Source organism: Rhinopithecus roxellana, chromosome 3 (genome assembly GCF_007565055.1).
Source record: "Rhinopithecus roxellana isolate Shanxi Qingling chromosome 3, ASM756505v1, whole genome shotgun sequence".
Classification (NCBI taxonomy): Eukaryota; Metazoa; Chordata; class Mammalia; order Primates; family Cercopithecidae; genus Rhinopithecus; species Rhinopithecus roxellana.
The window spans coordinates 39,554,062-39,686,432 of record NC_044551.1 but is presented as its reverse complement, the minus strand read 5'-3'; the positions used below and the strand labels follow the sequence as shown (position 1 = coordinate 39,686,432).

The following is a 132,371-nucleotide window of genomic DNA, read 5'->3' as shown; positions in this document are numbered from 1 at the left end:
GTTTCACAGAAATTTTACATTCCATCTTCAGACTGCAGAAATAGATTTTTTTTTTTTACAAGCCAAAAAATAACTGCCGTAACTTTTATGACTTCATGCAAAAAAAAAAAAGGGGAAGAGTAAGGGGCAAAAGGGAATTAGTTGTTGAAGGTTGAGTGTCCAGTAAGAAGTAAAAATGTTACATTAAGGAAGCGATTGCTTAATACGCTGCTTAAGGTGGTAGCCAAACAGATCCTTAACTGCAGCATTAAGGCCATACCAAGTTTATACATATATACAAAGAAATTTCCATATAAAAGACATACTGTCACATTTTCTTCTTCATGAAGATGAGGAACTTTGTAATTCTGACCTAATTTTCCTGGCCAATTAATTAAATGTCCCCAGGCTGCTTTTTAGAAATACTTTCTACTTTGGCTAGCTGTCAAGAGTTGCTGCTATGTGGGCTTGTGACTTCTGGTCTGGTATGAAAGTATGAATCATCTTGAACCTCTTCCATCATAGCACTGTGTTGCTTAGCTAATTCACGCTGCCCAGCTAAGCACATTTTCTGCATCCCCAAAGTATTTGGAATCACAGAATTGTAACTTGTGGTTGTCTTACCTGTAACAGACTCCCCAGTCGTGCTGGCATTGTGACCTGAAGAATTACACAGTGCCCTTCTTAGATTCTTTGGGGTTACGGTAACTTCTTGAATAATGTACTAGTGAACCTAATGAACCATATAGTGTTTCAGGAAACATGCCCTAGCTATTGGAAGGTCGTATCTAACTTTTACCCCTTGTGGGTCATGATACATTTAACTTAGTAGCTACATTTTTGGAATAAAGGAAATGTAAAATTATTTGCAGAATAATAACCTAGGATTTGCTCTTCTGCCTAAACATCAAACTAGGGAACTTTTAAGACAAAGGGTACACCTTTTGTGCAAGTAAGTGGGCAAAATGAGGAAAACATGAAGGGCAAGTCCTTTGGGGATGACTTCCAGTTAATGCAGAAGTCATTTGCTTTGGCAAGGTTGGGTGAGACTCTGAGATTGCACACTCTTGCCCTGTTGGCAGAAACTAGCCCATCTTAAGTTAGTCAATGAATCCTGACTCAAAACTAAAAGTTGCTAAATCTAAGATTGAGTGTATAAATAAAATAACCCCTTCCTCCAGTGACTGCATTTATTTTGTAATCTTAAACTCATTTTGGAATGTTTTAAATTAAAGACAACTTTGCCATTAATGTTGTCTTAGCAATGAATTCTCTCTGTTGTCCTGTTTATTGCCAGTTTTCAAGTATGGCTCCAGTGTGTTCACAACTATGGCTGCAAGGTAATTTGGTCTCTTTCTATAGCTTCTCTAGGCCAGTCGAGTTTGAGAATGAGGTCTCCCTAAATGGCCTCTCCTGGGGGAGAGGACCAAGTGATTTGTGATTTGGAAGCACTATGGTATGTCTGAACACTTGACAAGTTAACGGTCACTGAGTATTCTAATCATGCACCAACCACTCTTCACCCTAAATGCACTACAAATTATTCATTGCAGTAACTTGCATCAGTTCTAGATAGGGTGATTTTTAATGAACAGGTCTACTGTGATGCTGATCTAGACAATGAGAGTGGAATACCCTTTGGCAGTCTTGGAATATCAAGAGGGCTTAAAAAGTATTAGGTTTTTGTATTGGTCACTTTGTGGTTCACTTTGTCCATTTCAAGTCCAAAGCAGTTGAAGACATGTTTTATCCAGTTTGTCAGACATACTTGGAGGCCTCTGAGGTCCCTGCTATGTTTGTTTTGAATTGAAACTAAAACTCAAGCTGTTTTTCCTTTTTTTAAACATTGCACTAACCTTTTGTCTAATAAGCACAAGGATCACATTGAGTAGGTATTTTATCTATACCCATTCAATATACTAAGCAGGTGGTACCCCCTTGGGATTTAATTTACTCATACCATTTTAACTGTGGTTAGTGCTGAAAATATAATGGCTTAAGTATTGGAAGATTGAGCCATTAAAATATGAAGTAGTATGAATTTAAAATGCTCTGAAGTACCTAGTAGGAACTCAATTTTTTAGCCTTTTCTATACCATTCAGGCTAAATTGACATGTTGAGTATGGTATGCTTTTACATGAGGTAGAGATACATCTAATGTGGAAAAAGTTGAGTTTAGCAAACTGCTTATTTGATATATAAACACCAATTTTAAAAAAGATTTGAGGCAATCTTGTTCTAAAGAATTTGCTTAAGAAATGTAGCTTTGTGAAAGAAACTATTCCTTTTCTGTACTTGGACTAGCAATGACTTAATACTAGCAATGACTTAATACCAGCAATGACTTAATACCAGTCAATTACATGTTTGTCTTTATTTTTTCTACTCATATTTGACTTCTTTTCCCCTCTATACCTTTTTTCTTTGTGGACCTGATTTTCATGCTTTGAATAGAGATGTTCGTTGGGAGAAGTAATTTCAGATGCAACTGAGGGTGTAAAAAAGGACATGCTAGACTATGTTTTCTTCAGGTCTGTTTACTATTTCAGTTAGATCAATAAAAGGTAATAATTTGGATCAAAAACTCTCCTTTAGAAACACCTTCATTGTACTAAGTATTGCCTTGATAACACATAGAAATAACTTGCTGAGAATCAGTATAGTGAGCTCATAGTAAAACCATGACTTTACCATACCTATCTATCCCCTTTCTAGTGGGTACCTAGCACAAACTAAATGCATAGTACTTACTGGTTCAAACTGACACTCTTGAAGATGTGAATTTCTAGTGGGTACTCTACTTCTGAGACAAAGGAAAAGTTAAGTTCGCTCAAAATAAGTACAGGAAAATCTGAGCTGGACTAAAGGTGTCAGCTAATGGAAAGAAGATAGAAAGCTGCTTTGTTTGTAAAGGAGTACCATTTTGGTTTGCCTTTGAGAACTGCTATACTAAATGAATCCTGACCCTTTAAGCTTTCAATGTACTCTAAATCTATCTTCCCAAACGTGTCTCCCATTGATTACACTTTATCCAAATGGATAATAACCTGGAATGTGCTGTCTATTTTTAATCTCCATATTTTTGCTCATACTGTTCCCTCTCCCTGGAATCTTGTCCTTATCTTTCAAAATCTCATCTATTTAGATTACTGCTCACATTCCATGATTTAATTTTTGCCCTCTCCATGGTACTCTCCTCCTCCTCCTGTTACTACATCCCACTTTAGTAGTGATATTGGTGCTTTTATTATCCCCTTCTATATTGTAGGAAAAGGGGCTGTGTTTTTACTCTGATGCCCTGCTTTCATGGTATACCGATTTTCCATAATAGATTTAATATATAGCAGGCGGAAAGACAGGTATAGGGAAGTTAAAAATCTGAATAGAAAAACTGGAGATTATATATGCATATGATGTTTTATGTAATAAAATATATTCTAGTTCTTCCTGAGCCCATTCTAACTTACACTTTGAAAGAAGATTAAAATGCTTTCTCCTAGCTAAGGAAACATTTCAAAAGTCATCCAAAGACATGTACTTGGACCTGGAGACCCACTAAACCAGACAGACCTGGGGTCACTAAATAGGGACCATTCAAAGAGTGCCACTTTTCTGAACAACATCCAGAGCCGACCAGAAGAGGTACTGTGCTGGCCCTTAAGTAGTAGCTAAGACATTCCTGACATCACTACTGTAGCTCATGGTTCTGTTGTGCCAAAGACCAAGCTAGATGCAACTGAAGAGACAGGTGAGGCCAAGTGGATTCTATGAAGCACAGTCATGGAGGCCTTGTCCAATGAACTCATGTGGCTAGTTTACACAGACAAAAGGACTTCAACACAAGCAGGAGCATCTTTTTGGAGAGGCGCAGCTCTGTTGACACGCTTCCCTTGTAATTTCATTTTCCTACTTAATGTCCAGAGCTTGGGTGGGAGTAAAGAGCCATTAGAAACTCCTCTGCTGGAATGAGACCACAATTACATAAATCCAGATAGTAAACTGCTATGGAAAATAACTTTTGTTTAGAATCTGAGCTCTAATGTCCCATCCTCCAAGAGACTTTGGATTGATTGTCTCGGATTCCATTGATAAAAAGCATACATAATATCCCTGTTGAGAAAGAGAGTGTTTTCTGATTATAAGAAGTGTTGAAACCATAGGAGTGCAGAAGCATTTCAGAAACGTTTCCAGTGTGAGGTCTTGTTTGAGGGTGAATATGGAGAGAGCTGGCTCAACTCCAGTCACGTCTGCTATAAATTGCTTTTTATTAGTGTAGTTAATGGTATGAATTTAGACAAACCCTCCAGTGGTCTGGAATGGTCCCATCTTTTCTGCTTTAGCTGCACTTAGAGTAACAGGAACACACCAGGGAATACATTGTTCAAATCTTGCTGGAAGTTTCTCACTATGATTACATTGGGGGTGGGGGAGGGGGGAGCAGGGAGGAGTCATTACAGTTATTTCTCTAAGGATGTTTCACAAGTTCTGATCTGATTTCTGATTCTTGCAGAGGCTTTGGCAGAGAATTCAGACAACTGCCATGGGAAGTGGGTTACAGCCTTCATAGGATACACGTGCTAAAACACCAGAGTGGAATGTCCTGATGAGTGATGGGATTCTCAGGTGAGAAGCTAGTCTTAGAGGCAAGTCATCCAGTGTTGTGAAATACCTTGACTTTCACGGAAAATGATTAAGATTGTGATCTCTTCGAGGGCCAAGACTCACTCTTCTTTTTTTAAATGTTTCCCTACCTACTCACCAGAAGGCCTGAGCTGGGGTGCCAAGCCTGATTCTAGAATACAATGAAACCTTTTACAACACACCATGTAGCTCTTCTTTTCTTCAACCCATCAAAATATTCAGTTTGGTTTTGAAGAATCTCCTGCAACTCCCTCTTTTTACAGGAGAGTAAATAGGCCAAGAAAGTGAAACAGCTTATCTATATTCCCATGAAGAACCTGAGGTTATACCAGAAGAAGGACCCACACCGCTCCCTGACCTGTGTACTTCAAATGGCAGGTGTGTTTAAATAAGATACTGGGTTTCTGGAGTTGCATAAGGAAACAAGTCTGAAGAGGAGGAGGTTAAAAGACAATGCAGGGAATTGTGGAGCCAGGTGGAGGTGGGAATGGGAGACCCATTATGCTTGGAATCAGTATGCAGCCAGCAGATGTCTTTTATCCCCAGGTTGGTTAGCTGCTACTGCTTTGTAGCTGGTTAATGGCCTATGTAGTATATAATTGCCATCACTGGGCTCTCTGAAGAGTATATTCTTGGTTTGCTATTCTCTACATTTTGACTTCTCGACCCAATGTTCCAGTGGAAACTTGGCAGAGCAGTGAAATTTCAAAGTGCATGGGCAAGACAATGAACAGAAATTGCAGCCTTAAAGCAAATCAGACAGGAGTTGTTATGTCCATTCTAGTCTAGTCTACCCTATTTCTCTTGGAAATAAATCAGCATCTTTTAATAGTTCAGTTTCATAAAATAAGAGGCACAAACTGATGAAACGGGATGCTGACAGAAAAGAGGCAGTGGGAGGAGTAGGGGGAAAGCAAAGGAAGGATAAGTAATGGTCTGTTAGCTGAAGGAGCCTTAGTATTAAAAATTATTGGGCAGTTTCTACTGCCCAATACTTTTCTACTTTGGAACTCATTTTGCTGTTCTAATGAATGACAAAGCACCTTAATTACTGCTTTAAATAGCCACATAGCTCCATTAAAACAACATGAAATAGCACCAACGTATGAGCAAACCTATTTACTGTCTCTACAACTTGAGAAATCCTTAGGAAACAACAGGATGATAATTGGTAGAGGTGTCATCTAGTATGGGCCCTTGTGAATCTAGGTTACTCAGACCTGGGTGAGATGTTTGTAGGAAACCTTTGACATTCTGGGATCCTCAGCTAAGACAATCAGAAAAAAGTTAATGGTTTCATTCTCTTAACACTGGGCTTGGTTGAGGAGGGCTTCATTTCAGGATTTTTTTTTTTTTTTAAGTTATTTATTTCTATAGGGATTTCAGCTTACCAAGGATGTTCTCCCTCTGCATTAGGATTTCAGGATACAATAAGGCCAAAGCCTTACCAACATACATGATTTCCCTTACACTGGTGCAAGTAGTTCTCAAGAGCAAGGCAGCTCAATTAAAACAAGTCGTATTTCTCCTACACCTCCCTTTGGTCAGGATTAGCACTTGTCTCTGGCTTCATAGAACTGCAAGAAAATAGGAAGGTTTTTTTTTTTAAATTTTTTTATTTTTATTTTTATTTTTTAAGACAGAGTCTCTTTTCACCCAGCCTGGAGTACAATGGTGCAATCTTGGCTCACTGCAACCTCTGCCTCCTGGGTTCATGTGATTCTCCTGCCTCAGCCTTCCGAATAGCTAGGATTACAGGCATCCACCACCACGCCTGGCTATTTTTTGTATTTTTAGTAGAAATGGGATTTCACCATGTTGGCCAGGGTGGTCTCGAACTCCTGACCTCGGGTAATCTGCCCACCTTAGCCTCCCAAAGTGCTGGGATTACAGGCATGAGCTACCTCACCCAGCCAGGGAAGGTTCTTAATTCAAATTTCTGGAGTTGATTTCTGAGAGAAGGAGCTCAGTGGTAGAAAAGAAGCTAAATTATATTTTAAAAACATGCTGTCTGCTTGCCTATTTAGAGAATTTTTGGGTGGGTTGGTTCAAGAAGGAATGATGTCATATATCAAGGGTAGAGGTCGATTCACTCTTTCTCAGCATACTTTACCAGCCCCCCAGAGTGCAAGCCACCTAGCCAACCCAGGAAACATAGCCCACAGAGAAAATCTTGTCTGCCTTTTCAGAGTCGGCGTGGAGGGTGGGTAGAATATGCAAAAGGTGCTCATTGAATAAGATGCTTTCTAGAGTGGTATTCATGGCTCCTTAACTGGGATTCCAGCCAGACTAGGAAACAGCTACAAATCTTAGATCTTGACTTCTGTCCTAAAACTGATACAGATTGTACCACCACCAAGCCTTGTGCTTCCCAGATTCTTCTAGTAAGGAGGCAGTTACTCCAGACATAATAATCACCCCTTCCATTTCAGTGTGTTGCAATTAACTAAGGAATCTAATTTTCACAGAAGACTGTTATCAGTGATGGTACCAGTTTAGATGGGGCATCAGCCCACTCTGTAATCCAATGCAGCCTCACAAAACACCATCTCTATATTTTATGATGCTCATAAAGATGTGTACTTTGAGGGAAAGGAACCATCTCTCATATTTATTTTTCTCCCCAGTATGAACAAAATAGCCTATGAAAAAGATTGGTGAGCTTTTGAGAGGGATTCATTTCTTATTTATTGACAGTTTAGAAGGAATAAATTGGGTCAAAAGACCAATCCTCTTGTTTTTTAGACTCAAACTAAAAATAGAGTTGAAATCAAGATATGACATACCCATATACACACAGACATACATTTTTTTTTTCCTTTCTATTCATGCCTGTTCTTGTTCATTCCTTAGAGTCTTAGCCAACAATGTTTGAAAGGACTAGAGGGTGTCAAAGTTTAGCCATTTATTTTGACTGTTCTTGAAATGAATGAGATACATTATAAGCTAATAAGTGAGAATCAATTAAGCAGAAATTTGGTCTGCTTAATTGGTATCTCCTAGATTTGGCTCCTAGGATTGGCTGTAGTTTTGGAGGGTGAAATCACCAATCCTCTATGCCAGTGTCCAATTCTCACACCATGTATAAATACTGGTGTGGTCTAGATAAGCAAAGAGTTTGAAAACTGGTAAACCATTCATTGTACCTAAATCAGTTTTTTGGCCACCATACCACTTGGCATCTGTAATCCCAAAGCATAGTATCCCCTGTGCTCAAACTGAAGAGGAAATTAAGAAAGTATTGCCCTGTTCATTGGAGCCACTTAAAGTAATTGGCTTAGGCTTATCTGGTTTGATATTTCCATAAAGATGAAATTCATGTAATTTGTTAAATCCTTACTACATTATACGTTGATGATAATGTCTTTTCCTTGGATATGTTTCCATTCTTAATTCATGATGATGTTTTTGACTTTGTAATGATTCATATCCTTTCCTCACCACCGTTCACCAAGAGGGGCAAAGAAAAAAGAAATCTGCAAATTTTTCAAAGGCAATAATGTGTGGGTCCATGTGTTTATGCATGTGTATCCACACATTCACCTTGGAGGGTTTAGAAATCAAAGTGACATTAAATTTTTGGTTGTGTGAATTTCCTGTAGACTAGCTTAAACACAGAATCATAGAGCACTTAGAGCTAAGAGGGAGTTTAGATACTATACTACTCTTCATATTGTGTATTTAGAGAAACTAAAGCCTAGTCCTTTACCCAAGGTCACTCAGCCTATTGTAGTGGCAGGACTAAAATCCAGGTTCTTTTCATTGCTATAATCACTCCACTCATGTTGATTTTCCATAAGGGACACTAGTTTGAAATAGTCTGAGAGAAGATTTCAGTGACATTCCCCCTCTGTGTCTCAAAGAGATTTTTCAATTGTTTGTTGGCTACTGTCAACCTGGCAGCTCCCAGTGGGCCCACAAGCTATTGAATATGGTGGCAGAAGTTCAAGGACCCAGCAGAGGTTGGGCAAATGGCCCAGTGATTTCTCTCTCTCAGATGGATTCCAGACACTACTTATAAGGAGGCTGGTTTGGAATCTGCAGATTTATCTGTTTTGAGTGGAGGCTGAATGTCTTAGAACAACGGCGTTGTCTTTAGTTTCTGCTGGAGCTCTAGCATGATTGTTGCCTGATTCACCAAGACTTCAGACATTCTGAATTTAGTCCAGTAAAGAGTAAACTAGGAAGAAGGGCTTAATTTTTTTAGATTAAAAAATGATTTTCCCTAAATAAAGTGAATAAAGTGCTAGTGAAAGGGCCTCTCCAAAGACTCATGCACCACTTGAGAATATAGTGCTAATGAAAGGTGCTGACGGCAGCTCCAAGACTGATGTTCTCATCTTGAAGCGTAGTCGTTCAAGTCCCTCTTTTAAACTTTTCCTCCGTTGGACACATGTTTGTGATGGGGGGAAGGGTGGTCTTCGATGAGAGACTTCTACCCACTTGGCTCCCATCTCCCAAGTTTTCTTAGAAAAATAAGATTACAGGTTCTATCATATCATCCAAAGCTGTAATACAGTTTAGCCTTTTGGTCTACACAGGCCAAGAGAAGGGAAGGCAATAATTTATTTTCCCTGGACCTGGATGTAAACACCTTTACCATTCAAGCCTCAAAGCCAAATCCTTTTTTGACTGCATAGTGCATTTTCCTTATGTAAATCTTTTTAGATCTTTGTCTTGACCTGCTGCTTTAGGACTGTATTAGTTATTGTGCCTGGGGGAAGGTGCTTTAGGGAAAAGTTAGGCTTCCAGTGTGTCTTCTCTGCTTACCACTCTTCCTCCATCCTGCCTCAAGTTGGAGATTTTTAAAAGACATATTTGAAACCCCAGGCCTCAGGACATACTGATTGTCAGCTATCTCAACATTCTATCTACACCTTTGATCCAAAGCTCAGACACTAAAGTGCAAAGAAAGAAATGGAACCCTGGTACTCTGGCCATGGGCCAAAGCAGGGAAAATGCTTCAGACAATGATGCCATTATTTCAGGCATAGTGCTGTTGACAGTGGACAGAGGCCTGCTGTCTCCACCTTGCAGACCTCCCATCTGTGATATCCATTTCTGTCAGCAGGACCATGCCCACCCCATCCCCCAAACTAAATTCATCTCCTGGTCCTTCTTTTTTCTGGAGTGCCCTAGCTGTCCCAGGACAATTCTGGCACTTCAGAATTGAAAGAAAAATATTTGTCTAACTTTCCTAAATGTTAAAGCACCTAAAAGGAAAAAAAGAGACTTACAAAAATATAACGGGGTCAGCCCCCAAACTTTGCACATTGTGATATATGATATGTCAAAATATAACAAACATTTTCTAAACATTACTATCTCTCCCCACCCGTTTATATCTAATCGGCAGCAGACTCAACACTGCCATTTCACCTCTTAAAACTTTACTCTGTAGGACCACTAGAGAATAATTGTATTTCACACCACTGACCCCACCTTCCCAAACATGCACTGAGTTGCAATTCCAAAGAGACTCTCCAAAAAAATAGACATTTGAAAAAAGTACCTGTTTACACTCAGTCTATCTGCATATTATTTTTCAAGATTTTTTTTTAACCATAAAAAAAGGTTGCATATTGGCAATATAATGAGAAAACCACGTTGGCCATTTCTGGGTGGCGGTGGAGGGTGAGTGGGACATTGTTGAAGCACAGAAGCAAGAGGGCTCAGAGAGGGACAGTTGTGGCCTTGAGATGTGAGGGTTGAGCTGGGGTTACCTACATTCTCAATCCTTGGCCTCTGAAATGTCTGTCTCTCTACCTGTCCCTGTTTCCACTACCCTTTCCCATACCACACAGCCTTCTTGAAGCAGAGGCAAAATGGCTTTTTGGCATGTGTCTGCCTGGGTCAGTTTGAAGACGGGTATGGCATTTGGAGGGGTATGATGTGGGACATACACCAGAGCAAGCTTATTTGTGACTGTTTCCACTCTGGGAAAATTTGTCCATTACTTCTGTGACTTTAAAAATTTAAGCAGTTACTAGGCTGATAGGTTAAGAAACAAATCTTTTGTTTTTGTGGTTTTGCATTAATATTAAGCATGAATATATATCATATATTACATTGCTTTCTTTCTGCTCTGGGGCAGACTGCGCTCTCCTTCCCAACAGGAAAACTGCACAGCCATGGACTGAGATTTTTGAAAACTATTATTTCCCCAATCCCTACCCCTGCCTTTACACCCTCCCTTCTTCCCAGCCCTCAGTTCCTATATTAGAAAAGTCCCTCCTGACCCCCCGCCCACAGCCCACCCGAGGTTAAATAGTGCCACATTGTAAAATTCATGCATCACTGCATTTTGCTATTGCACATATTGTAGAGAGAGAGTTAAGTGTGTCCCCTCCCTCTCTTCCCCTTCTCTTCCTTAGTCTCTCAGATTCCTGTGCTATTCCCATGTTCCCCTCTCCCAGCCTCCCCCAACCTTTCAGACCCTTCACTGGTTGTGGACGTCCTCTCTACGGACAATCTTGTAGATGATCCAGTAGAACATGTTGAAAATGAGAAAGGCCATGGGGAAGCCAATGCGGGATATTTTGTCGATCTTCTTGGCCCTCTGGATGAAGAGTTTTCGCATCTCCTCTGGGGACTTAGATGGTGCAGGAGGGGGGTTGGTGGTGTTATTGTTGTTGGCGCCCTTGACTGAGATGCCATCCTTGGCCTGCAGACAGGCTGGGCCCATCCCATAGGCAGAGAAGTTAAAGCGGCCTTCTCCAGCTTCATCCTCCTGGAAAAGATTCAACATGGGGCTCTACTTAAAATAAGACAGGGGCTAGGCACCCTCCCTGCAAGGCACTCCTTTGGGGGCCAGGCCATGCCCATCTGGTTCTCCTTGCTTTCCAGACTGCATCACTCTAGGTTTTTGGAGGCTTTTTGGCTGGCTGGGGAGTTCTGCCTTATAGAGGGGCGCCACTTGCCTGCTGAAACAGGTGCAAAACAGGGGATAGGAATGTGGTTCAGAGTCTGGAGACTTGTGTTCAAGTCCCAGCTGTATAAATTGCTGGCTGTATGACCATAGGCAAGTAATTTCCTTCTGTGAGTCTCGGGAATTTTTATTTCATTTTTTCTTCTACCTGGGGGATAAGATTCTCCCCACTACTCCACAAGTTTCTTTTGACCATCAGAGGTTATAATTGAGAACATATTCAAGGTTGTACCGGGTTTTACTTAGAAATTCGGAGGACAATTTGGAGAGATCCCCTGCTTTGCCTCTGTTGCTTCCTTGCCCCCTTCCCCATCCCATTCCCCAATTAATAGCTCCCAGGAGTGGGTGGTAAGGGGGATGGCTATGGGCCAGGATGGAGCAGGAGCTCTGGGCCTCACTTCCATTCTAGAAGCCAGGGAAGCCACAGCTTCTTCCTGCCTCCACGTTCCCACATCCCTGGCAGTTGTAACTTCAGACAGACCTCTGGATTTTTACTAAGTTTTCTTTCAAGACCTTTCATCATTTGGCTCCAACTTACCTTTCTAGGCCTTCCTTCTCCCCCGCCAGATACTTTGCACCCCTCCAGCTTTGTTTGTACATTTTCTCTTGTGCATTCTCATGTCCCTTCCTTATGCTCACTACCAAAATGCCAGCTGCCCTGATCCTTCTAGTTCATCCCTTTCCCAGGTCATGGTGGTCTTGCCCTGGTCTGAATCATGGAGGCCCTATTGTCTGTTCTCCTCATGTCCAGCTTTGTTATCTTTGCATGTGAGCTCTGAGGAGGAATTGAGAGTCTAATGTTTTGTTCTCAACTGAGCTGTTGATTCAGTGTTGGCACTGGGAAGTTTTATCAGCTCACATTGCCCACCTAGATAATGCTTTAAGGAAAGGAACACCATCTTCTGCTTGTTCCCGTGTAGGACCTGGCCAACAGAGAACAAGAAACTCAGTATAGGATCCACTGGTACCTCTCCATCTCTACTGTAGGACAGGCCACCTTCCGGTTTGTTTTGTTTTATTTTGTTTGTAGAGATGGGGGTCTCGCTATGTTACCCAGTCTGGTCTTGAACTCCTGGTGTCAAGAGATCCTCCTACCTCGGCTTCCCAAAGTTCTGGGATTACAGGTGTGAGCCACTGTGTCCAGCCCACCATTGCAACAGCCTCCAATCTGCCCCCACCACCCAACCCATCTGAGTCGTTACAACACAGATCTTGGTCATCTTTTGCTTAGAACCTTTTAATAGGCTGCCACTGACTTCAGGTTAATTAAAATCCTGAACATGATAAACAAGGCCTTAGAACCTGGACCCTGCCTGCTTTTCCAGTCTCATCTTGTGCCATTTCTATCTGGTGTCTTTGGTCACTGAAGTATTTCCTTATATTTGAAAATGTCATGGTTCTTTTATTGAGTTCCTTTCTTGCCTTTGTGCAAGTTGTTCTCCCTGCCTAGAACACACTCTCAACCCCATCTCTTGGCTCCAACTCCTCTTTCACCTAATTTTTCCTCAGAAGCCTTCTCTGAGCTCCCAAGTATAGGCTAGCCGTTCCTGCTGTGTGCTCTATAAGCTCTCTGTACATATCTCCATCTTTTTTTTAAAGCTCTTATCACATTGTATGGTAATTTCTTCATTAACATCTGTCTCTTATTAGATTATAAGCTCCATGAAAGTAGAGGCAAAGTCTGTCATGTTCACTGCACTCTCAACACTGAACATATGAACATAGTCCCTGGTTCATAAGCTCAAAATTTGGTATATGTTTGTTGAGCAAATGTTTACTTGTATGTCTTAACCAGCTTTAGCTTCCTTTTTTGTTGTTGTTTGTTTAAATGGAGTTGTATTTTTAGCACCAGAAGGGTTTGAGACATATGGTAAATGCTTAAGAAATCCTTGGAAAATGAATGAATCTTGTCCAACACCACTGCAGAAGTGAGGAGGAAGAGGATATGCTACATACAGTGCCTGGCAAACAGGTGTTCAGTAAGTACTTGTCTATGAATAGGGCAACAGTAGAAGATTCAATGCCAGGGCCAAGGAGAGGAGCTGGGGGGAACTGGCCAAATTGCTGGACCTAGTACTTAGAAGGGGGTCTAAGTCTGACGCTATTGCATTTCAATGAAAATCTCCCCTTGTTGGAGCTGGGGTGTTGTTTTTTTTTATTTTTTATTTTAAACTGGGACCTAGTTAGGTAGGAGGAAGCACCAAATTAACTTTTTATGCTGCTTTGGGTGAATTATTCTTTGCCTTTCATCTGTTAAACATGGGAATGGAAGGAGTAGAGGTTTGGATTGAAGGCCCCATCTAGCTAGAGGATAATCAATTTCATACTGTGTCTGGGAGAAAAATTTCCTAGGAATGACTGGCAAAAGTCTTGCTATTCTTATTGGAACCAGCAGGTGGCAGGAAATGCATGCCCAACTGCATCTAGAGCCGCTTGGAGCTGGAGCAGGGGAAATCTGGTAGTGTACTCTGGAACTCAGGGAGGTTGCTAGTAGTATGCCTGCTGAGTCTGGTGCTCACAGATATGGTTTCCTAATAATTTGCCTAAGGAGGCCGGCCAGAGAATTCGAGAACCAGATGCTTTCTGCACAATAAATGAGGCAACATGGGAAGATGGTGGGAGTTGGGAAAGCTGGCCAAGATCACAGGCTCTGGGAAATTCAGGCATGTAGCTAGTTCTTCTCCAGTCACCATCTGGGACTTAAAATCCTGTCTGCAAACTTCCTGTTAAAGAGAGGTTTCTGCAGAAGAAACTTGTACACTTCTAGTGTACAAATCACTTCCAGAGCGACTTACTCCAAAGGAAACTCTTCTTTATAGTGAGCTTAATTCTGTATCATTGTAATTTCTGATATTTGGGCCAACTTAAGAGCCCTTATGAATGAGATTACGTTAATTCAAATGCATACAAGGAGGCAGGCAGGAGAAATGTGAGTGGTAAAGTGAGTTGGGGCTGAAAAATGTCCCTGGTTAGAAGGGATGGTATTAACTGGAAAATGCATTCCCTACCTAAAGGCAGTTCCAGTGCACCAGTACCTTATGGGAAGCATACCCAGTGTGGCTGGATGCTGTGATTTTTTTCTAGTGAAGCCAGAAGTGTGATTTTTAAATGCTGACCCCTTAGTCCAGATTTTGAAAACACTCCAGGCCAAAGTAAAGATATTTGCACACCAAATTTGGCCTTCTGGCTACTAGTTTTTGACCTCTGCCTTGGAATGAGGCTTAGTTTTTATTTAAGATCTAGTAAATGCAGGGCCATTTTTATCTGCTTCAGGATGGACACACTGATGAACAGATGAGAACTCATGGTGGTATGGTTAATGTTTGGAGGAGAGTCTCGGGTCTTTCAGCACCTCTCCTGCCTTTGCCAGCAGTGCCTCATGATACTGGTGACTTGGCCTTGCTATTGTGGGTCTCCCTCATCAGTTGCATGGAAGGAGTGGATGGGGTGATTGCTGAGGTATCTTCCAGGAGGGAACTGAGCAGGAGAATCTGATCAAATCTAGCTAGTGGCCTTATTCACACTTTATCTGGCCAGAGAGATAGTGTTTGTTTTCTTCTAGTGTGTCAAACTGGTAGATATTTGGGGAAGGTAGAAGCAGCCTTTGAAAGTACCATAGGCCCACCATACTATATATCTTTAGGAGGCTCCATTCTCATTTTAGTCCATGCAAACAGCATCTATTGGAGCTGTGCAGTGCCCAATCAAAAGGGCTGGTGCTAGTAAAATATCTTGGACATGGTCTTTTCAAATTAGTGTTTTTAACAACTGTCTCTAGCAGACAAAATTACAAAAAGCAGCTAGTCTATGGGGGCGGTGGGAGAAAAGGAAAAATAAAATCCCAGAGATAGTTATGTTTGGTCAGTTTCTTTCATTCTTTCTTTTTTTTCTTTCTTTTCTTTTCTTTTCTTTTCTTTTCTTTCTTTTCTTTTCTTTTTCTTTCTCTCTCTCTTTTTTTTTTGACAAAGTCACTATGTTGCCCTCATTGGTTTGGAACTCCTGGGCTAAAGCAATCCTCTCACCTCAGCCTTCCTAATAGTTGGGATTATAGGCACAAGCCATCGTGCCAGTTTCTTAATTAGACTTTTTTTTTTTTTTTTTTTTAAAGCATCAGAGGCTAGGTATTAAATGGACAATATAGAGTAACTAAAACTAGGGGTCATTTAAGAAGTTCTATCTGGCTTGGTGAACCCAAGACAATTTCCTCCTTAATGTAGTTTAGAAGGATGGTGATATCTTAATTCCCATGGACATCTTCTGTCTTGGAATGTCGGCCTCCTCCCTGTGGTAAACTGCCAGAAGTTAATTGAATCAGATTGCTGATGTTTAAGAAACATACTGATGGAAATGTGTGTATATGTAATCATTTTAATCCTTGGCACTTGTGTGGCAGGAACAAAACTTAAAGCTACTTTGGCATCCCCTGATTTAATTCTCACCAGAGTTTCCCTTTATATGCACTTTGCACATGGAGAACCTGGGCCCAAGAATAGGCTAGCTCGAAGTCACATACTAAAGAAAACTAAGAGGCAGGGTCCTTTGTCACAGCACATTGCGCTTGGGCAGGCAACTATTTTGTTTTGTTTTATTTTATTTTTGAGCTTTACTGACTAATAGACAATGATTTTAAATAGGTCAGTCTAAAGCTTGTGGGACCTGGCACATTGCAGGTACGTGCTGTGACCTGCAACACTATGACAGGTCATAGTGTGTGGGTCCCTGGTTGCCCTAATCTGTCACTGGAAAAACTTCAGACTCTGTCTGGAGGCTTCTTCTTTATTGCTTTTAATGGCCAAAACTGCAGTTATTTTTGCATCAACCTAATCGTTTGTTTATCCTTTTGTTCATTTGTTTAACAAATACTTATTGCATGCTCACTGTATGTTAGGCATTGTGTTAGGCACCAGAGATAGAGCATGGAGCAAAAACAAACACGGTCTCTGCTTTTATGGTGCTTGCGATTTGGTGGAAGAGATTGGCTTTAAAAAATCACATCATTGAATTTATGCTTTTAAATCAGAATACATTTTTAGAAGTTTAGAAATTGAGTTCAATTAGAACATGGCATTTGCTAGGACACACAGTGTACTGGAAGAGCAGTACAGGGAAAGAGAACAAGATATTAAAAGTCCTGTGTGTATGTTTGAAGAACTAAGGAAAAAGCCAGGGTGGTTGGATCTTCTGGGTAACTAGTTATGGACCCAGGGTATGGAGCATTTTGCTCCAGCAGGCTGCACGCTCCCCATTAGCATTCTTTGGTCAGTGCACAACCTTGTGAACAGAGGTTGGTAACTTTTCAGAGGTGCCCTGTCAAATATTCCTTTTTTCAATCCCTCATATGGAGAGAGAACCCACTCTGGCGGAGATCTTGCTTGTTGCCTCTTTCCTGGAGGCAGGAAGCAAAGGCCTGAACCTGGGCATTCTACTTTAAGATCTCACCTTTTGTGGTGCAATTGTCTTCTGGAATCAAGCCTATTAAAACAATGCAGGCTTGCAGAAAAAAGCCAACGGACATCTCCCAATCTTTTAGGTTTATAGTTAGTTATTTTCTTGACCCCATCAGCTTCTAATTAATTAGTTCTGGCTTTAGGTATAACTTGATAATTTCTGTAGTGTTGCTGTTACGATTTGAAGAGTGACTGCCTATAGACCCAACTCTAGGGCATTATTTATGGGAGGAAAAGCTGAGACCTCTAGGTCTTTAATTCCTATTTCTAACCTGCCTTGCACATTGAGAAGGGTGGACCATTGAAACAAATAACACAAGACAAGACTGCTTAGAAATCTTTTGTTCACTACCAGCTGTCCCTCCTTAGGCAGTGACCCAAAGGCCTACCTTGTGATGTCTCCGCTTCCTCCTGAATCGGAGCAGCTCTTTATGTTGCCGAGACACAAAGTTAACGGCAGCATATTCTAGTAGGGCTGAGAACACAAAGAGCAGGCAAACTGCCATCCAAATGTCAATGGCTTTCACATAGGACACCTAGAGTGGGGGTGGAGGAGAAACACAGGGAGGTGAGAGCAGGGGAGTGTAAAACATTAAGCTCTTCAGTAATTCCCCACATCACCCACTGCTGTCTGCTCCTCAGCTAGGTTATTAGGGTGGAAGTAGAGAGGAAAACAGAAGAGAAATACATCAAACAGACTGGAAAGAATATTGGGGTAAATAGATTATGGTACCTATGAGAGTACTAAAGAGAGGACGGTGGTATATTTAGCATTATCACTTAGAACAGAATGCTGTGTTTTGTTTAAGGGTGATCGGAACAAACTGTTGTACTGAGCATTAAAAGTGAATGAAGGATGTCAGCAAAAATTACATCATAAGGACCTGAACATTCCTCCAAAAAATTAATGAGAACACTGGAAAAAAATTGTCAGTGCCAACTTTTCAGACTTCCACTAATTACCAAAGGCTTATATCAGTCCTGTCAACATTTATTCAAGAAAATCAGCTGAATCTTAATAAGAACAGCAAGTTCTGTGGCATTGTTCAAAAGTGTTATTGAGATATAATTCACATACCATACAATTCTCACATTTAAAGTGTACAGTTTAACGATTTTTAGAATATTCACACATGTGTGCAACCATCATCATCCGTCAATTTTAGAACATTTTCATTACCTCAAAAATCTGTTACCGGCCGGGCGCGGTGGCTCAAGCCTGTAATCCCAGCACTTTGGGAGGCCGAGACGGGCGGATCACGAGGTCAGGAGATCGAGACCATCCTGGCTAACACGGTGAAACCCCGTCTCTACTAAAAATACAAAAAATTAGCCGGGCGAGGTGGTGGGCGCCTGTGGTCCCAGCTACTCGGGAGGCTGAGGCAGGAGAATGGCATAAACCCGGGAGGCGGAGGTTGCAGTGAGCTGAGATCCGGCCACTGCACTCCAGCCTGGGCGACAGAGCAAGACTCCGTCTCAAAAAAAAAAAAAAAACCTGTTACCTTTTAGCTATCACCTCTCTATTCCCCTAGCCATAAACAACCACTAATCCATATCTTATATGAATGAAATAATACAATATGTGGCCTTTTATGATCGGCCTCTTTCACTTAGCATAATATTTTCAAGGTTCATTCACATTGTAACATGTATCAGTATTTCATTCCTTTTTATGGCTGAATAATACCCTGTTTTATGGATATACAACATTTTGTTTATCCGTTAATCAGTTAATGGATATTTAAGTTTTCTACCTTTTAGCTACCGTGAGTAATGCTGCTATAAACAACCAAGTACAAGTTTCTGCACTGACATGTATTTTCATTTCCCTTGGAGCTTTGTGGTGTTTTTGCCCTATTCCTATCCTAATCTATCCAGCTCCATGGTAGCCTTGAAAACCAACAGCTGTCTGGAAGCCATTGGATGGAGCAGAACACAGTTGGAGCTTCTTCAATGCCTCATTCCCAGAGAGTTATCATCATTTGATAACCTCATGGTTCCCTGAAAGATGCCACTCATAAGGCTGTCTTTATTTGACCTGATTTGGAGCTGTCCCTGTGTGAACAACCTTTTCTTTGAGGGCATTCATCAAAAGCGATCAATAGTAATTGCTACCTGAGGCAGTTGGGGCAAAATAATAAATTAATCAAAAAGCTGAAAAGGAAAAGCTGGGTAATGAGATGTTTATAGGGGGCTCTGGAAAGCTCTGACATATTCTTGGGAAACTGTGTGCAAGCTTAGAGCTGTGTGCATTCCCGGGAAGACCTGAGATGGCTCTAGGCACTCACCTTTGGCTAACCTTGATAGTCTGAGCAAGCAGGAAGTGCAGCCTGAGTCAAAGTTATAAACTGCCTTGCAGAATGTTTAAGATAGAGAGCCCCTTGGCGAAGGCTAGGAGACTTATAGGTTCCAGCTATTTAAGAAACCTTTGTCTGATTTTTAACCTAACTGAGCAGAGACTTCAGTGGTCCTACAAAAATAATACAAACTTTATGGAATTAGTTCAGAAAAGTTACTGAATAGCAACAGCAACAAATCCTGAAGAGAGGGGAGAATTGGATTTTCAGAGTTGCCGCATTATATTATTAAAATGTCTAAACCTGGCTGGCAAGATGGCCAAATAGGAACAGCTCTGGTCTGCAGCTCCCAGCAAGATCAATGCAGAAGGCTGGTGATTTCTGCATTTCCAACTGAGGTACCCAGCTTATCTCACTGGAACTGGTTAGACAGTGGGTGCAGCCCACAGAAGGTGAGCCGAAGCAGAGTGGGGTGTCGCCTCACCCAGAAAGCGCAAGGGGTTGGGGATCTCCCTCCCCTAGCCAAGGAAAGCCTTGAGGGACTGTGTCGTGAGGGATGGTGCACTCTGGCCCCAGATACTACTCTTTTCCCAGGGTCTTTGCAACCTGCAGACAAGCGGATTCCCTCGGGTGCCTATGCCACCAGGGCCCTGGTTTTCAAGCACAAAACTGGGCGGCCGTTTGGACAGACACCCCCAGTGGCACCTGGAACCCCAGCAAGACAGAACCGTTCACTCCCCTGGAAAGGGAGCTGAAGCCAGCGAGCCAAGTGGTTTAGCCCAGCAGATCCCATCCCCACGGAGCCCAGCAAGCTAAGATTCACTGGCTTGAAATTCTCGCTGCCAGCACAGCAGTCTGAAGTTGACCTGGAACCCTTGAGCTTGGTGAGGGGAGGAGTGTCCACCATTACTGAGGATTGAGTAGGTGGTTTTCCCCTCACAGTGTAAACAAAGCTGTCGGGAAGTTCAAACTGGGTGTAGCACACCACAGCTCAGCAAAGCCTCTAGCCAGGCTGCCTCTCTAAATCCCTCCTCTCTGGGCAGGGCATCTCTGAAAGAAAAGGAGCAGTCCCTGTCAGGGGCTTATAGATAAGACTACCATCTCCCTGGGACAAAGCACCTGGGGGAAGGGGCGGCTGTGGGAGCAGCTTCAGCAGACTTAAACGTTCCTGTCTGCCAGTTCTGAAGAGAGTAGTGGATCTTCCAGCACAGCACTCGAGGTCTGTTAAGGGACAGACTGCCTCCTCAAGTGGGTCCCTGACCCCCATGCCTCCTGACAGAGAAACACCTCTCAGCAGGGGTTGAAAGACACCTCATAGAGGAGAGCTTCAGCTGGCATCTGGCAGGTGCCCCTCTGGGATGAAGCTTCCAGAGGAAGGAACAGGCAGCAATCTTTGCTGTTCTGCAGTCTCCACTGGTGATAACTAGGAAAACAGGGTCTGGAGTGGACCTCCAGCAAACTCCAGCAGACCTGCAGCTGAGGGGCCTGACTGTTAGAAGGAAAACTAACAAACAGAAAGGAATAGCATCAAAATCAACAAAAAAGACAGCCATACAGAAATCCCATCTGAAGGTCACCAGCATCAAAGACTGAAGGTAGATAAATCCACAAAGAAGAGGAAAAACCAGCACAAAAAGGCTGAAAATTCCAAAAACTGGAATGCCTTTTCTCCTCCAAAGGATCACAACTCCTTGCCAGCAAGGGAACAAAACTGGACAGAGAACGAGTTTGACAAAGTCACAGAAGTAGGCTTCAGAAGGTGGAGAATAACTAACTCCTCTGAGCGAAAGGAGCGTGTTCTAATACAAGACAAGGAAGCTAAGAACCTTGAAAAGAGGTTAGAAGAATTGCTAACTGGAATAACAAGTTTAGAGAAGAACATAAATGACCTGATGGAACTGAAAAACACAGCACGAGAACGTCGTGAAGCATACATAAGTATCAATAGCTGAATTGATCAAGTGGAAGAAAGGATATCAGAGATTGAAGATCAATTTAGTGAAACAAAGCATGAAGACAAGATTAGAGAAAAAAGAATGAAAAGGAACAAAGAAAACCTCCAAGAAATATGGGACTATGTGAAAAGACCAAACCTATGTTCAATTGGTGTACCTGAAAGTGACGGGGAGAATGGAACCAAGTTGGAAAACACTCTTCAGGATATCCAGGAGAACTTCCCCAACCTAGCAAGACAGGCCAACATTCAAATTCAGGAAATACAGAGAACGCCACAAAGATACTCCTTGAGAAGAGCAACCCCAAGACACATAATTGTCAGATTCACAAAGGTTGAAATGAAGGAAAAAATGTTAGGGGCAGCCAGAGGGAAAGGTTGGGTTACCCACAAAGGGAAGCCCATCAGACTAACAGCAGATCTCTTGGCAGAAACCCTATAAGCCAGAAGAGACTAGGGGCCAATATTCAACAATCTTAAAGAAAAAAATTTTCAACCCAGAATTTCATATCCAGCCAAACTAAGCTTCATAAGCAAAGGAGAGCTTCATAAACAAAGGAGAACTAAAATCCTTTACAGACAAGCAAATGCTGAGAGATTTCATCTCCACCAGGCCTGTCTTACAAGAGCTCCTGAAGGAAGCACTAAACATGGAAAGGAACAACTGGTACCAGCCACTGCAAAAACATACCAAATTGTAAAGACCATTGACACTATGAAGAAACCACATCAACTAACGGGCACAATAACCAGCTAGCATCATAATGACAGGATCAAATTCACACATAACAATGTTAATCTTAAATGTAAACAGGCTAAATGCCCCAGTTAAAAGACACAGACTGGCAAATTGGATAAAGAGTCAAGACTCATCAGTGTGCTGTATTTAGAAGACCAGTCTCACCTGCAAAGACACACATAGGCTCAAAATAAAGGGATGGAGGAATGTGTGTGTGTGTGTGTGTGTGTGTATGTATAATATATATATTTTTTATTGAGACAGAGTTTTGCTCTTGTTGCCCAAGGTGGAGTGCAATGGCACGATCTCAGCTCACCACATCCTCCGCCTCCTGGGTTCAAGCCATTCTTCTGCCTCAGCCTCCCAAGTAACTGGGATTACAGGCATGCACCACCATGCATGGCTAATTTTGTATTTTTAGTAGAGATGGGATTTCTTCATGTTGGTCAGGCTGGTCTCGAACTCCTGACCTCAGGTGATCCACCTGCCTCCACCTCCGAAAGTGCTGGGATTACAGGCATGAGCAATCGTGTCTGGCGGGATGGGGGGATATTTACCAAGGAAATGGAAAGAAAAAAAAAAAAAAAAAAGCAGGGGCTGCAATCCTAGTTTCTGATAAAACAGACTTTAAACCAACAAAGATCAAAAAGACAAAGAAGGGCATTACATAATGGTAAAGGGATCAATGAAACAAGAAGAGCTAACTATCCTAAATATATATGCACCCCATACAGACCCAGATTCATAAGGCAAGTTCTTAGAGACCTACAAAGAGACATAGACTCCCAAACAATAATAGTGGGAGACTTTAACACCCCACTGTCAATATTAGACAGATCAACGAGACAGAAATTAACAAGGATATTCACGACGTGAACTCAGCTCTGGACCAAGCAGACCTAATAGAAATCTACAGAACTCTCCACTCAAAATCAACAAAATATACGTTCTTCTCAGCAACACATCACACTTATTCTAAAACTGACCACATAATTGGAAGTAAAACATTCCTCAGCAAATGCAAAATAATGGAAATCATAACAAACAGTCTCTTAGACCACAGTGCAATCAAACTGGAACTCGAGATTAAGAAATTCACTCAAAACCACACAATTCCATGGAAACTAAACAACCTGCTCCTGAATAACTACTGGGTAAATAACAAAATTAAGGCAGAAATAAGTAATTTATTTGAAACCAATGAGAACAAAGACACAACATACCAGAATCTCTGGGACACATCTAAAGCAGTGTTTAGAGGAAAATTTATAGCACTAAATGCCCACAGAAGAAAGCAGAAAAGATCTAAAATCGACACTCTAACATCAGAATTAAAAGAACTAGAAAATAAGAGCAAACAAATTCAAAAGCTAGCAGAAGACAAATAACTAAGATCAGAGCAGAACTGAAGGAGATAGAGACATGAAAAACCCTTCAAAAAATCAATGAATCCAGGGGCTGGCTTTTTGAAGAGTAAGAAAATATATAGACTGCTAGCCAGAATAATAAGAGAGAAGAAGGAAATAGACACAATAAAAACGATAAAGGGGATATCACCACTGATCCCACAGAAATACAAACTACCATCAGAGAATATTATAAACACCTGTATGCAAAAAACTAGAAGATCTAGAAGAAATGGATAAATTCCTGGACACATACACCCTCTCAAGACTAAACCAGGAAGAAGTTGAATCCTGGAACAGGCCAATAACAAGTTCTGAAATTGAGACAGTAATTAATAGCCTACCAACCATAAAAAGCCCAGGACCAGACGGATTCACAGCCAGATTCTACCAGAGGTACAAAAAGGAGCTGGTGCCATTCATCTGAAACTATTCCAAACAATAGAAAAGGAAGGACACCTCCCTAACTCATTTTATGAGGCCAGCATCATCTTGATACCAAAACTCATTTTACGAGGTCAACATCATCCTGATACCAAAACCTGGCAGAGACACAACAAAAAAAGAGATTTTCAGGCCAATATCCCTGATGAACATTGATGCGAAAATCCTCAATAAAATACTGGCAAACCGAATCCAGCAGCACATCAAAAAGCTTATCCATGACCATCAATTCAGCTTCATCCCTGGATGCAAGGCTGGTTCAACATATGCAAATCAATAAACATAATCCATCACAAAAACAGAACCAATGACAAAAAACCATGATTAGCTCAATAGATGTAGAAAAAGCCTTCGATAAAATTCAACGCCTCTTCATGCTAAAAACTCTCAATAAACTGAGTATTGATGGAATGCATCTCAAAATAATAAGAGCTACTTATGACAAACCTACAGCCAATATCATACGGAATGGGCAAAATCTGGAAGCATTCCCCTGGAAAGCCGGCACAAGACAAGGATGCCCTCTCTCACCACTCCTATTCAACATAGTGTTAGAAGTGCCGGTCAGGGCAGTTAGGCAAGAGAAAGAAATAAAGCGTATTCAAATAGGAAGAGAGGAAGTCAAATTATCTCTGTTTGCACATGACATGATTGTATATTTAGAAAACCCCATCGTCTCAGCCCCAAATCTCTTTAAGCTGATAAGCAACTTCAGCAAAGTCTCAGGATACAAAATCAATGTGCAAAAATCACAAGTATTCCTATACACCAATAATAGACAAACAGAGACCCAAATAATGAGTGAACTCCCATTCACAACTGCCACAAAATGAATAAAATACTTAGGAATACAACTTACAAGGGATGTGAAGGAACTCTTTAAGGAGAACTACAAACCACTGCTCAAGGAAATAAGAGAAGACACAAACAAATGGAAGAACATTCCATGCTCATGGATAGGAAGAATCAATATTGTGAAAATGGCTATACTTCCCAAAGTAATTTATAGATTCAGTGCTATCCCTATCAAGTTACCACTGACTTTCTTCACAGAAGTAGAAAAAAACTACTTCAAATTTCATATGTAACCAAAAAAGAGCCTGCATAGCCAAGACAATCTTAAGCAAAAAGAACAAAGCTGGAGGCATCACACTACCTGACTTCAAGCTATACTACAAGGCTACAGTAACCAAAACAGCATGGTACTGGTACCAAAACTGATATATAGACCAATGGAACAGAACGGAGGCTTCAGAAATAACGCCATATATCTACAACCATCTGATCTTGACAAAAACAAGCAATGGGGAAAGGAGTCCCTATTTAATAAATGGTGTTGGGAAAATTGGCTAGCCATATGCAGAAAACTGAAACTGCACCCCTTCCTTACACCTTATACAAAAATTAAGATGGATTGAGGACTTAAATGTAAGACCTAAAACCATAAAATCCCTAGAAGAAAACCTAGGCAATACCATTCAGGACATACGCCTGAGCAAAGACTTCATGACTAAAACACCAAAAGCAATGGCAACAAAAGCCAAAATTGACAAGTGGGATCTAATTAAACTAAAGAGCTTCTGCACAGCAAAAAAACCAAAAAAACAAACAAAAAAACCCAAAAAACACAACAACAACAACAAAAACTATCATCAGAGTGAATCGGCAACCTACAGAATGGGAGAAAATTTTTGCAATCTTTCCATCTGACAAAGTGCTAATATCCAGAATCTGTAAAGAACTTAAACAAATTTATAAGAAAAAGCCCCATCAAAAAGTGGGTGAAGGATATGAACAGACACTTCTCAAAAGAAGACATTTATATGGCCAACAAACATATGAACAAAAGCTCATCATCACTGGTCATTAGGGAAATGCAAATCAAAACCACAGTGAGATACCATGTCACACCAGTTAGAATAGCCATCATTAAAAAGTCAGGAAATAATGGATGCTGGAGAGGATGTGGAGAAATAGAAATGCTTTTACACTGTTGGTGAGAATGTAAGTTAGTTCAACCATTGTGGAAGACTGTGTGGCAATTCCTCCAGGATCTAGAACTAGAATTTGACCAACAATCCCATTATTGGGTATATAACCAAAGGATTATAAATCATTCTACTATAAAGACACATGTACACGTATGTTTATTGCAGTACTGTTCACAATAGCAAAGCCTTGGAGCCAACCCAAATGTCCATCAGTGATAGACTAGATAAAGAAAATGTGTCACATATACACTATGGAATATGATGCAGCCATAAAAAGGATGAGTTCATATCCTTTGCAGGGACATGGATGAAACTGGAAACCATTATTCTTAACAAACTAACACAAGAACAGAAAACCAAACACTGCATGTTCTCACTTATAAGTGGGAGTTCAACAGTGAGAATACATGGACACAGGGCAGGGAACATCACACACCAGGGCCGATTGGGTGGTGGGGTGCTAGTGGAGGGATAGCATTAGGAGAAATACCTAACGTAGATGATGAGTTGATGGGTGCTGCAAACCACCATGACATATGTATACCTATGTAACAAACCTGCATGTTCTGCACATGTATCCCAGAACTTAAAAAAAAAAAAAGTCCAGTTTTAACAAAAATTCTAAGACATGCAAAAAAGGGGAAAGTATGACTCATACATAGGGAGAAAAGTAGTCAAAAGAAGCTGACCCTGAGGAAGCCCAGATACTGGACTTAGTAGACAAAGACTTTAAATCAGTTATTTTAAGTATGTTCAACAAACTAAAGGAAACTATGTCTAAACAGCTAAAGGAAAATATGAGAGCAGTGTCTCACAAATTATAGCATATTAGTAAAGAGAAATGATAGCCTGTAATCCCAACACTTTGCAAGGCTGAGGCGGGTGTATCACCTCAGGTCAGGAGTTTGAGATCAGCCCGGCCAACATGGTGAAATCTCATCTCTACTAAAAATACAAAAATTATCCAGGCATGGTGGTGGTTGCCTGTAATCCCAGCTTACTCGGGAGGCTGAGATTGGAGAATTGCTTGAACACAGGAGGCAGAGGTTGCAGTGAGCTGAGATCGTATCACCACACTCTAGCCTGGGCAACAGAGCGAGAGTCCATCTCAAGAAAAGAAATGATGAAATAGAAATTCTGGAGTTGAAAAGTAAAATAACTGAAATGAAAACTTAACGAGATGGAATCAACAGTAGATTTAAGAAGACAGAAGAATCAGGAAACTTAAAGAAGAATCAGTGAATTTTAGATTATATGATCTGAGGAACAGAATGAAGAAAAATAAACAGCCCCAGAAACCTGTGGGAAACCATGTAATGCACCAACATAATGTTTAATAGGAATCTGCAGTGGAGACAGAAAGAGAAAGAATATTTTAAAAAATAGTGCCTGAGGCCGGGCATGGTGGCTCAAGCCTGTAATCCCAGCACTTTGGGAGGCCGAGACGGGCGGATCACGAGGTCAGGAGTTCGAGACCATCCTGGCTAACACGGTGAAACCCTGTCTCTACTAAAAAATACAAAAAGCTAGCCGGGCGAGGTGGCTGGCGCCTGTAGTCCCAGCTACTCGGGAGGCTGAGGCAGGAGAATGGCGTGAACCCGGGAGGCGGAGCTTGCAGTGAGCTGAGATCCGGCCACTGCACTCCAGTCTGGGTGACAGAGCGAGACTCCGTCTCAAAAAAAAAAAAAAAAAAAAGTGCCTGAAAACTTATCAAATTTGTTGAAAAATAGTAATCTATACATCTAAGAAGCACAGGGAACTCCAAGTAAGATAAACTTAAAGAGCTCCACACCTAGACACATCCTAATCAAAATGTCAGAAGACAAGGTCAGAATCTTTTTTTTTTCCAGATGGAGTCTTGCTCTGTCGCCCAAGCTAGAGTGCAATGGCTAGATCTCTTCTCACTGCAATCTCCACCTCCCAGGTTCAAGAAATTCTCCTGCAAAGGCAGAATCTTAAAACAGCAAAAGAGAAGCAACTTCTTTTGTACAAGGGATTCTTGATTAACAGTTGTGTTCTCATTAATACCATGGGGTACAGAAGACAGTGGGATAACATTTTCAAAGTGCTGAAAGGAAAAGACTGCCAATTTTTCTCAAGAATTCTGTATCCCTTAAAAATGAAAAATATATTTTTAGGTAAACAAAAGCTGAGATACTTCCATTAGCAGATCTGTCCTACAAGAAATACTAAAGGACGTCCTTTAGGCTGAAATAAAAGGATGCTAGACAATAACTCAAATTCATATGAAGAAATAAGGAGTATTAGTAAAGGTAACTGCATAGGTAAATATTCAAGACAATATGAAAAAATGTAGTTTTTGTTTGTAACTTTTTTCTCCTATGTGATTTAAAGGACAACTGAGTAAAGCAATGATTATAAACCTGTATTAATCAACATATAATGAAGATGTAATTTGTATGATAATAGCAGTGTAAAGAAAGCTATATAGGAGCAAAGTTTTTTGTGTACTGTTATGAACTGAATGTTTGTGTGCCCCTAAAATTCATATGTTGACGTCCTTACTCCCAATATGACTGTATTTGGAGACAGGGCCTATAAGGAAGTGATTAGGTTAGAGTTAGGGTTGGGGTTAGGGTTAGATCTTAGAGGTGAGATCTTTAGGGTGAGATCTTATAGGTGGGGCCTTAATTCAGTAGGAATTAGAGAGGAAGAGATACTAGAACTCTTTCTCTACCATGTTAGGACAAAGCAAGAAAGTGGTCATCAGCAAACTTGAAAGAGAACCTTCACCAGCAACTGAATTAGCTGCTACCTTGATTTTGGACTTCCCAGGTTTTAGAACTATGAAAAATAAATTTTTATTGTTTAAACCACCAAATCTGTGGCATTTGTTTTAGCAGTCCAAGTAAACTAAGACACTGTTGTGATTAAGTTAATATTAATAATCTGATTTAGATGTTTCTGAAATAAGATGAAATTGTAATCCCCAAGGCAATCATGAAAAAAATAACTAAAAAAAAAAAAAAAAAAAAAAAAAAATAGTAAAAGAAATGACCAGGGAATTAAGATGACACAGTAGAAAATAGTGTTTTTTGTTTGTTTGTTTGTTTGTTTTTGAGACAAGGTCTTGCTTTGTTACCCAGGCCGGAGTGCAGTGTTGCAAGCATGGCTTACTGCAGCCTCAATTTCCAAGGTTCAAGCAATCCTGCCACTTCAGCCTCCTAAGTAGCTAGGACTACAGCTGTATAGCATTCCATCCAGCTATTTTTTTAAAAGTATCTTTTGTAAAGGAGGGGTTTCACCATGTTGGCCAGGCTGGTCTTGGACTCCTGAACTCAAGCAACCTACCTGCCTGAGCTTCCCAAAGTGCTGGGATTATAGGCATGAGCAACTGCACTCACAAAAACATATATTTAATGCAAAAAGGCAGTAACAGAGGAACAAAGACACAAAAAGACAAGATATATATAGAAAACAACACAATAGCAGATGTAAATGATACCAAATTGCATTTTTTATTACATTAATTAAATTAAGTGGAAATAGGCTAAACAAACTAATTGAAAGAGATTGTCAGACTCGATTAAAAAATAAAATGCAACTACATACTGTCTATAAAAGACACACTTTAGATTCAAAGACACAAGTAGGATAAAAGTAGAAGAATGGAAAAAAATGTACCATGTAAACACTAGCCAAAAGAGGCCTGTAGGTGATTATACCAACATCAGAAAAAAAAACCCACAAACCAAACAATCTTTAGGAAAACAAAATTGTTATTAAGAGATGAAGAGCATTTGATAATAAGAGAGTTAATCCATCAAGAAATATAACAATTATAAACATTTGTGCATCTAACAACAGAGTCCCAAAATGTATGAAGCAAAACTGCCTGAATTGAAGCAATAAATAGATAATTCAACAATAATACTTGGAGTCTTCAAAACCTTGCTTTTTATAATGAATAGAACAATTAGAAGATTGCCAAGGAAATGAAAAATTTAAATGACACTGTAAACCAACTAGACCTAAGAAACACCTATAGAACACTCCACCCAATAACAGAAGAATATACATTCTTCTGAAGTGCACATGGAATATTTTCAGAATAAACCATATATTATGCATAGAACAAGTCTCAGACTTAAAATAGTTGAAATCATACCAAATATGTTTTCTGATTTCAATGAAATATTAGAAATAAATAACCAAAAGTAAGTTGGAAAACTCACAAAAATGAATTAATGCATCAAAGAATAAATAAAACATAAATTAAGGAATACTCTGAGACGAACTAAAAACACAACATACCAAAACTAATAAGATGCAGCTAAAATCATTTTTAGAGGGAAGTGTATAGCTGTAAACACCTGTTTTAAAGAGAGGAAAGGTCCCAAATCAATAACCTAACTTTGCACCTTAAGAAACTAGGAGGGCAAACTAAAGTCAAAGCAAGCAGAAGGAAGAAAATAATAAAGATTAGAATGGTAATAAGTAAAATAGTAGAAAAATAATAGAGAAAATCAGTGAAACCAAATCTTGATTCTTTGAAAAAATTAGCAAAATTGAATAACTTCTAACTATACCGTTCAAGAAAAAAATGAGGGAAGAATCAAATTACTAAAATAAAGAGTGAAAGAGGGGACATTATCATTGACTTTACAGAAATAAAAAGGATTATAAGGGAATACTTTGAACAACTGTATGCCAATAAATATGATAACCTAAATGAGGTGGTCAAATTCCTAAAAAAAAAAAAAGACACTGACTCAAAAAGAAATAGAGGCCAGGGATGGTGGCTCTTGCCTGTAATCCCAGCACTTTGGGAGGCCAAGATGGACGGATCACCTGAGGCCAGGAGTTTGAGACCAGCCTGGCCAACATGGCGAAACCCCATCTCTACTAAAAATACAAAAATTAGCCAACCATGGTGGCATGCACCTGTAAACCTAGCTACTTGGGAGGCTGAGGCAGGAGAATTGCTTGAACCCAGGAGGCAGAGGTTGCCGTGAGCCAAGATCGTGCCACTGCACTCCAGCCTGGGTGACAACAGCAAAACTCCATCTTAAAAAAGAAAAAGAAAATTTGAATACACACATAACATGTAAGGAGATTAAATTAGTAATAAAAATTCGACAAAGAATTGTCCAGGACTAGATGGCTTCCTTCATTAATTCTACCAAACACTTAAAGAATTAACACAAATCCTTCTTATACTCTCTCAGAGAAGTGGAAGTGGATAGAACATTTCCCAACTCATTCTAAGAAGCTAGTATTATTACCCTGACAACAAAACCAAAGACATCACAATAAAGAAAACTAAATATCAATATTTCTTATGAATATAGACAAAAAAAAAAAAAAAAAAACCTCAAGAAAACACTAGCAAACCAAATCCAGTGACGTATGAAAAAGGATTACACATTATGAGTGAGTGGGATGTATCCCAGGAATGCAATGTTGGTTGAACATACAAAAATCAGTCACCATATGAATAAAATAAAGGAAAAATATCACATGATCCTCTAAATAGATGCAGAAACAGGATTTGACAAAATTCAACACCTTTCTTGGTAAAAATACTCAACAAATTAATAATTGAAAACTTCCTCAAACTGTAAAGGGCATTTTTGTAAAACCCACAGCTAAACTCATGCTTAATAGTGAAAAATTGAAAGCTTTCTATGTAAGATCAGGAATGAGACAGGAATATCTGTTCTTACCAGTTCTGTTCTTCATTGTACTGGGAGATCTAGCCAGGGAAATGAGGTGAGAAAAAGAAATAAATGACATCTAGGTGAGAAAGGAAAAAGTAAAGCCATCTCTATTTGTACATCACATGGTCTTGTATAAAGAAAATCCTAAGGATGTATAAAAGACTTAGAGTTAATAAATGAGTTCAGCAAAGTTATTGGATACAAGATGAACATACAAAAATCAATTGTATTTTTATGGACTAGAATTTAAAAATTAAACTTAAAAACAATTCAATTTATATAGCTTAAAAGAATATATCTGTACAACACCTGTTATATAATTGAACAAAATAGGTGCAAGACTTGTACACTGAAAACTAGAAATCTTTCTTGAAAGAAATTAAAGATGACCTAAATAAATGGGAAGAAATCCCATGTTGATGGATTGGAAGACATAATATTGTTAAGATGGCAATACTCCCCTGATTAGTTCATGGATTCAATGCATTCTTTATTAAAACTCCAGCTATTTTTTTCATTTCAAAAATTGACAAGCTGCTTCTAAAATTTATATTTGTGTGCAAATGCAAAAGACAGAGAGTAGCCAAAACAATCTTGAAAAAGTAGAACAAAGTTGGAGGACTCACACTTCCAGATTTTAAAAGTTACTCCAAAGCTACTGTAATCAAAACAGTGTAGTACTGACAAAAGGACCGACATATAGATCAATGGAATAGAATTGAGAGTCCAGAAGTAAGCCAATCCATTTATGGGTTAATTGATTTTTTTGAGAAGGGTATCAATTCAACAGGGAAAATAATACTCTTCTCAAAAATCAGTGTTGGGACAACTGGATATTCACATGTGAAAGAATGAAGTTGGACTGGTCATGGTGGCTCACACCTGTAATCCTAGTACTTTGGGAGACCGAGGCAGGCGGATCACCTGGGGTCAGGAGTTTGAGACCAGTCTGACCAACATGGTGAAACCCCATCTCTAGTAAAAATACAAAACTTAGCCAGGTGTGGCGGCACATGCCTGTAATCCCAGCTACTCGGGAGGCTGAGGCAGAAGAATTGCTTGAACCCAGTAGGTGGAGGTTGCAGTGAGTCAAGATCATGCCACTGCACTCTAGCCTGGGTGACAGAGTGAGACTATGTCTCAAAAAAAAAAAAAAAAAAAAAAAAAAAAATGAGGTTGGACCTCTTCCCTCACATCACATATATAAATAAATCTAAATGTGCCAAAGACCTAAACATAAGAGCTAAAGTATGAAACTCTTAGAATAAAATAGAGGTACGAATCTTCATGACCTTGGATTAGGCAATAGTTTCTAAAAAATGACACCAAGGCCAAGAGCAGTGACTCACGCCTGTAATGCCAGCACTTTGGGAGGCTGAGGCAGGCAGATCACTTGAGGTCAGGAGTTTGAGACCAGGCTGGCTAACATGACAAAATCCCATCTCTACTAAAAATATAAACATTAGCCAGGCGTTGTGGCTGGGCGCGGTGGCTCAGGCCTGTAATCCCCCAGCACTTTTGGGAGGCTGAGGCGGGCAGATCATGAGGTCAGGAGATCAAGACCATCCTGCATAACATGGTGAAACCCTGTCTTTACTAAAAATACAAAAATTAGCCGGGCGTGGTGGCGGGTGCCTGTAGTCCCAGCTACTTGGGAGGCTGAGGCAGGAGAATGGCATGAACCTGGGAGGCGGAGTTTGCAGTGAGCCGAGATCGTGCCACTGCACTCCAGCCTGGGCGACAGACAGAGTGAGACTCTGTCTCTAAAAAAAAAAAAAAAAAAAAAAAAAAAAAAAATCAGCCAGGCGTGGTAGTGCATGGCTATAATTTCAGCTACTCGGGAGGCTGAGGCTGGAGAATCGCTTGCACCTGGGAGGGAGAGGTTACAGTGAGCAGCGACTGTGTCACTGCACTCCAGCCTGGGTGATAGGGTGACAGAGCAATACTCCATCTCAAAAAAAAAAAAAAAAAAAAAAAGACACCAAAAGCATAAGCAACAAAAGAAAAAAGAGATAAATTAGAATTTATCAAAATTAAAAACCTTTGTGCATAAATGATACTATCAATCAAGTGAAAAGAAAACCCATAGAGTCTTAGTCCATTTTGTGTTACTTCAAAAGAATATCTAAGATGGGATAATTTATAAAGAAAAAACGGTTTATTTGGCTCACAATTCTGATGTCTGGAAAAGTTCAAGATTGGGCATCTGGTGAGGGCCTCAGGCTGCTTCCACTCATGGTAGAAAGTGAAGGGAAGCCATGTACAGAGATCACATGGTGAGAGAGGAAGTAAGAAGTGGATGGGAGATGCCAAGCTCTTGTTTAAAATCATTTTTAAAATTTTTATTTATTTTTTAATTTTACTTTAAGTTTTGGGATACATGTGCAGAACATGCAGGTTTGTTACATAGGTGTATTACCTGTGGCCAGGCTCTTTTTAACAATGAATATAGTGAGAACTCACCCCTGAAAGAAGGCATTAATCTACTCATGAGGAATCCACTCCTATGATACAAACACCTCCATTAGGACCCACCTCCAATGTTAGGGATTAAATTTGAATATATGGTTTGGAAGAGACAAGAATCTAAACCACAGCACATAGAATGAGAGAAAATATGCGCAAATCATATATCTAACAAAGGTCTAAAATCCAGAATACATAAAGAACGGTTACAACTCAATAATAAGATAAATAACAAAAGTGACCAAAAGATTTTAATAGTGAGTGGAGCAGAAATGCAGACATTTCACCAAAGAAGATATAGAAGTGATCACTAAGCACATGAAATGATGCTCAGCATTATTATTGATTAGCAAAATGCAAATCAAAATCACAATGCAATACCATTTCACATGCACTAAATGGCTACAGTTAAAAAAAACCAGTTAATAATATATGTTTGTGAAGATGTGGAGACATTGGAACCCTGGTGGGATCATAAAATGGTATAGCTGCTTTGGAAAACAGTTTGGCAGTTCCTCAAAAAGTTAAGCATGTAGTACATGTGACACAACAGTTTCACTTCTAGTTATATACCTTTGAGAATTAAAAACAGGTCCACACAAAACCTTGTACACAGATGTTCACAGCAGCGTTATTTATAATAGCCAAAGTGAAAATAAACCAAATGCCTAACTGCTGAATGGATAACAAAATGTGATATCTCTATACTATGGAATATTATTCAGCCATATAAAGGAATGAAGTACTGATGCATTCTACAGCATGGATGAACCTTGAAACACTAAATGAAAAAAGCCAATCATAAAAGGCCACATATTGTATGATTACATTTATACGAGACGTCCAGAAAAGGCAGATTTATACAGGTAGTAAGTATCCATTTATCGTTACCAGAGGCTCTTGGGAGTGGAGAATGAGGAGTGACTGTTGGAGGGTATGGATTTTCTTTCCGGGTGATAAAAATGTTCTGGAATTAGATACTATCTACAGGCAGTTGTATAGATAGGGTTGTACAACTTTGTGAATATACTAAAAGGAACTAAATCTAATACTTAAAAAGGCAAATAAATAAAAAGTATGAATGAAGGGGAAGGTGGAGTGTTAATAACATATGGAGCCAAATATTGTTAACCACGAGTGCAGCAGAATGTTGAGTCTAGTGTAAACCATAAGTAGAGAAGAATGTGGCATCAACTATTAATAGTGAGTGGAGCAGAATGTTGAATCTAGCATAAGGAAAAGAAAGCAGAACATTAAGTCTGCTGTTACAATAGCACACAGCAGAATGTGTTGTCAGGTGTTAATAGTGATCAGAGAATGTGGATTCAAGCATTTGTGGTGAATGTAGCAGAATTTGAGGTCTAGTGTGAATGCTGGAGAGAGCATATTGTCGAGTTTTGTTGTAAGGGTGAATAGAGGAGAGTGTGGTGTCTACTGCTGATGGCAGATGAAACAGAATGTTGTGTCTCACATTAAAAGTTAATGGAACAGTCAGTGTCATGAAAAACAAAAAACAGCTAGGAGACTGTTCTAGGTTAAAAGAGACAAAATAGAGCAACCGTGTGCAATATGAATTGGATCCTTGATTGGATCCCTCATCATATTTTCTGATGACTTTTTTGACAACTGGGAGAATTTAAATAAAGGTCCTGTATTAGATGACATTATTGAATTATTTCAAATTGAATTATTTCTAATTCAGTAATAACCATTGAATTAATGTTAATTTTTAAAGATGTGATAATGTCATTGTGATTCTCCTTCCTTATTTTGAGGTGAATTGCCATGTCTTTGTTGAATCAGCAAAAATTGCATCTACCTACCTACCTGCCTATCTGTCTATCTATTTATCCGTCTGTCTACCTATACTGAGAAAGTGTATGTGGGAAAAGATGACTGGTGAACCTGGGTAAAGGGTGTGAGGGTGTTTATTGTATATTCTTTCAACTTTTCTATGTCAAAACAGAATGTTAAGCAGCATTAATTGGAAATGGTGCAAAACATTGTTTCTAGCAGAAGGCTAAAGGAAGCAGAACGTGGTGTCTGGCATTAATAGTAGAGCAGAATATCATGTCTATTTTTGAGTGAGTAGAACAGAATGCGACTGAAACAATAGTAGTGAATGTGGTAGAATGCAGCATGTAACATTAAAAGAGAGTGAAGTAGAATGAAGCATCAATCGTTAACAGTGAAAAGCACAGAATGCTGTACCTCAACTAGGGGTGAATGTAGGAGTATATGGTGTCTAGCATTAATAGTAAGTGAAATGGAACATTATGTTTAGCATTAGAACTGAATTAAGTAATCCCAGCACTTTGGGAGGCTAAGGTGGGCGGATCACGAGGTCAGGAGTTCAAGACCAGCCTGGCCAACATAGTGAAACCCCATCTCTACTAAAAATACAATCATTAGCCAGGCATGGCAGCGCATGTCTGTAGTCTCAGCTACCCGGGAGGCTGAGGCAGGAGAATTGCTTGAACCCCCGATGAGTTAGCCATATCTTCTGAATATGTTGTTGTAATAAATATTAGCTGTGGAGAGCTGAGAATGGGAGAAGAGCGGAGTGTGTGAGCAGCACGTGGCCTCCCCTTCTCTCCTCACTTCACTCTCTCAGCCTACCTTTACCCGCTTGCCTGCTCGGCACCTAGAACACCTTCCACCATGACCGCCTCAGCACGTTGCCACTTAAACAAAATGCTTAAGCATGTGTACATGTCCCTGTGTCAGGGTGAGAAAGTCCAGGCCATGTATATCTGGATCGATGTTACTAGAGAAGGACTGCGCTGCAAGACCCGGACCTGGGACAGTGAGCCCAAGTGTGTGGAAGAGTTGCCTGAGTGGAATTTCTTCTTTCTCTATCTTGTCTTGTCTTTTTTCTTTCTTTTCTTTTCTTTTCTTTTCTTTTCTTTTCTTTTCTTTTTTCCTTTTCTTTTCTTTTCTTTTCTCTTTCTTTCTTTCTTTCTTTCTTTCTTTCTCTCTCTCTCTTTCTTTCTTTTTCTTTCTTTCTCCTTTTCTTTTTCTTTTCTTTTTTCTCTTTCTTGCCTTTCTTTCTTTCTCTCTCTCTCCTTCCTTCCTTCCTTCCTTCCTTCCTTCCTTCCTTCCTTCCTTCCTTCCTTCCTTCCTTCCTTCCTTCCTTCCTTCTCTTTCTCTCTCTCTCTTCCTTCCTTCCCTTCCTTCCTTTCTCCTTCCTTCCTTCCTTCCTTCCTTCCTTCCTTCCTTCCTTCCTTCCTTCCTTCCTTCCTTCCTTCCTTCCTTTCTTTCTTCCCTCCTCTTTCTTTCTTTTCCTTCTTTCTTTGTTTCTCTCTTTCTTTTCTTTCTGACAGAGTTTTCACTCTTGTTGCCCAGGCTGGAGTGCAATGGCACGATTTCAGCTCGCTGCAACCTCGGCCTCTCAGGTTCAAGCGATTCTCCCGCCTCAGCCTCCCAAGTAGCTAGGTTACAGGTGTGTGCGACTACCCCCAGCTAATTTTTTGTATTTTTAGTAGAGACGGGGTTTTACTATGTTGGCCAGGCTGGTCTCAAACTCCTGACCTCAGGTGATCCACCTGCCTCGGCCTCCCAAAGTGCTGGGATTACAGGCATGAGCCACCATGCCTGGCCTGGCATTTTGATGGCTCTAGTATTTTACAGTCTGAAGGCGCCAACAGTGACATGCATTTCGTGCTTGCTGCCATGTTTTTGGGATACCTTCAGTAAAGACCCTACAAGCTGGTGTTCTGTGAAGTTTTCAAGTACAAGCGAAAGGCTGCAGAGACCAATTTGAGGTGCACCTGTAAGTGGATAACGGACATGGTGAGCAACCAGCTCCCCTGGTTTGGCATGGACCAGGAATATCCCCTCATGGGGACAGATGGGCACCCCTTTGGTTGGCCTTCCAATGGCTTCCCAGGACCCCAGGTCCATATTACTGCAGTGTGGGAGCAGACAAAGCCTATGGTATGGACATTGTGGAGGCCCATTACCAGGCCTGCTTGTATGCTGGAGTCAAGATGGCGGGGACTAATGCTGAGGTCATACCTGCCCAGTGGGAATTTCAAATCAGATGCTGTGAAGGAATCAGCATGGGAGATCATTTCTGAGTGGCCTGTTTCATTTTGCATCATGTATGTGAAGACTTTGGAGTGATAGCAACCTTTGATCCTAAGCCCATTCCTGGGAACTGGAAGGGTACAGGCTGCCATACCAACTTTAGCACCAAGGCCATGTGGGAGGAGAATGGTCTGAAGTACATTGAGGAGGCCATTGAGAAACTAAGCAAGTGGCACCAGTACCACATCCGCACCTATGATCCCAAGGGAGGCCTGGACAAAGCCCAGCACCTAGCTGGATTCCATGAAACCTCCAACATCAACAACTTTTCTGCTGGTGTAGCCAATTGTAGTGCCAACATATGCATTCCCTGGACTGTTGACCAGCAGAAGAAGGGTTACTTTGAAGACCGTCACCACTCTACCAACTGCGAACCCTTTTCGGTGACAGAAGCCCTCATCCACATGTGTCTTCCCAATGAAACTGGCAGTGAGCTCTTCCAGTACAAAAACTAAGTGGACTAGGCCTCCAGCCATTGAGGCCCTCCTAGTTCTTCATCCCACTCCAACTCTTCCCCATCTCCCAGTTGTCCCAACTCAAAGGGTGGAATATAAAGGCCTTTTTTTATTCAAAAAATTAAAAAATAAATAAATCTTAGCTGCGAATACAACTTTATGCTGAGTCCTGTGAATCTTTCTATCACATCTCTAGATATGGGATTAGTGTTGGAGATCCCTGACACACAGTATTTACTATTAATGGTGAAAAGAGCAGAATGTTGTACTTAGCTCTGAAAGTGAATGGAGGAGAATGTGAAGTTGAGTGTTAACAGTAAATGAAGCAGAATGTGTGTCTGGTGTTGGTAGACAGTGGAGCAGAATGTGATGTCTGGCAACTCGTATTGAACATAATGTTGAGTCTGGTGGAAAGTTTGATGGATCAGAAAAGTGTAGAACCTGCAAAGATCTGCAGGATCTTGCAAAGTATAGTAGATAAATAAGTAGTGAATAATTCCTTTGCTTCCCATGTTTTAGGCAGAACAAGGAAGTAGATGCTGTCCTTATTTGTCCAGGTGCTCTGTGCTCTTGGGCAATGGGACTTACCTTGGGCAGAGATGCTCGAGAGCCAGAGCTCTGGGTGGTCATGGTGAGCACCGTGGTGATGCCTAGGCCCACACGAGCAGGTGCAGCATCCATGTTGATCCAGAAGGAGATCCATGAGAGGATGACAATGAGCAGACTGGGAATATACATCTGAATCAGGTAGTAACCCATCTGCCGCTCCAGGTGGAACCGGGCCTCAATGCAGGTGAATTTACCTGCAAGAAATTGCAGTGAGAAGGCAGTGTAGCCTGGTGAATAGGACAAAAGGCTCTAGGGTTAGAACAGCCTCGACTGGAGTCCTGGTTCAGTCTCATACTACCCGTGTCCTTAGACAAGTATTTGAATTGTTCTGTGTATGTTTCCTCATGTATAGTAAACTGGGGATAATAATAATAATACCTCCATCATATAGTTACTTATATGATTAATGTGAGGATAAAATGAGATGATGCCTATGAAAAACTTAGCACAGTCCTCATACATTGTAAATGTTCAGGATGGTCAATTGCCATCATCACCACCATCATCATCATCATCATCATCATCATCATCATCATCATCAGTATTTTGTTGCTAAGAATGGGCCTGACTAAGTGGCACTTTCTCTACCTTTCTGCCAGTTATCTTCCCAAAACATGACTTGATCCTGTTATTTCCTCTTATAAAACCTTTGGTCTCATCCTTCTTTCCTCATACAAGGCAGTTCCCATTACCTACAGGAAAAAGTTCAAACTCTTTAGCCTGCCCTTTATAATCAAGCTCTAACCAGTCTTTCTATCCCCTTCCCCATCTTTCTTCACCCTAATCATGACTCCCTACATGCCACCCCTTGCCTTGAGCATTCCCTGAACTTTCATGTTTCTGAGCTTTTGATCTTGCTCATCCCTTTGCCCAGAATGCCCTTATTCCTTCCCACAACCAGCTAAAGAAATCTTCCTTCTCCTCCATGGCAGTGTAAATGTGAAGATTCTCCCAGGCAGAATGCTGCTCTTTTTCTGTGTTCCTTGAGCCCTGTTCACATGATCATCAGAGCCTTCAAGACATAATACAGTGAGTGAGGGGGCAAGTCAGTCTCTCTCTCTGTCTTCTGCACTAGACTAGGCAGCTTGTCTCCTCCCTGTCTATGTATCCCTGGAACTGGGATGGGGCCAGTCTTATGGTAGGGCCTTAGTTCCTATCTACTGAAGCACAATAGGGAATTTCCTGGAGTTCCCTGGACTATAAGCTATAGGCAGAGCCTTGTCAGTCTTTTCTTCTTGCATCCATAGGGTCTAGCATGGAGTTCAGCTCTCACTTAAATGAAAATGGTGAAGAGCAAGTCAAATGAATGAGAATATGCTGTGTACATTTAGGTTGTTTCCATATCTTGGCTATTGTGAATATTACTGCAGTGAACATGGGAGTGCAGATATGCCTTTGAGATACTGGTTTTATTTTCTTTGGCTATGTATCTAGAAGTGGGATTGCTGGACCATGATATATTTCTCAATGGATGAATAGATAAAGAAAATGAAACATTATCCAGCCTTAAAAAAGAAGGAAATTCTGCCATTTGTGACAATGTAGATGAAGCTGGAGGACATTTTTATATTAAGTGAAATAAGCCAGACACAGAAAGACATATATTGTGTGATCTCACTTATATGTGGAATCTAAAATAGTCACACTTATAGAAGCCAAAAGTAGAATGGTGGTTGCTAGAGGCTAAGGGATGGGGGAAATTGGGAGATGTTGGCCAAAGGGTACAGAATTTCATTTATGCAAGATGAATAAGTTCTGGGGATCTAATGTACAGCAATGTGACTAGAATTAACAGTGGTCTCCTGTGTGCTTGAAATTTGCTAAGAGGGTAGATCTCCTTTTTACTTTTTTTTTCTTTTTCTTTTTTGAGATAGAGTCTCACTCTGTCACTCAGGCTGGAGTGCAGTGGCACGATATCAGCTCACTGCAGCCTCCGTCTCCTGGGTTCAAGGGATCAGGATCCTGTCTCAGCCTCCAGAGTAGTTAGGATTACAGGTATGTGCCACCATGCCCAACAAATTTTTTTTTTTTTTTTTGTATTTTTAGTAGAGACAGGGTTTTACCGTGCTAATCAGGCTGGTCTCAAACTCCTGGCCTCAAGTGATCCCCCCGCCTTGGCCTCCCAAAGTCCTGGGATTACAGGCATGAGCCATCATGCCTGGCCTTTTTTTTTTTTTTTCCTCACATTTTAAGAGTTTTAAAATAGATTTTGAATATTTGACCCCTATCAGATTTATGATTTGCAAATATTTTCTGCCATTCTGTGGGTTCTTTATCTCCACTATCTTGATAGTGTCCTTTGATGCACTTTTAATATTTATGAAGTCAAATCTATCTATTGTTCTTTCATTATTGCTTGTGTTTTTGATGTTATATCTAAGAATCTATTGCCAAATCTAAGATTAGGAAGATTTGTCCTCATGTCTTTCTAGAAGTTTTATCATTTTAGCTTAATCTTAAATTTAGGTCTTTAAGAGGGTAGGTCTTAAGTGTTCTTACTAGACACACACACACACATGCACACACAATGAGAAGTGTGTGAGTTGATGGATATGTTACTTAGCTTGAGTGTGGTAATTATTTCACAATGCATATTTATATCAGAACATCACATTGCATATCTTCCATATATACAATTGTTATTGGTCAGTTATACCTTAAGAAAGCTAAAAAGAAAAAAGAAAAGAAAATGCTGCATGAAGAATAAAAGACTTGGTATGTGAGGGTCAGTTGTGGTGATTTGACTTGGGAGTCATTGCTTTCATGGCTGCTATGGGAATGCCATTATGGCTCAAGGGATGAAGAGAGTATCTTTGGAGGTTCTGAAACATCTCTGAGGTGACTCAGAAAGAGGCAGCTGCCCAAGACAGACTGCGGCCCAGGCTGCCTGTACCTTCACTGGGCTTTCTAATTATACCAGAGCCTATGATGGTTTCTCTCAATCCCTCTCTTTCACCTCCTCCTCTTGCTGGCCTGCCATGCCTCTCTACTGTGTGCTTCTGGGTTCAGACCCCAGCTTCCTACTCATCCTTTCAGCTGCTATACCAACTGACTGATTTTCTTCTCCCATGCTTTTACGAGCTTGTTCTCAGCCTGAGACAGGACACGCAAAGCCAGTCTTGATCTGGCCCCAGTCAGTCATCCAGATATTCAATCTTCTGACAAAGGCATGGGAGACAGAGAGCTGAGCTACACCATCGTGGCTTCTCTGCCCTCTCATAGCTCACAGGCTAGTGAACCCTTTCTAACTATTTACTAACCTTCAGTGACACCTCTCAGCTCCCTCTTGCTGAGGTCTATTGTGAACATTCTCTCTACTTTTGCTCTATTGGAAATGCCAGTTCATCTGTGACAGAGACTACTAGGTGTCTTCCCAATATCAGTTCTTCACTTCTGCCTTAGAAATAGGATCCATTCTGCTACCTGGAATAATGACTGTATTTACCAGCTTCCCTGGTAATTAGGTAGGGCCCAAGCTTAAGTCACTCACTCCAGGTCTCATAGGAAGAAAATGTCAGAGCCACTTTTTTGTTTCAAAACCTATTCTTTTAACCAGTAAGTAATAAATAGAGCTGTGCCCATCATGGGTACTTTATAAGATCTGTTGAATCATTGATTGAATGTGTTTGAAATGACCTCTGGTCCTGGTTGGGGGGTGGGATCTGAGGAGGATGGCCCTTGTACCTACCTGTGTTGTAGTGCTTGGTGCAGTATCTCAAGTCCTTCTCTTCCTTCAAGATAAACTGGGGCAGAGTTAGTCCATCTGCCACCTGCACGGCTCCCTGTTCCTGCCACTCAAAGATGAGGTCATTCATGGTATATCCAACTGGGATGGGATCAGAAGAAGGAGCAGTCACCACTCAGAAGCACTTGTTTGAAGCATGTCAGGGTTGGTTAGGGTTAGAGACTGAGAGAAACATCAGACACTTGATGGAACTTGTGAGACCAGGCTGCTTTTTATTTTCCTCTCAAAAGAGGTAAAAAACAGGTTAATTATTTATATCTACATCAGAGCCCTTCCACCTCTCTTCCCAACCTTCTGCATTAGCTTGTCCTGTTGTTCCCCCTCTTACTCCCATGGTGAAATGCTGTTGACATCTGCTCTTTTCACCTGCACACCATCCTTGTCAGCCTCCTCTTTTGCTCACAGCAGATATTCCTCTGTGGAACAACTCTATTGCATGCTGTCTTGGTGGTACTAACCACTGGCTGGGGTAGAGGGTAGAAAAGTGTGAAATGGTGACTCAAGCTAGGCCAGACTGTGCCCCAGCACTTCAGCAACTATTGAGTGAAATAACAGGAGGTTCAGGATTGGTTTGTGCTGATTCCCTTCACGGGTAGAACTCCAAGGAAATGGTCCATTAGTTCCTGTTGCCTAAGTGCTCTGCCTTGGTTTCTGTATTTTTAAGTTAGTCAGATTGGTTTCTCTGTTTGCAATCACAGGAGTCAGCTTTCCAATCTGTTAAAATCCCGGTCCTCCATAAAGTCTACTCCAATACCCTCTCTCTTTCTCCATCAGAAGGAAGCACTCTTTCTGCCATGAGGCCACAGTGCTTTGTACTTCTAACAACACACCAATCACTTGCCACCCTTTATTAGAGTTATTTGTGCAGTCAGTTGTTTACTTCCCCTGCTGGAGTGAACATCTTGTGGGTTCAAGGACCATGACTCATTCAAGTCATTTCTCCTCCATTCACATTAACCATAGACATGGGACAATGACCCTTTGGAGAATGCTGCTGGCTCCAAAACATGGTCCTCAGGCAATGTAAGGGGAGTTATATCTCTAATGCATTTTCTAAAAGCAAAGTCCTTCATGGAATATTTTGAGTTATTACAGTAATCCTGGGCTCTAGTGGTTAGGACCAGCTATGTGGGAATTTCTACCTGTCCCATGGGTAAAAGGGAGCCTGGTTCTTTCTAGAGGACTCATGCAAGAGACTCACAGCTTTCCAGTTGCATGATACATGTCTGGACATCCATGGGGAAATTCTTCAAGTCCATGGGGCAGGCCAGTGTCAGGGTGATTCTGGAAAGAGAAGGGAGTTGAATGATGCAGGATCCACACATCAGGGAGGCTGTGCCTCTATTGTAGTTATTGTTAGGAAATCAGTTGTCCAGGGTAGGGAAAGAAGGTCAGGGAACTTGTGTTTTTTGTTTGTTTATTTGTTTTTGAGAGATGAGATCTCCCTTTGTGGCCCAGGCTGGAGTGCAATGGTGCAATAATGGCTCACTACAGCCTCAACTTTCTAGGCTCAAGCAATTCTCCTGCCTCAGCCTCTAGAGTAGATGCGACCATAGGCACGTGCCACCACGCCTGCTAATTTTTAAAAATTTTTTTTGTAGAGACAGGGGTCTCGCCATGTTGCCCAGGTTAGTCTCGAACTCCCAGGCTCAAGCAATCCTCCCACATCAGACTCCAAAAGTGCTGGGATTACAGGCGTGAGCCACTGTGCCTGGCCGTGACAAGATTTATATATATAGAAAGCCCTGAAAATTACACACACACACACATACAAACTGTTAATGCAAATTAGAGAATTTAGCAAAACTGAAGGATAAAAAATCCACAAGGAGTTCTGGCAAGAAGCAGGCTGGGAAGCAGAGTGCAGCCAGATGCTTTGGGGACCTGCAGGCCCTCTGACCTTGGAGGTGCAGATGAGCTGGGGGCTCGGGCCTGGCGGCAGGCTCTGTCCTCCAGGCTCCCACAGCCCTTGCTGTGGCTCCCACCAGCTGGGCCCAGGCCTGAAGTAGTGACAAACCTCTTTTCCCACCCCACCTCTGGGACCTGGTGGCCATCTGGTCTCCCAGCCAACTTTGCCAAGCCTAGACAAAGCCCCGATGGCTACTGGGATGCAGCACCTTTGGGTGGTGGCGAGTGTGGATAACTTGTGTATATTAAATAAGTATGTGTGTATTTCCAAGTTACTGATTGAAAAATGGAGGCTTAGAGAGGTAAAAGTAGGTTGCCTAAAGTGACACAGAGTCAGGGAACTTCTGGGTGTTTTTGGAGTCTATCTGGCCTCTGGAGACCTGTCTTTAGCAAGTTGGCTGGAGGCCAGGGGCTGCCCCCATTCCATACTCTTCTGCATAGCCCTCAAGTAGGGACAGAGCTCAAATTTTAAGTTGAGCAGCACCCATGTGCATCTGCAGCAGGTGTTGCAAGTGGTTCTTGGCTACCTTCTTCACACACAGGGCTCATCAAAGGTTATTTCAAAGAGGCCCTCTGCCTTCTGGGTGTCCAAACACAGTTGACTCACATCAGTAGGCTCATGCTGGGGTCGACTGGAAAGGGGTGGGCTCCTCAGGATTCTGGGCTAGCTGTTTATTTTGGTTGTTCAACCCTTACAGAGGCCACAGACTCAGAACCAGAGGGAGTCCCCTTAACAGAATTCGAGGACTGCAGCTCAAGCTGAGATACAAGACTCCAGCTTGAAAGGCTTTTCCAACATCTGAGTCCCTGCTGCAGGGGACAGAGAAGAAAGGCTTTCAGAGCCCAAAGAGCCTTAGATCATCAAGCCAACTCCCTCATGTGACAGGTGAGAAACCCAGGGTACAGAAAGGGATAGGCTGAGAGTCATCCGAGGTCACACAGCAAGCTGATACATCAGCCAGGACTCAAAACCATGTGTCCTGACCTTTGGATTCTGAGTCCAGGGTGGGGTTGACTTACGTGTTTGCTGGCAGCACTGCTCTCCTGAAAAGCCAACCCCAATACCCTAAGACACATAATTGGTGGTGTTCTAGTGGAAATGAACTGGCACTTTGGCTACATGTGATGAGGTACATAGCCCTTTGTGAACTTTCTTCCTCCAGCTCACACCCACAGCTCTGGATCTGGGCCCCTTTAAGCATAAGGTTGAAGCAAGTGGGGAAAATGGAAGGGAGAGGGAGAGGAAGAAGAGGGAAAAGAAGGGAGTGGAAGGAGGGAGACAGTGAAGAGAAAGTGAATGCAGTTGAATTTCTGCAGATAAAAGCTCCAAAGTGGGGCAGCTGTCACATTGGGTTAATTTCCTGAAGTCGAATGACCTTGGAAACATCACTTTCTGCTGATTTGTCCTTCTATCATGCTGTACCATGACTTAGCTTCCTAGAGATAGGAAACTAGCTTGGCAGCAGCAAAATCCAAGCAGGCTGACCTTACCATCCCCCTAGCCAGCCGGACCTGGGTGGCCATTTCCTAAGCCTGTCACTCCTCCAGTCTGGATGTTTACTTGGGGAGATGGGAAGGTGGGCTCCTGAGTGAGGAAGGCCACATGAGCAGTGGGTTCCTCCAAGCCTTCTCTTGATGGTGAAGTTCCTAAGCTTCCTCCCCTACCCAACCTGCTCCTGGGAGAGACCGAGTTCGGTCAAACCTGAGGGTTAGGATCTATACAGCCTTTCCCACAGGCTGGGACAGTTAAGGTTCATCACTCAAAGGAAAGAAAATGTGTTTCCCCGAAGGACTGGAGCAGGAGGGGGAGACATTTAGGACCAGTGCCCTTTTAAGTTCTTTGAAATAAAAACATATTCATATATTGATCAAATATTTGAGTGCCTATTGAATGCCATGCACTGCTGTAGGACTTTGAGAGGGCATCAGATTCACACTAATACAGATTAGAATCTAGGCTCTGCTACTAACAAACTGGAAACTTTGGCAGGTTACTTACATTTTTCTGATTCTCATTTGTCTAATCTGCAAAATGGGCATAGTAAAACCTGGTTCATGGGGTTATTAGGAGGGCTAGATATAACACATGAAAAGTACCCAGCATAGTTAGTGAATTCTCATGAATGGTAACTGTTATTATTACATGTGTAAGGTCATTTTTTTTTCACCTCTTTGACATTGGTCATTTTCCTTATGCCTTAGGAGAGGAGATCAGGGACTTGGTGCAGAGGGGTGGCAGCAGACTCTGAAGGCTTTGCCCCTAACCAATATCTCAAGGATACTCCACATCTGGAGAAGGAAATCTAAACTCCTAGACCCAGTGCAAAGTTTGGGGGATAGATTTTGTAGAAGGGATGGAGTAGCCCTGGCCTTGAACGTGAGCAACACCATCCAACTGGCAGGCTCATTTACTTTGAAGTTGCTGTGATTTTCTAGGCTTAGCTCTTGCTATTGGTAATCATGATTGAATACTCTTTCCTATCTTGTTTGATTGAAATGCTGGGTAACTTAAACCCCACCTTCTCTAGGATGCCTTTCTTGGTCTCCTTGGTTATAATAAATCATTGGCTCCTAGAATAAAATATCCCGTTGTATTTTATTATTACTTGCTGAGTATAAGTTACAGAGCTGGGTCTGTCTATTCTGCAAAGGTGTTGGGTTACCAGGGCCTGTTCACCTCTGTTTAGGCCCCTCTTTTAAGGTCTGTGCCCAGAAGGTAGTGGGGTAAGGCACATTCTGAAGAGGGAGTGGGTGAACCTGGTCAGAACTCACCTGATGCTGTAGAGGACATTCCCATTCCGGGAGATCCTTAGCAATTTGTTGTCTGTGGTGATCTCATGGAAGTGGGCCCCCTTCTCGTTGGCAAAGAACAGGTCAGGTTTCCAGATGGAGTCCAGCATGGATGGGTCCAGGTCCAGAGAGTCGTCAGGGTATTCATTATAGGCCAGGCGGGGGTCGTTCCATTTCTGACGCAGGAAGATGTTGACCCTATAGTCCTACAGCCAGGAAACAACAAGGTGAAGGCAGTGTCAGGCCCAAGGACATCAACTTTTGGAGGACCTGGGTATTTCTGGTTAGTAAAACCTTTTCTGGAGGATGTTATTAAGTGTGGTTGCATCTTATATGGGGGTGAGACATAAAAGGTGTGTATCAGGCAAAAACCATGGGAGTCATAATTACCCCTGAAAATCCTCTAAATTCCCCATGAGGTATATTCAACCCCGAAATGAGATTATGTAAATGTTATTCTTTATTTTGAAAAAAATAAAACTAAAGAAAAGTTCAAAGACGGATGTAATAAACACTTGTTTTCATCATCCTGTCAATATTTTTTCATGTTTGCTTCATTTTTTTTAAATAAGAGAAAAAATACATTGCATATAAATTGAAGTCCCCCTTTTCCCCTCAACCCCAATAGTACAGTACTTCTTAGGCACACCAAGATTTGAGAGTCATTGGTCTAGACAAATTGAAGGAATGAAAGGATATAATCAAAGCTGATGTCTGAGCATTCAAACTATTCTGCCTAAAGAGAATAATTAATTCTCAAGAAGTGAAGGAGGGATGAGCAGAAGAATTCTGTATTGTTCCTGCTGGTCCTAGGGTTCATCCCATCCTGTTTTAATCCCAGCCTTCTATAACTTACTGTGACATATGTTGATTTGTTTGGAAAGGTTTAATAGATGTCATAGAGTCACATCTTACTAGCTTCTAAACTCAGTGCTTAGTTAATATTTCTCTGATGGGACTGCAGTGTAGTTATTCCACTGAAAGGAAATTCATGAGTCAAATCAATTAGGGAAATGTTAGACCAGATGAAATACAACAGGTTTCTTTATTGCAGGACTTCTCAGAGACCTTAATATGTTGATGAGTTGTGTGCATCTCAAGAAGGGAATAGAATATGGTTTATTTTGGCCATGGAATTCTTATGTTTGTGCATGATGAGTATCTTCTATAGAATATAGGTTAGGAATGGCTGTCCTAGTCAAAACTCCATCCCCACCTCCCACCTTTTTTTTTTTTTTTTCCAGATAAAGAAACTAAAGTCCAGGGAGAATTGAGACTGGCTCATTGTCACTCTGAAAATGCAGGTCCAGAGCTGATTCTAGAACCCAAGTGTTCTGACTCCTAGCTAAGAGTTTGCTCAATTGCCTCAGCTGTTTCTAGAGGAAGTGAAAGAGTCCATTCAGTTTCTATTCACAATGTGAGGAGCTGTTATGGTATGGGTAGATCTCAATAGCAGAAAACTGGGTCATGCAGTTAAGAACTATTTCCATTAAGAAAGTTTTCAGTCAGGAACGATGGCTTATGCCTGTAATCCCAGCACTTTGGGAGGCCAAGTTGGGAGGATTGCTTGAGCCCAGGAGTTTGAGACCAGCCTGGCCAACATGATGAGACCTTGTTTCTACCAGAAAATACAAACGGTAGCCGGGTGTGGTGGCACATGTGATGGCCTATACAGTAGCCTGTAGTCCCAGTTACTCAGGAGGCTGAGGTCGGAGGATCACCTGAACCCAGGGAGGTCCAGGCTGCAGTGAACCATGATCATGCCACTGCACTCCAGCCTAGGTGACAGAGTGAGACCCTGTCTCAAACAAACAAACAAACAAAAACAGAAAAAGAAAGTTTTAAATTTTGTTACAGAGACATTGTAAACCTGGAGTTCATGAATAGCATGACACTACAAGTAGAGTTTAGGGTATATTTGTGTTTCCCAAGCAGGAAGGGCATAGCTCTCTGTGTTGAATCTCCCAAAGGGTCTATAGTTCCCCAAATGATTAATATCCTCAGTTCAAGTCCAGCTTTAAATGCTTTCCTCCAAGGAATAATCTCCACACATGAGGACCTGCTATTGCTTTTTCCCTGAGGGTGCTGGATAAACGAGGTCATGCAATATTTTCTTTTGAAATGCTGCTTGTAAATCCTCATCAGTCTTGATCGGTTATCAGCAGGGATAAACTAAAACAAACAAGCTTCCTCCCCACTCTCACCCTTACCCCTGCTCAATTCCTCCTACCATGCATGACTTGGTCTGTTTGCCTATAGAAATATCAATAGCTTCATAAAATGTTCTAAGGTATTTTATAGGATTGTTCTATAATTTAATTTCAGCCTCTCTCTCCAGCCCCATAGAAAGTGACATTTGGCCTCATAATCTCACATCTTGTAAGTCCCATGGTGGTGGGAGAACTCCAGGCCCGGCCTGAGTGTTAGCTGTTTGTCCTGATGATGGTAATGGACAGCTCCCAATCTGGTTCCATCTGATCAGGGGATTGGAAATAGTCTCTCCTTCTCCTTCTCCCTTGGATTTTGCATGAAGTGTGTGTGTGTATGTGTATGTGTGTGTGTGTTATGATGAGGCACTGGGCAAGTCACATCAGAGTGAACAGACTATGAATGGTTGGGCAGAAAAAGCCTTCAGTCCCCAGGCCCCAGCTGTACTCTTGATGTTCTTGCCAGTGACATGTCAAGTCCATTTATGTGGCTAGCAGGAAGAAAAGAAAGTGGCATTTCTTAAAATGGTCTGTTAGGCAGCAGGCACCGTTCTAGATACTGTCACATACATTTAATCCTCACAAAACCCCTGCAAGCTAGACATTCAGATTCCCATAGTGAGGGCAAGAAAACAGGTCTGAGAAATGTGTCCAAGGCACAGGGCCAGTTAGTGGCAGAGCTAGGACTGGAATCAGCATCACCCTGAGCCTCTAGTGAGCACTTGTGATTTATGTCACATGGTGTGGACAGCCAACCCTGTGTGAGGGACACTCTCTGTCAGCCTCATTGCTCAGGCAAATTCTGCCTTCTCAGCTTAAGGCTTATCTCTTGCAGGAGCCTTGATGCCCCAGGCTTCCCTGACCTCTTCTTTTTTGATCTCCTAGCAAGACCGAATCACCTGGAACGTTTAATTGAGCACTTCTTCACTGTGTATGTCTTATGTCCTCAACTTGATTGGGAGCAATTTGAGCGGATGAACCAGACCTTATATTTTCCTGCACCATCTCACCTAGTCACCCAGTCAGTGCATCTATGAGCTACCTAGTACCTATGAGAAGGAAGAGGAGACAAAGTCAGAAAAAGCTGGAACAGAATGTGCTTTTCTTATTTTATATCTGGAAAGACTGAGACCCAGAGGGGAAAGGTATTTCCTAAGATTGCACAGCAATTCAGTAAAGAATCTGGAATTAGAACTTGACTCTGCTTCTCTGAGCCTTACTGTTAAAAGAAGTTAGGCTAGATGGTCTCTAAGAACTTTTCCAAATCTAACAGCTAATTGTGGTTAGTTTTATTTTTTCCAACAACATTTAACTGAACTCTCTTAAGTGCCAGATATTATTCTAGGCACTGAGGAATCCACTGAGGACAAGAAAGATATATTTATTCAGCTCCAGAGCCTCCAGTGTAACGTTTGCACCACACTGAGATAAGGGCTGTGATAGGGGTTAAGCGCAGGGTGCTGGGGAATATAGAAGACAGGTTCCCACCTGGACTTGGGGGTGCTGATCAGGGAAGTCTCCAGGTAGAAGTGATATTTAAGGTGAGACTAATATGGTTGAGCCAAAGAGGAAAAGCATTTTTGGGCAGCTGGAAGTGCATATGTGAAGGCCTAGAGGCGAAGCAAGAGTGGGGCACTTTGGAAAGAAGAGCAAGTGAATGAATAGAGGAGTAGAAGGACGCACGCACGGTCTTGCAAGCTGTACTGAGAAATTTGAACTTTTTCCTGATAATAATGTGGAGAGTTTGAAGAATTTTAAGTAAAGATGAACATTATTACATTTGCATTTTATTACTAATATTTAAAAATGTTTTAACTGTTATTTCAGAAGCAATGCAAGTTGACATTTAAAAAATATAAACGTACATCATCTAAAAGGAGAAAAACAAAATAAAACCCATCTCTTTGTATTTCATAATGAGTCTCTCATTATGAAATGACTAATGAAAAGTTTGAGCAGGAGACAGAGAATGTATCTTGGTGTCCTCAGGCAGCTTGACTCCTACTGGCAGCGCCTGCCCTAGCAGCTGCTACCCAAACAAGTTGCTGCCATTGATTTCCTCCCTTAAATTGGCAAACAGCAGTGAGAAATGCAGTTCAGAAAAGATCAATGTAATTGGTGTAATAGGCCGAAAGCTAAAGGCTGTTTTGCTTATTTGGCCATAGCTATACATATGTGGGTTGGTGTTCGACATGCTGGGGGCCATGTTCAAGTTCAGGGACTGGAGGAGCAGCAATTGAATTCTCTACCCTAGAACCTGAGGTTCCACCTCTGGGAGCTGGTTTCTTGGTCTCAAACTCTCAAGGGTAGCTCACAAACCTGAAGAAGAAGGGGTTTCTCCTTCTGGTTCTGTTGAACCAGAGCTCTGGTTCAACAGTGTTCAGCATCAACTCACCCATCCTGCCTCTCTGATTCCTTGATGATCTAATTTCTGGCAACTGGGCAACTAGCTGCCCTGCTTATGAGACTAAGGTAGAGCATTAACTCATTCATTTATTCATTCATTCATTCCACAGACATTTATTGAGGGCTTCCTATGTGCCATCTGAAGTTGGATCTGTCCCCCACCTCTACCCACACTGTGCCTCATTTCAGATTCTAACCTTTCCTAATAAACTCCTCTAAACTCAGTATGGTGGTGAAGTAGGAAGCATGAAGTGTTTTAGTGGGATAGAGCTAAGAGCTTATGCAAGAGTGTTGGTGGCAAGGGTATGTGGAATGCAAGAGGTGGGCCCATTGCAGTCAGAACCAAGAGACATTGCATCAAGAGGTACACAAAAGAACCAGATTCTTATACCTTTTAAAGTCTCATCATTCCAGTTCCCAAGGGGTTATCTCAACTCTAAACTCAATCCAACTCTATTAACGTTTATGAGGCTGATTGGGAGTACAGTGAGGATGGAGGCACAGGGTCTTCATTTCTGTACTTAAAGAACTCAGTTTATCTAGCAAGCAAGATAAGGCATGGACACAAATATCTACCACACAGAATTGAAAGTGAGAGGGTCATAAGAAGTTCTAACAGGCTGCATGTGGTGGCTCATGCCTATAATACCAGCACTTTGGGAGGCCAAAATGGGCAGATTGCTTGAGCCCAGGAGTTTGAGACAAGACTGGGCAATGTGGAAAACTCCATCTCTACAAAAAAAGTAAAAATAAAAAAATTAGCTGGGCATGGTGGTGCATGACTGTAGTCCCAGCTACCTGAGAGGCTGAGGTGGGAGGATCAATTGAGTCCATGAGGTTTAGGCTGTAGTGAGCCATGATTGTGCCACTGCACTCAGGCCTGGGTGACAGAGCAGCACCCTGTCTCCAAAATAAATAAATAAAAATAAATAAATAAATATTTTTAACAAATTGCCATTAGAGATGATTTCCAGCCAAGTTGGGCAAATCTGGAAAAGCTTTTGAGGAGAAGGTAGCATTTGAGGTGGCCCCTTTCAGTTTGTTCCATCCTCCAGAAGTTAGCATCTCTAGATCTAGTATTGTTCTGAGATGTGAACAGTATCTGGTTTCACCTGGAACAAAGCCAGTGATATGCTCTAAGCCTATATTTCTCACATCTGTGAGATAAGGGTAAGACATTAGGACTAGGGCTGTAGCCTCAGAGTATTTGGAAAAAAAATATGTATAATTGGGGGTAAAAGGAATCTCACGTAGAAGGGATAGCACAAGCAGAGGTGTGTAGGCAGGGGCATTCAAACAGTTCAGTTTAGCTCAACCATTAGCAGCATAAATAGTAACAATTGCCCCTTAATCGAGGCCCTATTATACACCAGGCATTATGTCTTAAGCATGCCATACATGTCAGCTTATTTTATCTTTAAAACGATCCTATGACTTGGGCATTTTCAACCTAATTTTATAGATGAAGAAGGTACAGGGAGATTAAGTGCTTTGTCTGGATTTACACAGTTAGGAAATAGTGGGGCTGGAGTTCAAATCTGGTTTGTCTGATTACATAAAGTTCATGTTCTTAACTACACTACTGTGATAAGGCTGCAAAATGAATTAATCTGAGACTGTGGATATCTTTAACTGCCAAACCAAGGTGTTTGGATTTTATTTGGTAGCCAATTTAGCACCATTGAAGACTTAAGCAGTGGGGTAATGTCACAGTTTGATTTCAGGAAGATCAGTATGGTAGGAACCACTGTAGACAATTGGAAGCAGGAGAAAACAGGTACAGAAAGACCTGTTTTAAGGCTGTTGTGACAATCCAATTGGGAGGTAATGAAGGTTCTCAACCAAGGTAGCAGGAATGGAGATTGGAGCTAGATGAGAGAATCATCGTTCTTATCATCACTATTTTTATCATCAAATATTACAGCTAGAAAGAACCCTGGAGACTTCTGTCTCAACTCTCTCAGGGGCATACCACAATTCAATTGACTAAGGTGGGACCTGCATGCAGAAATCCTATTGGACAGATGTGAAAACTGGAGCCCTAAAAGCTCAAGTTCCTGCTGCTAGTTACTCGTCATCAGAATTGATAATAACAATGCAAATAATACTAATACACTGAGACTTTATCACATGCAAGAAACTGTGTGAAGACCTTTATGTGTGTTATCTTCACAATAACCCTGTGATGTAGGTTCTATTGTTATTCTCATTTTGCAGGGAAATCAAGGTACAGAGAGATTAATGTTCCATTCATGACATTGCACAACTAGTAAGTGACAAAGCTGGGATTTGAACCCAGGATGTTAAAGTCAGAGCCCAAGCATTTAACCAGTAGACTACACTACCCATGATATCCCAGATACGCATTGAGTGACAGTTTGATGACACCTCAGTGTCATCAGTACTGCCTCTCGCTGCTATGATGTACCTGTGGGATTTTAGATGCCCACAACTAACAGGAACTATTGAAAAGGGCAAAGGACAGAAAGCTTCTGCCCTAGATTTAGCAGTCCGCTAGTGCTTTATTTCTGCCTCAAGCCATGGAATTGATCTGCTCTCTGCTGTACAGTCAAGTCCAGTGCTTGTGGACTGCCCAGATCCCTGTCTGTAGCCTGCTTGGCCCCAGATGCTTTGTGTCTTGAACTTCTCCTAAGTCACCATGCTGCCTGGTGCATTCTCATTTAGATATCACACAATCAAAGCTACATTTGTTGTAAAGAACTGTAGATAGTTTGGACCAGTGGAGTTCAGCATCTTTATTTGTCTTTAGGGGATCACTAAAGATCAATGTGCATTTAATAATTACATAAAAATGTGAATAGCAGTTCTGTTTATTAGGTGTACTGGGTGTCTAACATTTGCTAAAACTTTTTTTTTTTTTTTTTGAGATGGTGTCTCGCTCTGTCACCCAGGCTGGAGTGCAGTGAGGGGATCTCTGCTCACTACAACCTCCACCTCGCAGGTTCAAGGGGTTCTCCTGCCCTAGCCTCCTGAGTAGCTGGGATTATAGGCATCTACCACCACGCCTGGCTAATTTTTGTATTGTTAGTAGAGACGCGGTTTCACCATGTTGGCCAGGCTTGTCTCAAACTCCTGACCTCAAGTGATCCATCCACTTAGGCGTCCCAAAGTGCTGGGATTATAGGCATGAGCCACCGCATAGAACTTGCTAAATTTTTTGGCTGGGTGCAGTGGCTCACACCTGTAATCCCAGCACTTTGGGAGGCCGAAGTGGGTGGATCACCTAAGGTCAGGAGTTTGAGACCAACCTGGCCAATGTGGCGAAACCCCATCTCTACTAAAAATATAAAAATTATCCAGGCATGGTGGCAAGCGCCTGTAATCCCAGCTACTTGGGAAGCTGAGGCGGGAGAATTGCTTGAACCTGGAAGGTGGTGGTTGCAGTGAGCCAAGATCATGCCACTGCACTCCAGCCTGGGCGACAGAGCGAGATTCTGCCTCAAAAAACAAACAAACAAACAAACAAAAACAACGAACAACAACAAAAAGCTTTTCATCAACCTAGCATACTGGGTATTATTATACTCATTTCACAGGAGAGGAAACCGAAATTTAGAGAGGTTAAATGGAGGTTACGTTTCTTGCCCAAGATCACATAGCTAGCAGGTGCTAGAAACAGAGATATGAATCCAGGACTTCTGGTTTCCAATTTCACACTCTTTTGACAATTATAGGCTGTATCTTCCCTTTTAAAAAAAAATTTTAAACCAAGTTCAATTTACTTTATTTTAAACCATAAATGTTTACTTTTAAAATATTTTAAAAGTAAACATTTATTATTAAAATTATTAAATATGTTAAACATATTTAAACTTTTTATTAAATATTAAATACCATATTTTAGACTATCTATTGGGTAGATCAAGGAAATATAGTAGACGTAGAATACCAGGCCCCCGCTGAGCCCACCTATGTGATGGGTTGGTGCATAAATAACCTTATAATCAGTATCAGGTGAAGAATTTTGGATTGGGATATTAAGCAGTGAAGTAGATTTATGACTGGTTGCCAAAGGGTGCAAATGGAAGGAAGGGTGGATGTTAACCTGGAAAGAGGAAAGCTGATAGAGTCGGCAGTGCAGGGCACAATGCTGAGACATGCCACTAACAAACTTAGAAATATGGAAATTAAGGTCACCCTCTGACAGTTAAAAAAAAAAAAAAAAAAAAAAAAAAAAACAGAGATGAATATGCAATGGAGGGATTTGCATGTTCAAATCTGAGGCCCAGCATCAATCTGAATAACCTGTGTGTAATCTCAATGACTTAGGATGGGCATGTGCTTGTAATGTAATGAGAAGAACCCTAATTTATTGTATTGCATCTTGTTTTATTTGTTGTATTGCATCTGTTTTGTAAACATATGTGGGATATTCATTCTGTAGCATAAGAAAGGGCAGTTCAATTAGCAGGAATTTGGCAATTGGTAATCTAACATCCTCCATCACTATATTTGTGGGAACACCAACTTTCTTGCCACTAGAAGGAGGGCTTCTGTGTGGTGACACAAGGATGGCTTCTTAGAACTCTCTCTGGCCTGGATGAAATTTCCCTCAAGACTGTCTACCTCTCTTTTCTACAATTCCAGTTATGTTAAAAGCAACTTTTGCTTGGCTTTCCTGGTATTAGGATAGTGGCAAGGGAGCACACTCCTGTTAGACACGGCATTCTTATTATTACAATAGAAAGTCTTACTGTAAATTGGAACAATTTGGCAGTTTGATTTCCCCACTTCAGTCTCATGGGTTTGATGGTCATGAGTCAGCCTTCTGGAATTTGATCTGATGAAGAGTCACGCTCTGGGTAGTCATAAGTTCACTGCTGTGATGCCTCTCCTGGTGTACTGGGAGAGAATCATCCAGCAGATGGTACCAAGACTGCTCATCACCCTGTGCTCTGCTCGTGATAGACTCTAATGGCATTTCTGAGGGCTTTCTCCTTGGTCCTCTCTTAGTCTTTTGTTTACTAAAGCTTTGTTGAGTGTGGCACCATATCTAATTGGATAAGAGTGATAGACTTTCTCTTGGATCCCCCAGACCCAAGAAGATAAAAAGGGACCTAGCATAAGCTGTGTAGAGAGACAAAAGTGTAATGGAAAAAGCAACAACAACAGATCTCATGCATAATAGCAACCAACCCCACAAAATATCTATGAATAAACCTAACATGAAATATGTGAGTTGTATATATTAAAAAAAACTCCAAAACTTTACTGAAAGTCATCAAGGAATACCCATATAATTGGAGAGATGTACTATACTTATAAAATATTGTAAAGATGTACTTTATTCCCAAATTAATCTTTAAACTCAATGCAATCCTAATCAAAACCTGAGAGGATTTTTTGTTTTGTTTTGTTTTTGTTTTGAGACAGAGTCTTGCTGTGTCACCCAGGCTGGAGTGCAGTGGCGCAATCTCGGCTCACTGCAAGCTCCGCCTCCCGGGTTCATGGCATTCTCCTGTCACAGATGCCCGCCACTACGCCCGGCTAATTTTTTTTTTAATTAAAAAAATTTTTTTTTATTTTTAGTAGAGACGGGGTTTCACCATGTTAGCCAGGATGGTCTCGATCTCCTGACCTCGTGATCCGCCTGCCTCGGCCTCCCAAAGTGCTGGGATTATAGGTGTGAACCACCGCGCCCGGCCCTGAGACGATTTTTATAGGCCTCAATAAACTGATTCTAAAGTTCACATGGAAGAAAGAAAGGGCTGAAAGTGTTAAGAAAAGCTTGTAAATGAAGAACAACAGAGGGCTTTCTCTACTAGACATAGAAATATAAGTCATAGAAATTAAAGCAGTGTGATATTGGTACAGAAACAGATAAACAGAACAATGGAGCAACAAACTGAGACTAGAGACTAGAAATGTATACATGGGGATTTAGTTTATGAAAAAGATAGCATTTCAAATCAGTAGAAAAATAGTGACTATTTAAGAAATGGTGTTGGAATAATAGAAACTCGATCAGAGAGAAATAGAGTTAAGTAACCACCAAATTCTTCATATAAAATTAAACTCCAAATGGATTTAGGAGATGCATATAAAAAAAGAAACCTATAATATTATTCAAAATGCCCAGTCAACATATTAAAAGATGCTCAAATTCACTAGGAATCTGAAGTGCAAATTGAAAATGACAATGAGGTACCATTTTGAAAATCCCATTTGGTGAAAATAAAAAAGCTTGATAATATCTTGGGTTGGCAAGGATGAAGAGGAATAAACAGTATTGTAGGGAATGTAAATTATTGAAGCTTTTTTTTTGGAAAGGAATTGGGCAAAATACTTTAAAAAAGTGAATATTCTTTCTAAAGAATTCTACTTCTGGAATATATCCTAAAGGAATGCACACAGAGAGTTATGTACAAGAATGCTCATTGTAGCATTGTTTGCAATACTGTAAAGCTGAAAATACCTAAAATCATGTCAAGAGAAAAGTGGTTAAATACTGTGAAATGATGGTGTCTCCATACCATGGAATTTTACCAGGAGGTTATAAAGCCTGGAAACATAGCATAATTTTGTCATATATTTAATGTAATATTAATAAACAATATATTTGTTCTCCCATGTTTCCAAATTTGGGACTGTGTAGAGAGTTAAAAAGAATGAAGTAGATCTATATGTAGCCATGTGGAGAGAGGCGTCAAGCTGTGGTGGAGTGGAAAAAGCACATTGTATTGCACAATCTTACTTACACAAATACATGTATATGTACCTAAATGTATGGACAATCAAGGAAAGGGGACTAGTATGGTGTACACTAAATTTTATTTGTAATGGTTAACTCAGGGTAGGACAAAGGGAATTGGAGGGCAAAACACTGGCAATCTTTTTTTTTTTTTTTTCGAGATGGAGTCTCCCTCTGTTGCCCAGGTTGGAGTGCAGTGGCCAGATCTCAGCTCACTGCAAGCTCCGCCTCCCGGGTTCACGCCATTCTCCTGCCTCAGCCTCCTGAGTAGCTGGGACTACAGGCGCCCGCCACGGCGCCCGGCTAGTTTTTTGTATTTTTTAGTAGAGACGGGGTTTCACCGTGTTAGCCAGGATGGTCTCGATCTCCTGACCTTGTGATCCGCCTGTCTCGACCTCCCAAAGTGCTGGGATTACAGGCTTGAGCCACCATGCCTGGCCTACAGGGGCATTCTTATTTCTCGTTCTTGTTTTTGTTTTTTATTGAACTGATTACAAAAGCTTGTTTTCATATATTACTAACGCACTTTAAAAATTTTCCATGGTGCTGCTGTCCATAAGCATACTGCAAGTGAACATTGTGACATGGCTCCCGAAATGGGAAGGTCTTTGAGGTGGAATGAGTAGAAATGGATTTTACGGCCTAGAGAAGGTTTTCCAAGGGCTTCCTGGGGGAGGCAGAGGTTGAGAGAGAGGTCAAGAGAATGAGATTCTTGGTTCTCTCTCCACTTCAACCAGAACTACCCATTTAAAAAAATCTGCTTATTAAAGTGCTACATAAGATTTACCTTACAGGCAGGCTCGGTGGCTCATGCCTGTAATTCCAGCACTTTGGGAGGCTGACGGGGTGGATAGCTTGAGGTCAGGAGTTTGAGACCAGCCTGGCCAATATGGTGAAACCCCATCTCTACTAAAAATACAAAAATTAACTAGGTGTGGTGGCGCACACCTGTAATCCCAGCTACTCGGGAGGCTGAGGCACAAGAATTGCTTGAACTTGGGAGATGGAGGTTGCAGTGAGCCGAGATTGAGATTGCACCACTGTACTCCAGCCTGGGTGACAGAGCAAGACTCTGTCTAAAAAAAAAAAAAAAAAAAAAAATTTACCTTAGAAATGAACTAAGGTGGGACTGCTATTAAAAACAATGCTTTGAAATTCACTAACCCAGAATAAGGATGGCCCCACTTTGCTCTGCTCGAAACACTGCTTGTGGGGCTGGGTCTATTTCTTGTTCTTTTTAAAAAATTGTTATTTTAGATTCACGGGGTACATGTGCAGGCTTGTTACATGGGTATATTGTGTAATGCTGGAGCTTGGGCTTCTTTTGAACCCATCAACTAAATAGTAAACATAGTATCCTATAGGCGGTTTATTTCTTGACCTTTCATCTCAAGATGGAAATCAAGCACTGGGTGCACTTTGAGGAGAGCACCCTGGTGGTGAAGGGACTGAAAATTAGAGAGAATGGTTGAGGAAGCCAGGCTTGGGGAGGAACAGGGAGAACCGATCTCAATTATGTGAAGGGTTGTCAGTTGAGTTGGTTGGTTCTGTGTGGCACTAGGGTCAGGACTAAAGCTGTGGGTAAATGGAGATTTCAGAGCTGCCCAAAGATGAAATGGGCAGTCCCTTTACCATCAGATATAATTGGTAAATAAATACCAATAAATAATTGGTAAATAAATACCATTTATTTACCAATAAATAAATTACTTATTGGTTATTATGTTCACTATTTGGGTGATGGGTTCAATAGAAACCCAAATGCCAACATTACGCAATATATCCATGTAACAAACCTCTGCATGACCCCTTGAATCTAAAATTGGGAGGTAGTAGGTTCCCCATCACTGGAGGTGTACAAGCAAAAAGTACTTGGACATGATGTTTATGGCAACAGATGGGGTGTGCTTAGAGAACCTTCCACAAATACTGACTGGCTCTTGTGATTTAAGCAATGTGGTGGGAACTGGAAATATAGAGGTGATTGAGGGAAATAAGGTCCCCACTCTGGATGAAAAAGCCAACAAGGCAACAAACAAACAAGTGAACTTTTACATTTTAGATATTGCTCTGAGGATAATAGAACATGGTGATGTGATAGAGAGTAACTGGAAGAAGGGGATATTTTTAGGTAGGGAGGTGGAGAAGGATCCCCTGAAGCAATGTCTGAGCTGAGACCTGAAGGGTGAGAAGGAGCTAGGCATGCAAAGATCTTTCTGGGCAGAGGGAACAGAATGTGGTAAGATCATTTGAAACTTGTTGCAGGATTGGAAGTAGGAGAATTCTGTGATCCAATTTGCGGTTTAAAATGATTCTTCTAGCAACTATGGGAAGTGGTAAGGGGCATGAGGAGGGGAAGGAAGGAGACCAGTTAGGAGGCCATTTGGTCAAGCAGGAGAGAGATTATGCCAATTTTAACTAGGAGTTGAGAGCAGCAAAGTGGGAAAAAAGTAGATGGATTTAAGTTTTATTTTTGTGATTCAAAATGTCTGCCTCATTCAATCAACTGGTCCCAGGATAGGTTGACTTTGACTTATGACTAAATGACTGCTCCCTAGCCAATGTGTTAATATTTATGGTTGGGTATAAAGGGATTTTTTTTTTTTTTAAAGATGGGTCTTGCTCTGTTTCCCAGGTTGGAGTACAGTGGCACAATCATAGCTCACTGCATCCTTAAACTCCTGGGCTCAAGTGATCTCCTCTCTCTTCAGCCTCCTGAGTAGCTGGGACTACAGGTGCATGCCAGCATGCCCAGCTGATATTTTAATTTTTTTGTAGAGATAGGGTCTCACTTTGTTGCCTAGGCTGGTCTTGAACTCTTAGCTTCAAGTGATCCTCTCACCTCAGCTTCCCAAAATGCTAGAGTTATAGCCATGAACCCCCACACCTGGCTATAAAGGGCTTTTGATCTCCCTGTGTGGTAGCTGTTTTCTTGTATCTTGAGGTCTTATTTGCAAATATCCAAAATGATGGATGACCAAGGTTTTCTTGTGACACAAGTCCTTATAGGACTGGACAAATCCTCCCATCTAAGTACTAACCAGGCCTGACCCTGCTTAGCTTCAGAGATTAGACGAGATTGGGTGTGTTCAGGATTGTATGGCCATAGACAAGGACTGCACAAATCCTACTGAGCTTCTTAATGACCAAACCATGCTGCAGAAGACCAGGATGAGGTCATGCCCTCACATGGCCCTGGTGCCCTTGGCTCTGCCACTTCCCACTCCCCTCTTTATGCTCAGCAAATGGAGTAGGCCAAGAACAGGGCCTCAGGAGTCAGGCAGCCTGGGGATCATAAATGGCATAGCCAGTTATTGGCTGGAAAAATTTGGGTGAATCAAGCTTCTCTAAACCTGAGTTTCCTTATCTATAAAATGGGATTGTTGTACATAAAATAATTCCCATAATTCACTAACCACAATTACCTGACTTTCAGAAAAGTGCTCACTAAATGACAAACACCGATACTAAAACCTCACATTCTTTTCACAGTAGAGCTTTTTGAAAGACTTATCTTCATGCTGTCTTTGTTTCAACTTACCTTTGCTTTCTGCCTGCCCCTGAAATTGCATTCCCTAATTCTATATACTTACCCTCCCTTCCCCTATCCCCCACTGCCAAAACTACTGGATGATACTTTCTTTTCTTATTTGACTTTTCTTTCCTCTTTTGGCACTATTGGACACACAACAGTTTTTTGAAACCCTTTCATCCTTTGGTTCATCCCTTGAAACTGTTCTCTCCTGGAAGGTTTGAACATGGGGAGTACCATGACTAGATTGTTGCTTTAGAAAAATCACGCAATTTGGCACTGATCAGTTTAGAAAAAAGGAAATAAGAAAAATAACTCAAAAGCACGCAACACAACAGTGCCTGGTACACACATATTCAGAGAATTATTATTAATAATTTACAGAGAATTATTATTAACCTCTGTGTTCCACAGCATCCTGGCATAGCTCTGTAATCTCACCCATCCTACTGTGGTATTATCTTGTTTTCTTTGAAATAGACTCCTTGAAAGCAGAGACCTCGTACTCACTGATGTCTGGTTCCTGTTTACTTCTGGTGCCATGGGAGGATTATACTTCTCTTTGGGCAGTGCCATGTGACTTTCCTTGGATAGCAAAATGCAAGCAGAATTCACTCCTAGGTGGAACACATTTACTTGCCAGTTGTTATGGACTGAATATGTCCCTCCAAAATTTATATGTTGAAGCCCTAACCCTCAGAGTGACTGTACTTGAAGATGGAGTCTTTAAGGAGGTGATAAAGGTTAAATGAGGTCATGAGGGTGGGGCCCTAATTCAGTAGTATTTGTGTCCTAATAAAGAGAGAAAGAGGTGCCAGATCTTTCTCTCTCTCTCCTTGCACAGAGAAGAAGCTATGTGAGGACACAGTGAGAAGAAGGCTGTCTACAAGCCAGGAAGAGGGCCCTCATTAGAGACCAACTCTGGTGGCACCTTGAGCTTGAACTTCTAGCCTCCAGAACTGTGACACAATAATTTTCTGTTGTTGAAGGCATCCAATCTGTGGTACTTTGTTATCGTAGCACACATTAATACACCAGTGTTCAACCCTTCGGTGTATTGTTCTCTTGCGTGGCAAATGTGAAATTGTGTATTGTTATGGAAATGCAATGCTGAGCTACTACCTGGGGAAAAGCAACCCTGGAGAGCCCCTAGATCTGCAGCAGACTTTAGATAAGCGATAAATGAAACATTATTGTCTAAAGATGTTGAGATTTTGGAGATTTGTTACTGCAGGAAAGCCTAGCTTATAGGACTAAAACAGAACTCTATCTCTAGAGCCTAATGCCAAATTTAGCAAATGTAAGACCTTAATTAATAAATGCAGTGGAAAGAACAAATGAATGAAGAGAGACCAGTAAAAATAAAAATGAGCAAAAAACAAAAGTGAAAACACAACAACAACAACAATAACAACAGAAAACTCCAAAACCCAGAAGGGCATTTCCTTATGTTTGGGTGTTGGTGTCCCCAACCAAATCTAATCTTGAATTCCCATGTGTTATGGGAGGGACCTGTTGGGAGGTGATTGGACTATGAGGGCAGGTCTTTCCCATGCTGTTCTCCTGATAGTGAATAAGTATTACAAGATCTGATAGTTTTAAAAAGAGGAGTTTCCCTGCACAAGTTCTTCTCTTGTCTGCTGCCATGTGAGACGTGCCTTTCACCTTCCACCATGATTGTAAGGCCTCCCCAGTCACATGGAACTGTAAGTCCAATAAAGCTCTTTCTTTTGTAAATGCCCAGTCTCGGACATATATTTATCAGCAGCGTGAGAATGGACTAATACAGTACATTGGTATCAGTAGAGTGGGGCGATGCTGAAAAGATACTTGAAAATGTGGAAGTGACTTTGGGCACTGCTGAAAATATACCCAAAAATGTGAAATTAGATAACAGGCAGAGGTTGGAACAGTTTGGAGGACTCAAAAGAAGACAGGAAAATGTGGGAAAGTTTGGAACTTCCTAGAGACTTGTTGAATGGCTTTGCCCAAAATGCTGATAGTGATATGTACAGTAAAGTCTAGGCTGAGGTGGTCTCAGATGGAGATGAGGAACTTGTTGGGAACTGGAGCGAAGATGACGCTTGTTATGTTTTAGCAAAGAGACTGGCAGCATTTTGCTCCTGACCTAGAGATCTGTGGAACTTTGAACTTCAGAGAGATGATTTAGGGTTCTGGTGGAAGAAATTTCTAAGCAGCAAAGCATTCAAGAGGTTACTTGGGTGCTGTTAAAGGCACTCAGTTTTATAAGGGAAGCCGAGCATAAAAGTTTGGAAAATTTGCAGCCTGACAATGTGATAGAAAAGAAAAACCCATTTTCTGAGGAGAAATTGAAGCCGGCTGAAGAAATCTGCATAAGTAATGAGGAGCCGAATGTTAATCCCCAAGACAATGGGGAAAATGTCTCCAGAGCATGTCAGAGGTCTTCACAGCAGCCCCTCCCATCACAGGCCCAAAGGCCCAGGAGAAAATTGTTTCATGGGCCAGGCCCAGGGTCCCTGTGCTGTGTGCAGTCTAGGGACTTGGTGCCCTGTGTCCCAGAGACTCCAGCCATGAGTAAAAGGTGCCAAACTACAACTCGGGTTGTTGCTTCAGAAGGTGGAAGCCCCAAGCCTTGGTGGCTTCCACATGGTGTTGAGCCTGCGGGCGCACGGAAGTCAAGAATTGAGGTTTGATAACCTCTGCCTAGATTTCAGAAGACGTATGGAAATGCCTGGATGCCCAGGCAAAAGTCTGCTGCAGGTGTGGGGCGCTCATGGAGAACCTCTGCTAGGGCAGTGCAGAAGGGAAATGTGGGGTTGAAGCCCCCACACAGAGTCCCTACTTTGGCACCTCCTAGTGGAGCTGTGAGAAGAGGGTCACCATACTCCAGACCTCAGAATGGTAGATCCACTGACAACTTGCACTGTGAGCCTGGAGAAGCCACAGACACTCAACACTAGCCTATGAAAGCAGCCTGGAGGGAGGCTGTACCCTGCAAAGTCACAGGGGCATAGCTGCCCAAGACCATGGGAACCCACCCCTTGCATCAGCATGACCTGGATGTGAGACGTGGAGTCAAAAGAGATCATTTTGGAGCTTTAAGACTTGACTGTCCCACTGGATTTCAGATTTTCATAGGGCCTGTAGCCCCTTTGTTTTGGTCAATGTCTCCCATTTAGAATGGCTGTATTTATCCAATGCCTGTACCCCCATTGTATCTAGGAAGTAACTAACTTGCTTTTTTTTTTTTTTTTTTCCAGATTTCATTTTGTTTATTTACTTATTTTTTTAGACAGAGTCTCACTCTGTTGCCCAGGCTGGAGTGCAGTGGCACCATCATGGCTCACTGCAACTTCTGCCTCCCGGGTTCGAGCAATTCTTCTGTCTCAGCCTCCAAATAGCTGGGACTACAGGCTCGCATCACCATGTCTGGATAATTTTTGTATTTTTAGTAGAGATGAGGTTTCACCATGTTGGCTAGGCTGGTCTTGAACTCTTGACCTAAAGTGATCCACCCACCTTGGCCTCTCAAAGTGTTGGAATTACAGGCATGAACCACTGTGCCTGGCCAACTAACTTGCTTTTGATTTTACAGGCTCATAGGTGGAAGGGACTTCCTTTGTCTTGGATGAGACTTTGGACTGTGAACTTTTGAATTAATGCTGAAATGAGTTAAGCCTTTGGGGGACTGTTGGGAAGGCATGGTTGGTTTTGAAATGTGAGGACGTGAGATTTGGGAGGGGCCAGGAGCGGAATGATATGGCTGTGTCCCCACTGAAATCTCATCTTGAATTTCCATGTGTCATGGGAGGGGCCTGGTGGGAGGTAATTGAATCGTTGGGGCAGGTCTTTCCCAAGCTGTTCTTGTGACAGTGAGTAAGTCTCACGAGATTTGATGTTTATTATAAAGGAGAGTTTTCCTGCTCAAGCTCTCTCTTTGCCTGCTGCCATCCATGTAAGATGTGACTTGTTCTTCCTCGCCTTTCACCATGATTGTAAAGCTTCCCCAGCCATGTAGAACTGTAAGTCCAATTAAACTTTTTCTTTTGTAAATTGCCCGGTCTTGGATATGTCTTTATTAGCAGTGTGAAAATGGACTAATGCAAAGTCTTTGCTTTGGCTGACTAGTTTAGTAGTAAATAATCTTTTATATTTCTATAGCATTTACCAAAGACTTGCATACCTATTACTCTGTGTGATCCTATACACCATTCTTAGAGCCAGGTACCTGGGGGAACTGTATCTCAGAAGTGTTACATGGTGGCAGAGTGAGAACTCAAACCCTGGTCTCCTGACTCCAGGTTCAGGTCTCTGTCCATTGTCCCTTAACGTCAAATAAGGCCAAACTTGTGGACTGTAGTTGCGTAGGCTGTCATCAATCAGCAGGGGTCCTGGCCACCGTGCACCTGTCTTGTGCCAAGCTAGCCTGCTCCTTGGCAAGAGAGGCTGGAACACATGTTCTAATAATGGAAATACTGGGATTCATGCCCAAAGGATGTCAACACACTCTCTCTCTCTCGTGTTTATATACAGTTCTACACAAATTTCAGCAATACATAAGTCCCTTAATGTGCACACATGTATAGTCATACTCCCGTACTGATACATTTAAATGCTCTTTTACTTATTCAGTTGTATTCATATGCACCCACATTCACATTCACATGCACATGCACATATACACACATAAACATGCCTACTCAAATGCAGATACATACTTAAATATCTTTTTATATATTCACAAATATCCACGTACAAATACCCAAAGAAAATAATACACTCCATGCACATTCGTTCTTAAGTACTTTCACATCTCCCACATATATGCAAACTGACGGATACATGTGTATTCATATGTACAGATTTCCACATATACAAATATAGCCACAGAAATACACATACTTATATCCATACCTATAGATGATCATACACATTTCTCTTTGAAGTTACATGTCTACACATGTTCAAATTAGCATCACATATACACATGTCTATGTATGCCACTGCACAATTCCACAGTCCCACAATATACACCTCCACATACACACTACACAGATCCATAGATGCTCCAGTGCATGCACTTATGCACACGTGTCCAGACAAGCTAGAGGTTTTCATCTGAGTTTTAGCTCTTTGTAGACTACCAGAGGGGTTGCTCTAGATCAGGACCCTCTTTCCTCTTTTCCTTTGTACCTTTCTTTCTTTTCCTTTTTCCTTTTTTTTTTTTTTTTTTTTTTGAGACAGGGCCTCACCCTGTCTTGGACCCTTGGTACCTTGCCCAGGCTTGAGTGAAGCAGCATGATCACAGCTCACTGCAGCCTTGACCTCCTAAGGCTCAGGTGATCTTCCTGCCTCAGCCCCTGCTCCAGGAGTAGCTGGGACTACAAGCATGTGCCACCATGCCCGGCTAATTTTTTTTTTCTTTTTAGTAGAGACAGGGTTTCACCATTTGCTCAGGCTGGTCTTGAACTCCTGGGCTCAAGCGATCTGCCCACCTCGGCCTCCCAAAGTGCTGGGATTATAGGTATGAGCCACTGTATGTGGCCTCCCTTGTATATTTCTGTTTCAACTTTTACCTTCCTCTTGCTGCACAGACTCAGAGAGAGTGCCGGAGAAGGTCAGATAAAGGACAGGCAGTCTCAGCCCTCTCCTTGTCAGGACTGGATAGAGACCCCTGTTGCTTTGCTGGCTGCCTCTCTGCTCTCAGGTCTGTTAGCTCTGGTGAATAAAGCCAGATCCTGGGAGGCAGGCAGTTAGGCCTGGGGACTCCAGCTGTTTATAGAGCTGCTATGCACTCCTGCTGTTTCTGGAGAACAAACACAGCCTGGAAAGTTTCTGACACCAGGACGATGTCCATATTACCTTGGACCCGTGGTACACACTAGCTCTTTGTGTGGTTGGAGAGGCAGAGCCCAGGCTGGAAGTCAGGGAGCCTGGGCTGACCGTGCCACTAATTAGCTGTGTGTGTGTGTGTCTATGGGCAAGTGCAATCCTCTCTCTGGCCTCCAGTTTCTATGTCTGTTCAAGCTCAAGTTCCCTTTTGTCTAATTCTCTGTGATAAAAGGAGACAAGGAAGGCCTGAGTAGTCCCAAACATTCAGGAATTAAATATTTACATTTGGCTTAGAAGACCATGCATTGAGTTCAAGTTCTACCCTTGCTACATATTAGGAAAATAACTTAACTTTTCTGATCCTCAGCTTTCTCATCTGTAAACTGGAGAAAACCTTTCCAACTTTATGGGGGTTGTTATCAAGCCTAAATTAGGTGGTGGATACAGAAGTGCTCTGTTCACTGCCTGGTGTGTAGCAGCATATAATAAGTTCTTCAAGAACAAGTTGTTTTTCTTGTTTTCATACTAATGTCAGTTTCCCAAAGATACTTTGAGTGACAAGAAAAGAGGCTTGGATGGGAGAGTCATCCAAAAGTTTTGATTGGTGGAATCCAGAGGGAAAAGAAGCTGAAGGGAGGGGAACTAGTGACCACTGCAGACAGCGTCAGACCGGTGTTTCTATCACACCTGTTTCATGCTGTGTGACCTTGCTCAAGTGACCTTACCATTCTAACCACCAGATTCTGTCTCCAGAAAACAGAGAGCCAGACTAGACAATTTCTTAAGTTTTTTTTTTTTTTTGATTTGAGACTTTTCCCCCATATCATCTATAAAGTAAGTTAAACACACAAATAATTAAGAAGCCAATGGAAAAAAATCATAGTACATAAGCCTTCATTTAACATCATCGACAGGTTATTGGGAACAGACTTTAAGTGAAATGACATACAGCAGTTTATCAAATAATGTTGTTTTGTTATAATGTTGACGAGAAAATTGGTTGTGTTATAGTCATTTCGTTGAAAGTTGCAGGTTGTAAGAACCTATTGGTGATGTTAAGTGAGATCTTACTAGATTATGAAATGTGCAAGCTTGGAAATAGCACCCTCTGCCCTACTTTGGATTAACTTTAATAAATAGGGAGAAAACTGTGTCATTTATGGTCTACCTTCAAGGCAGCACATCATAACTGATCCTTCATTTCCTGTCAGAAGATTATTTCTACTCCAGGGGACCATCTCCTCTAGGGTCCTTTGTTGATTATCTCCATTATCATTACTTACTATTTTCTCTTGAGGGGAGCTGGGCATGGCATGATATTGGGTTGGGTTTCCACTTTTGATGCACTTAGACTGTTGCTTACATGTACTTTGTAGGTCCTGGTCCTCCAGTTTCTTTAGTTTGTGCTCTTTGGAGTTCGAGCAGTGTGGCACGGAACAAACACTTATCTATAGGTTATGAGAACTGGATCTTAATCCTTGCACAGTCACTAAGTAGCTTTGTGATAGGATCTGTACAGATCTCCATTTCCTCAGTTGTAAAAGGGGGAACATAGCATGCCTACTTTACAGAGTGGTTGTAAGACTACATATTTGGTGAAGGAATCACATGACAGTGTGAAAGTGAAAATGTGCTGAAAATGATAAATGGCATGTAACAATAGCTGGCTCATTGCATGTGCACTTTGTGTCAGGCACTGTGCTTTGCACTTTCCATGCTTTATCTCTTAATACTCACAGCAGGTCATAAGGTGGATGCTACCGGCATCCCTGTTTTTAACAGATGAGAAAGCCAACTTTAAAATACCTTGGCCAAGATCACAGAGCTGAGCCTCAAATTTTCTCTGGGCATTGAAGACTGTGTCTAATTACTCTGCTACACTGTTTCTGTAGAAAGCAAAATGCAGCAGAAGTGAAGTCTGGAAAGGCAGTCAGAAGATGTGGGGTGGGAAATGGGGGGTGAGGGTTGTGGGAGTGGGGGTGGAGAGGAGAGGAGGAAGAAACCAAGGCTCAGAGAAGTCTAAGGATTGTTCAAGATTACACAGGAAATCATCAATGATAATGTTGGGACTGCAGTGTCCAGAGTCTCCATCATCATCACCATCATAAAAAATGTTTCATGAGCCTTTACAAAGCATATACAATGATAAACATTTTTCTAGGCTGGGAATGGTGGCTCATATCTGCAATCCCGGTGGCTCACATCTGCAGTCCCAACACTTTGGGAGGCTGAGGTGGGTGGATCACATGAGGCCAGGAGTTCGAGACCAGCCTGGATGACATGGCAAAACTCCATCTCTATTAAAAATACAAAAATTAGCTGCGCCTGGTGGTGCATGTCTGTAATCCCAGCTACTCAGGAGGCTGAGGCACAAGAATTGCTTGAACCCAGGAGGCGGAGGTTGCAGTGAGCCGAGATCATACCACTGCACTCCAGCCTGGGCAACAGGGTGAAACTCTGTCTCAAAACAAAACAAAACAAAACAAAACAAAACAAAACCAAACCAAACCATTTTTCTCTACAAACTACACATAATAACTTAATGATATCAGTATGTTAATTACTATTGGGATTTTACAGATGAAGAAACTGAGGCTTAAAGACGTGAAGCAAATAAGCTCCTCGCAGACAGAGTGAGCTCCGTGTATGTGACTCCAGAGCTGGGCTTTTAGTCACCACAGGAAGTAAGGCTATATCTTTCTTTTTTAGGAATCTGTTTGAAGGAATTAGGTCTGTGTTTGGTCATTATTGGGAAATGAGTGCAGATATGTGCACTTGTCCTCAAATAACCAGATCCTTTACAGAACCAGGTGGTCCACTCCCTGACTTGGCTTGATAACCATTTACCATTGAGGAAAAAGAGTGGAAGTGTCAACATTTACTGTACATATTATGATTAATACAAATGTCAACATGCTTCTGATCTTGGAGGAGGGGAAGAAAAGCAGAGGGGCTCATTAAGAGTGCTTGTAAGACATCCATTCAAAGGTGAAAAAAACGTGGCTATTTATTTGACCTGGATATCCAGTGAAAAGCACCCATGTTTGTTAGCACCTAGCTAACAAGTGGAACCATCTCCATTTGGAGATATGAGGCCTGTTACTTTAGGGAGTTTCACCAGTTGTCCTCTGAATGTGGGCATGATCTTCTTGACCATATCAAGACAGGCCTGTTTGCAAAAGGACAGCTTCTAGACCATTTGCCACCTCATCTTGAACTCAGTGATTTTTGCCAGTCTGGGACCGAAAGGTTGGATGTAATCCCCATAAAGGCTGAGGACCAAATACTGGTTTTAAATGATAAGCAATATAATTGATTTGGTTTATTTATTTAAAAAAAACTGTTGAGTATCTGTTATTCAATCACTGTGCTAGCTGCTGAGGTTCCCACAGGAAATGAGACAAGATACCAGGCCCCAAAGAACTTATGGTATAGTGACAGGAGGGACACATAAGTAAGTTGGTACAGTGGTAATTGTAAGTGGCAAGTGCTATTGTGGAAATTGTAAAATGTGTCATGGGAATGGACAGAAGGGACCTATCCCAGCCTTGGGTGAAGGGCACACATGAACTCACACACATGACGTACATGTTAGAGTGGGGAGGCTTTCTGTGGAAATAATTCTAAGCTGAGTCTTAAAGGAGAATAGGAATTGGCAAGAGAAAGGAGGCTGGAGTGGGTGCTCTGGGCAGTGGCCTAGCAGCAATCACCAGAAGCCTGTAAAGCAGAGAGTGAGGGACAACCTGGCTAGAGAGCTGTAAGCAATCGGTGCAGCTAGAGTATGCAGCGGGAGAGGGAGGAGATGGAGCAGGGTTATTCACAGGGAGCCTCCTCAGCTTTGCAAAAGAATTTGGGTTTAACACTGAGGGTGATGCGGGAGCCATAGGAAGGATTTAAATCGGGGCAGTGGAGTGGTTAGATCTGTGTTTTGGAAAGGCTAGTATGGGAAAAAGTAGACTGGAAGGGGGCAAGTTGGAAGCCAACGAAAACCCTTTACAGTCACGTAAGCAAGCCACGATGGAAGCCTGAACTAGATTAGGGGTGGGTGGATGTCCAGAAATTGATAGGTTAGAGTTAACTTTAGGCTGCCCTGATTATTTTTTTTCACAAGCTAGATCACTTCCTTAACATAAGTACAATTGACTTTTCTGTTGAAAAAGCAAAAAGCAAAAAAGTCTGAGAAAAGTTTTAAAATACCATTATACTTATTCATAATTACTAATGTAATATTCACCCCTTGCAGACATTTGAAAAATATATAAATACTATAGGAAGAAAATAAAAATTATTCATAAGCTTATAATTCAGAGATAATCACTGTCACAATTTTGGTATTTTTTTCCTAGGCATTTCTTCTAGTGTAATGGATTTATTTTAAATTTTTTACTGTGAAAAGTTTTAAATATATTCAACAGTAGAGGAAATGTACAATTAACCCAGTATACCCATTTCAGCTTCTATAACCAGCAGTCTTCTGCCATTCTGCAGTTGAATGTTAAACTTAAAAACAGGTCTTCACATTTTCTTTTACTCTAAAAATTTGACTTGTATAATTTTGTTCTTGTAATCCTGGGTGTTTGGCAGGTTACCCTGCTAGCTCTTTGGCAATTTTCAGATGTTATATATTCACTCAAAACATTTAATGTGACAGTAAAGACATCCAAGCCTCATGGTATACCACTGGAGACTTGAAAAAAACCCAGCTGATTCCCCACCTCCTTGATGGAGACCAATGCAGAGGATAAATATTTCATGGAGAGATATCCCCAGCAGGAACTAACAGCTTGTGTTTTGACTACTCACCATGGTTGTCTCAGCAATGGAACCAAAGCTGTTGATGAAAATGTTGCAGCTCACGTTCACTGGGGGACCTGCCAATCAAGAGAGATTCCTGCTTAACCCCATGGCCATGGAAGAACCCACAGGGTAGGACTCATTCCCAGAACACTGACTTCTGGAATGGATTGCCTTTGGTGGAGGAGATCCTTGCTTACTCTCCACCCCACCCCCAAGCACCTGGGATTCCCAGCTACCATTTAACATCTCTATGCCAGATTTCCTGGTCCCCAAGTGAGCACCAGGTACAGAACACCAGAGGCTGAGCTGAAATGTACTTTCATTAACACAGGATAATTCATCATCTGCCATATGGTTGAAATTCCTTCCCCAAGTCCCATCGGCTGCCTTTCAGCCACAAATTAGTGGCTGAAATATATTTATGGCTACAACATTTGGAGGCCATCTTGGGAATTACAAGGAACAGCAAGCTCCTTGCCTTGAACTTATGAACCAAGAATGCTTGTCTGAAAGGCATTGATGGGAATTACCAGCTGAGGAATTCAGAAGGAACCTCTGGGGAAGTCCACAGACTTTGTTAAATACTTTTCGAGCAAGTCTTCTGAATCCTACTGCAAAGCGTAGGAAAGAAATGGTGGCTTATTCACTGCTTTGCTATCTCATTGCTAGAGGAAATGTTGTCTCATTGAAGCCCAATCTCTTCACTTTATACTATTAATTATAGCAGTTGCCATTTACTAAACATTACAGGGATTACTGCTGTGCTGAGAGTATTATTAACATCATTTCATTTCATCCTCTCAGCAACTCTAGGAGAAGGTATGGTTATTACCTTCATTTTACAGAAGAGAAAACAGAGGCTCAGAAAGGTTATTTGTTCATGGCTACATAACTAGTAAATGGGTGTGTCAGAGTTTGAGTTCAGATTTGTCTAACTCCAAGGGTGCTCATCTTAATGGTTATTCTGCAGGAAACAGGTTTAGAGGAAGGAAGGGGCATGGTCACGATCACACAGACAGTGGCAGAGTCCAGAATTTTCAGCAAGGGGTTTCCAAATAAGCTGACAAAAAGGGCTGACATAAAATAACCAAAGAAAAATGTGAGACCATGGGTAAGAGTGGTAAAAGCAGCAGGAGTCCAGGCAAGAGAAGTTCTGGAGAATGAGGCAGGAAAGACCTCAGAAAGATGATGACCTGGAGATGACTTTGAAGGTGAATAGGACTTGGATAAATGGTCACAGCCCTTCACATGAAGATTGTAATTTGCAATTTGTGATTTTCTTTTCAGGTCCACTTTCTTAATTCCTATGAGGTACTGAGGTAGCCAGGGCAGAATTTTTTTTCCTACTTGACAAAGGTAGCACCAAGAGTTTTAGTAACTCACCTAGGCTCATTCAACTAACAAGTGGTAGAACCAGGACTTGAACCAAAGTTTTCTCATTGTGGAAAGAAGAAAGTAGATATGTCCTTATGCCCTCTGGTACCCATTGCATTCTGTCCCTCTTGAAAAAGTAGCCTAAGCATTTTGCTCAACCTAAGCTAGGATCAGAAGTCTTGGCATATAGGAGGGGACTCAGTCTTGGGATGAGAATCTAGGTTTTTCCTTCAAGGGATTATCAGTATCTCTGGGTTTTGGACATAACTCCAGCACTCACTGGTTGTTTGACCTTGGCAATGCCTTTTCTCTGTCCTGGGTCTCAATTTCCTCATCAGTCTGGAGAGAGAGTAGCTCTTGATCTAGGCAGTCATTCTCAGCTCAGTGGTGTGGAATTCCTTTATGGAAGCTATCCATTTGCATTTCAGGGTTGTAAGATTTTAGGGCTGGAAGGTTTCTTAAAGGTCACCTCATCAATTTCTCCCCAAACTGAAGTGCAGACAGGGTTATCTGCAGTAGAATCATCTGGGAACCTGTTAAACTACAGATTCTTTGGCCCAACCCCATACTAGGTGAAACCGAATCTCTGGAGGTTAGCCCAAGCATCTAGTGTTCAGAGAGCTACCTGGGTGAGTCTCATGTACAGCAGGTTTGGGGACCACTGCTGTAGACCAGCTACCCATTCAAGGCTGAGCGCCTGAATACTTCCAGCAGTGGGAAACTCATTTTTTTCTTGAGTAGCCCTTTCCATAGTTGGATAGCTCTGTCTGCTAAAATTTTTTTCCTTGTGCTGAGTGGAAGTCTGCCTCCTTGTCACTTCCACCTAAACAAAGGTCAGGTGGAAAAAACTTGAATGGCCAGAATTTTTCTCCTTCATTTAGACTCAGACCCAGGTTTTTTTGTTGTTGTTGCCTCATGCCATTAAGATACCCCAAGGAGTTACTGCCTATGCCTTGAAATGATGTGCACAGAGTTCCCATCCAGTCCCTGCAAGTGTCTGGCACTGTGACTCCAATATAAATTAGTTTCTGATTTATGTGTGTGAGAGGGCGCCGGCCAAAAGGATCCTATGGGGAAGTGCAGTTCATTGAAATAAATCTGAAATTAAATTATCCTGGAGAAAATTACAATTCAGCTATTGGCAGCAGGATAATGTATATATTTCATTAAATATTAAAGTTTAATTTTGCTTTTTTTTGTATGTATTTGCATTGGACTGTACCCCTGATCCTAGGAGCCATTATAATACACAAAGTCATAAAGAAGACACAGAGTAACAGAGCTGGAATGGCCTAGTCCTGCTGGATCATTTTACAGATGCAGAAACAGAGGCTGAGATACAGTAAGTGTCTCATTCGGGGTCATGCCTGGCAGGTAAGTAGAGGGAGGACTGGAATGCTGTTTTAGTGCCCTTTACTTCCACCTCACAGTTTCTTTGCCATTGTACTCTGCAGAGTGTGCTTGGTATTCCCGGCTACGCATGTTTTCACGAGAGTCAGGAGCAGGGAAAATTTCTAGCACTTAAGGCAGCTGCTGAGTGATGGATCCCTCCGTAGAGTTTTTAAACGATGCCAACCTCTTTCTATCATGTTGGAGTCATAGGGGCCCTGATCCTCAGTGGCCTTTTCAGGAGCTCTATGGTTTGTGTGGGGTTTTGGGGAATCTGATTTGTGTCGGTGGAAACAGGAAAGGCATCAAAGGGCTCAGGGGCAGAAAATCCTCTCGGCAAGTTTTCAGGCCTCAGCACAAAGGAGGGCAGAGAAAACTTCTTAGCTCCTGCGGTGGGGCTCCAGGAAGCTGCACCTCATTCTCAGTCAGGTGGGGGTCGAGGGAGTTAAGGCTAGTGCAGGGTTGGGAGGGGCCTAAAAGATGAACTAGTTCTGTAGATATTGGGCCCAAGTGTTCTGAGTAAGGTTCTCAGAGTGGGAAGGTTGAAAGGGCCTTGATTCAGTGGTCAGGATAAAATTTTATTTCTTAAAAGCGTCCACTGCTAAGTAAGTAAATAAATAAATGAACAAACAAATAAATAAATCACTATTATTAGAAAAAGAATTAAGTTAGAGTAACTGGGTTCAAGTCTCTGGTTTTGACAGCATGACTTGAAAAAGTCACTTAACTACTCTAAGCCCTAGCATATTTGTGGGCTCATTTATTTATTTATTCATTCACTTATGAAGGTTTATTGGGGCTTTTCTATGTGTCAAGTACAGTGGTATGCACAAAGAATAACTAATACATAAACTCTGGATGCACCCACATTCAACAATTGAAATGAGTTCCTCTCTCAGAGCAAGACCATGGCGCCTCTACATAGGATGGAGTTCTGAGAGAGCCCACCAGGGGGCGTGGTGGACTGGAATTCCTAAAAGCAGCGAGGGACAGAGGATGCAACCTGGTTGTCAAGGGCCCTAACGAGTTCTTGGAAGTGTTTGATTTGGCCGACAATGTTTTTAAAAGAGGTGATTTAGTTGTCAATTTGCAAGATTTCAGATAAAACTTCAGACTCAAGTCTTGTATTGGAAGGCTTGGCTGTACAGGGTCTGCATTCCTGCCTGATAGCCATCAACAAGAGCTGAGAAGTGGCTACCCTTAGATAAGCCCTATGTTTTCTGATTTTATTTTCTTATCTCCACCCTGCTTCATTCATATACTATAGTTGTCTTGCCCCTCTAGGTATCAGAGATTGTGACCCTGGTGAAGGCTTGAGCTGAGTGTGCTGGGGGCAGCAACCTTGTTCTTGACTTACCTGTCCTTGGGGTTATGCTAACAATGCTGGAAGCTATGGCCTCAGGAACAAGGTGCAGGGTGAGTGAAGGAGCCTTGAGGTAAATGGGGGATAGTGGGCCCAAACAGAGACCTGGGTGCATCTCCCAGAACATTTTCTATTTGCAGAGTTGTGCGGAGCAAGCACTCTGAGAAGGGGACTTGAGAGCAGGGGGCAAAGTGAGCAAATATTAGGAAGCTGTTACCAGCTGTCACATGCCTTGTTTAGTCTTGAACTTGAGCCAAAGGAACAGTGAGGAAGGGCACCTGAAATCAAGGCTTTTCTAGGAAGCTGGCTGCAGGTCCTTGGAATAGGATTTTTGCAAGGGTGCTGGGAGGAAAGTCAGAGTGCATAGGCTCCCAAGGAGGTCCTTAAGACTGCACCTGCAGGGTTCTGCTTGGCAGTTTGAGATGGCTGCAACCTCCTGAGGCATCAGTAAACAAAGGGAACTAGTCTCTTGGTTATAGACAATAAGTTCCCATAGGATTGTGAGAGGTAAAAGAACCTTTTCAGATCATCTGGAGTAGAGTTTGTGAACTGGCAACCCATAGGGCATATGTGGGTCACAAACATGTTTTATTTGAATTTACCTGTTTTAGGAATTAGGAAGTCTTATAGAGATCTCGGTATCTGGCTCTTCTTGGAATACTTGATGCTCTGGCAACATGGGGCCTACATTTCTGCAGGACAACTGCAGACTGGGGCTAAGGAGAGGCTGCCCCTGTAGAGGAGCCTGTACCTCTATTTCTTCATAGTCTCCACCACTCCCTATTGTCTTACTCTTGGTTTGCCCCACTGATTTAAGTTATCAACCCTGGAAGGCATTTGAAATTATAACTCTGATTTAGACTAAAATTTTTCAAAATTATTTATTAGCCCACGGGAAACTTTCAGCTGAAGAATTTTAGTTGGGACCCCATTATTGAAAATAAAAGTGGAGCTGCTTGGGGAGGAGCAGCGTGGGCTTGCTCATCATGTCCTCTGCTTCTCCTTTGGGGGCACCTGCTGGAAGCCTGAAAGCTCCGTGAAGCATATGTTTAAAAGCTGCCGAAGTAATCAAGCCCATCACTGCACAGATGAAGAAGCTGAGGCCCAAAGAAAGGGAGAGACTCATCATCTAAGCTCAGAGAATAAACTCGAGCCCAAACTTGAACCCATTTCTCCATGTTCCATGTTTATCCTTCTTCCCATTATACAAGAGGTAGCAGATAGTTTTTAATTCACTTTTGGACTCCTGGAAACCAGAGGTGCTGTTAAATTGAGTCCTCTGAGGCTTTGTCTGGGCTTGGTGGGAGAGAAGACTGAATTGATTAAGAATGTCTGCCTTGGGTAGAGGAAAGAGTCATGAGATTCACACTGTGTATTTACCATCTGCATGCAATACTATGCAGCTTTAATCTGGGAAAACATTTCCCTGTGGGTCTGGAAGGAATGTTTTCTCTACCTTTAAAATTGGGCCTGATCCTGGCATCATATCCGGAGGTTCTCCCCATTAACTTATCCAGGAAATCCGAGGGTGACATAGGCTTGGGTGCGGAGCGAGCAGCTTCAGCCTCCTTAGAAGCAGCAAGGCTAAGGAGGAAGAGAGGAAAGCAAAAGGTTAATGATGGCTCCTTCTCATACTGTGATCAGATCCCAGCCTTGTCCAACCTCTGTAGAACCACAAGAGTGTTCTTAGCTGGAGAAATGAGTAATATGGGTCCTTAATGAGGTAAGGCCCTGGTTAAATTGTTTACCCAGCCCAAATATCAGCCAGCATGGTATCCTGGCAGGCAGCCAAGTGTCTGATTGATGCTGAGAAGTCACTGACATTTTTAGTGCTTCATCTCTGGGATTTTGAGTAACCACACTTGGCAGCTGGGTGTCCCTGGGAGAGAAGAGTGAAGGGTTAGTCTTTTAGTAGACCTAACCCTGTGTTGGGCAACTGCACTCTCGCAGGCCCATGGAGCCACACAGACAGAAAGGATGTTAGAGATCAAATAATTTACCATTTCCTCAAGGTTTATTTTCAGAATCAGAGTCACCAATTTTTTAAAAATTTGCAAAGTCAGATGCATTCTGGAACACAAATTTTATCAGGCATTTTTACCTCAAGTCTCCTCAGAAGCTTTGACAAGCTTATGTGCTTGTACTTATGGGATCACTGTCTCAAGAAACACATACTTCAGAAAATCTCACTTGGGAAATTGAGGCCCAGTTAGCAGAAGGGACTGACGTAGGACCCAGAGTAAATCGGTAGTAGCCTACTTCACTGTATCGAGAGTTAGGTGATTAGAAATCAGACTGTGGGGATGCATCACACTGTTTCTGTCACCCCTCTCCCACCCCACACCCGTTCAACAAAGTGGCTTTAGGGCCCCATTCATACCACAGTATAAATTACTCATGTATTAAGAACATGACCCTCCCTCTGCCAAACTCTTTATTTATTTATTTAATTTTAAGTTCTGGGATACATGTGCAGAATGTGTAGGTTTGTTACATAGGTATACATTTGCCATGGTGGTTTGCTGCACCTATCAACCTGTCATCTAGGTTGTAAGGCCCTCTTGCATTAGGTATTTGTCCTAATGCTCTCCCTTCCCTTGCTCCCCACCACCCGACAGGCCCTGGTGTGTGATGTTCTCTTCCCTGTGTCCATGTGTTCTCATTGTTCAACTCCCACTTATGAGTGAGAACATGCAGTGTTTGGTTTTCTGTTCCTGTGTTAGTTTGCTGAGAATGATGGTTTCCAGCTTCATCCATGTCCCTGAAAAGGACATGAACTCATTCTTTTTTATGTCTGCATAGTATTCCATGGTGTATATGTGCCACATTTTCTTTATCCAGTCTATCATTGATGAACATTTGGGTTGGTTCCAAGTCTTTGCTATTGTAAATAGTGCTGCAGTAAACATACATGTGCATGTGTCTTTGTAGTAGAATGATTTATAATCCTTTGGGGTATGTATACCCAGTAATGGGATTGCTGGGTCAAATGGTATTTCTGGTTCTAGATCCTTGGGGAATTGCCACGCTAAACTCTTAAAGCATATAGATTTCAATAAGAGTCAATGTTGAAGTCTCAAATTAGTGAAGAACACTAATTTGGGTTGTTTTGGGCAACTGAGCTTTCCTAGTACTGAAATTATATCCAGGAGATAGTTAGGAGCCATGAGCAGCACTGACATGTGCTTGTGGGACTGGGATGTTGGAGGAAATGCATAGAGATATGAATGTATGTGTGTGTCTGTGTGTGTGTGTAAGGTGGAAGCTTCTGTCACCTAGCCAAGCAGCGCATAATGTTCCCCAAGGATTTGTACCCAACCTGTCTTGTTCTTCCTCTCGGCTTGTTTTCTGGTCTCATCAGTTGTAACTGTTTAAGCAATCAATTAATAATGGATGACTCTCAAATCTGTCATCACCCTGGCCTCTTCCTTAAAACCCCCTTCCTAATTTGAAAACACCTGTGGGACACGTTTATCTCAATGTTCTGCCAGTGTCTCAAATTCATCTCCTAAACTGAACTCTACAGCTTCCTTCCCAGACTTGCTCCTCTAAATCAGTTTCCCCAGATGACGTCAATATACTTCCGCTCTCTAGGATTAGAAGCCTCAGAGCCGTCTTGTCTCCTTGCTCCTCCACCCCTCCCAACACCCATAAACTCACTCACCAGGTGCTGATGTAGTTATTTGTGTTTGTGTTTTAAGAGCAGGAGTCATGGTGGTTTTATTTATTATTTGTTTGTTTGTTCTTTCATTCCCCACTGTGTCTACCATGGTGTCTCATACTTAATTGGTGCTCAGTAATTGCACAGCGAATGAATGAATGAATAATGTGCTACTTTAATTAATCAAATATCCTGGCTAGTAAAAAGTGTTCATAAATATTTATACATGGATTAACAATTTTAAAATAATTAGACTATTATACACAGTAATGGAAAATACTGAAAGCAATCTGGTATTGCTTTGAAGATTCGGAGGGTATTCTAGGACTCTTTAGACACTCTTACTATTGCTTAATAATCTGAAGATCCTTACTCATATCCTGGGGAGCTAATTTTGATGGACAGGGTGAGGAACAAATGCGCTTTAGTTTCTTTGTGTGTGTCTATGGATGTAGGTGAGTTTGTGTGATGTGGGCAGGTTTCTAGGTATGACTGTATACACGTGTTATGTATACAGATGGATGGATGTGTATGGATGTATGTGGGGACTAGAGTGTGCATGGGGGTGTTTGCAGATGCATAGTGAATTAGGTCACATAGGTTTGTATCTGCAAAATGTGAATTTCTGTGTTCATGTGTATGTATGTCAAGTATCGCATTTAGTATGGGCATTTTTTGTGTGTATATGTGAGGTGTCTGTATGTGAGCTGTATATATACATGGGATATAGGCTGTGAATGTGTAAAATGCTTCTGTAGATGTATGTCTGTGATGTGCATATTGCATGTGTTTGTTTTTGAAATGTACTGTGAAACATAATATAGAATAATGCAAAAGAGTGAAAAGAACAGATGATTTGGAATTCATCCTGTTTTAGTCATTTATTAGCTGTGTTACCTTGGGAAAGTTACTTATCCTGTCTGAGGAGCTTTAGTTTTCTTACCTGTCAAATGAGTTTTGCACAAGGAATAACTGAGGTAGCATAGTTAAAAATACCTAGGACTGCTCTTAGAACACAGCAAGTGCTCGATACATTGTTTTTCTCTTTGCGGCATGGGGTGTGTGTGTGTGTGTGTGTGTGTGTGTGTGTGTGTGTGTGTGTGTTTGAAGCAGTTCAGAGTGGGTCTGGGGCTGCTCCTTGTCTCACAGTGCTTTCAGCTGCACCGTGGAGCCCACATGGCTGGAAAGCCCTCCCAGATGCTTCCTATGGCCCACAGTTGGGGCCACAGTCCATTCAGCACTGGACTCATGGCTGCTGTGTGGCTCTGGTGTAGGCAGAGGGGACCACAGGCACGCAACTAGTGATTTATGACTTTTCTGCTGTTATAATTCACTTCTAGAACCTCTCTAGGAGTGGCAGTTATGAAGCTTTCATAAGCTCCCTTACTCTCTCCAACCCCTCCTCTCTGATAGTAAGATTTGGGAACGTAGTACTCCCTCCCAGCAGTTCCTGGAGCACCAGTGATCTCTTGGCCCTTAGGCCTCTCTCATAAGCCTGAATCCTATTAGGCAGTACAGTGGGAGAATGAATTCGCCCCAAATTATCCCATACCATTTGCTATTTCCATAACATGCCATTTAATACCAGAATCCTCCCCAAAGCTGAAGAGTCTTCTGGTTATTCTAACTTGCATGTCTGCAGTAAGGTATTTGCAGTCTGGTCACCCAGCCACTGGCTCACTTAAAACCTTGGCACTGAGCCGAAGTGGAGGGAATGAAGACTCCGGGGGGTTAAGTTACTGGCCTCGGGTCACACAGCACTTTAAAGACAGAGGAATTAGAACTTACATTTTCAAGTGTTGACTTATCCAAATGCTACAACGTAAGGGAAAGTCCTTTGTAAATTGTGAAGAGTATAAAATCATGATAGTCATGCTATTATTACGATTTGTTTCTGAAGCTTGTTCTGCCCTGTTATATCCAAGTAAGTCAAAACATGTGTCTGAATTCTAGCAATCTGTATATACACTGCTCTGAATTTGCCACACTTAAAAATGGAGAGGAAATCGTTGTGAACTACCCAGTGATCCTCTGTTTTGTCGAGTGATTCACAATAGCATATTCTGAGAATCTCTAGTCCAGCCTCTCCCATATATTATTTACCAGCTGTTTCCTGTTACCACTTTCATAATTTTTGCCCTGTTTGTTCACTACCTCTGTCATTCACTTAATTATTTTCATTAAATTGCCTCACTTCTTTTAAGTTTAAACTTACTTAAAAGGAAACTACATTTCACTACTCACAAATAGAAAACTAATATTACTTGCCATAATGGAAGAGAACCATAATAGCAAATACAATGAAAACAAGACAAAAAGAGAAGAGTTTACAATTCTAGTGATCTGCTGCTTGCCAATGTTCTGAGCCCAAGGCCTCCTCTAAGTTACAAAGGAAGTGCAGCAAGTGTAGGACAGGCGTTAGAGGCATATTAACACCTAACGAGACTTCCGGAGATAAGAAGAAAGATTGGAAGAGAATTGGTGCAATAATGATTTATTGTTATTATGTCAATCACTTCAAATCCTCCTCCTCCCTCACTATGCCTCTAGGCCAAAAGTTCCCAACTCTTTTCCAAATACAAAGGCTCCATATTAATGCCAAAGTAGCTGTGCCTCCCTCCACTTGATAATCCTTGTACATTTCTGTCTATATTTAGACAGCACAATTTGCACAGGATTATTCAAAACTCCCCCTCTCCACCCTGGTGAATCTGATGTGCTGTGCATCTGTGTAGAGTAAATATGCATTGGGGAGCTCTTTTAGTACCAACATTCCCAGTTAACTTAAGCATTTGCTTATAGACCATGAGCTGCTGGACAGAAGAGCTGGGAATGAATCTGAGAAATGAAACACTCAATTGTTAAAATTTTCTGACCTTATGACAGTATTTGGAAATGATGCAGTTTTTTTCAGGGATTACTAAAATATGGTGGGTGAATCAGACTCAGTTTAGGCAGATTTGATTAATGGTAATTTTCAGAAAGACAGTGAGGTCTTCTGAGACCAAGTTTTCTATTCCTTACTGAGAAGGCTTATTACGATAGATGCACTGACTATACAAAACATTAGACTATTAGACACAGAAATTAAAAATACTGAAAGCAATCTGGTGTTGCTTTGAAAATTCATAGGGTATTCTAGGACTATTTAGACACTCTTGCTTAATAATCTGAAGATCCTTACATCCTGAAGAGCTAGTTTTGATGGACAGGATGAGGAACAAATATATTTTAGTTTCTTTTTGTGTGTCTATGGATGTAGGTGAGTTTGTGTGATGTGAGCAGGTTTCTAGGTATGATGTATTAGGTATGTTATGTATACAAATAGATGGATGTTTATGGATGTATGTGGGGATTAGAGCATGGACTAGACTTTCCACCACCTTCTGGTCAGGGGATTTGTCACACTAAGAGACTTTGGTACTTAAAGGACCTCGGATGTTACTCCTAATGACAAAGACCATGCAAAGCTCCAGGAGTAGAGTTCAACAGAGGGGTTGGAGGCAGGGTGATGTAATGAAGTGGGGGGCTGTGTGACCTTCAGTGAGTCACTTCCCTTGTTGGCTTTCAGTTTCCCCAGTTATACAATGAAATTAAGATGATCTCTAAGAGCCCTTCCATCCCTGTCATCATTTTATGAGTCTATAATATTCCTTCTTTTTTTTTTTTCATACACCTGGTCTGGGGATCCAGATTTGTCTGGACATCCAGATTTGTCTGGACTTCTTTGGAGGAATGGGATTTTGTATCTTGGTTCTTCCTCACCTAGTCTCAAGACTTTTTTCTCCAAAGGGTCAATCTGTTTCTCAAGGTTTACTTGGAAGAAAGGCCAGATCAATGTTCAGATTCTCATTCTTCAGTTGCAGCATCAATTGCAAATAGAGAATCAATGTAAAACTGTCAATCTGAATTACAAATGAGCTAGGGTTGACAGTAAAACTGGGGAGAAACAATTTCAGCTACATTTTACATGGCACCACACCCCCAAGAACCACTCTGGGTTAGCAGAGGGGATCCCCCTGGTCGATTCCCTCTCCAGTTCACCATGAGCAGAGAAGTTCAGGAGATCAGGATGGAAAAAGGTGAGGGAAGACAAGAAGGGGGCAGAAGAGGGACTAAGAGGCTGAGAGCAACCAAGGGAAGGACCCATACAGCTGGAGGAGGATCTTGGAGGTGCAGATTGAGGACAGGGAGGTGGGAGGTGGAAGAGGAAGAGGACACTGTGAAAACGAAGGAGTTTGAGGCACGGTCAGCACTATAATTGAGGAATTCAGTAAGCACAGTGGGCAGGTACCCAACTACACTTGGTGAGAGGATGAGAAGTCTCCAAGAGGCTTTGTGGAGAAAATGACATTTTAAGTAAAACTTGAAGGTTAGGTATGGAGTTGGCCTGGAAAAATACAGGAGGAAGAGTGTTTGGGGTAGAAGGAACAGGATGTGTAGTTTAGAAGTGAGAGACAACTTGGAGAACTGAAAGAAGAGTTTAGTGTGTGTATGAAGGAGGGAGGGAGAGAAGAGAATGGGAAATGATGAGAAATGAAGATGAAACACTTGCGGGTAGGCTCTGTCTTGTTCAGTGCCTGGCAGGTAGTAGTAATTAAAAATTCGATTTGACTGGCCTTTGCCCTCTAATTATTTATTGTCCAGTAGATAGAATAGTTTAGGTACTTAAGAAATTATAAGAGGCTGCCACTCTGCTTAGGTGGCATAATTGGACTGCTATGGTGGCTCAGTGGTAGAAGGCAGTATTTGGGGGAAAGGCAGGGATTAATTAGAGAAATCATCTGAGTTTTATTAATTATAGCTTCTGTGTGCTTTTAGAAAGACCCAACATTTGCCATTTTCAAATTGTGTATTCAGGGGAGAAAGCTTTCTCTTGCCCCATTGCCTGTGGGCTGTCTTTTTCTAAATGAAAAAGAAATGGTGGATGTTGAGGAGGGGTAGGTGGGTGTCCTGGTCTTCTGGGAAGAGGTGGGGCTGAGCTGGGCTGGCACTCTTGGCTTTCTAGGCTGAGCCAGTTTCCTATCCCTGGCTCTGATCCCAAGGCACTTGGGGCTTGTCGTGCAACCTGGGCCCTGCGGTCACCCTCAGCTTTGCCTGAGTTGGATCATCAGGTCAGCATCTGGCTTCCCCCAGCCAGCTGTGCAATTCTGATTTTATTTGATTGCAGTAAAGGGCTTAGGCTGGCCAGAGAGTGCTTGACATTTTATTACTGTCACTTCATGATCTGCTAAGCACCCCTGGGAACAGAATGTCACTGTTGGCATGCCCTGAGCCCAATTCACCTCAGGGTCTTATGGAACAAGATACCTCTCCCCCTTCCTGTCCTACATCCCACAGTTACTACTGCCCCCTATAGGGAACGATTATCTGAATAAGAAACACATGTATTTGCACATGATTTTCTTCTTGTAGCAATGTAAAATCCTGGATTCTTGGAGCTGGACTAAACCTTAAAATCTCATCTGGTTCTGCCTCTGCACCTGAGGAAGTCTGGTCCTCTAGGGATCCCATATACTATGCAGCATCAGTTTCCATGTTTTCCTCTGGATAACCTTCCATCCACTAACTCTCCTGCCTTATCGTATGTATCCCCACAAAGTAGGGCCACCTAGAGAAAGGTGAATGAGGTACCTAGCAAAATTTAAGGAGGCACTCAATCCCAGGGTTTCATAAATGCCAATCCTGCACTTGCAGGAACCAGAGAGTGAGCACCTCCTTAAATTTTGTGCCTCACCTGCTTCACTCTAGTCCTGGCCCTGCTACAACATCCTAAATCCCTGAGCCTGGTCTATAGGGTGGGATTTCCTGTAGATTATAAAATCTATTCACCCGATGAGGGGTTCTCTTTACCTCTTACAGCATCTCACTTTATTTTCAAAAAGTTTCTTGTTTTTCTTGTTTGGTGGCAAGAAATGACATTAATTGAGCACCTGCTGTTCCCAGTGTGGACTCTGAATTGCACATTACATATTTTATCCCATTTAATCCTCCAAACAGCCTGAGAGGCAGGGATGCCTGTCCCCATTTTACAGGTGAGAAAAGTGAGGCTTAATCAATTTTGTGGCTTGTGACTTGATCTCTCCAGCTCTGGCATTCCACACTGTATTTGCTTACAGTACATTGACCTTTTCTTTTTTCCTCATCTTCCTTACTCTATGCGCATGTGTGAAAGCTGGAGTCATGACAGCCCTGGTCTTTTCTGGTTCAAGCCAAACTTTCAGCTCTGTAACTTTCTTTTTTCTCAGAATTGGGGCCATCAAGGTGTTATATAGACAAAACCCTGAAATCATGATTTTTCACAAATGTCTCTTCAGGCTCTCAATAAACATGGTTTTCATGAAGAGCCTGGCACACAGTCAGAGCTCAGTAAATATTTGTTAAATGGATGATATATACCTGAAATTCCAGAGGAAGCTTAATTTAGCTGTGCAACATTATTTGGCATCAGTGATAGGATTTGACTGGAGTCCAAAGAGTCCTAAACTATGGCCCTGATACTCTTAGTCAGCCCCTTGGGAAAATATTTAATGTCCTCAGGGAAAATACAAGGCAGAAAAATAAGAGAAAAAGTCATTTCTTTCAGTGGTATTCACATGAAATGTCTTGGACTACTGGCCTAGGTCAAACCTATGTTTACACATAAACCCTACATTCCTGCTTCCTTATGTCACTATTTATAATTCTACCACAACCATCTCACTTTGCCCCAACTGTATCTATGCGTCTTACTCAGAAAAATTTTCCCGTGCCTCTGACTTTCAGTGTTCTGCAGTCTGGTCCTATGGTGAAAGAATGCTTGGCTTAAGCCTGGGGGCATCAAGTGGCCCTCAGATGAGTTATGGTGTGAAGAATCCAGGGGGATTCTTCAGAGGCTTGAGTGTGGAAGAACAGGCCTATTGGGTTTACTCTGACTGAGGGAAAGCTCTTAGCAGGCCCTACATAATCAGCATGCATCCCACGAGTTGGACAGAAGAGCAAATGGCTCTCATTACCTTCAATGCAGCTTTTTTTTTAATCAGAAATATCTCACTGGAGAAATGTGCCTTTGTGCAGAATGGAGCCCAGGCTTCTGGACAGAAAGTTTTGGGAAAAAAGATTGCATTAATCAGCAGGCATTGGTCATTTGAGGTTGCAAAGGCCTGGGAGTATAGATATTGAGGAGACAGCAACAGGATAAAAACAGATGAAGACATGATATTAGCTAATGACAGTAATGGCTATCATTCATTGATACTTTACATATTTCACTGTATTTAATCTCTTCTCAATACCATGAAGATGACATCATTATCCCCATCTTACAGATGAGGAAGCTGACACTTTCATTTTCAGAAAATTTACCTGAGGTTATGCAGTTTGTAAGTGGTAGCCCCATGAGACAACTGGTCTCTGAAGCCCATGGTATTAATCACTATAATTTATTGACTCTTCCGAGTGATAGTGATTTGCAGAGTCCCTCTGAGGAGCCTCTCTGGTTCATGATATAATTGTTTCCTCATAACTCTGGAATTACAACTGGGAATTTTGGAGGTCTGGGAATTGGAAAGTATGGGTTGGGAATAATGTAATTGATAATCACTTGCACACATGTAACACTTTCAGTTTTTATGGCACTTCTAAATCCATCACTACATTTGATCCTCACATCTGCCCTGTGACAGCATCTCCATGTCCAGGTGATGACACCAAGGCTCGATTGAGAGGTAGGAGGCCTGCTCAGTCTCAGATGGTAGAACCATAACATAACTGGAGGGCTCCAGGTCTGGTCTGGGTTATCCTCTGCTTGACTCCTTGGCCATTCCCCAGAACCAGTCATGATATGGAAAAACCTTCTTGACTGTTTATTACATCATTTCTATCACACTTTAGTTGTAGTCAACTTGCCTTTTGTTTTGCCTTTTTCTCAGTTCACTCATCTTGAAAATAGTACCTGCCTTTACCAATTGCAGGTGTTTGAATGGCAGAAGGTCACAGTACTTTTACGGATGCTGTGGAAATAAACTCTCATTTCTCAGGTTAGTCAACTTTATTCATTAGGTGCTTTTAGATACAAACAAAGCTCATTTTAGATAGCATTAGTTTATGATTTCATTTACTTATTTACTTAAAATAATTAGGAAGTGCCTATTATATTTTCAGAGATTGTACTAGGTGTTAGAGGAGGTTACAAATAAAATAATAACAGCCAGCTCTTACTGAGTGGTTATAAAGTACTGTACCAGGCATTACACCAAAAGCTTTATTTGCAATACTTAATCCCCAAGATAACCCTTTGAGTTGGGGTATAATTACCTCTGTTTTTTCTGATGAGAAAAGTGAGGTCCATAGAGATTAAATAATTTATCCAGGTTCACCTGACCTTACAGACTTCTCTCTTAACTATAGCAGTGATGAATGTGCAATAGCTGTTGCTTTCCAGGGGCTCTCAAACTAGTAGAGGAAAACGTATGTGAGAACACATAAGTGCTTTAATATCCAGGGCCTTTAGAAAAAACCATACCACTTTTCCCTTCCAAGTCTATACTAGTTCAAACTCATAGTGGAAAAAAAAAAGCCAAGTTGCAATGAACCCATAGGAAATGCATCAGCAAAACTGTAGTATTTATCCCAGAGAAAACAGAGGTTTCATAGGAGTAGAGCTTGGATGTGTGTGATCTTCAAGCATCCAAAGACTATGATTCAAAGGAGGATGTTCAGAAAATAAACAATCCTCACTAGGCACTGAGGAAGAAATGATTTTAAATTGTAGAAAGGGCAATTTGGATTAAAACCTGAAGCTGCCTTTAATAAATGGAGTGACTGGTCTTCAGAAAGTGAACACTTAACTGTGAGTTGGTAGGGTTTAGCTGAAGTGGGTATTTGCATGTAAATACAGAGTTTTAGGGACGCTCCAGGGCTCTAATAATGCTCTCTAAATAGCCTTTGTTGATTCCCCTGAATCCTTTAAGACAGAGTCAGAGCTGCTGCTATGCTCAGCGGGGTGAAACTTCTTTGTTTCACTCAGCAGGTTCCAAAGTCTTGGGCAAGAAGTGAGTAGCAGAGTCATAGAATTATGAGACCTGGTCATCCTGTGCATTAAAAAAGACATTCACTGATCACCTGCTATAAATTAATAAATGTATATTATACTCCTGCAAGACTATCATCTCCATTTTATAGATAAGAAAACTGACTCAGAGATTAACTGAGACTAGCAAAGGCTACTACCAATGACCAAATACTTTCTAGGTGCCATCCACAAGTTAAGAACTGTTCCATACGGGCATTCTAATCTTCCTAACAACTTTATGAAGCATCAAACATTTTATTTTCTATTTTTCAGATGAGAAAACTGAGACTTGGGGAGATTGACAGACTTAATCAAGGTGAGTTAGTGGCAGAGCTGATACATAAATCTAATCGAGGTGAAATTTTGGCATACGTTTTGGAGCCGCTGTTCAAATCTGCTAAAACAGCTCACTCAATTCAAATATGCATGGTTTTAAGTTTCTACTCTTCTGTGGTTTAGTATAACCTTCCAGAAGGAATATTTACTTAGGAGAATTCAGGAAAAGTATCATTGACACCCTGTGGAACTTAATGAGGTGGAAGGAAGAGTGATGGATGGCGAAGAAACGACAAGGCTCTGTGGCCAATGCCCCTTTACTCTTTCAGGATAAAGGAGCTCCAGGGTCCTTGCTGAGGTTTTCTTCTCTTCTTGGGATTTCTGTCCTTTTTACCCTGTACCTTCAAGATCCTCCAGCAGCTCACCTCTTTCTAATGCACAGGGGGACCAAATGGGGTCCTGAGTCCCACTGCCTTCTGCCACTTGTTTCATGTCTCAGAGGCAAAGAGAAGCGACCTTGGAAATGCAACAAGCTGTGGATGTGGAGTCAGAGATTCTGGTTTTGCAGAATTCTACCTGTTGCAATTCTTCCTTGTATGATCTTGGGCAAGTCCTTTACTACATGTAACCTTCAGCTTCCTCATCCATAGTGTGTAGATAGCTCCTGTTCTAACTTTTAAATTACTATTTAAAATAATGTCAAAGAAAGCATAAGAACTTGTTTTCTGGCTGAAACAGGGCATGCTCCAGGGCTAAGCACATGGACTCTGGCATCAAATCCAGGCTCTGGCTTTTACTAGCTGTGTGGCCTTGGGCAAGTTCCTTATTCTGTCTAAATCTTTGTTTCTGCGTCTGTAAAATAAGGGTGATAGTTGTTGCTCATAAGGTTGTAAGGAATAAGCATTTTTTTACAGTCCTTACTTTGGTGCGTGGCACAGTGTACATGTTCGATACAATTTTTATTGATTCAAAGAGAGTTGGCGGATCTAGGCTTTGTGATGGGGGATGAATATATGAACTTCCAGAAGCTTTTTGTGCTTTATATTGGAATCTAGAAGGGCCACCCACTCTGACCCTAGAAGAGTACCACAGCAATCTTAGGTAGTTCTACTATGCTCTTAGTAATTTATCTGTTATGTAGTAAATTTAATAGCATTACTTTGGCATTTCAATCAATAGGATTAAGATGATCTGATGGTAACAGAGTAGTAATTGCTGCTGCACATATGGAAACTTTCAAGTGGCAAAAACTATTTTTCACAAGTTGGCTGGTTGCCCTCAGACCAGATTCTTTCAATTCTTGAAAAAAAAAAAAATTTCCTCTGATGATTAAAGCAAAAATTGCACATTGGAAAAATACAATGAGGTTCAAGGAAAAAAATGAAAACCCACCTGGGAATCGCATTATCTAGATATCTACTGTTAACATATTGCTAAATTTCTTCCAGGTCTTTTTTTCCTCTACAGATTATAATCAGTGTTGTTTCCTCTTTTTTTTTGACTGAAGATTCTAAATGAGCATTTTCTATTGCTATTAAACCTTTAGAAACACAATTTTAAATGAGTGCATATGCCAGTGTGTGGCTGGCATATGCAGTCATTTAAAATTAGTATTCATTTTGCTCTCCCACAGTTGATAGGCATTTATATTATTTTCAATTTTTAGCTATCATAAATTATGCTGGAAAAACCCCCTTGGTCACAAACCTCTGTTCATGTCCTAGAAGCAAAATTGCTGAGTCAAAGCTAGAAATATTTCTGAGGCAGAAAGGCCGTAGCAGAGTAAAGGAGCCCCTCCCAACCCCCCAGGACCAGCAACTTGGCTCTCATTGAAAATTAATTCTTCATAAGGCAGTGTGCTAGGGGCAAGGGCTGAAGGCAATGGCGAGTAAGTAAAAGTTGAAAAGGAGAGAGGTGACTGCTTCCACTTTTTCCCTTTTTCTCCACTGACTCACATTGCCCATGAAATTGTAGACATTGGAATGTGCTGGAGGGGAGAAAGAGCTCTTAGTGACAGATTGTTCAGAAGCCCAACATCGCTTCGTGCTTTGCATTTCCTTTTCTGTTAAATTGCCCTGCATATGTCTTCTGCCTATGTCATATTCATTTTTTTTTAATCCCTGAAAGTACTTACATTTTGTAAGCATTTCCTAAATGCTCGAAATGGGGGTAGGATAGCATGGTGGACTCAAATCTGATTCTGCCATTTATTAGCTGGTTCTGATTTATTAGCTGTGTGATCATTTAACACTTTCAAATTTGTTTCCTTATCAGTAAAATAAAGGTAATAATAGGGATACTTTCTAAAATTGTTAGGCTAAGCAAGAAAATATGTATCAGGTGAGAATTGCAGTGCCAGGCACAGAGGAACTACTGAGTATGTTAGCAATTATTACAAAGAAAAATAAGGTTCAAATAATCTGCACTAAAATCTTATGCCAACCTAAGTTTAACCTAATAATTCTTAAGAACTTCAGAAAAATCTGAAGACTGAAGGAGTCAGGAATGCAGGAAATACCGGATGTGGGCTGTACTTCCCATCTTGGCTAATTTATTATATTCAGTTGTAGGTCCTGCATTTTAAGAGGGACATTAACAGGTTGGAGCAGGTCCAAAAGGGAACAACTGGGCTGGTAAACAAACTTGAAATTGACCTGTAAGGAATAATTAAAGACTCTGTGGGTGTTTGGCTCAGAGAAGACTTAGGCAGAAGGGATTGGTCCGTTGGGCTGTTAGGGGACGAGGGACCCAACTTAATAAAATAATGATTTGAGTATTTTTATTTTCCAGACATCTAGCTTTGCAAATAGTATTTACTTTTTCTTCTCCAAAACACTACACGAGGTATGTATTTGTGTTCCCATTGTACAGATGAAGTAACAGGCATAGAGGCAGAAGTGACTTGACAGTTAGTGTGGTTAATAGGTGGAATGGTAGGAATGGAGCCAGGTCTTTCTAATTCTATAATTTGAGTACCTTCTACAGCCCACTGACTTGTTCCAAGTGACCAGGGAAGGCCTGTCAGACTTTTAAAGAGCAAAGTGGCTGCCTGATACATGTGAGGAAAGAATATTTAGACCATTAGAGCCACCCAATAATGAAAGAAGCTGCCGAAGTAGATAATGAGTTTCTTGTCACTGGAAGTATTCAAGGAGAGGCTGAAGTTCTGCTCAGTAGCATGCTGTAAGGATGACAACTGAGGAGTGGGCTGAAACTGTCACTTTATTACTTACTTGGATGTTCTAGAAAGTTGCTTAACTTCTCTGAGCCCGTTTCTTCATCTATAAACTGAGAATATAGCCTAATTGTAGAAGACTTACAAAAAAATTATAGATAAATTGTTTAGCCAAGAAGCTGGTATACAGAAGTTGCTCTTTATATATTAAGTGAAAAATTATCTATAATCTTTCTATTTGTATCTGTGGCTCTCATTTATTTGGTGACACTGCCTACTCACTTCTTCATTGGGAAAAATTTTAGACTTGGAGAGGTCACCTCCTGGGTGAGTATTTTACTTCACTTCTGCAGTGGCAGGTACATGCTAATTTCTATCCCCTTAGGCAAATGACAGGTTGGACTTTAAAACATGGGCAATGGAATAAACAAAAGGAAGAATGTTTAGACTGAAATGTTAAGCAATAGAATAGACATTATTGGGGGAAAGATTAGAACCACACAGCTAATAAACCGTGTCACCCTGTGGATCAAATATCAGATGGGTTCGAGGAGCCCACTATATGCCCAGCACTGTGCCATGTGCATTAGAGTTCAATCAATTGGAGGCACTGTCTTTGTCTACAAAGGTCGCAAGGCCTGGGATGGCTCAGACAGTTGTGAAAAGATTGGCTGATAGGACTGAGTGTTATTCTGTGCTATATCTTTTGGTTTGGATTGCAGCCCCTGGGCAATTAGGGAAGGGACGCTCAGAAGCAAGAGATGGAGAAGATGACCTTGCAATGTCTCTTTCTTGCCTGGGATTTTCTCCTTTTGATGATTCCCAGGATTCTTTCTAGCAGGCACAATGCTGTAATGTTGCAGTTGTGGCTCCCTTGGGCACATTCACTAGTCGTTTCCCCAGGACTTTCCCAGAGCCTGGGAATATGCTAATAATTGTTGTCTGGAGGAGGACAAATCTGACCTGGAGGAGGAAGAGGTAGATGAGGAAAAAGGGGAAGAGGTGAGGAAGAGGAGGAAGGGCTGCCCTTCTGAGGGCTCTCTCAGCAGCCTTCCTTCCTGGGCTTTGAGAACAAGGCAGCATCCTGCCTCCTCCCAGGTATCTACTCAGGCTCCTGTTCTGTAGACATCAGTCTAGGCTCCTACCAACATCAGCCATGGGTCCCACCAGCAAGAAACATGGAGTTAGTTGCATGAAGAGAAAGCTTTTATTGTTGGAATTCTTGATGTGAGGATCCTTCCTTTTCTTTCAACAAGATAAACAGATTCCAACTGCTTTGGAAAATGTCTTCCTTTCTCTCTCTTGTTTCCTCCTCCTGTCATCATTCCTCCTTAACCTTTGCTTCTTCTCTCCTACATTCTTTTCCCCTTCTGGTTTCTCTACCTTCTTCCTTTTCCTTCATTTGTTTCTGAATCCTGGGATGATGGAGTTGAGAGCGATCTTAGAAGTCCTCTAGTACAGTGTACTAATGCATTTTACAGATGAGAAGAATGCATTTCCAAGAGAGAAAGAGATTCACAGAATGAGTCCTTGGTGGAACCCAGAGTAGACCTGAGTTGAGTGCTCTTCCCTCTTTATTACTCTGCTTATCTCCACATTTCTCTCCCCTTTCTTGTTTTTTTTTTTTAATTGTTCATTTTATATCTTGCTCAATACTCTTTCTTCTCTTTTGTTTCTTCTTAATCCCATAATGTTAAATGGAAAGAAAATCAGGACTTTGGGTAGAAGAATTGAAAGAGAAGTATGTTGTCAAGTTCTTTCCATCGTGGCTGTGATTTGGGGTGAGCCCCTCAATTTTCCTCCTCAGCATCTCTATCTACTTTCTCCATCCTACCCTGCCACATCTTTGGAGGGGTTTGTCCACTGTCTTTCTCCATATGAAGACTTTAAACTTGAATTGCCAAGGTGCCCTAAAGGGGTCCTAGGTTGGTAAGGTCACTGTTTTAGTCCCTTCATCTACAAACTGAGGATGATCATCATACTTTCCTCATAGGGTTGCTATAAAGATGAAATAGTTAATACATATCAAGTTTTTTGAAAAGTTTCTGGCATATAGTAGGTTCTAAATACATGTTATTCATATTTGCTAGTATTATTAATTATAAATATTATTATTTAGCGGGATTTCTGTCCTTAAGCAGAAGGATTGAGAGTCACAGATGTCATTCTAATAAGTAAGGAGAGAAAAGAAAATTATGAACATAGCTCAAATAGAGACTCGGCAAATTACACAAAGGGTGACCTGATCTCAGCTGTGCTCTGCTTCCTGAATGTGTCCACTTTTTAACCAAAGGCACCATCTTTTCTCTAACTATTTGATTTCAAATTGTAGCCCATGTCCATGACTTACCCTGAGAAGAAGCTGTTTGGAACTTAAGAGTAAAGTTAGGCCTTGCTCAGAACTGACCCAGTTTAAGAAGTCCTTCTGATACTTTCCATTTTCTCCCAGATAGTGTTTAAGATGTGACGACAGAGTGCTGTATTCTCCAAACCAAAATCACTTGCATATCATATCACAAGTTTTGCCCAATTTATGTACTGTTATTTAATTTATTTTTAGTTTGATTTTTAGTCTTACATGTTATCAATATCATAATGGAATTGGTAAGTTCTGGTTCCTAGTAAAATAGAATAAGAGAACATTATCCTGTACCATTATAGTGTATCTTGTACACTATTGGTGTAACTCTGATTTGATTTTAGGGAAAGTTGTCATGGTGATAAGAGACTTGGAATTCTCAGTTCTTGTCTACGCTGGACATTAATTTACTGTTGACTTTGGACAAGTCCCTTTCCCTCTGGCCACAGTTACTCCCTGGGAACTGAAGGAATTGGGACATATAATTCTTTCCATCTCTAACTTTTTTTTTTTTTTTTGTCATGAGTATTTTATGAAATTGCACAGTGAATTGGGTAGGGCTCCAGTCACCCCGATGAGAGTATGTACCATCAATCACGTTGTTCTGAGTGCCTAATTCTATAATATAACTCTAGCCTTCCATTTTCCAGCGACATTTTGCTTCCAGCACAATTACTTCTGTGGGAACAGCAACTTCCATTTATTCAGAAAATTCTTCTAAATACACCAAATAGTTTCAGCCTCTAGGCTGGTTTTTATTTGGAGAAAACACAATCAACACGGCACTGGTTTGGGTGACTCCACATGTCTTTCTTTCCTACCTGGTACGGGTTGCCTTTTGTTAAGGTGGGCTCTAACTTTGATTGAATGCCCATGCTCTCTGGAATCCTCTTTTATTAAAAAATATATTTTCCAGCTTTTCAAAAGTAATATATATTGTTGTAAAACATTCAAGTATTACAGGAATATTTAATGCAGGAAATAAAAGTTCCCCATGGTCTCATTCTCAAGAGATAATAACAACTATAAGCAGTTTTCAGTCCATTTCTGTAAATTTTTTCCCCATAAGAGAACATTAATACATATAAAAAAATAAAAATGGGATCCTGCTATACAGACTGTTTTGCTATTTGCCTTCCCTTCTCTCTCCACTTCTCGTAATCATTCATCCTGGCCATTTTTGACTTTTCTGCATGGAATGAGGTTGCCTGCCCATGATATTAACTGGCTGTGTGACTTTGAATGTATCATTTTTCCCCTCAGGGTTTCAGTTTCCTCAACTAGAAGAAGAAACAGTCCTCTCCAACCTGCCCATCTCCTATTATATAAGGCTTAAGGGAGATAACAGAGATGTATGAAAGTGTAGGTGTCCTGAGGGTGGATTTGGTAGTAGACTGTTCTCTCTCACCCTCTCCTGCGTTATTGGGTTTAGAGTACTTACTAGGTCCTGCAATTCTATAGTTTCCCAATTTGTCTATTTGTTTGTACCCCCCACTAGTTATTTGTTTTTACCCCCCACTAGAAGTTAAGGTGTGTTAGAGCAGGGACCATGACTCTTCTGTTCCTCAATGTATCTATCCCCAGAACTTAGAACAACTCCTGGTTATCATAGGAATTAATAAATATTTTTTGGATAATGAACAAATTATCCTCTCTCAGCTGGGCTTCTAATTGATAGAAAGCCCATTGGGAGAGAACAGGGTAGAGCAGGAATGGGACGAGCCAACTTAACGGGGTGGATGCCTGGCCTACCCAGTGGCCTTGAGCTCAACATCCTTCAGCTTGACTGTTCTGCAAGCATTTTTCCTTTGTTTGCTTCACTCTCCTGATACTCTTTGCCTACCTGGTAAATTAGTCATTCTTTATGGCCCAGTTTAATTATCCTGAGTCCTGTGAAATGTCTTCAATTTATACTGTCTCCCACCTCCAGACAGAGTTAACCAGGCTCTTTCGTATGCTCCCACAACACTTTGCACCTATCTTACTTTAATTATAGTAATAGTGGTTTTCCTGCTTTGTACAATTGCTGTGTGCCATATGCAATGCCAACTATCTATATGCCTTCTCCCTTTTCATATGTATGATAATCTGTCCAGAAGAGATAATTATAATTCCCATTTAACAGATGAGGAAAACTGAGACTTAGCAATTTTAAAAATAATCTTACTCCAAGGCATACACATAGCAAGTAGTATAACTAGGATTTTGGAATATGTATGATTGATTCCCAAGCTAGAGTTTTTAACGGCTGGGCCTTCAATATGCCAACTTAATTTAAGAATTAGGTAATGACAACTGGAATGACCCACAGTCTTTACATAGTTCCATCTCATTTTAGGCGTGGAAAAGCTGAGACTAGTTACAAAGTTAGAGCAGAATTTGCAGCGGAAGGAAAATCTTGCTGTAATATCTAGGCTGTCCAATTTTGGGCAGCATGAGGCATTACATTTTTTACTGGGCCGTATCACCTCCTTTTTCAGTAGGCATAGCTTTTTACATTCCAAGACATATTCAATACATTTATTCAAGGCACCCTCTCTCTAGGCATGATGCAGTCTTTTACTTGGCTCCTGTGAAGACTGTTTTTCTTTTCTTTATTCCTACTAGATGTTTTAGGTCACATTGAGGAAACTACCTTTAACTGAGGTAAGTCCATACTTTCTTCATATTTAAAATTATTTTAGAAAGTTTTCCTTGTCTTATGGAAGGGGCTTCTCCACAGGACTTGGTGATGGTGAAGAGCAACCTTGTTTATAATGACTCAGATGTTTTGAGAGGCCCAGAGTTTGGACATGCCCTGTCAGAGAGCAAGGGTAAGGTTGAGCAAGCAACTCACTGCAACAGCTACGGAGCCAGAGCCGTGCCGCCATATCTAGCTCACACTCTCACTGTGACTCATTTCTTGGAGCAGAAAGGGGTCATGGTGAGATACAGCAGTGCTTTAGGGTTGGTTATTTGGAATCTTTCAGGTCCCGGGCTTCTGGAGAGCCAATAGAAGGAGGATGGGAAGAGACACGTGGGGAGAAAGCATTTTGATTTAACAAACACTGAGTGTCTGATATACATGAACCCCTGGGATGACATTATCTATGAGGGGGTAGTGGAGTTAGCTGAAAACTCTGGAAAGCACCAGGGGATGTTTCCCTTTGCTTCTTGTTTGCTTTTCACATGCATCAAGAAATTCATTAAGGGCTAATCTTTGAGGGGCTTACAATCCAACAGGAAAGCTAGAAGGGCACCCAAATGTATGTAAGGTCACTTTAAACAAACTGAGTGCTAAGGATAATGCCGATATTTCCAAGAGGATTTAGGAAGGAGAGTCCGTGCCCAGTCGGGGCTAGGCATAGAGGAAATCCAGGGACAATTCATGGAGGAAATGACACCAGACATGGGTCTTAAGGCATGGATAGCAACTCAGAGAGGAGAGGAAATTACCATTTGTTAAGGAATTGTGCTCTGATGGGAAAATGTGTTTGAAGTGGGACTTCGTGTGTCTATCAGTGAAGTTGTTATTCTCAGTTTTTAAGATGAGGAACTTGAGGCTCAGGAAGATTGAGCAAACTGCCAAGACTATACAGCAAGGAAGTAACATAGGCAGGATTCAAAATCAGGTGAGTTTGAACCTAGAGCTGGTTGGTGTGTCTTTTAAGGCAGAGTGAGGGGGGAGCTTTACCAGATTTATGGAGAGTATAGGGTACAACATGAGTTACAATACAGAGGTGAGACTTATGGCTGTGCTGCTTATGAACAATGAGAAATCCATTTTGGGTTGGAATTCAGTTTGTGTGAAATAAAGGAGTTGGAAATAGCAGTGGGTGCTGTGTGCAGCAAGCTGAGAGTTTCATATTATATTAAAACCTGGCATTTTCAAGAGAAGGGCAGCACAACTGCAAAAATGCATGAGGTAGATCCATATGCACACTGACAAGGTATTCCTGAGTGATAAAAGAGAAGTTGCCAAACATGGTGTTTAGAATAATCCCATTTTTTTGTAAAACAGAAGCAGCTTACTACAGTAGCACAGCAGCTAAGGGATGTCTGAAGCCACACTTCCTGGATTCCAATCCCACACTGACACTTCCAAGCTGGGTGATCCTAGGAAAATGATTTAACCTCATCTGTACAATGAAATGAATAATAGTATATGATTTATAGGATTGTTCTGAAGGTTACATGGGTTAAGTTCTATCCAGCTCTTAGAAAGGTGTCAGGCACATAAGAAGCACTCATGTTTTTGTTATTATTATGTTATTAAAACCATTTAGGAGGATGAATATCAAGCTGTTAAGTGATTTATCCTAGGAAGTAAGATTTACGTGTATTTTAGTTTCAAATGTATCTCCTTATGCTGTTTAATATTTTACAACAAATACATTTTATAGTGTAAAAAACAAAATAAAGGAAAACAAAATGACAAACTAGCAGGTCTATTTTAAGAGTTGATATTAGGAGACTTTATTTCTACTGTATTCTTTTTCTCTAGTAGCAATAGGGCTGGTAGGGACACATTAGAAAATGTCTCTGGTGTCACCCAGAGAGCTATGGAAAACAGATGTCTGAGATTGCATTGCCTGAGTTTCCCACAAGCCATGTCAGGAGTGATGCCGATGGCTATTACAGAGGGCTGGCCCTTTCTGCTCCCCCTGCCTCGTCTGGGCTGGATGTGGTTTTCTGGCTTAGAGATGTTATGAAAAGCCTGCTTTGAAGGTCTGCTTTGGGAGTGATAAATCTGGGGCATGTGGTAAGACCTTTAGTGCATGAGGTTGAGCACATACAGAAGATAAGGGAGACTGGGGAAAGTCCTCTCTGTCTGGGGGTTAGAGAACACAGCTAAAAATGTCTTTGGTCTAAGTAAAAGGAACCAAGATTTAAAAAAATTCTGTTCCTGGGCCAGAGACTATGCTGCCCTTCTTCTTGACCTCCTGACTCAGTCAGAAATTCTCCCCCACCATCCTGGCTAGCTTTCTCAATGAAATGATCTTGGTCACAAGGCAGGTGGGACAAAGGAGAAAGGACCTTCAGTGGCTGACCATCTCTACCCCTTGACAGAGCTCTAACCACACACCTTATGATGGGGGTGGGAGCTAGTGCAATTTCTCTTGTATGTCAAGGATAGAGATTGAAAGCTTGTATCTACTTACAGATGCATGTTAATAACTTTTTAGCTATCCAGAACTACCTGCAAGAGATTAGCTCTTGATTTTCTAGAGAGGCAAATTCATATCTTTCATCTCTCTCATCCAGTCTAGTCTCCTTCTTCCTCCTCCGTGGTTCTTTCTTAGAGTAATAGTGGCAGGGTAATGGTGAAAGGAGTGTTTTCTACAGTCACACCCAATTTTGAATCCTAGCTCTGCCTTTTACTAGTTATCTTACCTTTGGCAAATTACATAACCTGTTTATGTATCAGTCTTGTCTCCTGTAAAATGGGGATAGAATAGTACTTTTTATAATAGAACGTATTAGTATTTTTTGAGAATTATGAGATGGGGTATATGATGTTGTTAGCTTAGTCTCTAGCATTCAATAAACACTCGGTAAATGCTAATGATTATTTTTAATGAGTTATTGCAGTTAGGGCTGAGATGGGGCATCATGAGGGAAGGCAGAAGGGAAGGCTCAGGAAGAAAGGAATATCTGTTTGCAGTTATCTGTTAACATGTATGGTGCATTTTCTCTGTACCCCAGCAATTTCATTCCTAGTTCTTATTATGTACCTGGAGAAATACCACATGTGTTCATAAAGTTGTAGGTACACTGTAATTATTGCAGCACTGATTGCAGTGGGAAAATTAGAAAAAGTATAAGTGTCCATCAATAAGGGATGGCTAGAAAACAACAGGACATCCATAACATAAAATGCTCTGCAGTGGTTAAAAGAATGAAGTAGAACTGTATGCTTCAACAGGTAAGGCTTCCCAAGACATGTTAATATGTGAACAAAACAAACTGCAAATTGTATAGAAAATATGATTCCGTGACATGATTGTATATTTCAATGGTTATATACATGTGTGTACATAATGTATATATAATATATATGAATAAAAAATTATCAAAAAGGATAACAGTTGAAAGGGACCTAGAGGTCATTATCAAAGGGGACCTCAGGCTTTGCTGTAATATTATAATTTCTTAAAAAGGTAATATATGCATACATTGTACAGTTAAACATGATCAAGGACAGAGAAATAAATGCCTATCTGGCCAAGAGTAGGAAGAATAAGGCTCTGTCAAACCAAAGGCCAATGAAAAATTTCCAGCTCTTTTTTCTAGGCTTCTTTCCACCCCTGTTATCCACTGGTAGATGGAGAGCATTATTAGACTGACAGCTGTACCAGCTCCAAGGGGCTGCATAAATGTATCTCTGTCTATCTGTCTATCTTTGTATATTGGTATGGTGAGTGAGGTGCAAGGAGATATGTGTTTGAATCCTGGTTTTACTCTGAGAATCACAGCATGGTTACCTGCTGTTACCAAAAGGCAAACCACTTGTTTTCTTTAAGCCTCAGTTTTCTCAGCTCTAAAATGGGGATACTAACCATTGTCCTGTATCTAATTTTTAAGGTGATTGGGCAGCTTATATGAGATTGTGGATATAAAACATGCTATAACCTGTGAAGTGCTTTTTATAAGACAGTACTGCAAATGTGCCTGGCAGCCAGGGTTGCAGCAGCCTTGCCGCATTCCTCTGGAGCTGGCGAATGTTGCAGAACTGAGCACACAGCAATAAACACGCAGCTCTCAAAAGGCTGAAGATCATAGTAGTTACTCTATTTGGTATATAAAATACTAACATTATTTGCAGAAAGGCTGACAGGTTAAAGGGATAGAGAAAAATGAAGATCATGGTCCTGAGGTCAGACAGGTGGTGGAATGTGGCAGTGGTCTCTGAACATCTGGGAGTCCTAAGCAAGCCTCTAGCTATGCAAAGTTGAGAGTACAGCATACACAGGAAGACTGGTAAGTGAGATCATCTTTGGAGAAAGAAACCACATACCCTCTATTTCTGACCATCTTGATTCACCTCCTTTATCAATCCTGACAGACTCTCATTGCTGTGTCCCAGGGCCAGGATTTAAAACTCATTGCCTGGGTGCTCCTTCTCTTTATCTAGTGTCACAAAGAGTTCCCAGCGGTGTGAATGAGAGCTTTTGGTGCACCAGGACTTCAGAGACCAGGCCACCAGTTTGGGGATAGGGATAGCTCCTTGAGAAACCCTCTGGAAGGGTGAATGTGTTTATGAGAAAGGACAGAGTGTGTGAGGACTGAAGGAAAGAAAGTGCGGTGGCAGAGGTAGGGTGTATGGACTCTATAGATGACATGTAGGGGAGTAAGTTTGGAGATTACGTATGGCTTTGGGAGCTCTGTTACCCACTCTATAAACTTGAGACAGTTATTTATCCCCTCCACATCTACAAAATAAATGGGTTGATCTATGTCAGGGTTCTCCATCAGAATGATCTAGAGCCTTGCTGTGCAAACCTTTGATCCAAGGAAGCAGCAGCATCAATCTTCTGGACGCTTTAGAAATGCAGACACTCAGGCCTACCCCAGAACTCCTGAGCCAGAATCTGCATCTTAGGAGATCCTCAGGTGATCCTGGACACTGAAGTTTGAAAAGCACTGAATTAGAGACTCTTGTTGACATTATGGATTTCTGGGTCCGCATTCTGAGAGATTCTGTTTCAGTAGTTTGATTTTGAGAAGCTATATTTAATTTAATTTAATTTTTATAACCACCTTATTGAGGTGTGATTGACATAAAAAAGCTGTGCATGTTTAGGACTTGATGAGTTTAGAGACAAGTATATGCTCATGAAACCATCACCATAATCTATGCCATAAACCTATCCATCACCCCCAAAGGTTTCTTCTTGCTCTTTTATATATTTATTATTATTATTGTTGTTATTTGCAGTAAGAATACTTACTATAAGATCTGTCCTCTTAACAAATGTTTGAGAATCTGTCTTTTTGACAAGCACCTCACAGCTAGCTTTGACAGCCATTGAATTCTAAAGCTAAGAGTCCTTCCTACACCAAGATTCCATGATTCTGCTGATACTCAAGACACTCTGAAGGAAAGCACGATTCTCTGAGGGTGAACAGTTGGAAGACCTGGGAATGTACTGGTGAGAAAGGAAGCAGAGGCTTGTTCTCTATGTGCCTGTGGGTTGCCCAGAATATGAGGCAAGAGAGCATGCTGCCCAGAGCTGTTGCCCATTTCACGGCTGGGATTAATGATTGTCGGCAGCTCCGTTAAGACGGTAAACTAATTTAACAATGGACACTGAAAACCAGCCCAATTCAAAGGCAGAGAGTGGTAATCTAATTGCACTGAATTAGCCTCAGGAGGCTTGGACAATATCCACTTCAGAAAACCACAAAGGGATCCTTTGAAAGGAGTTTCAAAAGCTTTGGTGCCTCAGTACTCCTCATAAGAGCTCGCATTACAAAACATAGGCACTGTGTGGATAAGCCCCTCTCCCCAGCATCTCTGGGCATTGTTCCCTTCTAATGTGCTTTCTGAATGAATTTGCTGGCTGGCTGTATGGCATTTTCATTTTATGTGTTAGGCTTTACAGGGAGTTGGTTCAGGGAGACAGCTGGAGTTCAAGGCTGAGAGGCCATCAGTCCTGTGAACACCATTGGTGCCTGTGGCCTTGTCCGTTGGCAAGTGCACTTTCTGGTAGTTTTTTTCTGGCTTATTCTGAGGCTCTTCTCATTTCTTAAAACCAGGCTTTTACATAACCAAGGTGATTTCTTTTCAATAATTCTTTGTTGCGTGGTGTTTGTATGTTCTTTGTCCAATTTATTAATTATCCAATCCATTTTTAAAGAGAAACATATCCCCGTTAGTGGGTATTCATGTCATGATTCGAAGAGCTTACAAAGATTAGATGACAATTTGGGAATCAGGAAAGGAGGGAATATAGAATTGCGAAGGATTGTTTCTGACTTGCATTTCATTCACTCTTCTGCAGCAAATTACAAATCTCAATTTGCAAAAGAAGCTTGAATTCCTTCTCTGTCTTTCCTGGGAGGTGGACGTCCAGGCTCTCCTTGCACATTTCCACTGACAGATACCATCACTACCACTGAGGCAGCCCACAGTACCATTTGAAAGAGCTACCAGAAAGTTCTGATTTATATTTAGTCCGAATTTGTATGTGTGCTTTCAAAAAAAATCTATGAGTTTACTCTGATTTTTCTCTTGGAGCTACATAGAATCAATCAAATCTAATGTTTCCCAATATGGGGTCCCTGGGTACATAGGAGATTCATGAAATAGTAATGAGGACTCAGAGTGCATTTTAAACATTTCAAAGGCTCTAACAAATTGCATATTTACTTCTGACAAGGCTTTCTGGATTAACTAAAAATAATCACAGATCTTTACTTTTGTTTTTTCTTAGGTCAACTCAGTGTGGCGACATTGCTTATCCCATGGTATTTAGTATTTCTGGCAGTTACATATGCCTTTGATTAATAAAGATGGGAAAAATATGTTAATGATGAATGGTATCTGGTAAACAAATTTTTTTTTGAAAAAACAAAAACAAAAACAAAAAACAGGCTTTGTGAGGGGAAAAAGAGCCAAACAGAATCATTGATAAAAAGTATAGAAATGTTTGGTCTCTCTTTCTCACACCATTTTTCAGATCTGTGAGTACAGTGATCAGGCCTCATGTTTTCTCATCACAATAAACATTTCCGGCAGAAACTGACATATGTATAGGATCTGTCAATAATCGTGTCTGGGTCAGGATAATTCTCCAAAAAGTGAATTGCTTAGTGAGGTCCTCAATTCTTTCAGACCTTTGAGCCTGACTATACCTTGATGTGGCTATTTCTTACAATAGCTGAAATATACTGCAATAGCTGTAACGAAAGCTGTGCTATCATGGAAGAGATCGGGAGAAGATATCCTAAACTGGCACAGCTAAAAGTGATTTTAGAATGCGATTGGCCGAATCTCTTCATTTTACAGCTGAGGAAACTGAGAGCCAGAAAGGTCTTAGAACCCTCTCAAGGTCATGCCACTAGCTAAATTCTGGATCCTAGGTCTCCTTCCCTTTAGGCCAAAGCCTCTTTGTTTAACGCAAACCTGCGGAATAGTTTCAAGATGGCCAGACAGGGAGACAGCGCCATTCATCTTAAAAATCATGCTGGCTTCTGCCAGCTGATGAAGGAAATAAAGTTAATGATGCCCACATAAATGTGATGCTGTCGCAGGATGCACGCACAGGCTGCCTGGAGGGGAGCTCTGTGGGTCCTCTGAAGAAGGAAAAAATGATTTTAATGTACCTTTAAAGGGAGCAGTGTCTCCCCTTTCTGCAAGGACAGGGACTGTGGCATCTGTCCCTGCAGAGTGCTTAGTTTTAGACTGGACACATAAGCACATGATAAACAAGTTCCTAGTGAAGAAATGAAGGCAGCATCACCACTGGTCAATTCATCCTGAACCTTTGTGGGTATGGACCCCTGCCTTTGATAAATATCTTATCAGGGGCTGGAGAGAGTGTAGAAGTGTCAGATTCAGTCATTTGAGTTGACTGATATGAAAATTGAGTCCCCATTAGAGGAAGAGACTTGTTATGCCCATGCTATAGGATGGAAGCAGAGCTGACTCTAGAGGCAGGAGTTCTCAATTTATAGCCCAACTTCTCTTTCCACTGCACCACGGACATGGCTGTAACCTCTTTCATAAGGCAATCTAAAGAAAACAATTTCCTAAATATCCTCTGCTTAGGTCATTACCAGTTTGGCGAATATGCAGAAGTCATGTGCTGATTCATAACTCCATTTACCAGCCTAGGGTCCCTGTCCCACCTGTCCTTCAGGAGCAAAATCACCACATTTTCTTTTCCGTTTTTTAAGGTTCCTAAGCTCAAAAAGGGAGTAGACTAATTGGCAATTTGATGCTAATACAAACTTGCCCAAGGGACTTCATTCCTTGGGGAAAAGTCCTTGGGCCATGTCAGAAACTCCTAGACACGTTCTGCAGTGCCAAAATGCAGCAGGTAAGATTCAAGGTAGAGTACAGCTCTCTTTCCAGAAGGGAAAAATCAAGACAGTCACCTGCCCTTCTTGACAAGCCTGGAGATGGAGAAGCCATAGGGGCCACCTCAAGGAAAAACCCATTCACCTTTCAACTGGGTAGGTTTTTTCTTTAGGACTGAGATATGAAACAATGTATTTGTCATTTCCTTTTGATCCTAATGTGGATAGAAACATTTTCCCTTCAAGGTTTTGATGACCTTTGTTAGCAGCTGAGTGGCATATTCAGTACAAAATCCAGTGCAAGGAAGCACCTACTGGGATGGAAGAGGGAAATAGCACATTAAAGAAAAGTTGCTCATCTTTTGGGAAAACCACCCAGGGATTAGATCTGGTTCATCTCCCTGCCTTTATTCTCTTCTCAAGCACATGCTAGGTCCCTTTTTGTTTCATCAGGGTGCTTTGTGTATTTCATGAGGGGCATTTTCTCAAGCAAACTAGACTTTCCTCCTCATCATAATTAGTACATTGGAGCAGCTGATTAAAAATTTGGTCATTCTGTACTGTGGTTTGAAACCTTGGACAATTTTGTCTCCCCTCTGCCCAGGATGTATATTTGGCAATGTCTGGAGACATTTTTTGATGGTCATGACTCAGGGAGGTAGTGCTACTAGCAGCAGGGATGCTGCTAAACATCCCACAATGCCCAGGACAACTTCTATAATAAATAATTATCCAGTTCAAAGTACCAGTAGTGCAGAGCTTGAGAAACATGGGTCTGTTTGAGTTGCTCAGAAGGCAAGAGAATTTTGGGGGTATACTGGGCCTGTCCCAGCCATAAGCCTCTGTAAGAGCTCTGGGGATCAAAGCCAAGTTCCTTTGGGCTTGAAAGGACGTTTGAAAGAAACGTGCTTCTACCATTAAAAAAATTTGCTTATTATTTTTGACCAGTCCGGTTATACGGCCCCATTCTCAATTGAAAATAAGGGAAAACATTTAGGTTATTGACTCTCAGAATGCCAATTATGGAATTTTAGAATCATAGGTTTTAAAAATATCAGATCAGGAACTACAGCCAAATCACCCGATCTTACTTATGAAGACACAGTTGATGAGCATGCAATGTTTTTTGTCTTCCAGAACCCCATGTCTCCCTTTCTAAGACCTTAGTTCCTCCTCTGTGTTGGTACCATATGGGATTTCTGCCTCACTCACTTGATTTTTGTTTTTGTTTTTTTTGTTTTGCTGTTGTTATTGCCATTTCGCTGATTATGTGCTGATGCAGCATGTCTATTATTGAGAGCCTTTCCTAGCCCCCGATTTCCCCAACAAGGTGAGCAGCTGGCATCACTTATTCTAAGGAGTACCTGAGAGCCTGAGATGATTGGATTGGCCATTCCAACACACCACCCATCCCCTGGGGAAGAAGGGGTTATTCAAATGGAACCTGCTAGAGAACTGCCAGCCTCCATTTACCCCCACATAAATTCTAGTAAGTCCTCACATTATAATGCTTCTGTATTTTCACCGGGAATTTTAAAAATGAGTGAGTTAGAAATGAAAATACCAATTGAACAAATACAAGCTACTCACTTTACTTCCTCGTGACCTTTTTAAAAATCTTTCTGAAAAATTGCTGAATTTCCTGAGTTCAATTATCTGTAATATGTTTCAAAAATCAACATTTACTCCTCTAATGAAGTAGCCATTCCTGTATTTTGAAAGTGCAGTGGTGCCACCCACCTTTCCAGCTCTCCACAGTTATAACTCTTCTTTCCTTATAAACACATGGAATTATATTCCACATCCATTGCAGCTCATGTGTGCATTCACACACGTAGGGGAAAAAGATGTAGAATGATGTTTTCTGATAGGCCACCACCAGCTTAGTTGAAGAATTAACACAGTGGATTCATAACCTTATCAAAATGACTACAATGCAGACCTTTTAGACTGAGTCTCCCTTTTGTGAAAGACAATGTCTGGGAGAGGAAAATCAAGCATTGTTCATCAAGAAAAAAAGAGAGTGTGTGTGGGGAGAAAGATGTGCTTGGTTCTATTAATTTGCTCTTTAATCTCTCTGGTTCAGTTCTGTCTCCTGTAAACCAAACAGAGAATCAATTTGCATACAAATGTTACGAAGTATCCAACCTCCATACGTTTTATAGTTCTATTAAATAGGCAGGGGAGAAAGGATCTGATATTATTAATAGAATACTTCCTGCCCTTTCCCTCATAAAGTAGCCACATTTTGATACATTTCATAAGGCCCTGGATTGTTGTACTTTTTCATTCTATCTGACTCTCTGACTACTTGCATTCTGATCTGTGGTCAGGACTCTGTGGCCTACAAAATAATTATGTGAACTGGAGATTAGAAGCTTTAGCATTGGGTATCTCAGAGAAGGGGGCATGCCTTTTCTTCATCTCAAGAGAAAGACATGAAAAGAGGCTGAAATACAGAAACTTATTATTTAAGGGGAGGTGTCATTCATTTAATAAACCAGCCAAGAGATTAGTCAAACCAGCAATTCCTATGAAGTGTAATAAAACAAAAATTATTTGCTGTTTTATGTTGGGAGAGGATAATATTTGGTGACCACTTGTTTTTAAAAACAATTTGGAATGGGTTTTTCAAATGACTGTTAATCCAGTGCCACAGTAAAATATGAGAGGCAGGCATCTAAAATGAGGAAGATTAATGATCCCTGCGTGTCATGGAAGAAGAATAATTTTTTTCAATTCATATAAGTGGAATTTATCATAGCCATCTCTGAAGATGGTATGATTCACCCACTTACAAAAGGACTGTCTGTTTCAATCCTTCTTGAAGAGGTGATTTTTCACTTTTCATTTCTACTAACGTAAGAATGCCAAGCCTTCAGGCAGGAAATTTTAACCTGAGAGACAGTGGATGGGAGAACTCAGCTGTTGAGTCAAATATAAGCATAAATTTAAAAACAAAACAAATGAGGAGTGCTCATGAGTTCAGGATCTTCAGCTAACAGAGTTTGGAAAGGTGGGTTGGGGAAAGAGGCAGTCAAAGTTTCAAAAGGGAAATGTTTCCCAGTATGTTCCTGAATAGATCCACTCTGCACCCAAGTTCAGGGCTTTACACACTGAGGTTATAATACTATTGTTTCCAAGCACTCAGCCTTAGTAACCTCCCTCCCTCCTCACAGAAAAAGAAAACAACAGCAAAAAAGGAGAGAAAATGAAATGCTCTGTGTCCAGCGAGTTTGAATGCAACCTTCCCCGTCACCGCTAGTTGTCACTTGGCTCCCAGACGGGAAAGCTGAGGTTTTCGGCACTGCGGTTAGGGAGAATGCAGTCCTAATTAAACTGAGTAACTCCTAAAGCTTCCCCTTAAAGTCCTCAGCCGAGTGAAAGCCAACATGCAGTGGGGCTGGGGACCAATGGTGGGGGGTGTAGCAGACAGAAGGACAAACAAACCGTAAGAAACAGGCAAACAGCTGCCAGAACAGCGACTGTCTCAGACCTCCACGCACAAGCCAGACACGCTGCGGGCGGGGGTGGGGGGGAGTTGGCGGGGGGGGCGGGAGGGGGGAGAAGGGAGACGGGGGATGGAAGGACCCGATTGCAGTGGAATACAGCACCCCTCTTCCCCAAAATGATGGGACCACGGACAAAGGTAGCCTCTGTACTCTTTCCCCCCATTTCCATCAGAGCGATGTGGTCAGTAGAAAATTGCATACCTGAAGAATACAATGGTCTCCCAAAGGTAGAGTCGAAGAGTATTGAAGCTGTACATTTTTCAGGTCCTTGTGCTTTGTAGTCCACGAGTTATGGTGGCAAAAATGTTTCAAATTGGCACTTACAAAACCAGAAAGCGCTATTGAAAAAAATAATCCAGATGTTAAGGGGAGGCGGGGAACAGGGGCGCGGAGGGAGAGCCCCAGGGGAAGTCGGAGCGAGGGGGCTGTAGATACCACGGACAGCGGCTGCTGCGAGGCGTTTCAGCACCACGGCGAGCGTCCAGCCCTGCTTTTCAGGAGCGCGAAGAGTATTGCTGTTTGTTAAACTCCAGCGTGTCTGTTGGCTCCCTGCGGCGCTGGGGAGGCACGTTTGGGGGTGGGTATATTTCCTTTTTTTTTCTTTTTTTTTTTTTTACCCCTGTTTTTCTGTTTAAACGGCGAGCTCCATGCAAGGAAAAAAATCTTCTGTGGAGATCAGAGCGTTGGCCTTGGACCGTTGGATTGGGCGAGCATCTTGGGTAAAGAGAACAGAGCTTTATGGCTCTGGGCCGGCTGAGGGGGTTAGAGGCGAGGGGAAAGCGGTTGATAGCGCTGCCTTCAGTTAAATCTCGGAGAGTGTGCCAGGCTGGCGCATCGCAATCCAGTCTCGGAATCTCATTCCCCTGCCTCGGTGCTATTCTGCTGTCGTCTTGCTATTCCTGTTTCCTGGTCCCCGGTCCCTGCCGAATAAGTTATGATCACTGCAGAAAAGGTGTCCCATTGCTTGGGGCCGCAGGCGTCAGAGAGCCCGGGGCAAGTTTCAGGGGCTACCGGGGTCCATGGCTACCCCGCGGGGCTCAGGAGCCCAATGCCACAGATGCATCTCGGTTTTCTGAGCTCGCTTATCTTCCCTTGGTCAAGACTCCTTCAGATCTTCAGACTTTCTTACTGCATTAATTTAACAAACTGGAGGCGTGGGGGATGGGAGGGGTGACAGCCGATGGGAGGGGGTTGAGAGGATAAAAAAAGGGGGGAAACTCCTTAGTATCTTCAAACCCTCCCACTCGAGGTGTTCATTGGCCCGCGGCTACGAAAACCAGATCTTCTCCCGCTATTCGGCCAATAGCCTGTTAGACTCCGTGTTGAATTTAACGCTTGGAGTGCTGGACGAGATCTGCGCAATCCCCCTCCTACCCGCAAGCTTCTTTCCGTGTAAGCGGTAGGGTAAGAGAGGTTATGGAATTAATCTCTCTAGGTCTCTCAAAAGGTTGCCTTGATTTTTAAAGATTGCAGTTGCATGTGAGTAAAACACGTGGTTCCTAGTTAAGACGTGCTCTGGGCTCAATTTATCCTTTTACAAAGGAAGAGTTGAAGCAGATTCCTGATTTTTTAAAAAGAGCTCTGAAGTTATAATATTTGGCCCCAGAAAGAAAGGAGGAATATCCAAAAAGAAGTCTGGTGGATAAAGACCCCCTCAAGGGTCACTGCAGCAGGGAAATACGAGAGAAATTCTTTGAGCAGTTTCCAGGGTTGAGTGGGAGGTGTTGTGGCTGGCACCCTTTTGAGAGGGAATAAAAACACCTTATTCCAACTGGACAGGAGACAGTTTTATTCGCCTTTTATTTTCTGGGGAAACTGAGCCTCACAGAGCTGTGGCTTGCTCCAAATTGATGGCAGAGCCAAGTTGTACACACAGGGATTGTGTTATGACTCACATTCCCTGTTTTTTCTTCAGCTGTTTTCCCACCTTATTTGAATCTTAGAAGCCAGCTATACATTTCACTCTGAAGCCCATCTGGGGAGATGGAGTTAATCAGATTTTCTCCAAGCTACGGGACTATAGGATAAATACTTTAAAGGATTTTCTGGCTGATTTGAACTCACTGGCACTCTGGAGACTCTCCCTCCCAAGGCTACTGAGAGAGGACAACCCCTTCTCCTTACTCAATAACGTTAGAAACTCCTTTGGTTGGTCTCCCAAGAGTACTCATCAGCTCAGTTCCCTCCAAGGCTAGGCCTTCTCCCAAGCAAAAACTTCTGGAAAGTCTTGTTTACTAGCCTCCTACCAGCAGGATTTTCCCTCCCCTCCCCCTTCACTACAATAGCACATCCCACATTACCGGTTCTGTTATTGGCTCCCACAATCTAGAATTTCCATGATATTCTGAGTAGTGACTAAAAAGGAAATTTTGTTTTGAAGGTGTATATTAATATGAGTTGGATACAAATTTAAATACAATAAATAATATATGTATTTATATATATATTCAAGAGCTGACCTTTATTAGCATGGTTTCTATGTGTCAAGAGCTACTGTGAATTCACATAATCTCATTTACTTTTCACAGTCAGACCTTGAGGTAAATACTATCTTTGTGTATGTGTTTTTGCACATTTTTGAGTATGCTTGGGCGAAACCAGCTTGTATGTTACTGTATATATAAATTTATTTATGATTTGTATCGTGCCTAATTCTGAAGTGGTTTTGATATGCATATGTGTATTTGTACATTTGTGTTTGTAAATGGGTCTTTCTCCACATACACATAGATGTGTATGTATCTATGTGTGTCTTTGTGGTGCTCCTAGAAATACTGAAACAAGCTGTAAGCTGGCAATTTTGTCCTGGTCCCTCATCTGACTAGGAAATACCTGCAAAGCCAGGTGTGGTGCACTATGTGGAAATTTGTTTTGCTTTTCCTTCAAGGGGTGCTGTGCATGTGTGGCTGTTCATGAGTGTGAGTGGCTCCAAGGCTGTGGCCTGTGCAGGAGGTGAGAGTAATTATTACCTGGGGTGGTGGAGGGGCACCTGTTTGTTAATAGGCCTCTGTTAACTATGAGGCTGATACTTTCATTTAATCAGCACATATGAAAGGAGCATGTGCCAAGTATTGGGGATATGACAGTATATAAGATAAACAGTACAGTATATACTGATAGTGTGTAAAATAAACAGTAAATAAGATAAACTTTTGGAACATGCAGTTGCTTCAGAAGTTCAGTGGGAAGAGTCCCTCAGGTTAGTTAATCTACACGTTTTAGGCTACACATCACACACATCACATATTTATGCCAGGACAGATCTTTCTGTTCTTGTATAGGTCACTATTGAAAATAAATAACTGTGGGCTTGGCAGTCAGGGATTTATGTCCTTATTTTATCTCTTCCTCAAAAGGTTGGATATGTTGGAAAAATGACTAAACTTCTCCAAGCCTAAGTGAAATGAGGGTAGTAATGCCACTTTTCTCATTGCAAGAAACTGCATGGAATACATATTTAAGTCTGATCTTATTGTAGCTTACCATGCTATGAAACAAAAATCTTCAAGGAATGGAATGGATTGGCTTCAGCTAATGATTCATTTCTATTGGTAACTTTTCTGTGTAGTCTGACTCCAGTGTAGTTCTAATACTTGACTGGTCTCTTATAGGTCCTAGTAGCTGGATTTGAACCCTACTAAGTATGAATAAATTTTGACACACAGTGAAACTTATTTTATTACTAGAAAAGGTTCATTATGTTATTCATTCAACAAACATTTATTGAGCATTTACTGTGTATCTGGTACTATTTTTGGCACTGGGGATAAGCAGGGAACAAAACAAGACAAGAGCCCTATTCTAATGGTATGCATCTTCTATTGGAGGAAGACAGAAGACAAACAAGGAAATACATGGTGAGTTAGGCAGTCATAAGAATTAAAAAGAATAAGGCAGGGCAGAGAGTGGCGTGGAGGTGCTATTTTATGTAAGGTGATTAGATCAGAGAATGGCTCCTGAAAAGGCATTTATGTAATTGAAGGAAGTGAAGGAATGAATCATGTGAACCTTGGGGGAAGGTGGAGGTAAGGAAAGCTTTCTAAGGAGTGGGAAAAGCAAATGCAAAAGCCCCAAGAGGGGAGTATATTTGCAGTGTACAAGAAACAGCGTGGAGACCAGTGTGCCTGGATAGTGTGAGTGCAGCGAATAGTGGTAGAAGATGAGATTAGAGAGGAAGTTGGGGACTAGAGCAGGTACTACCTCTAAGAAAAGATTTCAGGGATGGCAGGAGCAAAATGAAAGCAGAGAGACTGGTTAGGAGCTACTGAAAAAGTCCATGTGAGAAATTCCTTAGGATAGTCTTGTTCAACACTTTCGTGGACAGAAGAGGAAAATTATATACAGAGAGGTTAATAGACTCACCCCTTAGACTCATAGCACAGCTGGGACAAGAACACAAGTACCCTAATTATAGCTAAAGGGTGTTTCAACTATTTTTTTTTGTTTGTTTCAGCTAAGATAAAGGGCATGCAGAAAGAAAGGAAAGTCTGTGAGGGAAGAGACTTTACCTGTTTTTGTTACTGATATATACTGATATATATCACATATCAGTATCAGATACTAAATAATATAGTGTCTGACACATATGAGGGGCTCAGTAAATATTTATTGCAAGGATAAATGAGTGAATAAACAAAAGAACAAAAAAATTCAGGCAGAGGACACAAATACAGGAGAAAGAGAGTAAGGAATATTGTTAATCAGGTGAGATTATGTTGTCCTGAGCCAGCTAATATAATTAATATAATGCCAAGCCTCTGTCCATAATGCCATTCACAGAGGAGAGTGCTGTATGTTTCAACACTGCTTTGACAGACCTGATTGATACTTTGCAAAGAGAGATATTTGGAACAACTGAGCAGCTTGCCTAATTGTGTTGTAGTATGATGAATAAAGGCCTGAAAATGGTACTGTGGAAGAATCTTTTCTCCAAAGAATTAGAGGCTTGCTGCCAGCTGTTTCTAATCCTAATCCAGAATGCTCTTGTTACTTTTTTTTTTTGCAAAGCAATTATCTGTTCTTTGTGATTTAAAGAAGGGACCCCAGAACTACTTAGGGGATCTCAGTGACACCAGAAGAATTTTAGTTGTAAAGAATAGATGCATAAAATACGAAGAGACCTTTCCTCCCATTTTACTAGCTACTCAGGGTCTGGGAAAGGGGAATGACTGGCTTAAGATATCACAACAAAACTGAGTCTAGATTGGAGGACTCTTAATCTTTCAGGTCATGGTTCCCTACCTTTTTTCTGTGAGACCTAAAATAAAAGAAGAGGAGGTACGATCTGTGATGAAAAATGCTTCATATCAAAGCTGACCTGCTCAGAGACCAGAGACTCCCCAGTTTTCTTTTGTAGTCAAGCCTATACTTGTACTTGGTGCTCTAACAGCTTACTGTTCGTAAGAGACTTTTAGTGATCTCCCTGTGCTTCATTTCCATCTTTCTCTCAAACTATCTCTGCCTCTTTTTCCTACTTTCTTCTCATCTGCCCTTACATGTTATTTCATCTTTATTCAGTTAGTTTTTCTTTCTTTCTCTCTTTTTTTTTTTTCTGAGATGGAGTTTTGCTCTTGTTTCCCAGGCTGGAGTGCAGTGGCGTGGTCTCTGCTCACTGCAACCTCCACCTACAAGGTTCAGGCGATTCTCCTGCCTCCAAGTAGCTGGGATTATAGATGTGCACCGCCTTGCCTGGCTAATTTTGTATTTTTAGTAGAGATGGGATTTCAACATGTTGGCCAGGCTAGTCTCGAATTCCTGACCTCAGGTGATCCACCTGCCTTGGCCTCCCGAAGTGTTGGGATTACGGTGTGAGCCATTGCATCCGGCCCAGTCAGATTTTTCTCATTGGGTCTCTCGTCTCCTATTGTGTCCACAAAGACTTTTGCAATTAAGAAGGCTTGACATAGGACACACTTTTACTGAGTTTGTTCATTCACTCAAAGCCTTGTTCATTTATTTAAAAAACACATATATCTTGAACACTGGTTGTGTGTCTGACACTGTGCTGAGGTTTTGCATGTCTAAATAAAGATTTGTTCATTCATTCTTTAATAAATATTTATTAAGTACTGTCTGTGTGCTAGGAACTTTGGAAAATGGTAGCACAAGAAAAGCATAATCAGTGTCATTGAAAGGAAGGAGGTGATAAAGGAGATTCCTGTACTGCATATTTAAAAATCCTTTAATATTGAAATACACATAAATACATACATTTTGATAAATTATTTACAAAATGAACACTCACATAGAACATTACCAGGACTCTAGAGGCCTGCCTCTTATCTCCTCCCAGTCATTATCTGCCAAAGATATCTATTAATATTATTCTGATTTCTGTTACTTTCATTTTGCTTGCTTATGACTAAATGGAGTAAATAATCTTTGTTCTTGAGGGGGATCGACCTGTAACTTTCCTTATTTAAAAATGCCTTTTTCAGGTTTTGGTATAAAGATTATGGTGGCATTCTCAAGTTGTAATGTTTTTTCTTTTCTATTCTTTACAAACATCCATGCAAAGTTGTGCTATTTCTTCTTTCAATGTTTGGGAGTGTTCATTGGTGAAGCCATCTGGAAATTTCTTAGTGGAAGGTTTATATTTTAAGGTTCAATTTATTTAATATATATAGAACTATTCTGATTGTACTTGTTCATGTATTGGTTTTAGTAAGTTTTTTTTTGTAGGCATTTGTCCATTTTATTTAAAATTTACATTTGTATAAAATTTTTTATAATCCTCCTATTTTGTTAGTCTACAGAATCTGCAGTGATGTATTCTTTTTTGTTATATTGGTAATGTGTACTTTTCCTTTTTTATTGATTATCTTTTTGTAGGTCATTAGCCATTGTATTGGTCACTTCATGTAACCAACTTAGAAATTCTTTTCTATATTATAAATTTGTTTTCTATTCCATTTATTTTGCTTTCAACTTATGCATTTTTGGGGGGTTTAATTTTGTTATCTTTTTCTGACTTCTTGAGATGGATGCTTAGATAATTAAGTTTCAACCTTCCTTATTTTCATATATATATTTTTCTGACCTTTGTTCAGCTGCATTCCACAAATTGTGATAAATTTTCGATATTATTCAGTTCAAAATATTTTCTGGTATCCACTCTGCTTTATTCTTTCATTTTAGAGGTATACTGTTGAATAATGTTATCCCATTGTTTTCTGGCTGACATCGTATCTTTGAAAAGTCAGCAGTAAGTCTTATTTTTGATTCTTTTAAGATAATTATTCATTTTTTCCCCTGGTGGTTTTAAGGATTTTTATGTCTTTGGTTTTTACGAGTTTTATGTGCTATACCTACGTTTGATTTTCTTTACAAAATCTTACTTGGGGCTTATAGAGCTTTTTTGAATTTGTGCCTTGATGTATTTCATCACTAGTCATCATTTCATTACTACTTTTTCTTTATTCTCTCCTCTCCACTTAGAACTCCAATTGCACATATGTTAGGCTTTTTCCTTGTGTCTTGTATGCTGTTAATGCACTTTTCTGCATTTTTTATTATCTTTTCTCCTCTCTGCACCAATCTCGATCTTCTCTACTTTTTCTACTAATCTTCTCTTTTGCTGTGTTTGATCTGATTTTACACTTGTTAAATTGATTTTAATTATTAAATTAATTAAATATTAATTTCAATTGTTTTAATTTCCAGCTCTAGTGTTACCACTTGCTTCTTCTTTTCTTTTCTCTTTAAAATGGATTCTTGTTCTCTGGTGACATTCCTCATCTTTTTACCAATTTTCTGGAGTGCATTAATCCTGATTAAATTTCCTGTCTGATAATTCTAAAATATGGGTCATCTATTGGTATGTTTCTATCGCTTGATTTTTTATCATAGATTTTGTTCATTTGTATCTGTTTACTGATATAGTTGGTATTTTCTGAGTGAATGCCTTACATTGTATATGAAAAATTATAGTGGCACTGGATCATGTTATCTTCTGGGAAAGATTAAATTTCCTTTGGGTTGGCAGAGAGAGTATGGACAGATCACCTTGATTTAATCATGGATTAAGATGATTTTAAGTTGTGTTTCAGGCTTCTTGAGGATGTCTCTTTCTGATTTACCTTATTCCGTGAGCATAGCCTATTAGGGTCTTAATTGAAAGCCAATTCTGTGCCTTTCTCTTTGGTGGGCCCTGACTTCCGATTTCTGTTCCCTGAACTCTGTGAGACTGCCAAAATCATTGCTAAGCTTTTCAATCCTTAGAAGTTGCTTTTAAAAAAATATGTTTATTTTGTCTTGTAATGAAGCTGTCTCTGACCTTCCTCCCTGAAGTATCCCTCCCATCACTGTCATTCATTTTGTTTTATTTTTAGATGTACAGAAAAGTTCTCATATATCCTTCACCCAATTTCTCCTAATGTTAACATCTTATATAATATGGTACATTAGCCAAAATTAAAAAATCGATATTGGGACAGTTTTTTTCTTATTGTTTTTCTTACTGTCTTAAGATCAAATGCAGGGTACCACATTACATTTAGTCATTGTTTCTCTTTGGTTTCCTACAAATGGTGACAGATTATCAGTCTTTCCTTGTTTTTCATGACCTTCAGAGTTTTGAAGAGTGCTGGTCAGGTATTTCATAGAATGACACTCAATTTTGAATTTGGTTTTGTCCGATGATTTTCTTTTGACTAGGCTGAGGTTATGAGTTTTTGGAAGAGTATCACAGAGATGAAGTGATATTGTGGGGATACATGACATCAACATAACTTACTACTATTGATGATAAACTTGATCATTTGGTTTAGGTAGTATGTTTGCCAGGTTTCTCTACTATAAACAAAGTTACATTTTTTCTATTCCCATATTCTGTTCTTTTGGAGGTTGAGCCATTAAGTCCAGCTCACATTCAAGGAGAGGCAAATTAGCTCCACCTCCTAGAGGAGGTTATTAGCTATGTTTGCTTGGCTCCTCAGCCTCTGACCACGTGTATGTGCAGCTGAGAATTTGGCAAATGCATTATGAGGAACTGCATGCAGAATGTTGAGCTCACTTTTTCTGTGTGTGTGTTTTTTTTTTTTTTTTTTTTTTTTTTTTTTTTTTTTTTTTGCGGGGGGATATTGGCTCCTCAATTTTTGGCTGCATTTAATTAATTTTTTTGTCTTCCATCCCAGTGAAACTGCTGTGAGATCTAGGCCACTGCTTTCTGTTTTGCCCTTTTGCTCTGTACTGAGGTCAGAAAATGTCCTGAGTGAAGAAAGCACCAATTTAGGATCCACTTTGATGTATTTTCCTTCTCTGTGGCTCTTCAAGTTATGGTTGCTCCCCATTGCCTTCAAACATCTGATTTCATTTTTGATGTGATTGCTATTGTTGTTCTCAATGTTTGTCAGAGCCAAACTACTCCTTCATAGCCAGGAGGCAATGAGGAGACACTGGAAGGTCCCCATTACTCTGCACTATACCCATGGATTCCCTCAACTGGCTCACTTTTGGTCTTTTTGCCTATCTCACCTTATGCTTTCTTCAGGGATCAGCTATTACTTTCTATTCTTTTTCTTCCATCAAGCATTTTTTTTCTCTAGCTGTCACTTCTAGTTTTACATCTAACCCATAGTTCATTCTTCACACAGTTAGTGTTTGCATTGAATTGTCTTTATACTTAGAATGAAATACAATTGCCCATAGGATTTATATGTTCAGCCCTGACCCCCATCTCTGACGACACTTCTTGCCATTCTCCCCATCTCTTACCAAGCCATAGACTTTTGTTCATTCTTGTTTCCAAGCTACAGATACAGATATTCACACAGTTGGTTCTTCTTGTCATTCAGATCTCAGTTAAAATGATACGGCCTCGATAAAACCTCTTACTCTTCTTCCTGAAGTACTTTCCCCATCACTATTATTCATTCTGTTTAATTTTTCTTTACAGCAATCATCCTTACCTAATTTTTGTTCATTTATGTATTTACTTTTTCATTTTAGAATATAAGCAGCACAGTAACGGGGACTTTCTTCTTCCCCAGTCTATTACTAGTGTCTGTAGTAGTTCTTGGCACATAGTAAACATTAATGAATGAATGAAATTTTACAAGATTTATTTACACTGTGACTTGCACTGTATTTCATACTTCTGATACACTCTCTCATGAAATTATGACAATAACTCTATGGAGTACAGTCTATTATTGTGCCCAGTTTATAGAGGAATAATGCTTAAGGCACAGAGAGAGATTGTCTTGTTCAGTTACAGCGGGTAACTGGTGGTATTAAGACTTAACCTCAAGCCTGCACTTTTAATCCTTAACATCATTGTTTTTAGACTTATGATCTGTATTGTACGTTTTAGATCATTAGTTATAATTAGATTTTCTATTAATTTTACATAGGGCAAATCCTCTCAATTAAAGAATAATTTTCTTGATAACAAAATATGATCTTATTGTGGATTTCCTTTTTGGGTTTCCACCACAAGAGTTTTGAGAATTGACATCTGGATTTTTGTTTTGCTTTTTTTTTCTCCTAGCATCCACTTGTCATTCTTCTGATAATAGTATCTGGATTTTCCGTGAAGAGCACCCCTCTTTCATCCTCTGTTGGTAGGATTAGCCAAAGATCTCCCGTGCCTGATACAGGACGGCTCAGTCGATATACTCCATCCCCTAAACACCCAATAAACATGTCTATTGCTCAGGAATAAACATGTGACCTGAATCCATCCAATCACAGTTAATTCTGAGTCTTTTGTTGGAAAAAGGTTCACTTTATTTATTTTTCTTTTAAGACTTACCACTTTGAGGATGTAAGTAGGAGAGCCCACTATTCATAAACCACACCCCCACCCACTGTAAACAAAACAAAAAGGATAAAGCCAATACTGAGGCACTCAGAATTGGGAGTTGGAGAGAGGTATTAATAGGTGCTAGATAATATTGTTTTATTGTTTCAGAACCTGCATCCAGTCAGCCTCAAACCACAGTCTCATCTGGCCTTTTTGATTTAATGCACCAATTAATTTATTTTGTGCTTAAGCTAGTTTTAGTTGGATTTGTCTCACCCTTACACCCAAGAGAGCTGTGATTCATACAGTACTTCAGAAATGCCTGTTGATGGTTGATTGACTATGTGGACATGTGACTTGTACAAACCCGAGAGTGTATCTGTGTAGCCTGATGAGAGGTGAAAGGGTGTCTTGCATGACCTTGAAAAAAACCTCACCATGCCCCTCCCCCAACTGTCTGCTTTGGGCCCTTGACTCTGCATGAGGTCAATCTCTTATTTGTCAGGTGGCGGTAATAACGAGCCAGATGGAATAGTTGCTGATGCTTGGATATCAATTAGTGAAGCTCTAACTGCAGGAAAACCTCTCAGACATGTCCTAAGTGTCTTAATCTCTCAGTGGGCCTTCTCCTCTAAATGCTTAGGTAGCTGGTAATATGTTTGAGCTGTTGATCCTTTCTTTGATCACGTCTTATAGGATTATTCTGAATGAAATGGTGCCGAGGAACTGGGGCTGTTATTTGGTTGTCTTGGCTCACACTTAGGCCATGTTGCTTGGCTCTGGCATTTGTTTTTCTTCTTCCTCTGCTTGTGCTGGATTGGAAGGCTCTCACCAAACGTGTGTCTTCTGATTCCCCAGCTCTCATCAAGTTGTGCAAGTGTCACTTCAAGCCTAGGAAAACAGGGTTTAACAATTCCCTGTACATCTGGTAGCAATTCCCTTTCATTGTCATCTTGCACTTCATCCTTATGGCAACTCAAGGATGATCAGGGCAGATGTTACAAGTTTTATTTTTATTTATTTATTTATTTTTGAGACGGGGTCTCGCTCTGTTGCCCAGGCTGGAGTGCAGTGGCCAGATCTCAGCTCACTGCAAGCTCCGCCTCCCGGGTTCATGCCATTCTCCTGCCTCAGCCTCCCGAGTAGCTGGGACTACAGGCGCCCGCCACCTCGCCCGGCTAGTTTTTTGTATTTTTTAGTAGAGACGGGGTTTCACCATGTTAGCCGGGATGGTCTCGATCTCCTGACCTCGTGATCCACCCGTCTCGGCCTCCCAAAGTGCTGGGATTACAGGCTTGAGCCACTGCGCCCGGCCACAAGTTTTATTTTACAGGTGAGAGAAATGAGGGGCAGTGAGATATAGCAACAGTGTAGCAGATCCGCTCCAAGGTCAGTGCTCTCATATTATTACAGCGTCTCATAACCCTATGATTATCCAGTTATTTGCTACAACAGATGATCAGTAATATTTCTAATACTTGGCCAGGCATGGTGGCTCATGCCTATAATCCCAGCACTTTGAGAGGCTGAGGTGGGAGGATTGAGGATTGCTTGAGGCCAGGAGTTTGAAACCAGCCTAGGGAACATAGCAAAACTCCATCTCTAAAATATGTATATCTCATACTTTAAGAGACAGCCCAAACAGCATCTCTTCTATATCATCTGCACATAGCACCCAGCTAAAAAAACACTCTCTTCTGAACTTGCATAGCGCTCTTTCCAGTATCCTTACAGTTTTATAAGTTTCTACGTATAATGTAATCATTCGTGTGTATTTTTATTTTCTCTCCTAGAATGACTAGGTAGATACTCAGATAAACCTACCATAAGCGATTCATAATTGTTTATTCAGAGCATGAACAAGTAAGTGAATGCTTTAATTCTTTATTGGGGGGGCGGGGTTAGTGGGAGAAGGTAGAGGTGATATATTTCAAGGGACCAGAATGATTGTTTCCGGAGTACTTAGAGGGCTGCTATGTGGAAGAAGGATTAAATTTGTTATGTGCCATCCAAAGGGCAGATATAAGACCAGTCGGTAGACATTTCAGCTTAATATAGGAATTCCTATAGCCAAAGCTGTTGAAAGGTGAAGGGGATATCTTCTAGGATAGTTAAAATCTGTGTCATTAAAGGTATGGAGGCAAGTATTGAGTGATCACTTGGTAAGAAGAGTTCAGAGGATATTCAATATCTTAGGACGGATCAAACTTCCAGGTCCCTTTCTACTTAGACAGTAGTATTTAAGAGATCTACAGTATAATTGGCTTTTGCTTGCTCATGGAAGCAAAACTTACACTCAAGAGGTAAATCCTCACTCATTTAATAAACATATAGGCAGTGGTGCATAGTGACTAAGAATGTGGGCTCTGGAATTCAAGTTCTGGATTTCTTACTTACTAATGTATGACCTTGACAAAGTTACTGAACATCTCCAAACTTTATTTTCCTTATCTGTAAAATGATGGTAATAGTACCACTACTGGGATGTTGTGAAGTCATGCACAAGGAACACTTAACATGGTGCCTGGCACAGAGGAAGTACTCAATTGTTACTACTACTAGTTGTTATTGTATTACGACTCAACTGTTGTTACTACTGAGGCTCTACGTCTACTCTTCGTCTCCTACCAGGATCCCTAAACTCTGTCTGTGTCCTGTACTTCCTTGCGGCTGCCAAAATCCTTCCTTCCTGGTAGCATCTTAGGCTTCAGGCAGAAAAGGTCAGGGAGGTCCCCCAGAGACCTTAGAGCTTGTGCCTCTGATCATATAGTTGACAGCTGACTGTGAGACTGGCGATCTGAGCCTTTGAGGCCTCCGGCCACTTTCCAAAGCCAACAATGCAAGATAAAAACACAATATCGTTTCTCCAATCTCTTCTGGGATCCTGGTTGCCTGCACTCATTAAAGGCAGTTTTCTTTTAGATTTCAGAAGCTGTTTTAAAAGCTTGAATTTAACATTGGGTTCCCCAAAGGCTGACAGTAGTTGCTTCTGTTTTTCCCCCAAATCCCTGACCTGAATTTCCAGTGGCTGGGTTATTAGTGCATCAACAAAACATGTTTCCTGGGAATAGAAAATCCATTCTTGTGTTTTGGTCATTTAGAGAATGGCAAGGAAAGATCTCAAGTCCCCAGCACAACCCTTGATGGAGAGCCAAGTTGCTCCCAGAGTAATTCTTCGTTCTACAAGGTTTGAGATTCACTATCAATAGAACAAAATTTACTCAAAAACTTACATAAATTCTTTCTTTATATAAGATCCTTGATAAGAAATTATTACACATGGTCGATACTTAATAAAGATATGTTTTGTGCACTTAATATCATCTCCATTTTAAAAAAGAGAAATGAGGTAGTGTTATCATTTTTGCTTTAAAGATGAAGAGACACAGAGGGGCAGTAACTTGCCTGCACCCAGCTAGTAAGGATTAGAGTTGAGATCCCAAGGGAGTTCTATCTGATCCTAAAGTTTGGGCCATTTATGGTAAATCATGCTGTCTTCTGTTAGGAGAGCTATAAGGAAGGATTTATTATTTACAGAATAAACTTAATAAATTAACAAAACACAGTTGCAGACAATCCCAGATATGATAACATACACATAGAATGAGCTACTGTATCCATCTTCATATTTAGCACTCAGGCCGACTCTGAGGAGTTAATGTTCATGTCCCTGGTCTTATAGATAGGGAAAAAGACTCCAGGAGGTTAAGGAGTTTGCTCAGGAAGCAAACTAGCCCAGGGAAGGAAAGCTAGGATGCAAATGCTGCTTCTTGAACAATTGACATGGTACTTTTTACCATGTCACAGTTTTAGTTCTATAAGAAATACATTTAAAATATCATCCTCAAAATTTGCCTTTTTAACTTTTTAAAAAGCACTTTCAGAAATCTTGGAGTCTCTTAGTGTTCCAACAAGCTTGGAAGGGCAAGTCTTTGGTGTCCTGTTTTAGCAATGAGAGACCTGAGGCTAGGGTTTGCCTACTGTTCAGCAGTGAGACAAGTGAGCAAGATGAATTAGAACCAGCTCTTCTCACATGAAGCTCAGCTTTGGTCCTCTTCCATTTCATTGTTTGTCCTGCCTCAACTTCCCAATTCCTTCAGTCATTAAGTTTCTTTTGATTACTCAGGATCTACAATCTGGTAATTTCTTTGGTCTCTTCTTTCCAGGTGTTCATTCAGTCAACACGCTGTAAGCCAGGTACCATGGCAATTGCAGAGAAAAGAGTTCATAAGAGTTCATCTGAAAACCAGTCATCCTGTTTTACTGTTCACCTCTACACACCTTATCTCTCTCCCCATAGGTGTCTATTCTACCTCATCACTCACAAACCAATTGTGTTTTATAGATGCTATGGTAACATAAAGTGGCACCCCTGGTGGGAAAAGGTAAATAACAGGTTATTAGAGATAAGAGGAGTGCTTGGTATTGAGATTAAGGGATCTTCGGAGGCAGATAGTATGTTTTCAAGTGTCTGTTTGGTCCCTTGTGAGCTGTATGACTTTAGCCAAGTTGGTTAACTCTTTGGCCTTAGTTTCCTAATCTGTTAAATGTGCCTAATTTATGGGGTTATTGTGAAGATCACAGGAGATGATTAATATGAACTATTTAAGAAAATGAACGTACTCTTCCATCATTAACTGGGAAGATAAGATTTACATAAACACAGTAATTAAAATACAAAGCAGGCCCTGTATTTTAATGACTGCAGAATCCCCAGTGCCTATCTCAGTGCCTGGCATACAGTTGAGGTTCAAGGTCCACAGCTATGGGTATCATCTATTGAATGCTTTTATTGCTCTAGGCTTGTGCTAAGAGTTTAGTGTGCATTATGTGATTTAATCTCTACCAACAACTCCTCAGGGAGTATTCTGACTCTCTTGTAGATGTTGCAGATGATGAAGTTGAAGCTGAAGCCTGGAGAGTTCAAGTGACTTACCCAAGGTTATAGGCTATGGGAACAGTAGAGTCAGGGTTTGAAACCAGGTGTATCTGACTCCCAAGCCTGTATTCACTCGCATATTCGATTCGTGATTTATTCATTCAGGCAACATTCTTTGAGTATCTCCACGGGGGGAGGTACTGAATCAAGTGCTGGGTATGCAGTAGGGAAGATGGCATAATCCCTGCTCATAAGAAATTCAGCATTTGTTCGTGTCCTTTGCAGGGACATGGATGGAGCTGGAAGCCATTATCCTCAGCAAACTTAAACAGGAACAGAAAACCAAACACTGCATGCTCTCACTTATAAGTGGGAGCTGAATAATGAGAGACCACAGGGACACCGGGAGGGGAACAACACACGCTGGAGCCTATTGGCAGGGGGAGGTGCCGGGGGAGGGAAAGCATCAGGAACAAAAGCTAATGCATGCTGGGCTTAATACCGAGGTGATGGGTTGAAAGGTTCAGCAAATCACTATGGCACGCGTTTACCTGTGTAACAAACCTGCACATCCCGCACGTGTATCCTGGAACTTAAAATAAAGTAAAAAAAAAAAATCAGCATCTGGGAAATATGACATGGGTTGTGGGTGTCAGGGGGAAATGAGTTCAATAAGGGGAGCAGTGCAGGGACCTGGCACACTCCTCCCCTGGACTTGCTGCCTCCTCAGTGTTTCCAAGGGGGAGGATGCAAGGTGAGGGATGTGGTCACCATGGCCTGGAATTCGGAAAACACTTTCTGGAGGAGGTGGATCATAGAGAGGATGGTGTTCTCCAGAGTAAGCTTAGCCAGGGCAAACGGGCGGGGGCAGGACTCCCTTAGGAGACAGCTTTTGGGTCTCAGCAGAGGGTATAGAGAAGAGTAGTGGGGAAGAAAGCTGGAGAGTAAAGTGAAGACCAAACTTCAGAAAGTGCTGAAGAGCAGTGTGAGGAGGTTGAAGGTAAGGTAGGAGTTAGAAATGAAGACAGGCTTCCATGTGTGGGAGGGCATTTGCTGTAACATGGCAAGGCCATGATGAATTTGTAGCACTTTTGTTTTTTATAAAACAGTCTTGTGCCAGAGCAGGAAGCTGTGAATTTCAGGTAGGAGGTGAGCAGGGCTAGAAGAGGTTATTTTAGGCAATGGGAGTTTGGGGGTCATCTCAGTTCACTGGGACTCAGGTGTCTTGTTTCACTTCTTGCTCAGGAGATTGGGAACCCTCTGCAAGCCTCAAAGCCCTGAGTGTATTGGGGGTGACTGTCACCGAGGAGGTACGAGGATGGGCCTTGTTTCCTGGATGATTCTGCGGGGGCCAGTACTGCTGCCTTAATGGGAAATCCTTGCAGAGGCCCTGCTGGGCATTTTCTACAGCTGCATTGCAGCCACATTGCCTTATACTGTGATTCCACCGACCAATTGTGAGGTTATTGAGTTATTGAACACCCTGGGAACACTGCAGGTGGGAAGCAGCTCCCGCAAACAGCATTTGCTTCTCTGTGATTACATTGCAGTCTATAATGGAAGAACAGTCTTTATATTTATGTATGGGTTTCCAAATGAAGAAGAGAGTAAGCAGTTGAGAGTATGATGCCTTCTTCTTGCTTTCTTTTAAAACATTACAGTCGAGGCTGTCTTTTTCCATTTCCATACCAGTTGTGTGTGGTGTAAAATCTTCGGTGGTCCTGGAGAACAGGCCCTGAATTCATACTCGTGTGTGGAGCTAGAACAGGACAATCAGGTTCAGCATTGAGAGTCCTTGATTTGGAGTCGGAGTTCCTCATGACACAGTTGCCCAAACGAGAACACTAATTCCCCTGTCAAGGCTCTTCCTTAACTTCTGGCTGAAACCAGAGCAATTGAGTGCAGTCAGCACCAGTCTCTCAGGATGACTGGGGAGTATGCATGTCAGTGGTCAAGAAAACAGGACAGTCATCAAGACTTAAATCATGCAGTTTAGTAGGCTGAAATATTTCAAAGTCAGAAATGCACAAGAGTAAATGCAAAATGGATCTTCAGTGGTATAAAAGTCAAGAACCACCAGTTCTAATAATTCTCTCTGTCCCCATGTCCCCATGGACTGTTTCTTTTTTGAGTTGAAATCTTGCTCTGTCACCCAGGCTGGAGTGCAATGGTGTGATCTTGGCTCACTGCAACCTTCGCCTCCTGGGTTCAAGCAATTCTCTTGCCTCAGCCTCCCGAGTAGCTGGGATTACAGGTGCATGCCACCATGCCCGGCTAATTTTTGTATCTTTAGTAGAGACGGGGTTTCGTCATGTTGGTCAGGTTGGTCTCAAACTCCTGACTTCAGGTAATCCACCTGCCTCGGCCTCCCAAAGTGCTGGGATTACAGGTATGAGCCTCTGTGCTCGGCCCCACCATGGGCCTTTTCTAGAGACCCTGGACTACATCTTCTTATCTCCCTCATGTAGAGGAGTCTAAAAATATAACCTTGAGCATCCATTGACTTGGAGAACATTCAAGAAAACGAGAAGGCTTGGATCCAAAGCCCATGGCATGATATTCCAGGCGATTCATGATTTAGAAGCCATATTTCTTTTTGGTCTTATTGCCCACTCACCCCTTTATTCAGCAGTCTGGAATGCTCTTTCTGAATTTCGTGCCTAATGAAATCCTAGATACTATTCAAAGTCTCTGAAAGGTCATTTTCTCTTTAAAGTTTTTCTTGCCCTCCACCCAGATGTGTCTCTCCTGCTTGTACAAATCTGTGGCACTTTGCTTGTATTATAGCAGTTTCCAGAGTGTGGGCTTCATGGGCCTTATGGCCTAGAAGATGATTTTACATAGACAAAGACCTGGTATTGAATAGAATTGGATTACATGCTGAGAAAGTTAGTCCCTCTGTATTATTTCTGACTACATCAAGAGGAAGGTGTCATGTTGGTGTCAGTGTGATTTTAAAACACCTTTTTGCCCTTTGCCAGGTTTTTTTTTTGTTTTTTTTTTTTTTTGTTTTTTTGTTTTTTTTTGAGATGGAGTCTTGCTCTGTCGCCCAGGCTGGAGTGCTGGAGTGCAGTGGCAGGATCTCAGCTCACTGCAAGCTCCGCCTCCCAGGTTCACGCCATTCTTCTGCCTCAGCCTCCTGAGTAGCTGGGACCACAGGCACCTGCCACTATGCCCAGCTAATTTTTTGTATTTTTTAGTAGAGACAGGGTTTCACTGTGTTAGCCAGGATGGTCTCGATCTCCTGACCTCATGATCCGCCCACTTCAGCCTCCCAGAGCGCTGGGAATACAGGCGTGAGCCACCGCGCCCCACCGCCAGGTTTTTTTTTTTTTTTTTTTTTTTTTTTTTTTTTCAAATAAAGGAAGAAGACAAAGCAGGCCTCAGGCCCAATCACTTTGGCAGGTGATTGGGGGTAGTTAGAATTTAATAGCACTCATCTAATTATTTTGTTTTTAATTTTTTGTTTCTTTCCTGTTTTTGGCAAGTAAAATGAGTTTTTTATTTATAAAAGTATGACAACATGTAAAAAGAAACTTATTTAAGTCAAAAAGTCAGACAATGGGAAAAAAGGATAAATAATAGGAGAAAGTTTTTGCAGGTGTGACAAGTACTATGACGGTTGTATTGCAGTGATTGAAATTTAACTGCAACAAATTCTCTAGAAGTAGAATTGGTTGTGCCTCCTTTGCTCCAAGTCTGTAAGTGCAGGGCTATGCCTCATTCATCTTTAAGCTATTCTAGAACAGGAGTTGGCAATCTACCATCCCCGGGCCAAATCTGGCCTGCTGCCTGTTTTTGTAACCAACCAGCTGAAGATAGTTTCAAATGGTCAAAAAAACCCAAAAGAATAATATTTCATGACACATGAAAATGACACAAAATTCAAATTTCAGTGTCCATAAATAGTCCATAGTCATGCCCATTTGTTTACATTCATCTATGGCTGCTTTCATGCCACAATGGGCCAGTTGAGAAGTTTTGACAGAGACTGCACGGTCCACAAAGCTGAAAATATTTACTCTCTGGCCCTTGACAGAAAAAATGGCTGTCCCCTAGTCTAGGTCACCAGGCATGGAGTCAGGAGGCCCGAGGTTGATCCCTGGCACTTTCATGTAGTCACTGGTGACTTTGGACAAATCAAATCCTCTCTCCAAGCCTCAGTTTTCCATCTATAAAATGGAGCTAATAGTAATACCTACTTCATAGGGCCATTGTGAGGATGTGATGCATGGGAATCCACTTCATACACATGAAAGCATCATAAAAATTTGTAGAGATTTGTAGTTCCTTCAATAGTTCTAATTTTCATTTTGGAAAAGACACAGTGCTCACCTATACCTGCTATAGCTCTTCACATTTTCTAATAGAATCTGGAGAGCTCTCTTTTATTTTTAAGTAAGGAGAGCTTATTCTTTTTTATTATTATACTTTAATTTCTGGGGTACGTGTGCACAATGTGCAGGTTTGTTACATAGGTGTACATGTGCCATATTGGTTTGCTGCACCCATCAACTTGTCATTTACATTAGGTATTTCTCCCAATGCTATCCCTCCCCCAGTCCTCATCCCCCAACAGGCCCCAGTATGTGATGTTCCCCTCCCTGTGTTCATGTGTTCTCATTGTTCAGCTCCCACTTATGAGTGAGAACATGTGGTGTTTGGTTTTCTGTTCTTGTGATAGTTTGCTGAGAATGATGGTTTCCATCTTCATCCATGTCCCTGCAGAGGACATGAAAGGGAGAGATTATTCTTTATTTTTTTCTGCTTCCAACATTTATTATCTATTTTTCACTGTATTCATTCTTTTTTTCCCCTCACCCCACCCTTTCCACTCCCCACCCACCACCATCCCCAACCAACCAACCCTACCACATAACCTTTTTCTTTGGAACTTCCCCATCTTGGCCACTATAATCAATTCTTCCCCAACCCCAGGATTTTTCTTCAAGACCCAGTTGTACTTAAGGACAAACTATCAGATCAGAAGCAAAGTATGTCTATTCAGTATTGTCCTAGATCTGTTGTGTGTTGTATAAACAGTCTTAACTTCTCTTTGCTTTTTTTCAAATAGAATTGGCTCAGGTTGGGCAGGAATATTTGCAGACAATTTCAAGTGTATAAGAGATAGTTTTTGGATGAAAGATATTTAAGAAAGTTACTTGGCATTTAGTGAGCATTTACTATGTGCTGGGCAATGTGCTACAACATTTTCTACTCATTGTCTCATTAAATTTTTAAAATAATTTTAAGAGAGAGATCAAATGATCCCCACTTAATAGACTGGGAAACTGAGGCTGAGGGTTGAAGTACCTAGCCCAAGATCTCCCAGCAGAAGAGTGATGATACTGAGACTGGTCTCCATGTGATTATATGGAGCTGGCAGACATAGCACTATAAGACACTGCTACCTTCACCCGGGAAACTTTCCTTGATCTCCTATCTGTGCTCCCAGTGCCATGTGGCTCCCCCATTCCAGGATGTATGACACTATAAGGCAGTTGCTTGTGTAGTCTTCTGCCTCCTCAACTAGACTCTGAGCCCGAGGAAGGCAGGGACTGTGTGTTTCCTGTTCACTGATGTATCATCACACCTGACACGGGACTGATACTGAGTGGGTACCTGCAAATGTCTGTTAACTAAATGAATGAATGAATGAGTATAATGGGCATTTATATGGCTCCAAGCATTCACCTTGAATCTAAGGGGAAGGAAAATGATATTCTTTTCACCAGTAGCAAATTCCTCTGCTACCAAGGAAGCCTTGGAAAAGAAAGGAAAAAAGAAGTGGGAGAGCCTGAGTGGATTTCAATTGGGAAAACAAGGCAACAGGATATATTATGTAATTTGAAAAAGAAGTGGGAAAAAAAGTTGCATGCCATGTATTTGTTTCCAATTAATCCAACATTTATCCAATTTTAGTCTTTTGTATCTTTGTGATTGTTGTCATATCTGTGAGTCACCTATATTATTTGCTTAATATTTTCCTTAACATTGGCCCACCTTTAAAACATACATGTATTTATTTTAAAAGGAATCCTCATAACACTACAATAAATGGGAAGCCATGATCACTTGCTTTAAAAAGTAGATGATGTGAAAATAAGTATAACAAAAACAGAAAAAGTAATTACATTCTAGCAAATACTGTTCCCTGATAAAGGACCAGGGCTGGAGACTGCTTTTTTGTTTAACAAGGATGATTAAGAAAGTGGTAGGACAGGGTTAAAGACACACTAGCACCAAACTGAGGCTTATTGGAAGGTAAATATCTTCCTCACTAAATGACTCCGTGAGATTTAATGCATCTGTGTCTTAAAATCATCTCTTGTACCATGTAAAGTCATTGTTATGTTGATTGGAATATGCTGAGTCGGTGGAAGTAGGCCTGCTCTCTCCTTGGGTGTGATATCTTAGACAATTCTGCTAAAAGCTATCTTTCTCTTGAAAAACAGAGGATGGTTTATTTCTTCCTGTCTTTACTCACAGCTCTGTTCCCGTGAGTGAAGGGAGGGAAGAGGACAGAGGCAAGCTGCCAATGGTCA

The 132,371-nt window shown here is 41.2% G+C and overlaps 1 protein-coding gene and 1 pseudogene across 3 annotated transcripts; one reads left to right on the top strand and one right to left on the bottom strand.

Annotated features, from left to right (window-relative positions):
• Positions 1-10,902: 10,902 nt before the first annotated feature.
• GLRA1 (glycine receptor alpha 1) lies at positions 10,903-110,762 on the bottom strand. 3 transcript variants are annotated; one of them, XM_010358647.2, is made up of 9 exons: positions 110,405-110,762; positions 78,621-78,748; positions 73,045-73,112; positions 47,553-47,776; positions 44,074-44,156; positions 42,816-42,953; positions 39,107-39,321; positions 17,386-17,532; positions 10,903-11,375 (listed from the first exon to the last, which is right to left on the bottom strand). In XM_010358647.2, exons 1-9 carry the CDS (start codon positions 110,458-110,460, stop codon positions 11,061-11,063), a joined length of 1,374 nt encoding a protein of 457 aa, XP_010356949.1. In that variant the 5' UTR covers positions 110,461-110,762; the 3' UTR covers positions 10,903-11,060. The 3 variants fall into 3 exon arrangements, with proteins under 3 accessions (XP_010356949.1, XP_010356951.1, XP_010356952.1); XM_010358649.2 differs by having other exon boundaries at positions 10,903-11,351; XM_010358650.2 differs by lacking the exon at positions 78,621-78,748 and having other exon boundaries at positions 10,903-11,351.
• LOC104658585 lies at positions 36,636-38,576 on the top strand (annotated as a pseudogene).
• Positions 110,763-132,371: the final 21,609 nt, after the last annotated feature.

Coding starts and splice junctions, on each gene's coding strand:
- GLRA1 (XM_010358647.2), bottom strand. CDS start 110,460: ATGTACAGCTTCAATACTCTTCGACTCTACCTTTGGGAGACCATTGTA. Junction 47,777..73,044: donor CCATTGCTGAGACAACCATG/GTGAGTAGTCAA, acceptor TCCTGGCTGTAG/GACTATAGGGTCAACATCTT. Junction 17,533..39,106: donor CTCGAGCATCTCTGCCCAAG/GTAAGTCCCATT, acceptor CCCCCACTCTAG/GTGTCCTATGTGAAAGCCAT.